This window comes from Lissotriton vulgaris, chromosome 8 (genome assembly GCF_964263255.1).
Source record: "Lissotriton vulgaris chromosome 8, aLisVul1.2, whole genome shotgun sequence".
Lineage (NCBI taxonomy): Eukaryota > Metazoa > Chordata > Amphibia > Caudata > Salamandridae > Lissotriton > Lissotriton vulgaris.
Genome location: NC_141696.1, coordinates 475,976,754 through 476,120,932, shown reverse-complemented (window position 1 = coordinate 476,120,932; position 144,179 = coordinate 475,976,754). Strand labels below are relative to the sequence as shown.

At 44.1% G+C, this 144,179-nt stretch overlaps 1 protein-coding gene across 1 annotated transcript; it reads right to left on the bottom strand.

Annotated features, from left to right (window-relative positions):
* Positions 1–45,302: 45,302 nt before the first annotated feature.
* LOC147697200 (uncharacterized) lies at positions 45,303–125,361 on the bottom strand. Its single transcript, XM_086933309.1, has 7 exons — positions 123,842–125,361; positions 117,818–117,943; positions 80,094–80,216; positions 62,258–62,380; positions 62,038–62,166; positions 56,566–56,697; positions 45,303–45,913 (listed from the first exon to the last, which is right to left on the bottom strand). The coding sequence occupies exons 1-7, from the start codon at positions 125,355–125,357 to the stop codon at positions 45,735–45,737; spliced, it is 2,328 nt and encodes a 775-aa protein (XP_086789435.1). The 5' UTR covers positions 125,358–125,361; the 3' UTR covers positions 45,303–45,734.
* Between the last annotated feature and the right edge of the window lie 18,818 nt (positions 125,362–144,179).

The window sequence follows — 144,179 nt, the reverse complement described above, 5'->3', positions numbered from 1 at the left end:
ATAAAATGTCATCTGAAAGAAAAAAAAAATATTGCATGCATTAGGATCAGGACAAGAAGTATTTAGATTGTTTCCCCAAATTGAAAATACAGAGGAAGATGAGGAATACCATTAGTTTCTAGAGGTATTAATGAGATTAGAGTTCAGATTCAAACCAACCGTTAGCACCACAATAGAATGCTAACATTTTTACACAAGAAAACAAGAAAAAGGTGAAACTATTGACGGTTTTCTAAGTGTCTGGAGGTCAGAGACAGCTGGTGTAAGTAATATCGGTAGGGCAGGGAAGAGGAGGAGTCAACAGACATTGAAGAGGGAAATTAAATGTGAAAAAAATAAAACCACTTACCTTGCACTCACCGCATTGCTGAGTCAGCAATGTGGCGAGCGCAAGGTGTTTTTCTTTTTTAAATTTCATTTTCCGTCTTCTACGTCTGTCGACTCCTTCATCCCCCGCACCACCACTCTTACCTGCATCAGCAGTCCCAGCTTGGGGTATATTTCAAACACCTGCAATTTTGGAGTGAATACTAATGCAATTATATGAGACCAGCTCATAGTAAACACAAACAATAAATGGATTAAATAAAGATAATGGGTAATCGGAGATCCCACTTTGGATTAAGTGGTAACAACAGCAGAAGCGATTGAACAATCTGTGAGCAGGGTAAAGGAAGTGAATGAGGATCGGTCAGCTAAAAAGTAGGACAAAGTATGTTACATGAAAAGCCACTTAAAAAAGAAGAAACTAGGAAGAGACTTTTTGGAAATAGTACCTTCTGCTATCGATGTGGCAGTTCAACTCAGTTAGCCTATGCAAGGTCATGTCCAGCTATCTGCAAGTATTGTAGTATCTGCAGAGGAAGGGACATTTTGCAAATATGTGCAGGGAAAGAAGTAAGGAAAGTCAGGCAAAGGTGTCTTGTATTATAGAAGGAGCAGTAGAGAAGTCAGAAGAATAGGAGATGAAGAGCATGATGGTTAAGAATATAGTCTTACTGGTAAGAGAGGAAGCTGATAAGAATAGCGACAAGTTGGCGAGGCCTCCAATGTGTACAATAAGTGTGCATAAAGTTAATTTGGTGGTTATGGCTGATTCTGGTTCTCCATTATCATTCATATCCAAGTCTTATTTTGACGCCAAGCTTAAAAGGGTGGCACAAGATCTGCTACCTTATAACATTCAAGCAGTCACTTTTGATGGTCATAGGATCAATTTCATAGGTCATTTTCCTTCTAAGACTTATTTTAAATGAAGATCTGTCAGAATCAAGATATATGTAGCATGCAAAGGGGCAGATGTGCTTGGCTGTAAAGACCAAAAACACTTGAAGATTCCACTCAATCCTGATTTGGAGGATCCTGTACTCATTGCAAATGAAGTTAGCATTGAGGAGAAATTTATAGCTTCCTTCCCACAAGTATTTAGTACAAAGATGGGAAAGTTAAAAAGATATAGGCATGAAATAAAAGTGAAGAGCCTGGCCAAACCAATGAAGCAAAAGTTCAGAGGAGTGTCATTTAGTGTGTGCAAAGAATTACAAGAATATTTGGATAGCATGTAAGCTGACAGCATCATTGAGGAGAGAGAGTCTTCTGAATGGTTGTCTCCTATTGTACTTACCGAGAAAAGTAGTGGAGAGCTTTTATTGTGCATTGACCTCAGATCTCTTAACAGTAACATAATAGTAGACGTCACCCGTTACCCAGGATAAATGATTTACTATCCATGCTTGATGGGGCAACAGTATTTTTCCACTCTAGACCTGAGAAGTGCCTACCATCAAGTGATGCTGTATCCAGCTTGAAGACCTTTAGAAGCCTTCATCACACCCTTTGGAGTGTATCAAGTTAAGAGGGCATGACTGGAGATTAAATTACTCCTTAGATAAAAAAAGACCTATATCAAACCCAACTTAAACAGTATAAAAATGCCATCTTGCAAACTAAGGCAACCTATTTCTCCAACAAAATATTGAGTTCCACTGATAAATCTATGGAAATCTTTGCAATTGTTGTTGAGCTATCCAATCCGGATAGAGTCACAGCAAAACTCGCCCCTACTGAAGCACTATGTGGCTCACTTAATACTTATTTCATTGAAATAAGTTTTACCATCAAGACTAGTATACCCGCTAACTCTCCCCTAAAGCTCAGCCAGCCACTCTCGAAAACCCTCACTCGCTGGAGCAGTTCCCTACCATCAGCAGAGAAGTCTTCTCAAACATACTATTGAAGGTTGGATCTGGCTCTCTGACGGGCTGCTGCCCCCGCACATCTCAAGGGAAGCTTTCCTCACGTGTCCCAATCCTCCTCTCTCACTATTGAACAACTCCCTTACTCAGGGGGTAGTTTCCAAAGCATTTAAAGAAGCAGAAATTGTTCATATCTTGAAGAAAGTAGGGGCAGATCCTCTAGCCGTTATGAACTATCGCCCCATTTCCTTACTCCCCTTCTTAGCCAAGGTCATTCGACATGTTAGACCATGAATCTATGGTGGACTTTGTCAGTAACGCAGGGATACCGGGCCTGGCCCTTAAGTGGGTTACATCTTTTCTAGAGGGTCTATGTCAAGCTGTATGCCTTGCCCAATTCTCTACCTCCAAAGTCAAATTGACATGTGGGGTGCCGCAGGGCTCCTCCCTGTCACTGCATCTTTTTAATGTGTACTTGTATCCTCTTATTTAATCCTTAGGCGACAGGAAGGTATGCACCTTCAACTATGCTGAAGATCTTCAATTGATCTTTGACATTGACAAGTCGGCCAACTCCGTCACTAACTTTCAATCTACGATGCGACACATAAGCAGCTGGATGAACAGTTACCCCCTGTAATTAAATCCAGACCAAACAGAATTGATCCTAATTGGTGGGCCCTCAAATTCCTGCAATTCTAACTTCTGGCTGACTGAGTTGGGAAATCCTTCCTTCCATCTAGATCAACTAAAAGCCTTTGCAGTGCAATTGACAGTGATCTGTCTATGAAATTCCAGATTGGGATGGTCGTCTGTACCTGCTAATTTCAGCTCTGAAAGATCAGGAAGATCAGCAGATTCCTCACTACTGAAGCCCTGACCCAAGTGGTTTTAGCCTTAGTCATTTCTCATATTGACTATGCTAATGCTACTTTGGTTTTCCGGCATATCAATCTGAAATATTGCAACTAGTGCAAAAATAAGGCTGCTAGATTAATCTATCGCCAGCCTAGATGGTACCATGTCACCCCTCTTATGAAAAAGTTACACTGGCTCCCGTTAGTCGAACGCAGTGCATTCAAGTTGGAATGCATCATTTTTAAAGTGCTTCATGGCCACTGCCCAGTGTTTGTATCTAATGGGTCTAGAGCTACACCCCCCCTCGGGATCTTATGTCTTATCATCTTAATTTCCTTGCTACACTTGTCCTTTAAACACAAGAAACTGGGGGGACTAGGATTTGCAGTCCTGGTCCCTCAATTTTGGAACTCTCTTCTTCTGGATATTAGATCGATGACATCATATCCTCAATTTAGGAAAGTTTTAAAGACCTGGGGTCATATTATCAAGAAAGGGCGATACATTATCGGCGCTTTTATCGGCAGGAAACTGCCGCTAAAGCGGCGATAATGGGCTTGATAATATGCCCTTGTGAATTCCCATAGAAGCCCAGGTTCTGGTGTTAACCTGAGCTTCTATGGGAATTCACAAGGGCAAATTATCAAACCCATTATCGCCGCTTTAGCGGCAGTTTTTTGCCGATAAAAGCGCTGATAATGTATCGCCCTTTCTTGAAAATATGGCCCCTTGCTCTTTCGCCAGGCATATGAATAAATTACTTGTGGCAGAACTCTCTGGACCCCGGCGCCATAAAACAGTATGGTGTACGTAGGCCTTATAAGTATTTTTAACATAACATAACATGCCATTCAGGCTAACATCGGCATCCTCAGTGTTTCAGAGAATAAGGGTTCACATATTCAAAGACATGGAAAGGCATGTCTGATGTTTCGTATCGTGTATATTTTTTATTTGGCAAGAACTGTCATAAAAGCACATAAAATAGAATAGCAATAAAATAAAACCATTTAAAATTGTCTCTAAGATTGATGTGACATTAAAATGTGTAGTAGTATAATTTATTAGGTGCAGCCACTGGCTATAATACAATCCTAAGAGCATAAAATCTATTAAAATACTTAGGATCATGGTGGGCAGTGCACATACAATTCATACAATAGCAGCATGGTTTAATAGATACAATCATGGTCTTTTAAACAGCCCAAGGAGCATAAAATCTAAAACGTTATAAGATCATATACTCCTCTACACAGCCCAAGATGCTAACTCAGCATCCAGTATTAATCAAAGAAGAGGGACAAGGCTGTTCCTGAAAATAGGTAGTGTGCTGGTCACAGGGAAGAGGAAGCGTCCAGCCCTCGCAACATTCAAGGGGCTAGCTTTTTTGTATACATCTCCAGATATTTAACAGTAAGCAAGAGACAGCAAATATACTACGTTGCGTTGTATTAGTTCTTAATATCCTATCAGCTGTCCTGAAATCCCTGGTCCCCATATTGCGGCAAAGCAGCAATATTCACTTCCTCTTATGAACATGATAATGGGGGCAAAAACACCTAAATGCTCAATACATTCTTTTGCCTCAGGACAAAAGCTTTGTACAGAGCTAAACATGCCTCGAGACATGTCTAGCTCGATACAAAATGTTGCCATTTGGCAGTAACTGTATAAAATCCGGAATTTTATATACAATGCTTTGTCAAATAGGGGCTCAATCTCGTCCATGTAATCTTCCAAAGAGTATTTATTAATTTATAAAGTTTTATATAGCGCGAACTTGACCCAAGAGGGTATTAAAGCTCTTTACATTTAGGATTGTTGCATTACAAGTTACATCAGATACATGAGCATAGTAGGGTACAGTACACATAAACAATATTTCAATAATTCGTAGGAGGGAGGGGAGGAAGGAGAAATAGCGGGGAGACGAGGAGGAACAATGCCCAATGTCCATCTGGGTAGGTGACGGTCAAGGGGGGAAACCAGGGCCAGTCTAGACATCTTTAAACTCAAGAAAGGCATTAGCGAGAGAGCCCACCCTTCCATTTCTTTAGATTTCACTATCACATGCCTCCAATATAAATCCTTCAGAAGGAACTTCGGAATCCTGCATGTGATCTTCAGCATCAGGGCTTTAGCATCAATGATGATGATGGCTCCTCTTTCATGTCAGCATGGATTGTCAGTTAACATAGCACAAGTCTCTCAGGCCACAGCAGAAATTCCAGTTGGCATGATGTTGTGCTTGCTATAGATGCCTTGCCGCAGTTCACTATTGGAACCATTCAGGGAAACCAGGAGGCCCCTCATGACAAAGCTTCACTGATTCTGAATGTTCCCTATGCAAGGAACATTCTGGGCATCTTCTTCTTAACAGTGCCTCCTCCTGAAGTGCCAGCCACTCCCCTGAGCAGACAGGTAGGCAGCTATTTCGGTTCTTCCTGCAAGATTTCAGGTGCTCGCCTCTCACCGCTGGGAGACTGGCTGTCACCCCCTTTCCTTATAAAGAAGAACGTGGAACCGGAACAAAATGGGGTAGTTTGAGTCCAATGTTTATATTTATTTTCCAGACAAAGCATGTGGATTCGCTGTCTATGTTTTCAGAACCAGTTTGGGTTAGTGCTCTTTCAAACAGTGACAGCTGATGACGTAAAGTAGTAGTAGGGCACAAATACAAACATGGAATTACACTGTGCAGGTGAATTTCTTTACCCACTTACTTCCATTCACCTACTCACCCACCTGCATTCAACAATTCACTCACCTACTGCCTTCAGTCACCTACCCATTCAATCATCCACATTAAGATATTCGCTGCTATTCACCCAACTAGTATACTCAGCCACCCACCCACATTTACTGAGCCACCCAGTCAACCCCTGCAATCACTGACTCATCCATTCACACAAACACACATAGGCTCACTCATCCAGTATCCAGCAGTTCAGTGATACAAATGCTACACCTAGAGGCTCTGTTGATGTTTGTTTTATTTGACCTGCAGATTACATACGTTTAATAAGACATTTCACATGTAGTCATTAATCTGGAGAAGAAATAAAACAAGCATCACCAGTCATGACAATGAAGTGCTGAACCCATTGCTGCCTTAGAGAGACACCAGCACTTAAGCAGGGAAGGGATGGGAGAGCTCAGTGAACAGGTTTTTACTTAATTTCTGTAAATGGGCAGAGCTTCAGCTTACTATATTCCTCTGCCTCTATTCTTTTCCTACTTCATGGGATGCAGAGAAGAGAGGATTTCGAGTAATGCCACATACTCTTGATAAAATGTGACCATGGGATAAGTGGTTCTTAACTATCCTTTTCCCATTTCGTCATAGAGTAGGGTGTTGTCAGTAAAGCATGCGGGTCACACCCCATCCAACCTTTGAGTAGATAGGAAAGGATGGAGTGATAGCAGCTGGGTGGCGTGCAATCTTTCAATGCCCAAGCTGTATAGTAAAACGCTTGAGGCTGTTTTCAATCGGCACTCCAGGTGGAGGAGGAGATAAGCAAGCACAAGGAGATGATGGATGGAGTGCTGAAACTTTTCAAACACTCACCCCCAGTCACAGATCTGGGTTGAATCCATCATCGTTCTTTAGCTCACATCACCAACCCATTTTAGACCAAGCTAATGCAAATCAGTCTTGACCCTGTGCCACATGGGACCTGTCCGGACCGACCTACCAAGCTAGGTCTTCACTGGACCGGAAACAAGCATCATGGGACCGGTTTTGGAGTAAAAGCCAAAAGGCTCTTATGGGTGAATGTGCACTTTACAAATACACATGTTATGTCATGTATTGTGGCTACCTAAAATTGGCTTGGGTCAGCAGACCACAATGTCTGTGGCTGCGTTTAAATAAAGCAATCTTTTTTTAATGCAGGCTGTTTCCCTTAAAGAAAAAAGGAATGCATTTTAAAAAAGAAAAACAAAAATGTCACTAATCTTTTTTATGAGTATTAGTGGTCTCATAGACCACTGGTGCTCGTAAAAAAATGATTTTATGAACATTCACAAGGGGGAAGGGGTTTTGTATTTCAGTCGCGAAACATTAGTACATACATAAAGGAATTGGTATTTGGAAGGGATGCCCTTAACATGCCCCTTCTGTGGTTCTGTGATTCCGAATTGGGTTCGATAGTGCTGAAACACGATTTATAAAGATCGTCGGAAATGGACGATTTTGGTCTCTACAGACCGCAAATGACGAGTGTAGCGTGTCTAAGTGTTTTCGTATGAATCGATATAGGAGAACACTCTGTATTTGAGGATTTAGTTTGAACCCTCGGGTTCCATTTTGTAATGTGGCAGCCATCTTGTATGGTTGCCCTAACATAGGCCCTATGATTGTGGCCGAACGAGTCCTTGACACGTACGCCTTAGCTGACTTCTGGTTGACCTGGCCGAACTGACTCCTCGCCTGGGGCGAATCCTGCTGAGCCAGTTCCTTGGTTAGCAGCTGCACTGATAAGGATCAAAGAACAGGACATGGCCCGACTTTATGGCCCACCGTTCCCACTCCTCTATCTCCTTTCCATCTGTTTCTGCCTTTCCTTTACGACATGTTCATCGATCTGAGTTGAAGGTTTTATGATGGGTTTGTCCGGCCTGATCGAACAGGAAACTAACATATGTGCGATCGTTTTTGGTGGGTTGGACAACGGAAAGTGGGATTAACTTTGACTGTCGTGATTCGTTACTTTTTGAAATGCTACTTGTTCATTGGTTCATTTTGTATGCACCGAATGTAAATTGTGATGTTGCCAGAAGCGTAATTTTCGGCATAAAAGACCGAGTTTTGTTCATTGAGATGGTGCAGTCTCTTTCGAACTACCCGTGTGTACTTCATAGACCTCTGTCCCTGGTTGCAACCATTAAACTTTGGTCTTTGACGTCATCGAGAAGTATCCCGTGTCTCTGTTTGCCAAGACAGGGGAATCCGGGGTCTTTGGGTGTTGCCCTGACACCGCTGGGATTTTGTATTAGTTTTGTTTCTGAGAAAACCCAGTACCTCATTTGGCGCCCAACGTGTGGCGACTTCAGCGGTACCGGTCCAAGCCAGAGGTTCGTGAGGAGCGTCGTGTGAAAATTCCGGAGGTTGGCCAGCCACTTCAGCGACCCCTGTATGTCGACGTGGTTCCGAAGGTCTTTGCTGAGAGGCTTCCCGCGTCCCGACGGCTACGAAGGACTGCTGCCCTGACTGTCACCCTGTTTTGGAGCCTTAGACGTTTGTAGAGCGAGACGATTGACGGGTCTTCTGGTGACGCCATCGACAATACAGTTAAGTATTAAGGGAGCGTCTCCTAGTTCTTAGTTCTTAGTTTGGTTTTGTATCCTTTAGTGGATAGCTTTGATATGGTACCTGCAGGCCCCAAAGCCAAGGGATTCGTGTATTCACGAGTTTATCGATTTTAGATTACCCTTGTTGTTTGAAGCTAGACTAGTGAGCAAGATGCCTGGTTTTAGCAGTCTTAGGAATTTGTTTAGTTGTGGAACTATGAGGGATTCCCGGTTAGAGGATTCGTGTCCGGTTCCTCCGATCGGAACTCCTACATACAAGTTATATGTGAAGCATGGAGTAGGTCCGATTAGCTATAATGAGATTTGGATAAAATACACGAAGAGCGACGGTGTCCTACAGTGGCCCCGTTATGGTAGTTTTGAGACAGAAGTCTTGGATAATCTCGAAGTGAAGTTGTTCAAGAAGAAAGCCCGGCCGGTGATGATTGACTCTTTCCGCATATGGCACAAGGAAGCCAAACAGAGAGAAATTAATTTGGCGAAGAAGAATAGAAAGGGTATGTCAATGGTGCAAACCGCCGTTGCATACAGGAACGATGAAGACGAAAGAGATAGTGAGCAGATGCTTAGAGTAAGGAAGTTAGCGGTAGACAGATGCTACCCAGTTTTGCCAGCTACAGAGTAGAAAGACGAAAAGGATCTTGTGAAAGACCCTTTAATGTCGCATTTGTTAAATTCGCCACCACCCTATATGCAGAATGCTACGGCACCACCACAGCCTATTGTGGCCGTGCAAGCTCCTAATGTTTTGCCTCCTGTTATTCCTCCACAGCCAGCTCCTCCGTTGGTTGTTGCTCCTAATGCGCAGCCTTCTCAAGGGTTGCCCACTTTGTCTTCTTCTACTACTGCTGTTCCTATGTCTGTTCCGACTATGAATCCTACTACTACTGTTTCGTCTTCTCTTGTCCTTCCGACTGTTCCTTCTCCTAGACAGCGGATGACTGCTGTCCTTTCAAATTTCCTAACTCCTATTTTGGGACAAATGGGTATGTCCCCTATGAATGAGCGTAGACAATTGCGTAGTCAATTGCCCGATACAGATGAGCGAGTGGTTCTAGACCATATGACACGTAGATGGGTGACGTATAAGTCCCAGTATGATCTGGAAGGTATTATGGATGTTTTCCGACAATGGGAAGCACCAAAGCAGCGTTATGTTTTCGAACTTATGTGTGCATTCCTCCATGAACAATGGATGGATGAAGTGGGTAGAGTTCCTGTAGAATTGTCCCGATTGCGTTCGGAGTTTGCCAAAGGAACGATTGTGAGTCTACCCGATGTTGAGAAAGCGGTTTCAACGTTACTGTTGCTGCGAAGCGACGTTCCTGTTGAACAGTTGTTTGAGCCAGATTCGTCAGTTAGGAGAAAAGCGCGTCAATATCCGATGCGAGAGGTTCCTCCAGTATGGAGACCTGCTGATCCTAATGCCGTTCCACCGACCGATGCGCACTTCCAGCGTGTGTGGGTACATGTACCATGGAAGCGTGCAGAAGTTCTAACGCTTAAGCAGACTTTACCAGATCCACGAAAGAACCCTGCAGGGTATTATAAAGAACTTGCGCAAACTGTGAGTTCGTGCGTCATGAATTTGGCGGACATAGATATGCTTTTTGGGAATGTTGTTCCACAGCCCATTTGGAATGTCATTCGACATACAGATCATGATAATGAATTGGGCGATTTGTGGGTGAATCTCGCTGCAGCAAATGATAGACAAGTTGGAGGTGCTAAGCCTGAAGATGTTATTACTGAACTTCCTGGTAGGATTATTACTCTCATGAAGACTTTAATGCCTGAAGTCCGTGTTAATTGGGACAAACTGTCAGCCTGTAAGCAGAAGAAAGAAGAGTCTGTTTCAGACTTTTTCTCGCGTTTCGAGGAAACGTTTGTAGATCACAGTGGTCAGGATATGGCTACAGAAGGTGGCCAGAGATTGTTTGTTGATAAATTTGTGCACAATCTTCTTCCCGAGTTGTGTACTAAGTTGAAAGATTCCGAGAGTTCTTGGCCCGTTTCTACTTCGGCGCAGATTCTTGCTACGGCTCAGTACTACGAGAATAGGCGTAAGGATGAGTTAGAGAAAGCGGATAAGAAGACTAAGGAATTGAAGACTAAAGTTCTTCTACAACAAGCTTATCCACCCCGTGTTAATAATCAGCGTGACTATCAGCAGCCTCAACAGTATTCGAGGAACTCGCAAAGAAATGAGATTCCTCAACAACAGCGTATTCCGTATGGGCCTAATCAGTGTGCATATTGCAGAGAAGAGGGTCATTACAAGAATAGTTGTCCCGTTCTGCTGCAACGTACAAATAGTGCTTTTAGTATTAGAGGTAGAGGTGCTCAAGCAGCGCCTAGAGGTAGAGGTCGCGGACAGAACGCGCTCCCTTTGCCTCCCCAAAATTCAATGAACAGTTTTGATCAGCAACAGAATTCTTCTGGTAGATCTACACAGTACTACGTAGACGATTACTATGTTGAAGGCGATGGAGAGCAAGGTAATGATTATTAGGACAGCCATGGACAAAGAGAGGGAGTTGTTTCAGTTCCGGTAGATCAGAGTGGACCTTACGTGGAAGTGATTGCATCAGGTGTGTCAGAGCCTTTTCTGCTAGATACTGGTGCTACGAAGAGTTCTATTATGCACTCGAAACTCCCTGGCGCACCTTTGTCTGGCTTAAACAATGTTTCTATTGGTTTTTCTGGCACCCCCGTTATGAATCCGATTTCCGTTCCATTGCCTATTTCTGTTGGTCCTCGAATACTTGAAGCACCCCTTCTTTTGACAACGGGTTGTAAAGAGAACTTACTAGGCCTTGACTTGTTGAAAAGATTGTATGCAACTTTGTACTGTTCTCCGTCAGGAGTACATCTTACGTTGGGTGAGAATGTGATTTCTCCGATATATGTCTCAAAAGATTGTCTTCCATCTGAATTGTCTTCTTTACCAGACTCGTTGTGGGCTACGGGTCCAAATGATGTGGGCCTGTTAGACATTCCTCTATATGTTGTGACGTTGAAGGCGAATGCTCAGTTGCCTCGCATTCCGCAATATCGTATTTCAAGCGATGGTGAACGAGCGCTTTTAGCGATCATTTATGATCTAATTGACAAAGATGTTATTGAAGAGACTCGAGGTAATGTGTGCAATAGTCCGGTTTTGCCTGTTCTAAAGAGAACTGATTCTTCACAGCCTCCTGTATATAGGTTTGTTATCGATCTTCGTGAAGTGAACAAAATAGTTGTTCCGCAATTCCCTGTTGTACCCGACATTACTGCGTTACTGACATTGATTCCAGCTTCTGCCACTTGGTTTTCAGTGATCGACTTGAAGAATGCTTTCTTCAGCATCCCGATTGCTATAGAGAGTAGAGATATCTTTGGATTCTCTTTGGGAGGACGAAGTTTCCGCTTTAAGCGCGCTCCTCAAGGCTATTGCGAGAGTCCATCAATTTAAAGTCAAGCTCTGAAGACACAACTTGACTTGTTGGCCTTACCGGAAGGTGCGGCCCTTATCCAGTATGTAGATGATTTGTTAGTCGCTGCCGATACTGAAGAGATATGTAAGGATGCCACTGTGTCCTTGTTGTGTCATTTGTCTGAATGCCATCATAAAGTTTCTCTTTCCAAATTACAATTTTGTCGCCAAGAAGTTACCTATCTAGGTCACCTCTTATCGAAGGAGGGAAGGAAACTGACCCCAGAAAGAATCAAGACCATTGCGAAAATGAGTGTCCCTACGACACAGAGAGAAGTATGTGCGTTTTTGGGTATTACGTCATACTGTAGACAGTGGATCCCAAATTTTTCTCTTTTAGCGAAACCTCTGATAGCTCTTACGGTTAAGGATACTCCAACTCCAATTCCTTGGACTGAGGAATGCCAAAAGAGTTTTTCTGAACTACGAAATGCGTTGTGTTCGGCTCCTGTGTTGGGTACTCCCGACTACAGCAAGCCTTTCACATTGTATGTCCATGAGAGGGAAGGATGTGCATTGTCGGTTTTGACTCAACAATTTGGCGGGAAGCAACGCCCATGTGCGTACTTTTCGTCAACCTTAGATCCTGTGGCTAGAGCGTTGCAGAGTTGCTTGAGAGCAACTGCAGCAGCGGCTGTTTCGATTCGACAATCTGTTGGTTTGGTTATGGATAATACGCTAGTGGTTATGGTTCCACATGCAGTGGATACCTTGTTGAATCGGACGAAGACACAGCACTTGACTAGTGCTCGGTTGTCAGGGTATGAGCTTACGTTGTTAGCAAGCCATGTGCACATCAAGAGGTGCAATACCCTAAATCTGGCTACATTGTTGCCGATTTCGCTTGAGACAGACGATGATAGCGAAGAGCAACATGATTGATTCTTGAGAACTGAAGAAGAGACGAAAGGGAGGATAGATCTGAAGGATACTCCTCTCCCTGATTGTAATGATTCCTTGTGGGTTGACGGCTCATGTTTTAAATTACCGAATGGCGATACTACTGCAGCATATGCCGTGACGACTTTACATACAGTTGTCGAAGCTGCACGCATACCATACAATTCTGCTCAAGCGGCAGAATTGATAGCACTTACAAGAGCATGTGTGTTGTCGAAAGGGAAAAGAGTGAATGTATATACCGATAGCCAGTATGCGTTTGGAGTGGCCCATAGCTTTGGACGATTGTGGCGTGAACGTGGATTTTTGACATCGCATGGGACGAAAATCCAGCATGGGCAACTGGTGAATGAACTTCTTGAATCTCTTACGTTGCCTTTGCAGATAGCGATTGTGAAATGTAGTGCCCATAAAAGGATCACAGATGATGTTGGTTGTGGTAATGCGTTTGCGGATGAGGTTGCGATAGAAACTGCTAGGAATGTAACAAGTCGAATGTATGTTGTGGGTCCAGCTAGATGGGCTCCGGAGAAAGGCATGTGTGAAGACACTATTGAGAGCGTGAAAATTATTCAGAGTGAGGCCACTGAGAAAGATTTGGATGAATGGAGAGAGAGTAAGGGTAGGTTGGATTCGAATGGTAGTTGGACTGATTTGTCCGAACATCAAAGATGGTTGCTGCCGAATGCGTATGTGCTTCCAGTTGTTACAATGACACATGGATTGGCACACATTAGTGTGAAAGGGATTTGTAAGCTGTTGGCTCCGGTTTGGCAGAATGTGGGAATACCCAGATGTGCAGAGAATTTGGTCAAAAATTGTATGGTGTGTTTGATGCATAATCCTGGCAAGGGAACTCCAACACCAGCTGGTCATTTTGCTCCTCCTACGTATCCGTTCGAGGCTTTGCAGCTAGATTTTATCCATATGGAAAGATGCAACCACTTGAAGTATGTGTTGGTAGTTGTTTGTTCTTTTTCTAGATGGGTAGAAGCATACCCCCTTAAGGACAACACTGCTTTGTCCACTGCCAAAGTTTTGATAAAAGAATTTTTCCCTAGATTTGGATTGCCAAGAATCATTTGGAGTGATAACGGAAGTGAGTTTGTGGGACGAGTGATGAAGAGAGTGTGTGATGGTCTCGGGATTAGGCTGAAATTCCACGCTGCAAATCATCCCCAATCAGCTGGTTTAGTCGAGTGCTATAATGGCACTTTGAAGTTAAAATTGGCCAAAATTCAAGAGAGCACTGGTTTACAATGGCCAGATGCTTTGCCATTAGCACTTTTGTCCACCCGAATGACTGTGCACTCGCGAATGGGTTTGAGTCCGTATGAGGTTGTGTTTGGTCGCCCGGCGAATATTTGGGGCGTACCAAGACCAACGAAGTTTAGTGACCTTGAGTATCCTGTTTTGCTTGATTACTTGCGTGAAATGACAACTAAAATGAGTGTTTTACGCCAACAGGTTCACGTCTCTCTTCCACAAGCTGTCGAAGATCCAGGTCACATTATTGAACCTGGGTCCTGGATTTTCGTGAGGAATTTTCAACGCATCAAGAACGAACAGCCCCGCTGGACCGGACCCTACCAGGTCCTCTTGTCGACGAGATCTGCGGTGCAAGTTCGTGGAAAGAAACACTGGATTCACGGGTGCCACACGAAGAAGGCACCCTTACCTTTACCGTATGATAAGTGGGTTCAAGACGGTCTTGCAGACTCTGAGACAGAATCCGTTCCGAAATTTGTTGCATTCAGTGATGCCCGTTTGATTGGTACTAATTCAGAACTGGAGAGCGATCGTCTTTTGCAAGCTTCAATACCTCCTGCAAAGCGGTTGGACACTTCTGAGCCACATCTTTTGTTCACTGATCAAGAAGTACCTGGAAGAGACAGATATAATTTGAGATCGAGAACTAAGGACAAATAAATTTTAATAAAGTTGATTTTTTTTACTGTTTGCAGGTTAACTTTCCACCAAGGATCTACGTATTTTTGTTTTTCTGAACTGCCATCCGGTTCCTGCTGCTAGGGTCGCGGTTGCTACCAGTCTTGGGAGTGCAAGCCTGAGACACTAGGTCTTGGGTTCTGTTGGACCGAGGCAGTCTTCCTGGGTTCAGCGGAGGCCCTCTCAAGCAGAATCAACCAACCACCGCGGGCAGCAACTTTAGTTTAGGATGGATTTCTTTGAGTCGGAGAGACCTGTGCAGACACTGACTTTTAGAGAACGCATTTGCAAGTTAATGTCGAAGAAATGTTTTTTGATTCCGTGCATACTTTTACTACTGAGTTTTGTAATCTTCATAATTGGTTATGTAGCATTTGTTTCTAAAGAAATGTCTAATTCCACTGTGCAATCTACACCTTCACCTACTATTTCCTCTCATTTTTTCCACCCTTTGCCTGAACATGAGGTAGTCCGACGTAAGGAATTCATTAACAATTCCTTCATACAGCTTTTACACCAGCATCAGTTAGTGATTAATACAACAAACTGCTGGATTTGTGGTTTAATGCCTCATACAGCCGATAAAGGAATTCCTTATTTGGTCCTGCCTTTCAGTTTAAATGGTTCGATTCGAGCTTACAGAACCATGTTCATATATGCCCATAGTGTTGACCCTTTACGTTCACCGAGAGATAACCCGAAGAATAGTCCTATAGCTAGAGGCATAGTCGATATGATCCAAGGGACTAATGCAGTAGAGACTAAAGACGAAAGGCAACCATATAGTGGTTGGAGCGTAAATGGATATGGAGTAAGTTTGAGTATTAACCAGCGTGCAAAAAGTCCTCTACCGATCTGGATAGTGCCCCATAAGGGTTACTATTGTCTACAGGGCAACGGTAAGAATCCGAGAGCTCAGTTAGGGAAGAGCATTTGTGCTGAGACTTATGTGTTTCCGTCTCAGTCTTCCCCAGCGTTCTTAGCAGCCAAGGGTACTTATTTTGTTTGCTATGACAAAGCATACACATGGTTGCCCCATGATTTTTTGGGCACATGTTTTGTTTCCTTTCTGTTACCCCCCACTTTTACAGCAGGCAGATTATCACAAGATGAGAATTGCTAGAGGTGTCTTTAGCCAAAAAGACACTGCAGGACAAGAATTGGGTGATTTCTTTAAGGGTTTTCTGCCGTTTTGGGGACCTATGGCTAACAGTAGGAATATTCGTCAGCTTACGAGAGTGGTTGAGTCGACCATAGTTGAGACTGCCGGTGCCCTTGGTAATCTGACTGCTGAGCTCCAGTCGGATAGACTTATGACACTTCAGAATAGAGTTGCCCTAGATGTTATTCTAGCAGATCGAGGGGGAGTTTGTAGATTGATTCAATCGAGCTGCTGCGTTTTTATTCTGGATAATGCTCCGTCAGTCTTCCAAGCCATTTCTAAATTGCATAAGATCTCCGATTCTGTCCATCTGGACAAAGGGGATTGGTCTTTGATGGGATGGTTATGGGGATTGATATCCACTTGGGGTTGGAAGATTTTGATGGTCATTGGGATGGTCTTAGTGATTCTGTTCATGTTCTGTCTCTGTGTACAGTGTGCCCCGGCTATTTGTGGCCTTTGTGCTACTTTGTGCGTACGGAAGCCTGTCCGGAGGGAGATTCAAAGTAATAAGATGATGCTACAGCAGCATATCGATGACCTGATGAATATAGATCCGGATTCAGATTAAATTGAGTCTGGGTTTATTGCCTATGATAGGGCAAAAAGAGGGTCTGTGGTTCCGTGATTCCGAATTGGGTTCGATAGTGCTGAAACCCGATTTATAAAGATCGTCGGAAATGGACGATTTTGGTCTCTACAGACCGCAAATGACGAGTGTAGCGTGTCTAAGTGTTTTCGTATGAATCGATATAGGAGAACACTCTCTATTTGAGAATTTAGTTTGAACCCTCGGGTTCCATTTTGTAATGTGGCAGCCATCTTGTATGGTTGCCCTAACATAGGCCCTATGATTGTGGCCGAACGAGTCCTTGACACGTACGCCTTAGCTGACTTCTGGTTGACCTGGCCGAACTGACTCCTCGCCTGGGGCGAATCCTGCTGAGCCAGTTCCTTGGTTAGCAGCTGCACTGATAAGGATCAAAGAACAGGACGTGGTCCAACTTTATGGCCCACCGTTCCCACTCCTCTATCTCCTTTCCATCTGTTTCTGCCTTTCCTTTACGACATGTTCATCGATCTGAGTTGAAGGTTTTATGATGGGTTTGTCCGGCCTGATCGAACAGGAAACTAACATATGTGCAATCGTTTTTGGTGGGCTGGACAACAGAAAGTGGGATTAACTTTGACTGTCGTGATTCATTACTTTTTGAAATGCTACTTGTTCATTCGTTCATTTTGTATGCACCGAATGTAAATTGTGATGTTGCCAGAAGCGTAATTTTCGGCATAAAAGACCGAGTTTTGTTCATTGAGATGGTGCAGTCTCTTTCGAACTACCCGTGTGTACTTCGTAGACCTCTGTCCCTGGTTGCAACCATTAAACTTTGGTCTTTGACGTCATCGAGAAGTATCCCGTGTCTCTGTTTGCCAAGACAGGGGAATCCGGGGTCTTTGGGTGTTGCCCTGACACCGCTGGGTTTTTGTATTAGTATTGGTTCTGAGAAAACCCAGTACCTCACTTCCAAACACCAATTCGGTATCTATTGCCAAAATTAATTAGTGATTCAGTAAGATTCAGAAACATATCACTGAACTGCTAATTGTGTTTGGTGAATTTTAATATGCCATTTTGTGGTAAAAAAAGTTAGGATTTTAGGAATCAGAGCCTTACCGACCGTTAAATGGCATGATACATGAGGACCACAGTCTCTTTCTGCTACACATACGCCGCACATTTTTTAGAAAGAGAAAGAATGTTTTCCAGATTTTTATGCGTAGTATTTTGAGGTTGAATCCTGTAATTATCGATTCAAATTTCCACTCAAACAATAGGGTCGATCCAGTTTTAGAAAAAATATAGAGTTTTATTGATGCAAAGATTGAACATTAACAGCCGACACGTGTTTCGCTCTCTGTGGCGAATTGCGCCAGGGCTTTCTCAAGCCTCATGAATGAGGAGACTGACGCCGGCGCAAGGAGCTCAGTCAATTGAAATATTCAAGGAATTTATTGTGTGATATATCCATTATGACGTACACTAAAGAATTTGGCAGAATGTCTCTAAGAAACTGAATTTAGCCTTGAGAAAGCCCTGGCGCAATTCCCCACAGAGGGCGAAACACGTGTCGGCTGTTAATGTTCAATCTTTGCATCAATAAAACTATATTTTTTCTAAAACTGGATCGACCCTATTGTTTGAGTGGAAATTTGAATCGATGATTACAGGATTCAACCTCAAAATACTACGCATAAAAATCTGGAAAACATACTCTCTCTTTCTAAAAACTGCTTATTTCTTGAAACTCTAAAAAGTCCAGAGTTTTTGAGTGTGTTTCCTTCATCCTCATAAAAACTTTTGTGAAAACAGATATAGTTCTGGAATCCTTGGACCTTACATGCCTAGCTATTATGAACATCCGCCGCACATGCACTCACCTTACAAGCACTCAGAATGAAGGCGCAAGGGTCCATGATTCACACTAAAGCAGAACTTTGCACAAGTGAGAATAGTAGACCACACTCTCCTTTGACAAGGAGAAAAAAGTCTAGTCAAGTCCAAGAATCACAAAACACGACCTCCTGCCACCAGAGCTTTATGTGATCAGTCCAGGACATGACTGTAGTCCCATGTTTGTTATGGAGGCATGCTTGGGGTGCCCCTCTAGACAACAAAGCAGGTTGAGGACCTTGCATTTCCATGAACAGGCCTAAGCCTCTGTGCTGAAGGTAGGTTGAAAGGCCAACAAAAATTCAGGATACCAGTTTCACATGTCAGATGTTCAGGGGAACATGACTGTATACCATGGAGGGGACATTCCTCTCCCAACATCGGACCTACCACATTGGGATCAACCTTGGACAAGGGTCACAGCCCCACTGCCGTCCCTCAAGCAGCACTGGCATAAGCCAAGGCTGCTTGCCTGGGACTGCCTGTCTCTAACCACATATTAAAACCACCACCATAGAGACACACACCTATTGGGAGTATCACACAGTAGCTTGGTAAAACTGACCTCCAAAATGTGGCATCTTCATAGCAGAAGGAGCAGTTGAGGAGAAAAGATTGTATGTGTTACTCTTATTACTAATGGGTCACAGAAAGAAACAACTCTGAGGAGAGGAACACAATCTGATGATTGAGGCCAAATATTCAGAAATGTCATCTTCAGCAGTATTGTAATGTCCCACAAATGCAGCTAGATAGTAACTACAATTCCCCTTCCCCATAACCTTGAGCTCCTTTGGAGATGATGTAGGTTTACAAAATCATTGTCAGACACTGAGCCTTAGGAGAAGGTACAACTGACATGATGTTGGTTGCCTGCTGCTCTTCCAGATATTCACAATGAATATGTGTGGGGAAAATTTCCATATGAACAATTTCAGTGCAGTTTTTTTGCATTTGTGTTTGTCATTCTGAATCCCCAGCTGAATTGCACTATTCTGTAGCTCTCCAAACCAAGTGCTAGTGTACAGAAAACCCAGCCTGATCAGCCTGGAATGGTATCATGCATAGTTGTTTTAAAGTTTTAACATGGCCCCCACATTTATGAGCAATGTGCCGACCATCTTGGAATAGTAAAACAATGGAAAACTATGAACAGTACCAATCCAAAATGGGCATACATTAAACATCGCACAGTGTGGTAACCTTGGGGTGGGACAGTATATCTTTGTAGTACTGACCCAGCATGGCCAACATGTTACTTCTTGCAAAATTAAAAGAATTTCACACTATGGGCAATATCATTCCAAGGCAGCTATCAATTTTACAAACAGTGCCCCTCAAGATGTGGCGCACTGCAGATTAAATAAATAGCAAGGGCATGACCCGATAACACTGGGGAGAGGCTGATGAAAAAGGAGTAAGAAATAAATGAAAGGGGGCAGATAAAAGGACAAAATAGAAAATGTAAAGGACTGGCTCATCATCCCTGGCATGAAGGTGCGCTTAATTTAGGTGGATCTGCACACGTGATCAGGTTAAATGGTGTCACTCATAGGATAATAGAACTAATGACAGCAGTTGTTGGATCAAATGCCCCTGCTTTGCACTATCATGGAAAGAAAGAGATTATGAATGACACTTGAACAGACCTATGGCTGAAGATGGCTGACCTTAGGCCCCACCATATATGTAAGTTTAAAAATTGGTTTGATTACATGAGCCTGGCAGACAGCTAATGTTGTCAATGTTGTCAAACCTGATCTCAAAAGTACTCCATTCCAATAGTGCCCAAATTGGATGAAACCAGTTTCAGTTTGCTTTGTTTCTTTTCTTTTTTTTTATGTATTTATTGAACAGCATCACATATAAATTCACAGTCATGAATATTATAACATAATCATCCATATAAGCATCTTCAAGTTTATACAGAACAGAAAGCGTAAGGAAATAATAAAGAAGAAAATAAACTAATCAGAAGGCTGTAAAACACATCTTCTATACTTGACAATTTTACCTATATACTCAACTTGGTTAGGTAAGTTTCTTTCTAAACAATATAACTGACGGTTAGGTAATTCACCCCTTAGTCCCGTGCATCCATCTTTCAACCGGTTCCCAAATTTTCTGACCCCGCGTTCGAGACCGCGTTCCTTTAGCTGCGTATATTGCTGTTTCTTGATTATAAATAGCCAAAAATCTTGCCAGCCACATTTGGTAGGTTGGGGGATTTGCATCCTTCCAACTAGCTGCTAATAAAATTTTATATACAGTTACACCAATACATAAACATGATTCTTGAATTTTATTCAATCCCAATGTATTATCAGAGCCCAACATGAATAGCATAGCTGACACCGGGAGCTGCTGTCCAAATAGTTCTTCCCAGAATTTAATCAAATCATTTTTAAGTGGAGTTAACACCCGGCATCCATAAAACATATGAATTAAATCAGCGGGGCCCTGCGCGCATCTTGGACAGAGATCATCAGATCTTTTACCCCATTTAAACAATTTTGCTGGAGTGAAATATAAATTGAAAATCGTTTTATAAGTCTGAGCTTTTAACTTAAGACATAATTATCTTAGATGTTAATAACAAACTATAGTCAATATCAACATTTGGATCATTTAGTCTAGATGCCCATGATGATTCCGTATGTTTTATATCATCTTTTATTTTTTCTAGGAGTAAATCATATATTTTCCCTATTTTTACTGTTTTAATAGTCAATATATTCAAAATAGGTATTGTTATCAAATGATATCTCAGGAATTTTTGCTTTCAGGATCGCTTTGATCTGATAAAATTTAAATTGGTGACTAATGGGAATATTATATTTCTCCTGAATATAAGAAAATTGAAGGTCTGCAGTATTCTCGCATAGATCCGATATTGTGCTTATACCAGCTCTGTTCCATTTCTTGGTCATATCATCATTTACCAACCGGGGAAGAAGAAAGGAGTCCCAAAGAGGAATATATATCTTGTGTCTCGGGATTGATAAGAATTTCGAGATATTTACCCGAACTTTCCAAGAACTCATAATTATTTTAATTTTAATTTTTTTGAAATAGCTTGGTTCTATTTGTTTCAATAGAAGACCTTGATGTTTATTCCCAAGTAGTAATTCATATATGGAGGGAACTACTGGTGTTTTCGTTCTGGAATCTAGCGTTATTGTATGAAGCATGGGAGCCATTTGTTGGAGAAAAACCGCCTATTGATACAGCAGAATATTAGGAAGGGCTAAGCCTCCTCTATGCTGTGGTAATGATAGATATTTAAGAGACCTCCTGATTTTCCCATATTGCTACATAAAAGATGAAATTAGTGAGTCTATTGCTAGGAGAGTACTGTCCTCCACTGCTAATGGTATTGCTCGAAATAAATACAAAAGTTATGGGAAAATATTCATTTTTACAAAATTACCCCTGCCAATAATCGATAAATGTAAACTGTCTACTCTCTTGAGATCTTTTCCTATAGTTTTAATTAATGGATTAAAATTCAAAATATTAATCATTTCAAGTTAAGCATATCCCTAAATATATGCCCTTTTCTGCTCTCCTAGGATCATTATAGCTTGTATTCTCAGTACAGATAATAATTGTTTTGGCTTTATTGAGTGAATAACCTGAGAATAAGCCGAATTGTTGAGTTGTTGCTTCAATTTGTTCAATTGTCTCCGCGGGATCAGGTGTTACAATTGCCACATCATCGGTATAGGCTAGAACCTTCCTATCAAAATTACCTATAGAGATGGGTTTAATATCGCTATTATGAAGTAATTTCATGATTAGAGGATTAATATATAAGGCGAAAAGGATCGGAGAACAGGGACAACCCTGCCTTGTCCCCCTAGACACCTCTATTATCTTTGATTCTTTTTCCATAATCTGAAGCCTGGCTCTAGGTTGAAAGTACATAGCTTGAATAGATTTAATAAAATTGTCTCCAAAATTCTTTAAACGAAGAATAGTCCACAGAAACTCCCATGATACCCGATCAAAGGCCTTTTCGGCATCGAGGAGGATCATTGACATCTGGCCCCCCTCTGCAGACACAAAATCAAATAGCGCAATGGCTCTGCGGATATGATCGATCGTACCCTTACCAGGAATGAAACCGTGTTGCCAGGGGGAGACCAGATGTTCAATCACCCCCCCCCCGAGCCGATTAGCCAAGATTTTTGCGTAGAGTTTGGAATCGGAGTTGATCAGGGAGATAGGTCGGTACGAAGATGGATTCTCGACAGGTTTGTTTTTTTGTGAAAAATTATTGGATCTGTCTCCTTCCAAGAGTCTGGAGTTGTACCCGTTATTTGTATGCCTGTAAAGAGATCTAATAAAAAAGGCATTATAACCGGACCTAAGATTTTATATAATTCCAAAGGAATTTTATCGGGACCGGCTGCCTTTCCTGAGGCAAGACCTGCCAACGCTAGCTGTAGCTCAGTTATAGTAATTTGATTCTCAAAGTCAAGTTTAGATAGATTATCTAGAGTAGTTATTGAGTCTATGTCACCAATAAATTGATTTATTGCATTACTAACTTCGAGTTCAGTTTGTGGATTATCATCGGAGTAGAGATCTTGATAATACTGCCGGAACCCTTCAATTATTTCCTGGGGGTCAGTATATTGGATATTATTTATATTTATACACGGTATCGCATTGTAAGAGGCCTTCTGACGGGTACGGAGTGCCAACTGTTTCACCACTCTCTCACCGTTTTTGTACAGATTGTTTCGTTGTGTTTGGAATGTCTCAGCAGAGCGCTTAGTTAACCAATTATTCATTTCAGTTTTGAGAATAATTATCCGGTGAAGGATATGTTTCCCTTCTATACCCTGGAATATCGCTAAAATATGTTCTTCTTCGGCATGAATCAGATCACGGGTTAGCTGTAAATTCTTAGCTACTCGTAATTTCTTAGTGCGTGAAACGTAGATTATAGTTTCACCTCTGAGTGCTGCCTTAAAACAATCCCATACGGTCAATCTAGAAGCACTATACTGATTCATATAAAAAAAACCTTCTGCCCATTTCTTAATAAAACTCACATATCCTTCATTGACCAAGAGTTTTCTATCAAAAGTCCATTTAGTAGCTGGTCTAACAAAATTGTATATATCCAACGTTAAAACTAGTGGGTTATGATCTGAAAGGATCTTTGGGAGTTTTTTGATCTCAGCTCTATTTGTCAAACCCCGTACTACTAAGAAGTAGTCTAATCTCACATATCTGTTATGCGGATATGAAAAGTATGTGTAGCCAGGATCGTTATGATTCTTTAAATCCCAGATATCCGCCAAATCATGGCTCTGCATTAACTGAATAATGGCTCTAAATACCTTGGGTTTTCGGCCAACATAAGTATCTTGTCCAAAGTTTCTACAACCTGTCCCTAATGAAATATTCAGATCTCCACATACTATAAGCGTTTTAGACCAAGAGGCAAGCTCCATTTCTAATTTTTCAATAATTGCAGGTTCATCATAGTTCAAACCATATATTGAACAGATGGTTAAGCCAGAAGATATGGTTGCAATAACCCATCTTCCTTGGGGATCACCTTTCTTGCGAATAGGCTCCCCCAGGTCAAATTTGGTAATAATCGCAACTCCATGAGCATTAGATGTTTGGGATGTGGAGACACATAGATTATAACCAAACAACCTTAGAAGATCTCTTTTGTCCCAAGGAAGATGGGTCTCTTGTAGGCAGATTATGTCAAAGGAGCCTTGCCTAATAATCTCGCTCAAGCGAATCCGCTTAGTTTTATCGTTCAAACCTGCCACGTTCCATGAGCATATTGTTAACTTCCCCATTGCTGTTTAGGAGAATATTCTATACAATCCTCTGACATTTTAAATAGTCTTTCTAACCTGATCTGATCATGGCTTTCTGTTGGGTTCCATAAATTTAGTAGTACTTTTAGTGCTAGCTTATAACATGTAACTGTGAATTTTACAGTGATGCTGATATTTTTTTGATTTTTCCTTCCACCCCCCTCCCTCACGACAGACACCCCTCCATCCCACCCCCTCTCTACCCTTCCCACCCAAATGAGACAACAGACTCTGTAAGAGCCCGTAAAGATGAACATGCAGCGTGCGACTCAGGCTCCTTTATCATATCATAATAATTATAACAGAAACCGAGCTACATCTTTACCACCCTTTCAATAATCCATATATATCAACCATACCCCCTGACATTGATTTATCAGGCATCTTGCTTATGTTACCTACAGCCTAATCTAAATGACTTTGGTTAAAGCCTGGAGGTTCATCACTATTAACGTTTGGATGAAATTTCATCCAGAAATTCTTTTGCTTTTATCTCTGATGTAAAAAACTTAGACTGTCCTTCCCAAATAACTTTTAGTCGGGCGGGATTGTTGAGGTATGCTTGGGCCTTTACATCCTGAAATGGCTTGATAAGCTGGCGTAGCCTCCAGCGTCTTTCCACAGTAGTGTGGCAGAAGTCCGGGCGGACAAAATATGACACCTCATTCCTGACTCGGGTCGGGCCTTCTCAAAAACTAATTGACGTAACAAAAAGTTTCCAAAATAAACCAAAATGGCCCGAGGGTACCCCCCGGGTTTCTGTGGTTGTTTCAAAGTGAGAGGTACCCGATGGGCTCTCTGGTCCTCAGCCGCTCAGTTTCATCCAGTTATTTCGGGAAGGGAGTCACGTAAAAGATCAATAACATACAGTCGGACATCCCCCCTTCTTCCCCTTCCGGGACACCTAAAACTTGTAAGTTATTTCTTCGTTGCCGGTTTTCAAACTCTTCCAACTTCCACTTAATATCCGTCAATTGCTCTTCATGGGAATCAACGAGGCCCTGATGGGTGGCCAACTCTGTTTCATTAGTCACAATACGAGACTCCACTTCTGTAAGCCTGTCCCCAAAAGAGCTACATGTTTTGGCCAACTTACGCACTACCCCCTGCATCTTGCGCATTGCGGCTTGGTTTTTACGCGCGTCATGCCGCGTTTCTTCTCTGTGTGTAGCAATAGCCTGAAGAATAGTACCTAGGGGTGGGCGGCCAGCTACGCTCCGTCTGCGGAGTGTGCGTAGTACCGCCTACTCCGCATTTTGCGGAGCTGGCGGAGCCAGGCGGCACTCCGCAGACGGAGCGTAGCTGGCCGCCACCCGCCTCCCTCCCGCCCTCCCTAAATACTTTGAAATAAAGAAATGAAATAATTTAAAAAGCACTTACCTTGCCGCCGCTGCCCGCCGCGTCCCCGGGGCTCACTTACTTCCGTCTTCCGTCTTCCGTACTAATGCGCATGCGCGGGCGGCCGCGCATGCGCATTTTCACGAGAAAATGCGCATGCGCGGCCGCCCGCGCATGCGCATTAGTACGGAAGACGGAAGATCGCGAGCCCCGGGGACGCGGCGGGCAGCGGCGGCAAGGTAAGTGCTTTTAAATTATTTGAATCTTTTATTTCAAAGTATTTAGGGAGGGCGGGAGGGAGGCGGGTGGCGGGGCTGGCGGCCAGTGGTGTTTGCGGAGTGGGGCTACGCGGAGTGCGGAGGTGGGCGTAGTTTCTCGCCCACTTCGCGTAGCTCCGCGAAGCCCCACTCCGCGAACTCCGCCCAGGGTTAATAGTACCTACTGCCGAGGTTGGTGATATAAGTGATTGAAATTCTGGCCCCGCTTGATCATTCGAAAGAGTTTCAAGTGGAGTATTAAGTGGATTAATCGAGTGATCCCATGCTAGATCTCTGGATCCCTGTCTTTTGGCTCTTTTTCTTAACACAGTTTTAGCCCTAGAGTTTGGGGCGTCTGATTGATCGCTGGGACTTTCGTCTGTAGTAGCGGAAATTTCATCCTCATCATCCGACCATTCACCCCTTTCAGAAAAAGAAAAAAAGTTGCTCGGATCTTTTTCAGCCTCGAGATCCGCTAAGGTTAACAAATCTTCCTCTGCCATTAGGCCTGTGGGTTGAGGCTCCCTGCTTGAAGCCCCCCCCCCCTCTTGCAGCATGTCACCGGCTACCCCCTGCCTCTCAATCAATCAATCAATCAATCAATCAAAGCATTTATATAGCGCACTACTCACCCGGAGGGTCTCAAGGCGCTAGGGAAGGGGGTCCGCTACTGCTCAAACAGCCAGGTCTTGAGCTGCTTCCTGAAGGCGAGGTGGTCCTGGGCCAGGCGGGCAGACAGACTGTTATAATATTGTCAGCAGATTGCTCACCTTTAGTATCAGGGTTTGTTGTCAACGTATTATCCTTACAGTTAGTCTTGAGTATTGGCAGAATATTCTCCGCTCTCACCTCAGGGATCATTAACGGATTACCATCGGCAACAGCGTCCTCCTGGTTGTGTGCTGGTAACTCTGGGTCAGGTTCTATGAGCGCGGCTCTATTCTGCATTCCCGCTGCTGGCTCATTCTGCTGCTGTTGACTCGGATCCGTTTCGTTCTGTATGCCCACCGCGGGAGCCAGCTCACTCTGCTGCTGGCGCCCCGGAACAAGAACCGACTTTCCTGCTCCGCGGAAAAGATCCGCAACGGTAGGGCTGGTATTGCGGTGAGCGGCGCCCTTTTTCTTCAGGCTTGAGGGATCGGGTGGAGGAGCTTTCAAAGACCCTGAGCTTGCACACAGGACATCTTCCTGTTTCGCCAACTTCGCCACCCTGGCTTTGGCGGACACAGACACAGGCGCTGGGATCGTCGCCGCCACCGGTTTCATTGCTGTTTTTGGAGCCGCAATTATCTTTGGAGCCCTGGTTGAGTGCTTCAGGCTGCTGCTGGGGGTATAAGGATCGCGTGTCTGGTAAGGCTGAGGCTGAGTGCCTGAATTCGTTTTTTTTTAGGTTTTCTAGCGCTGCTTAAATCTGCCGAGGGGTAGGCTCTGTTCACAAGAGCACGAAGTACCGTGAGTCCAATGTAGGTACTGATAGAGTATATATGCTCATGCATTCTTAGGGGGTCATTAGGATCGCGGACGGACTTGAGTCCGTCCGCGACCCCTGAGTAGGAGGGAACGTCCGCATGGGCCTCGGCGTTCCCTCTGTGCAGATTAGGATGTGACCGCCACCCTGGCGGTCACATCCTCTATTTTTAACATTGCGGCGGGTGGAGCTTCAAGCTGCACCCGCAGCAATGTTAAAAATGCACGCATTGCATTTGAATGTAGAAAGTGGCAGGCACCGCGCAGTGCCTGCCGCTTACTGCATACAAATGCAGGGGGGTACCATAGGTACCCCCCATGTGCAATTTTCACCCCCCCTTCACCTAGAGGGCCCGCAACGGGCCCCGCAGTGAAGTTACACATGCTTATCCACGGCGGAAAAGCCGCTGCGGAAAAGCATGTTTCCGAGCACATCCTAATCTGGCTGACGGTGTCTGAGAGACACCGTCACCATATTAGTGCTTTTCCGCCGTGGTTGTAAGCCAGCCGCGGCAGAAAAGCTGCGGACGGAATACAGGACCCACCAGCCATCCTAATGTGGCGGTGGGTCTTGGTGGGTCCGCAGAGGATTTTCCGCATCCTCCGGGCCGGCGGTGGCTTCCGCCGGCCCGGAGGATGCGGAAAATCCTCCATCCTAATAAGCCCCTTAGTGTCTTGCGAATTTCGTTTCCATCCCACAATCCATAGTAGTCAAAGAATGTGGAATTGCATGGTAAAGGGAGACTGGCTCGCGATGTTAGCACGGTATCCTAGATTCACATCGCTGGAGCCTCAGTCTGTGCTGCACTGCGGTCTAGAGCACGACCGCCATCTTGCCTCCCGTCCTTGCTTTGTTTCTTTTCTAGAGGGAAAATCACCTGGCAATTCGGGCTGGACTGTACCTACTGGAGCAGGGCCAAATCTGATTTACTTATGGCTAATCTTTGTCAGGAGTGGCAAAGTTGGCAAAAAGGGAAAGACTGTAATGCATTCCACGTAATTACCAGTGTATGAGATTAGTTTAAGCATTCCAACCATTAGCTGTTTTATTTTATCTAAGTTAGCCACTTGTATGATAGCAGGGCCTTAAGAATTTTGTGGACCCAGAGTGCTTCCTTTTCAGTCCCTTGACCATGAGGCAGTCAACATCTCCATAGGCTCCGGACCTGTAGTGGGAGCCACATTGTGTGCTAACACCACCCACCCACACCTGGAGTACAACACAGAAATTTGAGGAGAAGAGAATGGCTCTACCCCCAGATTGAGTGACTGGTTTTGACCTCTGTAGTGATCACACTGATGCAGGTAAGTGTGGAAACACTACGTTTAGTGACTGTTCATCTCCACAGCGTCCAGGGAACAACAATAACTGCTCCTGGTATTCAAACATGCACATTCTATCATCAGGACAGTGATATCATAGAGATCAATAACCAGAGCTATAGAGAAAATACTACAACATCTCCTTTCCTTCCGCAAAATAAACAAAAGCATTAAATATGCAATGAAAGGGCATAAATAATAGAAAAAACCCAAAATGAGACAATAAAGAATAAGCATCAACATAGAAAAGCAAAAATCCAAGCAGTAATCACAAGGAATTGATCCATTACAGAATGATTTTAGATACATCACAGAATGATTAAAGGTCCAACCGTTTGGGTGGCACAATTCTCCTGCCACTCTTGCGTGGAGAAACATATTCAAGAGACAATTTGCTAGACTGAGAAGACGGTGAAGTGCTCCTTTTCTGAGACTGCTGAGAACACCCACATGCGATTGTTGGAGCGCATCAGCATCATCCCCAGACTCAAGCCCCAATTGTAGCACCACTTTCTGGGAACTTTGTAGATCCTCGAAAGATTCCACCAACTCCTCCCATTGACCAGCACAGCAAAATGTGAAGTGGCACTCTTGCAGAACCACTCTAACAGGAGGACTAAACATAGAAAGACCCTTAGCTACATTGTGGGGTGACTTTATCCTGACCCAATCTCCCACTTTGACACCGGAATCAAACCCAACCACATCAGAGACAGACGGCTTGCTATGCGTCCCCACACCAGTTTGACAAAATTCAATCTTAGACCATAAACCCCATTTCTTCATCCAAGCAGGACACGTGAAAAGTAGCTACCCTCCCACGAAGCAGCTCAAAAGGAGTAGAACCCGTCACAGGATTGGGAGTGGTACAATGTGCCCACAACATGCTCTGATCAGCTTCCTTGATCTCAATCTTGGATGAAACCGCCAACTGAACATACTCAACACGAATTTGGTTTGTGCGTTCAATGAAACTATTGGCCTGTGGGTGATATAAGGCCACATGGCAGTGTAAAATACCAGATTGGGACAAGAAATCAGACATTTCTTTCAAAGTAAATTGTACTCCATTGTCTGATAAAATTTCCTTAGGGAAACCTTCTCTAGCAAAAATACTTTGAAAAAAATTGTTTACCTCTAGAGTATTGGGATCAATCATGAAACAAACCTCCCACCACTTGCTGAAATAATCAGCCACAACTAACACAAATTTGTACTTGCTTGGAAGAACATTCAAAGGACCCATGAAGTCAACAGCTAACCTCATCCATGGACCATTTGGAAGCTCAACTTCTTGAATAGGTGGGTTAATGACCTTAATAAGTTTATGGCTTGTACAACACGTCATACACCTCTCAACAACATCATTTACCTGGAAATCCATGGAAGGCCACCAGTACACACTCCGAATCCGCCTTTTGGTATTAGTTTGTTCAGGATGACCTTCATGGCCATAATCAATGATGCCAGATTGTAAGGCGAGAGGGGAACACATTTATCTCCATGTATGATCATTTCACCTGCCTCCAAAGTGAGCTTATCAGCCATCTTAAAAAAGGTTGTAGTTCTCCATCCAAATGTTTTTAGGCCACCCTGAAACAATGTGTTCCTTCACCTTCTTGAGAACAGTATCAGATTCCATCGCACCAAACCACTCCAAACCACTCATGTTCAGTAAAGCAACCTACATTGCAAGCATTCTTCATCCTCATCTTGATCAGTAAGATCTTTTTTCCCCAGCGGCAAATGAGGCAAAGGAGACCTCGAAAGAAAATGAGCTCTTGTGTTCCTTCCACCAGGAATATGTGCCACCTCAAAATTGTACTGTAGCAATTTTGACCTTAATCTAGCGATTCTCAGTGTGTGATCCTTGACAATATTCCCATAAAGTATGGGAATGAGAGGCTTGTGGTCGGTAAGTAATTTTAATGTTTTGCTCCACAAAAAGTACTTAAACTGCTCCACAGCCCAACAACACGCCAACAACTCCCTCTTATTAACAGAATAGTTCTTCTCACTCTGTTGTAAAGCACAGGAGGCAAAACCAACAGTATGTTCCTTTCCCGGCTTCAACTGAGTGATCATACCACCCACACCATCCAAACTGGCATCAACTGACACAACACACTGATAAAGAGGATCAAAAGGTGTAAGAATCTTACAAGACCCTAGTTCTTGTTTTATGCGAAGAAATTCATCTTGGCACAATTGATACAGAACAAAAGTGACTTTCCTCGTGAGTAAACTCCTTAGTCCTTAGATGTACAGTTTTGGCAGAAAAATTAGAAATACATTTAGTGTAAAACTCACATACACCCAAAAACAAGGAAACTTGTTCCTTGGTCGTGGGGCACGGAACATTCAAAATAGCCTCAATAAGACCCTCTCTTGACTTTATTCCAGAAATATGATGACCCAAAAACTCAATGGATTCAACTCCAAAAACACACTTAAGTTTCTCTTGCAGTACATTTTGTTTTGTCATGCAACATTTTGCATTTACCCGCAACTAAAATGGCATCTTGAAAAATGACAGTGTCCTTCACTACTTCCAACACTTTTCCATTACATGTTGAAAAACGGAGGCTGCCGAAGCCAGCCCAAAAGGCATCCTTCTAAATTGAAAGGTACCAACAAGAGAAACAAAAGTTGTTAGATGTTTACACATGGGATCCAACTCCACTTGGTGGTAGGCAGATGCAAAATCTATTTTTGAAACAAATCTGGCACCAGAAAAATTTGAGAGAATGTCATCAATCCCGGAAAGGGGGTGAGAGTCAACCCAGATTTCTTTTTTAAGACTGCACAAGTCAATGCACACTCTCAAACTCCCATTCTTCTTGCGGGCCACCACCAATGGAGACAACCAAAGAGACGACTAGATAGGTTTGAATACACCTGATTCACACATCCGTCCCAGCTCTTCAGACAAATCCTCTCTGACACTAAATTGCACATTACGAAGCTTGTGTTTAACAGGGACAGCATGTTCTTTCACCTTGATTAAATGTTTGAACCCTTTGATGCATCCCAAATTATCAGCAAACACATTCTCAAATTTGTTGGACCAAGCAGAGAAACTTTCACCTTGAACAGGGTCACCCACCACCGACACCTGCTCAGTCGTGCCAGACCTAAGAGTCATGGCAAACGGACCCTGGTGGTACCATCCCAAAATATTGAGTCCTTTTCTTGCGACATAGACCTTTCCGTGAATGGATCTATCCTTGAATATAAGAGTAGTCTAACCCTCAACTTAATATTCCTGCTTTCTTATGAAACAGGACTCCTATCTGGTGGTTGAAGAGGTTTGTTTGCCCAGTTACTCTAAAAAAACTCTTCACTGACCATTGTCATGCATGCTCCAGAGTCCACCAACAATTGTATGAACTTACCATCAACAATCAGATCCACCATGGGATCCACACAATTCTTAGAATCATCTTTAACTACCATGATAACATCAGTCAATGAGCTCACAACTTCACTCACTAAATCACTCTTTTCTTCCTCAGAATAAACAACATTGACATTGCCTCGGATACCAAACATTTTAGCAAAATGCCCTTGTTTACCGCACTTCCGAGATGAAGCATTTCTAGCTGGACAAATCAGTGAATTGGGAAAATGGGAGGGAAACCCATATTTAGCACACACATTCTTATTGAAAAGAACTTACTTCTCATTCCTGATAGGAGGGTGACTACTGCCCTTTGGTTCAACATGTAGCTTGTCTTTTTCCCAATGACGTTTAGCACCTTGATCTTTACGCTCATTAACAACACTCACAACATTTTTTCAGGTTTGAGTTCTCTTGAGGCCTTCTGCGAAAGCTCAATACTTTTTATTATAGTAATAGTTCTTGTAAAGACAGGTTTTTCAGAGGTAATAGTTTCTCTTTAACTTTTTTATCTCTACAGTGAACCACAATTTGATCTCTAATTAACTGAGAAGTAAAATGTTCAAATTCACATTCTGAGGCTAAAATACGCAAAGCCGCAACATATGATACAGTACGCTCGTCTGTGTCTTGTTCTCTTGTAAAAAACGTATGTCTAGCTACAACCCGGCTCCCTTTAATGACAAACTGTTTCTCTAGCATTTTTACCACTTGATCAAATTCATTTAACTCCTCTTCTCCCTCACCCAGATCAAGAGGAGGCAAATGCTCAAGAACAGCTTGTCCCTCAAAACCTAGATTGTGCTCTAAGATAAATCTTTTACGTTCAGCTCTGAACCTTGTCCCCCCCCCATGGCACCTAAATATTTAACAAATGCCCTATACCACACCTACCACCTGACTGGTAGATCACCTGGAAGCTGTAAGAAAGGGGGAGGAGGTTGTACATGTTGCATTTCATAAAGAAAATACCTTACAACGTGGAAAAGAAATATAAGAACAGCAAGCTTCTACCTGTGAAGAAAAGGGTTAAAATGCACAAATTACCAGAGGAAAAGAACACTAGTGATGTAACTATCAAGAATAGAACATAAAAACACATTTTCCACAGCAACTTTGTTTAGAAGATAAAATCCTTCTATTGTTCTTCTGAATCCTGAGTATTTATAGCAATGGTCAATAAAAATTATAATTCCGCAGCCATAACGCTTGAGGGTAAGGAACCGACAGAGCTAAAAGAAACGTTATCATGATAAAGTATCTGCTTCAAGTAGCACGTATGGCTGCACCAAAAACTATGAAAACTGCAACGTATGGCTAAACAGAAACAATTATGCAGAAACAGAACCTTGTGAAAAAGAAGAAGAAGTAATGGCCTCTTGCTGCTTAAATGTTGTTATCCTGCAGAAATCGGAAGACTTGAGCAAAAATGTCACTCGTGCCCGATCTAAACAAAACGATGAGTCCTGTGAGCCCCAATGCGTTGCTAGGGAGATTTTCCCTACAAGACATGATGACAATGCGTTGCTTCCGACGACCAAAAGTTACCACAAAGTTCTGGCGACCTCTTGTGACCTCCAACGAGTTGCCACAGAGATTTGTGCTTCAGGAGGTAATGATGATGTGTTGCTTGTGACCTCTAAAGCTTTGCCACGGAGATATGAATGCGTCACTTGAAAGCTCTAGAGCGTTGTCACTCAGTGCACAAGAATTTGCTCTATAGAACGTTTCTCTACTGCGTGTATCCTCACCTAATTATGTGCTCCATGCATATGCCAACACGCTGGAACATTCCATTGCATCACCATTAGGGCTTGAACTCTGAGAGGAGAAGACCTCTCAAAGATCGGCCACAGGTGAGCAAACAGCGCAGCACTAGGAGACTCGCACAGCCAAAGGGTGGTAAATATCTCACTGTGCTGTGCCACAACGATTCCGAAGAGCGGCTGCGAAGTAGAAATTCATTGGCAGGAATGGGTTAGTGTGGAGATCCACCACTGGAGATTCAGTTCAGAAACACTAAAATCGCAGACTTCTGTGCGTCTTCTCCCGCAGAACAACAATGCTAAAAATACAGGACGCACTCCAAAAGGCCAAAAGTGAAGAGCTAGGAGCCTTTCTGAGTCCAGAAACATCGATGGAGAGCTCATAGACACCAACCAGGAAACCACAGCAACTGATGATGCAGAAACACGGCATACACAGATGCAGCACGTGGGTGGAGAGAGGAACAGTCCAACTCGTCACCAATTTTGTAGTGATCACACTAAGGCAGGTAAGTGTGGAAACACTAACTTTAATGACTGTTCATCTCCACAGCGTCCAGGGAACAAAAATAACTGCTCTTGGTTTTCAAACATGCAAATTCTATCACCATGACAGTGACATCATAGAGAACAATACCCAGAGCTATAGAGAAACTACTATGGTAGTCCCTTGACCATGAGGCAGTCAACATCTCGAGAGGCTCTGGGACCTGTAGTGGGAGCCACATTGTGTGCTAACACCACCCACCCACACCTGGAGCACAACGCAGAAATTTGAGAATGGCTCTAACCCCAGATTGAGTGACTGGTTTTGACCCCTTAACAGGGTAATGACCTTGGTTGGCCCAGGGCTGGCTGGAAGAGGGACCGACCTGCTGGTGGTTCTGGACCTTTCAGTCCTACACTGGGTTTTCTGAAGTTGGTTATGGATGGGGGCTTTGCCTGTAAGCTGGGGATGTATGACATTACAACGCATGCTTTTACCAAGCATGCTTTTACATCGCAACTTTTACAACGCAAGCCATTACAACGCATAGTGTTGAGGGGTGCTGGATAGTGAATAGTTTAATTTACTATTCCAACTCCAGTCCCCGTGGATAGTAGGGAAGGTGTTGGATAGTAAATTAAATCTATTCCCTATCCTAGAGTGCCCCCAGCGCAATGTGTTGTAATGGTTTGCATTGTAAAAGTTGCGATGTAAAAGCACTGCATGGTAAAAGTTGCGTTGTAAAGGATGTTTCCTGTAAGCTGGTCAGACCACAGACACTCCACCAGGGATGGTGAGTTATGCAGTGCCCTAGAGTTGTAAGTTATGTATGAAACTGTAAAGCTTTTACACCATGCCTAGTCAGAGGTGAAAGCTTCTCTAGATGGATTTTGATGACATTATTTACCCAAGGATCCTTGGTGGAGAACGACCAGTGTTGGCACCAAGTGCCTGCCACTGTGGTGCATTAATATGAAACAGAATCTGCTGGCTACAATACATTTGTGAACGGTTTATCACTAGACTGAAGAATGATGGCTAAATGTATTTTGGTTCATTTATCTTGAGAGTCACTCGCTTTACAATCTGTGAGTTACTTTCCTTGTTTCCTTGCATTTATATCTAACCTCTATGTGACCATTTTCTTTGTTAATGGTGTTATGCTTTATCAAACATCTACGTCTTGATAATACCACACAATCTGATTATGTCTCAGTCATCTCGAGAAAAAGGTCAGGGGGTAGCCTCAGGGGGGTGTTTGGACTGTTACACCACCCAAACATTTATTCTGTAGTAATTAGTTGGGTACAGGTGCTTTCAGTAGGCTATGGTAAGGTCTTTGTCGGATTTGGCCCTGGATTTGTACCAGCATACATAGACAAAAACACATACATACACACTCTCCCTTTCTCGTCTCTACCTTAAAACGTCGTTAGTTTGAAAACAATTGTGTGTTAAGTACACCTAACAATGCACACTCCTCTCTCTTTCCACTGCCTCCTAAGCCCTCCCAGTGTCCTGCTTCTCATAATGTATTTTTTTTTTATGTTCAAAATAATTTTATTGAATTTTCAAAATAGAGACAAGAAAAGACAATACATAAAAACATTACATAGCAATAAAACCAATCAATTGACTAATACAATGAAGGATTAAAAATAAAATATGTCATGAAGTGATAATAAGTAAAATAGTCAAATAAAGGGAAAAGGAAAAAGGGTACATATTAAATCATCGCATAAGGACCATCAGAGTTACTATTAGCTTCAAAATATTGAATATACAGCAAATTACAAATATAAACAGAAAAAACTATAAAACGATTACGTTAATAACAAATATGAATCAATAGGTGACCAAAAGGATTGATAAGAAAGTTGGTTATGATTGATTCCATGTAATGACAATTGAGCACCTCTTCTTGTGAAAATGATTCAAGACCACCAGGCAGTAACAGAGAGAGAAGAAGCGTCTTCCCAGCAAAAAGTAATGGATTTCAACGCTGCTGAAATTAGGAAATTGAACAATTTTGTTTCAGAATCTGGAAGGGGATAAAGGAGCGCAATTGATTTACAAACCACCAATTTATAAGAAAGAACATCGTGAATAGGTAAGATTTTCAGTAAAACATCCCAGACTTCAGAACAAAATTTTGAAATGATATGGCAATCAAATAACATGTGACGCAAAGATCCAGGATGTAAATTACAGTGCCAGCAAATATCAGATGGGAGTAATTTAGCCCGGTGGAGGCGTATTGGAGTCCATAAGGAATTAAACAAAATATGCGCATTGGTCTGATAAAGCGATACCGGTAACCACCCAGAAATACTATTAAGCCAAACAGTTTTCCAAGAATCATCAGACAGATAAATGGAAAGTTCAGCGTTCCAAAATGAGGAAATTATATTAATGTTGGTACCTAATGAAGCAGCAAATCATTTATATAAAGTAGATACAGCATTTGATGAAGACGAAATAGCATGCAAATAAATTATCAAATCAGTCGTGCCAGTAGAAGGAACACCATTTGGGTAGGAGTCTAAAATGGAATTACATAGAGATTGATATTTAATTAAATCCGTCGGAGGTAACTGGAATTGTGACTGTAAATTATCAAAAGGAATAAAGGCATCATCACAGAATATATCTTTAAGGTAAAATATGCCTGCCTTAATCCATGAATTCCAAAAATTGATATTTCTATTCAGCTTAATAACAGGACTATGCCATAATGATACATCCATAGTAGAGCTTAAAGGAGAAGCAACGTTCTCATCCAAATCATTAAAAATTAATCTTGATGATTTGAGTATAGATGAACGATGTACAACAGTAGATTTATGAGACACTGTGAGTAAGGAGGGCAATGGAAAAGGAGCAACAATTGATTTTTCTATATCAAACCAGATAGGAGGTTTAACTAGAGGAGAAACAGTGAACCACAAGGAACTTTTTTTAATATGAATGCTTTATGATAGTGAAAGAAGTCAGGAAGGCCAAATCCTGCATTACATTTAGGGATTTTTAATTTTCTATAAGCAATCCGAGGAGGCTTGTGAAGCCATAAAAATGTAGACAGCAATTTATCAACATCTTTATAAAATTTTAATGGAAATTGGGTGGGAATCATAGCAAGGGAATAAAATATTTTAGGAGCAATATTCATTTTTATAGATTCCATTCTTCCCCACCATATAAGATGAAGAGAAGACCATTTCGAAGTTTTATTTTTAACGTAATCAAGTATAAAAGTACTGTTCAATTTTAACGTTGAAGGTAAGGAGGACGAAAATAAAATACCCAAATATTTCAGCTTGTGTTTTTGCCAAACAATATCAGATAAAGGCAACATATCAGACGTACAGAGAACATTTAAAGGGAAAAATTCTGTCTTATTAACGTTAAGTTTGTAACCTGAAATGGCAGAATATTTGGTTATAATATCTAATAATGAGGGAACAGATGAAATGGGATTACTAATAAATAACAATACGTCATCTGCATAAGCTAAAGTTTTAATAGTGACATCATTAATTGTAATACCTTGAATATCATTGCAATTACGTATATAATTAAGAAAAGGTTCTATTCCCAACAGAAATAAAAGTGGTGAAAGGGGACAACCCTGCCGAGTTCCTCTGAAAAGGGAAAATTGAGTAGAAATGTGTCCATTGATAAATAAACGAGCAGTGGGAGCATAATATAACGCAGAAATCATACGAATAAAAGATGGACCAAAATTAAATGACAATAGGGTTTGAAATAAGAATTGCCAATGAATTTTATCAAATGCTTTTTCTGCGTCTAAAGCCATGACCCTAGCGGGTTCCAGTAGGGTAGAACTTTGTTCTATAACATGTAACATGGTCCTAGTGTTATTAGCGGAATATCTATTTTTCATAAATCCAGATTGATCGGGGTGAATAATAGAATGGAGTATTGGAGCTAACCTAGAGGCAAGTATTTTAGCATATAATTTACAATCTTGATTTATTAAGGATATAGGGCGGTAATTGGAAACTAGGGTAGGATCTTTATCAGGTTTGGGAAGCACAACAATTAAAGCATCAGTAAAAGAGCCGGAAATGGTCCCAGAAGAGCTAAAGTGGGAAAAAAGCTTGAATAAATAGGGTAAAAGCTGAGGTTGAAATTCTTTATAAAATTCCGCAGGGATACCATCAGGGCCTGGAGATTTATTCTTTTTAAGTGAGGGAATGGCTTTCAAAATTTCATCAGTAGTAATAGGCAAATCCAATTTAGTTCTATCAAGGGGGGAAATCTGTGGCAAATCACATGCATTCAAAAAGGTATCAATTAACGAATTGTCACAGATATCAGGTTTGTTATACAAGTTTGAATAAAAATCTAGAAACTCTTTAACAATATCATTATGTGATAACGCAATCTTACCCTGGGGACCACGGATTGAGGTAATTTGAGTCTTATCTCTTTTAATGCGCAGATAATTTGCAAGGAGTTTTCCAGATTTATTAGAATTGAAGCGAAATCTAGCATTTGAATTAGCAAGCTGATTCCCCGCTCGTTTACTAAGAATAGAATTAAATTCATAACGAAGTTTCTGTAGTTCAGTTTTGTAGTGGAGATTATTAGAAGTAATAAATAACCTCTCAAACTTCGCTATTTGTTTCTCCAAGTGTTTAATATTAGTATTAAACAATTTATTCTCATGAGCCATAATAGAAATTGTAGCACCTCTAATATAAGCCTTAAATGCGTCCCATCTACTGATTACAGAAGTAGAGTTGTCTGGATTAAACAAAAAATAGTCTTGAATAGCCTGTAGTAGTTTAGGTTTGTTATGGTCAAGAAGGGCAATACCAGTATTCATACGCCATCTGGTTTGTTTAGTAAAATTGGAGGAGATATTTAAAACAAAAGAAATTAAAGCATGATCCGATATATCAATATTACCAATAACCGGGGAAGTTGCAGTTTGAATAAGAGAAGGAGAAAGCAAAAAATAATCAATTTGTGAATGAGAATTATGGGGGTTGGAGAAAAAGGTAAAACATTTTATCAGTAGGGAAGTGTAAGCGCCATATGTCAACCAATTTAGTAGTTTGGGTAAACAATTTAAAGGCATGAAATACTTTAGGGGGACGAAATCTAGTTGAAGATAACCTGTCTAACAATGGATCAGCAATAACATTAAAATCACCCCCAACAACCAAGGGAACATTACCCAACTTCAGAACCTCAGTAGTGATAGTAGACCAAAAAACGGGGTCATCCGCTGTGGGACCATAAATATTGAGTAAAAATAAGGTAGAGTCATGAATTTTAATTTTAACTATTATATATCTACCCTCAGAATCTGAAATTGTATTCAAAACCTGACAATGTAGCCGTTTTGCAAAGAAAATAGCAACTCCATTTTTCTTTCCAGTAGCCGGAGAGGAAACAATAGTGTCTACCCATTTTTTATTCATATAATGTAAAACCTTATCTTCAACATGAGTCTCTTGAACAAAACAAATATCAGCTTTACAACTACCTAAATAGTCCCAAATTTTAGTACGTTTAACTGGATGTCGCAAACCTTTCACATTAAGAGAAACAACTTTAATAGTATGAACAGTAGACAAGGAAAAAAGGCATTGGAAGAAGAAGAGATGGAGAAAAGCAGAAGTGAGAGACAGCTTAAAATAGTAACTCCATAAGAAGGAACAGAAAAGGAGAAAAAGAAAATAGGGAGAAAAGATCAAACAAAATACAGAAATAGAAACATAGAAACGCACACACGTTCCACAAGCATGGCCAAAACCGTTGAAGCCCAAAAGATAAGGAGAGTCATAAATGTGTCATTTAATTTCTGACTAGAAGGAGTCAAGTGTTGGGGTCATGAGTATCCATTGAAGTTGAAGATTGTTGCTCAAGGAATTGCCTCAGCTCTTCAGGACGTTGAAAGGATTTGGAAAAGTTATCTTTCCACATGCGCATTGTAGAAGGATCAAATAGTCCATACTTGAAACCAAGGCTCCTAAGCTGTGGACGACAAACAGAGAACTCCTTGCGGATAGCAACCGTCTCTTTAGGAATTTCTTGGTGAATAAAAATGTTGTTACCATTCACCATAAGTGAAGGAATGTCTCTTGCAGCTTTCCTTATCAGTACAAGATGATGATGGGGCAGCACCTTGAATATCATTTGCCTGGGTTTAGTAAGGCGAGGGCTACGATGAGAAGGTATTCTATGAGCTTTGTCCACTTCAAATTTTTCCGGAAACTAGATGTTCAAAAGACCAGGAAGCAAAGATTCCAAATATAATCGACAACTAGAACCTTCAACTTCTTCAGGCAAATTAAAAATGTGAAGGTTGTATTGCCTATTTCGATTTTCTAAATCCAGAAGTTGAGCATGCACAGGAAGAATTTTAGCTGCCAGAGGTGCAAGAGCATCCACTTTATTCTTGTTATCCTGTATTTTGATGGAACTATCAGAAATTTTCATTGACATAGAAGCCATATCTTTGCGCACACTTTTAATATCAGAGGCAATAGCTTCAGTATTAATTCTAAGTGCTTGAATTTCTTCCAAAATTAAGGAAAGAGAATGCTCAGATGACTCCACCACTTTAGATTTAACTGGAGGAGGGGAAACTTGCTGCCTTCGTTTATTGCTGGCTGGAGTTTTACTTTCCATTGTGAGAGGAAAAAATACACAGAAATTCGAAAATAAACCCAAAAGTGAGTTACAGGAGTAATAATATGAAGAAAGTAGTGAAAAACTCCTAAAAGTCTCTAGTGCAGCAGCTAAATCGGACTGTGGGCGTGGCTAGGCCCAAGCCAGGCCCTTTCCTGAGATGCACTCCTCCCCCTGAGCATATCAAGCAGGGTCTACCTTGAAGAGAGGCTGGGAGCAGGAACCAGGAGGCAGAGAAACAGGCTTCCAACGAAGGGAACTGCAGGAAAATCGCCACACAGGTAAGTAATCACATCAGCAGGCCAGCGATCCCATTTTCTTAAAATTTGTGACTAGAAATCATCGTATTTTGGCCAAAACGGGCCGAAAACGGGAAGAGCTTCACTCGACGGCGGCCATCTTGGTTGACGCGCTCATGCGTCTTGTCTCATAATGTATTTTAACAAGATATGCCAGCATGATTTTTGGAAAACCTGAAGCTTACACCCCCTTCAATCTTACTGACCTAGCTACGTCCCTGGATGGGGCAGTTGTGTGGGGTGAAGGTCTGAGACTTGTACGCTGTGAGCGCACTATGTGGGTTGTGGAGTAGGGACTGCTGTATCGTGCAAAAGTGAGGAGGCATGGTGTGCAAGAAGTTGAAGGGAATTTGAAATAATTTAAGTTCAAGAAAGTGAAAATTGGATAAGGATTGTCAGGAGGATATTGTGCATGAAGGTATGTTGGGCATTCCTTACTCCTGTCGGTACATTTTTAAAGCAATATTTTATGCATTTTGTACATCCTTAAATGATATGCCAACTATTCGCCATACTCATATTAAATGTTGTGACTATATCTATGTTTTCGTTTTTGAAAATTGTGAACATGTTTAGTGAAGCTAAACGTATAAATGGTTAAATAATAGAAGAAAAACATTCAATAAAATAACTTATGGTCACTTCATAGGTCCTCGCTTCACTTTATGTTGTAAGGCTGAAAGTTTTAGTAGATCTACTACCATTCACACTTGACACTTACAAGTTGCACACAGATCTCAGCAGTAGCCTCTTCACCCACTGGGCTTTTTGCAGCCATTTTTAACATGTTGTAAATATTTACACATTAAATGTAAATATATGCAGGCTGTCCCCTATCAAAAACTGTCTAATAAAGACAATGAATTTAGATTGCATAGTTTTCATTTCACAGAAGTATAAAAATCATAATCATTACTGAAAGATACTTTAATATCGATTTATGTGGCAAAAATATGAACATTTGATTAATTATTAAGTGGGCTAGGTCACCCAAAACGCCTCGCTTCCACTATAACAAGAATAAAACAATGCAAAAGACACACACAGTTTAGACACACAAATGATGTTTTCCTAAGATTTAACAAAAAACTATCTTATTGTACCAAAAAAATTGTACCCTAGCAAAATCTATCCTAGAAGGTCCAGGGACAAAGTAAATAAACTTTTTTAAACTCATTTACTTCATAGATGCTTCTTAATAGAGAATGGAACATCGTGACATTTCACAGCTATAAATTGCCTGATTAGCTTATAAATTACAATAAATTTTACGTGCGCCATAAAGTTTTACAAAAAATCCTAATCCATACACAACTTTTTTTTTTAAATGAAGCAAATTACATTTTGCACCACTTTCCTTCCTGTCTAATAAGAAAAGGAGTAAACTGTTGTTTGTCACGTGTAATTTCACGTTTCCCATTTTCAAAATGCAGAAAAATGTGTGTTCTATATGCTGGCTACATAATAACAGCAAACATTGTCAAAAGTAATTGATCTCCATTTTTCATCCTGATTCAAAATCTTTATGTAATACGTAACAGAGCAAATCCTCTTTGCTCTATTTCATATTATGCACATAAGAAAATTCTGAAAAATAACATTTGCTCCAGTTTTGCACCATTGTAAAATGCATGTTGTCTGGCCCAATGTGTCCCGGCAGCGTTTATGCTTAGTGAATATTATTTCTTACATGGCTACCCATGCCAGGAAGGCTAAAGGTATCTGTACTACAACAAAATAAATTGCACTCTCTTTCTGTGCTATGAGATCAGTACAGCCAGTTGTAGTTACAGATTCGTCAACAGATTACATATATATTGAAGCTTTAGGCAAAGTCTGCTATGCATTTATTACAGCATTGCCCAGTTGGCTTTTTAACATTATATCTGTGAATGGCGCTTTCAAATTGAGGTAGGTAACGTGTCTCTTATGCGTTAGGATTACATGCACTTTTTTAAATTACATTGAAGAAATGAGCAGTCTTCATTGCTTTAAATGTGTCTTATTGACAGTCTCTCTAAAATAATATTGTGTCAGTGAATGTCTCTCTGTGCCACAGTATGTGTGAGTGCTCAGCACTCCAGGCAAAATAGAGAGTTGCCTCTTGGAATGCTATTAATATACAAAAAAAGGCAGAGGTTCTGGCCTTCTGCAGTTATTTGGGGCCACCAATAGGTGGCGCTACACAGCTGCTGTCTTACGTCTTATGGAAGCGTCAATCTTTTCCTGTTCTGCAGGAAACCTACACAGAGAAAGGAATCACAGTGTAGACTGGGTGTTGGTGAAAGCAAGAATCACATTATACGGAAGACTATTGAAATAAAACATGAGGAAAAAGAGTGATTTTCAAATATATTGAGAATCTGATCAGATTCTGGTACCAGAGGGAAATACTTCCCACAAGTGTTTGGCTGCAGAATTAGGTACTAATATTTATTTTATTTGGATGTATGAGTCTTATCTGTAGTGGGAGACTGTCTTATCTGTCGTGGCAGACTATTATCATGGTAGCAGTGGTATAGTTGTTGTTGCACATCTATAACATGTAATGTGCTGTACTACAATAAGTCCTAGTACTTGCTACCTTTATACAATCTTTGAAGGAAGTTTTGACCATATAACACCTTGCTACCAGTGGGAACTGGGAACCACCCATTAAACACACATATCAAGAATATATCACAACAGATCATTAGTTCATTTTGTGTCATTTTAAGTGATCGTTTAAAGCTCTCAAAAGGTGTCTTGATGCTAGTTGAAGTAGCCGAAGCCGTGGAACCCAAAGGGTAATTTAGCAAGAAGAAGAAAAAAGTCATGTCTTCAGAGAAGGAAAGAAGATTAGGCATGGTTCTTATGTTAAACCATTAAACACATATATAAAGAATAAATCTAAAAAAGCATTAGCTCATGTGTCTGTTGTCCGTAAGGTAATCCTTTTCTTCTTTATTAGACAACTTAAACAACTTTCTAACAGGCTTACTAAGAATGTTTGTATCCTTAGAAAAGACACCTGAGAGACTACACCAAAGCAACCAACATCCTGATTTGAATGCAAACAATGTATCATCTTGATGACGTACAATCAAAATAAATTCCTAGATTCCAGATTTGTAGAGAGTGTCCACATCAGAGCATTCTATGACTTGGAGTGGAGTCATGATATGTATCAAAGCAGGCTATCATGGGATCTGTAAAGGCAGGCACTAACTTGAACCATGTGCATTCTGTCTTCTCGCTATACACTGGTACATTATCACGTGATTTACATATTTCAAGTTTCTCCATCCATTCTCATCTGATGCACAGCTAGCCTTACCATTCTTACAACAATATTACTCTTCTATACCTACCAAACCTCAATCATCCTTAAATCATATTGCCTTGAAAAAGTCCCTAGCAGGGTCGCTACATGTTTTGGCTGCTCTGAAGGAAGGCCATTGCGTTGATATGTAAAAGGTTGTTGCTTTTACAAATATGTAAGAAATGCTGTGCACGTAAGAGCAGTGAGGCGTTGAAGCCGGGTTAGGGGGGATTCGACAGACGACCACAAGGGGAATTTAAATAAATAATTAAATTCAACCTGTCATCATCTGTCGAAATTCCTCCCCCCACCCTGCCCGCTGCCCCACCGTTCTTACCTTCATGGTCCGCTGCTGCAAATATGGATACATTATTTGCATTCAAATTAAGTTGCTGGGTGCTTTGGTTCAGACTAGAACGTTTCTTTTTTAAGTATTCTGCACAATTGAATTCCTATTTGGAAGTTGCATAAGTTATCTAATGAAGAGCAAAAGGATTATCTTAGCGACAATAGACATATGAGTTAGTGGTGTGCTTCAGTGTATTGTTGCCATGTATAGAGGCACGAGGCTTTTATTTATTATAAACATATGCTTGCAATAGCAGGCATTGCATGAAATATTAATTTTACGTCATGCAAAGAAGTCCAATGAACTTTCTTCTTGTTTGTAGATGATGAGTCCGTCTGCCATCTTTTTCCACTCTAGCTTTCCAACGCATTGGTGGTGCTTATAGCCCTCTCCAATTAACACATTTCCATTCCTCTACCTTCCACCTTTCTTTAGATTTAGCCAACAAACCAGATTTTATTTTTAATAAAGTGCAGGCCCACCCACACATCATCCAATGTATTTCACTTGATTTATCAATTACATAAAAGATTGCCATGGCTCTCAATTTCATCAATGTGAGAAACATCATTGACAGGATTACATTTCCATCACTTTTTGGTTCTTTAGAATGCTTAGGTTTCTTAAATAAAACGTTGTCATGCATATTTTTGAGAAACAGTGCTCAAAATAACATAGGTAAAGCTGTCATCATGGCATTATACTTAGAGAATAAGGATGAGAATTGAAATAAAGTAACACACTTTATGCATTTTGGAAGGAAATCTATGCCTTCGTTCTTCATACTAGTGTAAAATCCACTACATATCGTCAAAGTTCATCTTGTGAGCTCATTTCTAAATTCGAATCTCCATTGTAATTCTTAAAAAGCTAGAACGTATACCACACTGGTAAAAAAAAGTTCTGTTCAAAACTAAATTCTCATCAGGATGTCTTGATGGCCTTCCCTTTAATTCTGATGGTCTTCGCTCTCATTGGCTGACAAGATTTCCTACTGTAGGGACTTAGCTGGTGCCCATTTGGACACTCACATCTGTAACCTCCTGGCGTGTTGACACAAAGATGGGAGCAACCAGCCTTTTGGAAGACACATTCATCAACATCTGAAACAAAAAATACAAAAGCATTCATTTAAACAACATGAGAGGGAATTCTCCTTGCCCAATGCTTGATCAGACTAAAGAGAATGAACATATGCTGTAGTCCAAAGTTCTCTAAAACATTCTAAAGCAAATAGGAACATGTCAATAAAACAATGTTATGGTATGATTTGCTATTTTATTTTATGCTATGCTATTTTATGCTGTATTAAACCTTATTCCAAACAGTGACTGGCCCCATATGGATTACAAATCCCATGGGTCTGCTGTTTTTCACCCTGATACTTTGCCTGCTGAAAGTAGATGAGTATCTGGGTAAAATACTGAGAAACAATATCGAGGGGCTGGTGTTGAAACATTGATTTTCACTTTCTATTTTGCATAACTTTGAAGTAGGGAATAATTCAGTCCTCCCATGCCTAAAGTATTGGTGATTCAGAGGCAGGGAGGTTACAGAATTGCGTTTTGATCTTGAAACTTAGAAAACTCACACAGCTACTTACATCACCTCTAACTGATTGAAAGGTGAATACAAACTAATTTAGCTATTCTAACGAATTCCTTGTGGCGCTAAGTGTAACATGTTTGTATTCTCAATTTGACTATTCTAATATGTAACCTTCTACAACAACACAAACATGTATAATAATTCTAACTGAACTGATTGGAATTTGTGAGTGGTAGACTAATGGAAATATATAGAAAATGATGGTGAATTTGAGCCATATGATAAAACACATTTAGATAGAGAAAGCAAACTCCTATCAATTCAACCAAAACCTACTCTCAATACAAATCAGATTTCAAATGTCTGGTGTGATTGCTGAATTGTTAGGATACTGCAACTGGTGTTGCACACATGAAAGCCTTTTAAAAAAGATTCATATGCATGTGTGTATATGTACTTACATGTATATTTACTACTGCACTTAGATATAAGGGTACACTTTTTTTGCTAATCACCATTTCCGAGGGTAGACTTACACCTTGGTGAAGATTTACATTTCTCCATTCCCTCATCTCTGGGAATGGAGCTTTCAACAACAATATTTATGAGTGTGAAGCTACCACTAGTTACTCTGCACATATAGGTAGAGATCCCTGCCACCGTAGAGATCTCCCTCTGGGAAGGTATGGGGGAAATTATTTAAGATTATTCTTCTTCAGAAAAAATATTAACAAAAGCTTAACCTAGAACTAATACAATAAAATGTTACAGTACATAAACTCATCAAAGTAACTGCTTATTAAATAATTAATTATTTGAATTATATCAATTAAATTTCGAAATAAAAATGTTTCAACAATATTTTGAAATATTTCCCAATTAAACTATTTATTTATTTAATATATAGGACATTTTGTTAAAGATTGCTTAATACATTGTAATTATATTTAGATTTTAAGTAAAAGTTTAAACACTTTTTTAATTATGTGCATTATCTTTTAAAATAATAACATCATTATGTAATAACTATATATATATATATATATATATATATATATATATATATATATATATATATATATATATATATATATATATATATATATATATATATATATATATAATCTTTGCAAATGTTCCCGTAGCAGAGGGAACTGCTTGCATTGGTGCCCGCGTTGGAGACCGGGAGCGTGTCTCCTAGTAATCCAAAAACAAAAGCAAGGACGCGGCACTCTTCTTATCACGGTAGATTTATTTAGGTCTCAAGCAAAACTCCTACGCGTTTCGAACAAACGTTCTTGGTCACGGCAGTGTTCTACAAATGTCCCTTTTCTCTTTCCACATTATATACATGCTCACTTCACGTTACTCAGTGAGGGATTGTGTGCCTTGTAGTTTTTACTTTAAATGTCTGTTAAATCATAATTTTTAACATTATTCATACATCACCGCGTCCTTGCTTTTGTTTGTGTATATATATATATATATATACATTTTTCACATTGAAATAGAAAAATACACACACACATGTACACACATATAACATGCCCAAAAAATTTAATGATTTTAACATTAGTTCCTCTTGAGTGTTATTTTATTCCTGTGCCTCTGTTCTTTATATGACAATTTGTTGCAACTATAGGCCGATAAGCCTAATTGATACTTTACAAAAAATAGTTGCGAGACTTGTGCTAGGTAGAGTTAATGAATGGATAGTAGATCAGAATGTAATATCTACCTATCAGTTGGGTTTTCGACCCCACGTCAGCACCATTAATCAAGTCTTTGATTTACGATGATTTATTGGACTACAGTGATTTTAGCAGGGGGAACCCTCTATGCAGCATTTGTTGATTTAAAATCAGCATTTGACCTAGTACCTCATCATAAGCTGTGAGTCTCATTAAAGGAGGCCGGATGCCCCTAGAAATCCTTAGTTTTATTATTAAATTGCATGAGGCGAATTATGCTCAAGTATACATTTTTCACATTAAAATAGAAAAATACACGCACACACATACACACATATAACATGCCCACATTTATTTCATGATTTTAACATTAGTTTCTATTGAGTGTTATTTTATTCCTGTGCCTCTGTTCTTTATATGACAATTTGTTGCGGTACCTGTGAGTGCTTGCCGTACTCCAAGGCTAGTGTGGAGTACATTTACACCAATTTTGACACCATTAGGTCTGTCTTAATTTTAGGAGTGTGGTTATAGCAATGTGAAAACCAATGATCTTATCCTTTGTGAGTGTATATTTGTACTAGCTTGACCTTCCCTAAACCTCTTCTTAACTTTTACTACATCGCCCCTATTTAGGAGCAATTTTCCCCCAGTTTCCAGCCACTCCCCGTTGCCCCTCCCACATTTACTACTGAAACAGATAGGTATGTGTGTGGAGATCTCCATGCAGAATAGACAGAAGAGGTAAAGAGCAACGTCACCCCCGTAGGTTTGTGAATAGCATTTTGTGGTACTACTGTAGTGCGACTTTAAGTATTACAAAATACAGTTTGTGAAAAGGCCATGTAGAGGAATTCACAAAGGCCTTCATGAGTATATGAAATAGTACTTGTTTACTACTACTTCAAATGGGGGGGGCGTGGCTAGCAACATGCAGTGCTAGACGCGTGGTCCGGGAGCTCCCTGCCGACGAGTTGAAAATCCGCCGTAAAACTGTGCCACGGACAATTCAAACTGCCAAATACGGTGTGGCGGACAGCCCAGCAGTGAACCCTCGTGTCAGCGGGAGGTTTTGAAGACCCAGAAACCTCCAATCTCGGAGTTTGTGGCGGCGGCCGGCGGACGACCCAGTGACCCAAGATGGCGACCCCGCATTAGGCTCGGTGACCGGGGGGCGGAGGATAGCGCTTCGGAACCAGTCCCATAGACCCGGCGGCGGCGCTGACCTGCAGTTCCTGGACACCGGAGTACCACGCGCTGAGGACACCAGGCTATTTGAGGTACCGGTGCCTGACCGCCCATCACGGGAGGACAGCTCGCCTGAGACACTGAGGCGGCCAGCGGTGCAAACACTGGGGGCGCCGCTTGGGGTCACGAACCGGAGGAGCGGATCAGAGATCCTGAGGCAGTGACCGCTGCGGGGACCCCGACTACGCGGAGCAGCTCTCGCGGCCGCCCACAGCCTGCCAGGGACACACGCGGTAAGCCGGTTCGCGTGCGCCCCTCACCAGCACTGCGGGGTGGATTGGCTGCCGCAAAGGAAAGTGTGCGGTGGGGCTGCCCAGCGGGAAAGCGCCTTTAAAATCGAGCGCAGCGAAGCGGCACCCGGGAGGCAGTACATGGAGGACAGTGCACGGAGGTGTGGAGCCCCTGGCAAACGGGCAGCAACTTTACCAAGATGGCTCCTCGGCTGCCATCCTCAATGCTAGAGCCAGCGCTGGGAGGGGTGTAGCCTGCACTTAAGTCAGCACGTGAGGTGGAGAGCGTCCTCGAAGTGCCGAGGGTGGAGGAGTTCAGTCGCGCGCCCCCCTCTAGCCCCTCAGTCAGACTCACGGCCCGGGGTCCACCGAATGGTGGCTGCACATGCTGACAGGAGCCACGCAGAAATACGGGGATACACGCGACGGACCAGGAGCTCGGTAAGCAATCAGAAAATAGGTGTGGACCTCCCAGGGGCCACACGACGACGGGGGAGCCACACACTGCTGCACTCCCCTCCTCCTCCCCCCCTCCCCCTCACATTGCACTATACACTTGCACGGTGTGGACACTCAGGGGGCGAGGAACGCTATGGACACCGCTATTGTATGGCAACTCACCATGACACTGCCTCTACATGTCTAAAAGCTTGGCAAATAACCCTGGTAGGCATGGCATTAGCCAGCATACACCTGGGAGATAACCGCAACCAACAGGCGATGGAAGTAGTGCCCAGAGGGTGGTGGGGAACGATAGCGCCAGACTCAGTCAGCACCAGGGAGGGAGAGGAGGAAGGACTACCACCGCACCGATACCAAGGTGGGCCGTGCGTGCGCGCCTGTCTACTCGCGGCTCCGACTCACCTCCACGATAATGGGGAAGAAAGACCCGCCGCCAAGGCCACTAAAACAAGGCCCTATGGACAATGTTGCGGCACCACGGCAGGCCAGGGGGAACCCAGACGCCTCATCTGAGGCCCCCGTTGACACTGGGATTCTGCTCGCAGCAATACAGGCGTCCAGGACGGACATTCAAGAATCGCGGGCGGCACTGGAGGTCAAGATCGGCGAGGTGGGGTCGGAAGTCACTCTCCTGCGCCAAGATTTCAGAAACCTCTCGGCCAGAGTGACGGAGACAGAATCTCGCATCGGAGAAGCGGAGGATGCGATCACCACGGTCCGGAAGGAAATGGCAGAACTCCAGGCATCACACCGACAACTTCTGTGGAAGGTGGACGATGCAGAAAATAGGGCACGCCGCAACAACCTGCGCTTTGTAGGTTTTCGTGAGGGAATTGAGGGGAACAATATGTCTGCATTCCTGCACACGTGGCTCAAGGAAACCTTCCCAAGGGCACTCTTCTCGACATGTTTCGTGATTGAAAGAGCCCACAGAGCACTGCTAGCGAAACCTCCGGAGGGGGCGAGACCTAGACCAGTAATCGCGCGTTTCCTCAACTTTGCCGATAGAGACCTGATCTTGAGAGAAGCTAGGAAACTAGGTGAAATCAGGTTGGAGAACACCAACATCATGATCTTCCCAGACTACAGCCAGGAGGTGCAGAAACAGAGGCGCTCCTTTGACTCGGTGAAGACTAAACTCAGATCAATGAGCATTACGTACATGCTGCTCTTCCCGGCGAAGCTCAAAGTCATCTACAAAGATAAAGAAATCTTCTTTAATCACCCGGAGGACGCATGGCAGTGGCTGGAGGAGAGGCCGATCTTCAATGGCAGGGAAACAGCTGGTCGCGAGGAACTGGACAAAGTCGTGAGAGAAAAGACGCAATGGGGCCTGCCCAAACAACAAAGAAGGAGATCTAAAAAGACATTCGCCCGTACTACGGGAACCCCATACCGGGCACCCACATCCGCAGGAGGCCGAAGGGGGAGGTCGGAATCTCCGGGGACCTCCAACATAGCTGATAGGAGACCGCAGGGAGATCGCAAACGGACCTACTCGGAAGGAGACGATGAGAACGATACTGAACTCAGAGACTCGGAAACCGAGGCAGTTGACCTGACCAGCCATCGGAGTTCTGTCCACCCCCTAGTGACTGAGATACACAACCTAGAACAGGAGAACTCAGACAAGATGAGTGGGGCCGACACCTCGACACAGGATTCCCACTCCTGAATGCAGCTGTAGTGGACTATTGGAATCGTCGGCCAGGGAAGACGGCGACACGCAAGTTGTCACCACCCCTTTATTTCTTTCCTTTGTTTTTCTATCTTTACTTGGGTTTCTGCTGTTAGTTTAAGGCGTTTCCTTAAGGTCTCACATTCTGTCCACGGTAGCGCCTGGGCGCGACGCCCAGCAAACGTACTGTACTACATCCTGCCGGGGTGGGACCGTGAGACCTAACTAAAATAGGGAGGGAGAGGGTGGGCGACAGACCGACTCCTACGGACAGCTCGGACCTCTGGGGGGATGAGACTGGATGGGGAGGGAGGTGGGGAGGGGGAGGGGAGGCAGGGGGGGACGGTTTCAACCAGTTGGGGCAGGGGGGGGGAGACAGGAGGGGGGCGGCCACATTCGTACGAGATAACGCACCACTATTGGCACACATCCTGGAAGTCCGTGAACCATAAGACTCACCCCACATCATGGCAGGTACACTAACTGACCCACCACAGGAGAGCAGGGGGGTTTCACTCCTCACATGGAATGTCAATGGCCTGGGGTCCAGAGTAAAGAGAGGGTTGGTGAACGCATATCTCAAGAGGGTGGCGCCGGACTTTGTCCTCCTACAAGAGACACATCTAAGAGGAGAGAAATGTGCATTTATAGCTAGAGGGAGATACACGGTCTTGGCACACGCAGGCTATACTACTGACTCGAGGGGAGTGGCAGTGTTGATCAATAAATCATTCCCGTTCGAGGTGACACGCACATGGTTAGACCCGCAGGGCACCTACGCTGGGGTACAGGGAAAATGGAAGAGGCAAACATACACAGTGATCTCGGTATATGCCCCGCCGAAACTTCAGGCGCGGACACTCAGAGCGATCGCTTCCATCATTATAGACACCACAGACACATTCCAAATAGTGGGTGGAGACTTCAACGACGTAATGTCGGAGGAGCTAGACCGTACAGGGCCAACTCGCAGGGGTGGGGCGCCTACAGCACTGTCGCACCATATGACCAACCTGGGCTTCACGGACGTCTGGCGATGGCGCCACCCTACCCGTGAGGCATACTCCTTCTACTCTGGAGCACATAAAGTATTCTCTAGATTGGATTACATATTTATGGCTAGGCAATACCTCACTGCTGGAGACGTGGCAGAGTTTAAAGCGAGGGGAATCTCAGATCACTCGCCACTGTATGCAAAAGTGGGATCGATAGGGGGAAAGGGAGGCTCAGAGTGGCGTTTGGCAGCTTGGGATCTCCAAAAGCCAGAGATAGCACGGGGTCTCAGGTCCGACATCAAAGTATACGTAGCGGAGAACGAGGGCTCAGTCGACTCAGGGTCAACCTTCTGAGAGGCGTTGAAACCAGTTCTCAGGGATAGGGCACAGAGAAGGTTAAGAGCGGAACGGAGGAGGCAGCTGGCAGAGACAACGGAACTAGAAGTCACAATACTGCATTTAGAAGAGGAATACCAGGCACATAAGGAGGAGAAAACCCTGAGGAGACTGCTAGACAAACAGCATGAATATAGGGAGATAGTCTCGAACGAGGCACGGACACAATCCTTGGCAACACTACATCGGTTGTACGACATAGGGGACAAGTCCGGCAAACTCCTAGCCTGGTTGGGCAGGAAGGAAAGGGCAGCAAGATGGGTGGAACAGATTAAAAAGTTAGACGGAGGCATGGCGAACACGGACAGGGAGATAGCTGATGCTTTTGCAACCCACTATGCACGCTTCTACACAGCGCGGGAACTTGGGACTGAGGACGAGGCACTTCAATACATGGCGGAGGTTGACCTACCTACACTGCCTCCCGACACCAGTTTAACACTGGAGGCAGACATCACACTTGATGAGATATCGGAGGCTATAAATAAACTTAAAACTGGGAAGACACCGGGACCGAACGGGTTCCCGGCGGAATTTTTTAAGGGCACCTCAGATCTGCTGTCACCCCACCTTAAAGCCCTATACGCGGCTTCCTACCAGGAAGGCCGCCTACCACCAGACCTCACACTGGCCACTATAGTCCCTATCCATAAACAAGGGAAGCCCAAAGACGAATGTGCCTCCTATCGCCCCATCTCCCTCCTCAACATGGAGGTGAAGATTCTAGCTACGGTCCTGGCGGGGCGTCTGAGATCGGTTCTACCAGATCTCATACACGCGGACCAATCCGGATTCCTACCAGACAGAGCTACTAAGCTGAACCTTAGACGCACGCATAATTGGCTCCAAGAAGTTAAGGGCAGAGAGGAACCCCACTGGTTCCTATCCCTGGACGCAGAAAAAGCATTCGATGCAGTACACTGGCCCTTTCTCATGGCGGCACTACAGAAGTTCGGCCTGGGCCCAAAATTCCAGGGGTGGGTAAGACTTTTATATACAACGCCGACAGCACGCGTCAGGGTGAATGGCCGACTGTCCAGGGAGTTCCGGATATCCAGGGGCACGAGACAGGGGTGTCCACTGTCCCCTCTTCTATTTGCGCTAACGATCGAGGTCCTGGCAGCTAGGGTCAGGCACAACCCAGACATCAGCGGCTTCACGTGGGACAGACTAGGGGGAGCACAAGAAAAAATATCATTGTACGCCGATGATGTCCTACTATACATCACCAAACCCGAGAGCTCGATCCCGACGCTGTTTGAGGAATTGGAGGGTTTTGGAGCGAGGGCGGGTCACACCATCAACTGGAATAAGTCTGTTCTCTATGACCCACGGGGGGCTAAAAATTGGGGGGCCCTACCCGAGCAGCTGCTCACTACCGTAGACGGCTTTCAGTACCTGGGCATTTATATTACGATAGATAGGGCACGCTCATTCTGTAAGAATGTAGAAAGAGTAATGACAGACGCAAATGATGACATGACCCGATGGAGGCAACTGCCGCTCACCCTACTAGGCAGGGCGGCCATGTATAAGATGATTACTCTCCCCAAGTTCCTCTATGCCCTCCAGAATGAGTACTATCCTCTCCCAGCCGACACAATCCCCAAAATACACGCGGACTTACGTTCATTCCTGTGGCTGGGGAAGCAAACCCGTATCGCCCTCCAAACACTCCAACGACATCAATATAGTGGGGGGATCTCACTACCCAACCTTGAGGCATACTACTGGGCGGAACATCTGACCCCCATCAATGACTGGATACACACCCCAGCAGACCACCCGACATATGCGCTGGAGAGACATAAGCTATCACCACATACTATACATTTCTACCTATACGGGGGTAAGGCGAGGAGGTCGCTCTTACCGGCTACAACGATCACTCTGAGGGCGTGGACACGTGCCACGAAATGCATGGGCTCGGATGGGAGACTGACACGTCAGACGCCGCTCTGGCACTGCCAATGGCTAACAGAAATAAAGAAATTGAAGGGGTTCCAAAGGTGGGATGACATAGGGATTTCACACATCGGGGACGTGGTATACAGGGGTGAATTGAAATCATTTCGCATGCTACAGACAGAATTTGGCTTACACCGTTCACAACTATTTAAACACACTCAGTTCGTTCATGCGTGGAGGGCCCAAAATGTCACACTGGAAGACATGCCGGAATACGCACCACTGGAAGGCAGGCTTCTCCAGGAACAGATGGTCCATCAGGCAGTCTACCTCACTTATAAGACACTAACTAATCACATGCTGGGCGACCTCTTGAAATTGAGAGGAATATGGGAGGCAGAGGTAGGGGAGATGGAAGACCTAGACTGGGAATTGATCCTGATGCACCCCCGGGAGGTTACGATCAAATCACGGCTGCGGCTCATTCAGCTGAATGTGCTACATAGGACCTACTTTGATAGACTGCGCCTCCTTAAGACCGGGAAAATTACTGACCCCACGTGCCTCAGGTGTAGACAATGTCAAGGAGACTTCTATCACACCATATGGTCATGCGACAAAATACAAATATATTGGGCACACATCTTCACGGAATTGGGTGAGGTCCTGGGGGTAGAACTGGTGCGAGACCCAAAGTTAGCTCTGCTGGGCATAACAAACGAAGTGGACCTGCCACGCCCGCAACTAATATTCCTAGTACTGGCACTAGTGGTGGCTAAGAGGGGCATAGCGAAGTACTGGGGGGCCGCAGAAACACCAGAGATAGAGGAATGGAGAAGGGGCTTGGATCTTTACATGGCAGCGGAGAGGGTGACATATAAGGCCAGGGGTTGCCCCAAGAAGTTCAGAAGAGTGTGGGCCAAATGGAGGCAATATCACGGGATTGAAGTGGGACAGTAAGAGGTAAATACACTAGACATTGTATGTACGAGACTGGATTGGGACCTAGCATGAACCCGTAAGGACATGCCCACGGGAGTAACAAAGAGCCGAGGGGCTACTGCAGAGAGGTACACTGTATGGTGCTACGGAATACTGATGGGGGAAAGGGGGTGGGAGGGCGGGACTCGGGATTTGACGACCAATAACTACACATCAAGGTGCTTGAAAGATACGATGTGGCAAGCTAAGAGTTGGGGAATGTTTTTTATTCTTTATTTTTGGGTCTACAGACCACAGTTGGGTGGGAGGGGGATAAAAATGTAAAATGCAGGCATCCGCCATGACACGACAAGCCCAAATGGGGAAAGGTGCAAAATGCTACTGGAAACGTGCACGGCTACGCCGCCCGGCCTCCGGGATGTGGGCTGAACGGCTGTGTGATAAGATATACCCTGTGAATAGCCACGGGGATTGGATGGTAATCCTGTTTATTTGGGACTGATATTATTCGTGTACCTTCTGCAACAAAAATAAAGTAAAAAAAAAAAATACTACTTCAAATGCACATAAAAGACTTTATGAAGTTCCTCCCAAGTTATTTCATTTGTATAATATTCGCTGTAATCTAAAAAATGTACACTGTGGGCTACAACTTGCCTTCACATTGATAGCGGTCTGTGCTAACTTTGTATCCCCGAGGGCATACACAATAGTACGATCCAGGCACATTGATGCACTTCCATTCGCACCTATGCTCAGAATTTTCCAATTCCAGACACTCATCGATATCTACAAATAATGAATGAGAACAAAATTAGTTAACATATATAGAGAAATTGGCACTTTGAATATTAGTCCAAATTTTCAATTATTTAGCGCTCTCACATAGCAAAACTGTCTTGTGATGCAAAACAGAGCAGATAGCAGCACCGATCAACTTTCCAGTGCCATACATATTCCAGCACAAAATCGACTAGTGTTATGGCGTGCCATTCCTCTAGATTATCAATGGAAAGCAGGTATGTTCGGGCAGGAACAGCACAAACACATGCAAAGCCAAATCGAGTAAAATACAGAGATCTGGCGAAGTGTGAAATCCTACATTCCAATGAAACTGGGGGAAATGGGCCAACCAAAATGTCTAGTGATAGTCTTATGCATAAAATGGGCAATTGCCTCAACATTACACGTTTTTCAGGACTTACTCTTGATGGTTGTTGTTGCTTTGAAATTAGTACTGGAGTGCAGTTGTTAAACTAGATAGAAGTGCGCTACTCTTACTAAATAGAGCGCTGCACTACCTTTCTTATTTTGCGCAGCCCTGCTGAATTTTATGTTGAACGTCAAGAATGGTAGTAAATCTGGACCTTCGCCTTTTAAACACACCTTCTCGTTACTAAAGGTTGCTCTGTGTGACGTCAAAAAGGCAATCAACAAAGATGAGGTATAGTACTTCATGGTTTGAAAGATGGTTTGGATGTATTGTTTACAACAGGGTGGGACTGCCAAGAAAGTACTGTGTAATTTGTCATCTAGTTCCTTTGCAAACCATTTTAGGGGACAGTTTGGCCAGATCTACCCAAGACCCACTGAGAATGAAGTTACTTAGGTCAACTACTTTTTTCTTGGCACAGGGTGGGTTCAACTATAAACTGAAGTGGTAATCAAAGTAAAAACAAACATTACTTAATAATGATCAGGCTTTTAGATTAACTACAGAGTTCAGAAAAATCCTTGCATATGAACAAAAGATGTCTTGTATATAATCTATGCAGCCCAATGATGGGCTGCAACCAGCTGTAAATGCCTAATTGCCTCAGGTTAAAATACCAGAGAAAGGCTGTGTCTCTATGCGGTCAATCTTTGGACCTGACCGTAAGTAGGGTTTACCTGGGTGAGGTATTTACAGCACCCATTAAATACCGATAACCCAGGGTGCAGTATTTACTAGATGCATACATCCCTTAAAGTCCAACGTTACCTCTTAAAAATGTGTAATACGTGCAGAATTGACAGAAAAATGTATTGTAAATGTTTTCCATGATACATTGTGGCAGGTTCAATTTAGTAATATCTACCTGGAGAGAACTCTGTGAAATTTAGGTGTGTGGTCATTGCCACTTAACTAATAATTCCAATCTCTGCGCCAAAAGGGATGCATAGGGATTTGAATTCACAACTCATTAATAATTAGGTTCTTAAAATGTAATCAGGTGTGAGCTGTGGCTCAGGAGCAAAGGATTGTTACATGAGAAGGTCTTATTTGGTAGGTAGACAACCATAAGGCAAAACAACTCACACTAAATGCTGTTAATTGTCAGAGGTGTTTGCATTATCCAATATAAATACAAATTTAAGGTGGATCTCAGAAAGCTCCCTCAAATGGATATACACAAGTGCCCTGATTATGAGTTTTGAAGAATAGTGCGGAGTGTTTATCAAACCTGGTAAATACAAATACAGGATTTAAACATCAAAAGTGTAATATTTTGAAAGAGTTAATGTTCCATTGTAATATGTGATAATCCATTTCAAATAACTACATAAGCACAATGAAAGGCCAACAGTTCTTTCATTGAGTGTTTGTCTTTGTCAGGCACATGGGTCACCATTCACAATCACATCTTGGAGCACATCGCACTTAACGTGAACGTTTATCCTACATTCGTGCCTTAAAATCTATCATAGGCTATGGAAGCTTTGGAACACAGTTAGGTGGCACCTGGGTGTGTTTCACGGAGCTACATTTCAGAATTACGCTTCAGAGTGGTGGCAGTCACTTAGTTGTTAAGCTATGAAGAGATAATATAAGTATCTAAACAATGCAGAGAATCAGTGACTAACAACATCTCAATACTGAAGCGACTTTCCCGCAATTCTCTCCAATTCTCACACAGCCTTTGGTTCCTGCTCCTTTGCTTAGTTTTCCCTTCTGGTTGCCCCCAGGTTCTCCCTTTTCCCTAGATTAGGGTAAATACCTTTTTGCACCTGCAACTCCCAGTCATCTAGGTTCTCAAGTCATTGCAGATGTTGGGTTGGGTTGCAAGACTTCCCAAACATTTGTTACCATATTCACAACTACTAAGCCTGGTAACATAAACTGGAGCAGCACTTACCTATATATTACCAATAATATGTATTTGTTGATTAAGTCATACTGTTGTTTGTCTTTAGTAGGAGCACAAGAGACAAGTGAGGCTGACCATCGGCTTGAGACTGGAAGCACCGTTGAGAAGCCACTGTGACTGGTCTCTGTTTCTTTTTTCCCTTCCCCATTTTCCCCTTGCTACTTTCCTTAGAGTTGTGGTATTGCGGACCTGAGGTATGGGTTGAGGGAAGGTGTGCTGCTGTTTACAGATTCCTCTACATCTTTGGCGTATGCTAACACTTCTCAAAACGAAAGGCATCTTGTGAAACTCGTCTTAGGCAAAAATCTATGCTAGAAGTAAAGGGGGCTTGTATGCCTGCCATAGCAGCACACCTATATAGTATGTTCCAAAAAGGCGTATTTCTTAGGATAGTTAAAAATTAACATGATTCCAGTCAAAATAGCTTATACCATAGAGGACAAATTAAAGACAGGTTTAATTTGATTTTTATATTTTGTCAGAACTGCAGCTTTAACCCTAGCCCTCAAGCCCTGATCTTTGGACTGGGTAAGAGTGGTCTGCTTAATTCAGACACTCTGTTCATCACCACCCCCTTTTCTGAATCGTTTTTGGCCACTATAGGTGTGGCAGGGTATACTCAGACATGAGTCCCTTTCTCACTGCTCCATCAGGATTCAAGCAAGCCGGGCCGAAGACGGCTGAAATGCCAGAAACCGGTCCCCGGTAGCTTGTCTCCTTTCTGGTGAAGAATTGGCTTGGTAGTTTAGTCTGCCCTGATCCCATGATGCACTGGGCCAGGGACAGACTGATTTGCATATAGCCAGGTTCTGAGCTGGGATGGGGCAGTGAGATAAATAACGGTGATGGATCAAGCCCTGATCTTTGGACTGGGTAAGAGTGGTCTGCTTAATTCAGACACTCTGTTCATCACCACCCCCTTTTCTGAATCGTTAACCCTAATCCAGCACAATGTATTTCTAACAATACTAGAGCTGACAAGTATGGCAGGCAAGCTTATTTACTCCCTTCTGCGAATGCCAAGTCAAAAATAGTGCCCCTATTCGCATCTTGGATATTTGGAAACAAGGGCCAAACCCTTAAACCCGAATAGGACTAGGGTAATACTAATAAATAGATGCACAATGTCCCATGGGGTTTTCCATGACTTGCTGGTCGACCCCAGCAAACATTAAAGAGAGGATGAGGGGAAGAGGTGATGGATCGTTGTTGTCAGTCATGTAGGGAGCTTTTGGCACAGGGATTACATTGAGCATTCGATTGATTCATTTGTGCAGATGAGAAGCAACTGCCTTCAAGGTGACGTGGCTAAGATTGGAAGGTGGGTCAATGGCCTGTCATTGCCAAAATAATTAGAGTCAAGACAGGCCTCTTCAAGAGAGGAAAGATCTGTCTGGTCCTGGTGGTGTTGACAAAATTACCCTGAGTAAGGAAACCTCAATACAATTCAGTAGTGGCTTGAGTGCTTCACAGGTGATAGAGTTAATTTTTGAGGATGGAATTATGTTGTCTACATAGTATGTAGCTTCAAGCAAACTGAGGATGTTTGACAACTTATCAATGTTCAGTGTAGTGAAGGTGTTGTGAATTGGCAATGAAGAAATGTAGGTTGTTGCTCAGGTTTCATCAGTATACTGTTTGAGTTGAACTGTGAAAAACCTGCATTGTTCAACTTATCTGTGGCATATTCTAATGAGGAGAGTGAGTATTGGGCTGATGTAGTGCTTGATGAATTTGAACAGAGCTCTACTTCTGTTAGTAGCTGTGCTGAGATTGCTGGCACAGTATTTTGGTTTAGATTCTGAGATAAGTTTTCTTTGTGATCTGCATAGCTTTCAGGGATTCAAATACTTCATTGAGCTGTAATCCTCACATGTCTTCTTTTGTCTTCAGGGACACATTTGTATTGAATGTGCCTTTGATAGTATCAGAAGGTTGAAGCCTTGGGGTTTGAGAAGCAAGCATTCAATGGAAGTGTGGCTCCATATGTTATCTTTGACTTTGCAACTGATGGCATCATGTAGGGTGTTGAGGTCCACACAGTAAAAGTGAGGGGCCAGATTTACAAAAGTAATCTGAGACAAAATCCTAACTTTACAAGTTTCAGTATTCACAAAAGGCATTAGGGAGTAGTAAAGTTAGGATTCCTAACTTTACTACTCATAAACTGAGACAAAATCCTAACTTTAAAACTTTCGGTATTCACAAAGGGCGTTCAGGAGTAGTAAAGTTAAGAATCCTAACTTTGCTACTCCTAAATGTTTTTTGTGAATACCGAAAGTCGTAAAGTTAGGATTCTGTCTCAGTTTAGGAGTAGTAAAGTTTGGAATCCTAACTTTACTACTCCTAAATACCTTTTGTGAATACCAAAAGTCATAAAGCTAGGATTTAGTCTCAGATTAATTTTGTGAATCGGGCCCGAGGTTTGTAAGATATTAGCAGCTGCAATGCAAAGGAAATTGATGGGGAGGGTGGCAAGGTTTCTTGTCTTATTTTAGGTTAAGAATATGGCCTGTTACTTCAAATGAAAATTGCTTAAGGTTCCAAAGCATTCTTTTTTTAATCTTAGTAGCAATTAGCTCAAGAAAAGTTCTGAGCTCATGAAAAGATTTGAAGAAAGTAGACCTCGATGTACCTTGTGCCCATTTTGAGCGGTGATAACTATGTACCTGTCAACAACTAGATTTCCCATTAAACGCTGTCACTGTGCACTTAGAAGCTGCAGTGCCTAGGTGTTCTTTGTTAGTTGCTTCACTGTAAACCATTGCAGGTCATCAATTGTTGTCAAGATGATGCTTTTTTCAATACAAGTGACAAGAGCATCTAAATGGAAATTATTTACACTCAATGTGCCAGTGTAGGAACCAGAGTGGCTGAATTTATGGAAGTTTGAGGACAAAGTCCTCCCATATAGGGTCAGAGTAAGACAAAGGTAAATTATGGACCATTTCTGTCAACTTTTATGTGACCTCCAATATTGTTAACAAAAAGGTAAACTCACCAATACAATACCAGCTATCAGTGCTCACCCTGTAACCATCGGGGCAATTGCAATGGAAGCTCCCTGGAGTATTGACGCAACCAAGAGGACATCCAACCAATCCAATGGGCAGAAGGCATTCATTAATATCTGCAAGTGGGAGTGACATTAGAAAATGACATTGTACAGCCTGTGTGAAATAAAAGACATGGAGTTCAGCAAACTATACGTGGTCTTATACCTCTGCATGATTTTTGATCCACGTCAATTTCATATCCATTTGGGCAATAACACATTGAGCTCCCGAAGGTGTTGGCGCAATGATGTGAGCAGCCTCCATTACCAACAGCACATTCATCCAAATCTGAAAAGAAGGACATGATAAAGATCAAAGATTCATAATATATATTTCCTTATTATAGCATGTTCAATGCTATATGATAACTGTGTTGTTTTCACATGGGTAGAATATACATATTTAAATTGCTGAGTGCCACATTATAGGTGCATGTTTATACGTTTGAATAAAGGAGTGCCTTGAAGGTTTAGATCATGTTTGATGTACAGATAATCTAATTTTATGTTAATATGATATTGTCTGTTAACATTATAAGGCTCAATTGTAGGCTCTGAAAGGCACCGGCAAAGAAAACATTATAAATACTGTTAAAAATAAATAATGTGGGCTGTATTAAAGGAATTTGGTTGAGCTGGTTGTCCCAGGCTTAACTGGAAGAGAGTTACGCAGAGAAAAGTTTAGATATCCTGTGTCGGAGGCATCTGAGGTAACTGCAGACAATTGTCTTAAGAGACCTTGGACCAATAGGGCTTCAAAGCTTTGAGACAATTCTACCCAGTGGAGGCAGATTTGCTTAATTTCCTGTAGTGAGTGACATCTGTGACCCATTTCTGGGTGCAGAACTGGCATATCAGTTTCAGAGGTTCTACAGTTCACAGGTTATCCTGCTTCCTTCCCAATTTCTTCATTAAGCCTTGTTGGGAAAGCCTTTCATGCCTCACCAGAATCAAATATAGCACAAAGTAAAACTTACTTGCAGAGTTATATGCAAAATATTTTGTGAGAGGGTTAGGAGGAGATGGTAAATGCCTTATAGTGCACTAATTGGATCTTTTGGTGGACCAGCAGAGCCATTGTTTACTAAGCCAGGGATGTGGTGAGTACATATTTATACACAAATCCCATTCTCCCAGCATGCACACTGTCCCAGTTTATATAAAAATGGATGCACCCATGTCCTTTCTAAGTTGTTATCCATTGATGCCTCAGTTCATGTCCTTGTGGGAACATCATTTTGGGACCTTGTTACTTCTCCTTCTTACGAAGTACCTATGCTTTAAACAGGTGATCAGAGGTCCTTAAAAAGAGGAATACTTGGGGGATGAAGTACATTACAAGTAACAGTAGGGGAACTGAGGCAGGGGAAATGTGTGGGAGTGGATCAAAATCCTAGCATAGGCACTAGACCGAGTTGGCTATACAGTGTCAAAACATGTTGGTCATAAATACCTGGAACAATGGGCCCTTTACCCAAGCACATGTTTATCATGTTAGCAGGGGGTCTGGATAACATTTGAATCCAATCTGTAGGTATTTTTAGTGTATTGAAATCCTGGTCTGATTTGTAAACACCTAGTCATAGTGAGGGTTTGTATAGTGTAAATCTAATCACAAGCATGGTGGGTGAGGCTCTTAGTAAGGTGTTTAGGAGCTATTAAAAGCCCTCACACTGATCTACTTAAACCATGGGATATGGTACTTCCCCACCCCTTTCTTACTTGTTTTTAAAAAGAATGGTAAAACAACCCTGTAATGAAAATAGTGCTGTTGGGTTGTGCTATTCTCAATAACAGAACAGCTTTGCCATGACTGAATATTTTTCACAAACTCCTGAGCCTATATTTGAAAATACTCAAAAGGGTTTAGATAAGAAAGATAGGATTTGTTTTGAACATTATTTTCTATCATACATTGAACCAAGACTAACTTTATTACTGGGAGAAGATGCCACAGACCAGTGCTTGTAGGTAACGCATAATGATATGCCTTTCATTAATACTGCAATGATATTAGTGCTTGGAGTTTGCAACACTTTAGTGACGCCATTATATGTACTTAACAATATATATATACTCTCTTTATTATTCAAGTAATGGCACTAGAAACAAATAGCTTTTTAGAGTCATTTCTTATCTTGAGGTATAAATCTTCCATTTGAGATGCCCATAGAATTTTCTTTGTACTCTCCTGTGTTGTTTAATTTTCATTGTCTCTGAATAAAGCTAACTCATAATCTCTGGCTGCTTTTAATTTTGCATGGAGTTTGTGAATATTATTCTACCATACCTTCATTTTGTTTTTGCATCAAAAGTATTATTTCCACAAATAAAAAAACAAAGCTGATTAGGGTTCCAGTGATTGGTGATTATTTGATACATTTACTGAAATTGTTCACAGTCACCATTACCACTTTTTTTTGTGTCCTCGTTTGTAATTAGCCCATATAAGTTGGAGATACAAAACAAAAAAGAGGAGAGAAAAAACACAAGAGGAAGGTTTTGAACTTCCCGTTTTTGATTTCGCCAAAAAAGAGGGAACCCGATCATTCCTTTTACAGAGGGGATGTACTAGACATCTCGGACCCTCAATTGGTCAAAACTTATACCTCTTTCCCGTCTCTCCTCTTCCAATTCTCCTTCTCCATTATAACAGGTCCAACAGAAAACTCTGCACCAGGGCTATCAGTCCAAACCATTTGAACTTTCCTGCCTGTATGGCTACCACATAATCATAGGACTAAATTAACCACCATAACAATTATCGGAGAAGGAGATGTCCTTAACTGAGAAAATACATAACAAAAGAAACATTCAAAGAAACAACAGCTACCTCGGAAAATTAAACAAAAAAACATTACTTTAGGCAGTTTAAAAAAAAATGTTTTTTTACGTTTGCCTACTTCTGCACCAATCATCCCAAATATTCCAGAAATTTGTTTTTTTGTTACACATATTGCCCTATCCAGTTTTGCAATGCTATGTATCGAGTTGAGCCATTCACACTCTACAGGGGGGACAGGCAAGATCCACTTAATGCACAGCTCCCTGCGCGCCAGTAAAATTAGCAAAAACATGAGAATTTTGTGATGTTTAGATACGTTAGATGTTACCTCCTCATCTGGGGTTACACCAAAAATTACCTGTGGGAGACTCACCTTGACTTCATACTCCATAATACTGGAGATCGTCTCACCTACTTTTCCCCAAAAGATTTGGATTGAAGGACACCATCAAAACATATGTGCTTCATCTGCATCAGCTTCCTCGCACTTTAGGCACCTCACTCGTTTGGAACAGATTTTGGATAACCTTCTCGGGGTCCAATACGCTTTATGAATAGTAAACAAATGTTTTTTTCTTAGAGGTGCAGATTTAACACTTTGCCATAAAACAGACAGAGATACTTGCCATAAAGTATCAAGATCGTAGCTCGGCAGCTCCTTCCTCCAGATTGATTTGGACCACGACTGAGAATCCTCATGGGGTTGAACTAGCGTCCAATACCATTCAGCAATTTCTTTCCGCCCCAAAGAAGTAGTAAGTACTTTACGTTCAAAATGTTCATTACTATTCCCACCTCTTCTCAGTGATTTGGCCCAGCTTGATAATTGATACAATTTGAATTTGGAGGCAGCCCCCTTTGTAATGTCCTGTAGTTTTTGGCATGAAATTAATTTCGACATCTCCAGCAGTTCACCCCATCTCTCGATTCCCTTTTCTTGAAGTGAGACAGCAAGAGAGTCTTGTAAACATATTGGAGTTCCCGGTGAATTCCATATTGGGGCAAATGTGCTATAATAGGGGATTTGTAGTAGTACTCTTATTTGATACCAGACTCTACAAGCTGCCACTAGTACTTTTAATTTCACTTTTTTGAAGAATTTCGGGTCTCCAAATTTAAATTAAAAAAACCTGGATTGGGACTGAAAACCTAATGTCAATGCCTGAAATAACGGTGTAAAAGAAGTAGTGTCACCCAATAGTTGCCTGAAAATTTTTAAGTGGAACTCCCTCTGGTATTGCAGAAGATCTGGACTGGTAATCCCTCCATTTTCCTTTCTTACTCTAAGCTTACACCAAGCTATTCAAGGTCTTTTTTAAGCCCATATAAAACTTGGGAAAAGACCTTACACCTTAGTTACCCAGTCCTTCTTAAACTCCAAAGGAATAAAATTAAATAAGAACGTGTATTTCTGTAAAATTACCATTTTTAGCAGGTAGCATTTTCCTAAAAAGGATAGAGGCAGTGAATCCCATTTCTGTAATTGTGCCCTAACTTTAGATGTTACGTTATCTAAGTTTACCTTCGATAATAATTTGAGTTTCTGAACTACCTCTATTACTATTAATACGTTGAATCTGATCACAGCTGTGGTGTGTATTCCATTTCATAACCTCTGTTTTGGCTGGATTAACTGCATATCCCGATACCTCCCCAAAACTTTTTAAGGTGTCCCAAATGGCTACTATTGAATCTAGGAGGTGCACCGTAAAAATCATTAAGTCGTCTGCGTAGAGACTTATTTTCTTCACCCATCCGTTACCCGAAAAAGGGATAATATCCTGGCATTCCCTTAGTTTAATAGCAATCGGCTCCATATACATATCGAAAAGTAATGGTGAGAGGGGGCACCCCTGCCTGATGCCCCTACCTACTTGATCTGGGATGAGAGGGTGCCATTAACCAAAACTCAGGCACCAGGATTTTTAAATAAAGATTTAATGGCTAATAAAACATTTTGGCCTAAGTTAAAGCGTTGAATTATTTCCTGGAGAAAAACCCAATAAACCTTGTCGAACGCTTTAGCTGCGTCGCAGGTCATTACTCTAAAGGACTTAGCATTTGCAGTGGCCAAGTCAATTTTATCAATTAATTAATGTGTTAAATCATGCTAATGCCTGCCCTTGATAAAGCCCTTCTGGTCATTATGACTCAGGAGACCGACCACACTCTCTAATCTCTTTGTAATTGCGTGCGTATACATTTTGTAATCTGAGTTGAGCAGGGAGATCAGTCTGTATGATTCACCAAGCTTTGGATCTTTATTGGGCTTTAATAGTATAATTATTGTGGCCAGCTGCCAGGATGCAGAAGATCTTGTTTTGAAATATAGATGTAGTTAAACAAGTCGAGCAAAATAGGGGCAAGTTCCTCTTTCAAAAAAGAGTATATTTCGTTGGGGAGGGCATCAGGGCCTGCAGCTTTACCTTTCTTCAAACTTTTAATGACTCTATAAATTTCATCAATTGTAAAAGGGGCCGATAGATCTTCTCTAAGTTCATCACTGAGGTAGGGAAGATTTATATCTTGTAGAAAAGCTGCTATTTTGCTCATACCTGGATTTAAATCCTCTTTGTGGGGTTCGTAAAATAATTTTGTAAATGCTTGTTTTATTCCCCCATCTTCAGTAATCCTTATTCCGCTTTCTTGACATTTTCCTTCGCTAATTATATTCCTAGCTTGGTCTGCCATTATCTTCCACGCTAACAACTTGCCGCAGCCTTCCCCATACTCGTGATTTGCGAGTTTACTCGCTTCCCACCTTTGTCTTACTTTAATCTCCAAATAATCGGCTAAATTGTTCTTTGCTTTTGTTAGCTCTGATTCAGTGATTGGGGTTTGAGAAGGTTCTAAATTTCCCTGTGCCTGCTTAATTGCCTCTTCTAGTAACTGAAATTCTGCCTTGACCTTTTTCTTATAAAATGCACTAATGCCAACTCTGAGATAAGCTTTATACGCATCCCATACTTTATCTAAGGGAACAGTATTAAGATTAAAGGGAAAGAATTATACTTGTTGTATATTTCAATTTTTTTATTATTTTATTTTTTTCTATTGTTGAACTATCTAAGAGTAAAGATTGATTCCAGGTCCATCGTCTTTCATCTAAATTATTCCTTAACTCAAAATATAATGAGACTGCCGAATGGTCAAACAGATGATCTGGGGTATGCAACACATTTCTGATTTGTTAGCTGATCAACGGTGACACTAGAAAAAAATCAATCCTCGACCTATGGCCATGTTTTTTGTTATGAAATGTATATTTCCCTGCTTCTGGTCCTGCACTAACACCCCTTTTAGTCCAGACATCCACAAGCCCTAAGTCTTGGATTAGTTGTTTTACTGTTGCCCTCATTTTTGGCACTGCCATCGCCGCCCTCTTAGATGTAGTGTCCTGTGCTGGATTCATGGGAAAAATCGCCTCCCAGAATAATGGGGGCATTCACTTCAATTAAGTGTGAAAATAGTGTTTTTAGAGGGGCTGGTTCATCAAAATTTGGGCCATAGTAACATACTAGTGCCAGCCAGATGCCCTGAACCTTAATCTTTGCGATTACCCACCTACCTGATGGGTCCACCTGGGTTTCTCCTAGTATACTCTGAAAGGTTTTTTTGATCAATATTGTGACTCTTTTTATTGTAACTGTTTGAGAGGTGCATATACAGTAATCTATCCATGACTGACGTTTTGATATTTCTAACCATTCCTCTTTAACAAGATGTGACTCTTGAATAAAAATAATATCTGAGTCAAACAGCTTCAGGTACTCTAAAAGTTTTTGTCTTCTTGATAAGACCCTTAAGCCATTGACATTCCATGTCATAATTCTCAGGCGACTAAGTTTAGTTGAAACTGCCATTCAGTAAAATAAAACAACTGCGTTTTTCCTGGTAGCTTAAAAAACCAAAAACAGAAGCTATAACAATTGAGGACTTTAAAAAAAAAAATTCCCACATGCTCCGCCACCCTTTGTGAAAATTATATTTTTGTTGTCTTTTTATACATTTTAAATGTTTACTTGTGATCCGCCCCTCCCTCCCTGGGGAACCCTCCCTACATTCTTGAGGCATAATAATACACCTCTGTTTGAACTCTCCTACTCTCGGATGGGCTTTTCAATACACTTTTTTTAATGTGGCTGTGCTTTGATCTGATCTATGAAACTTCTTACATCATTAGGGCTTCAAAACTTGTGCATCTTATTATTCAACATAACTCTTAATGATGCAGGGAATCTAATATTTGCTTTGGCACCGAGGTCTCTTAATTCTGAAATGAATTTTCCAAGCTCCCATTGGCAGTCCAGCGTGGTCCGAGATATGTCTGACCTAATACAATACGACCAATCATTTTTCTTGTATGAGCCTGCTTTTAGTGCTTCTGAAAGTATCCTTTACTTCAGAGTATATGTTCTGAAATTTACCAGAATCCTGCTGGCTGACTTCCTGCTGGTGTGGGCGACAAAGGGGTCTCGATGGACTCTCTGTATATCTTCCTCTAATGAGGCTTGGTCGAGATCCCTATTCTGCTCTAATATGAGCATGACTACAAAATCCTTTATGTCACCCCCTTATGAGCCCTCCGGGACATTAAGAATTCTAATATTGTTGCGTCTCACGTTATTTTCGAGGGCTTCTATCTTATCTTCTTGCTCATTCTTTTGTAGTTTCGTAATTCTCATCTGGCTTACCACCACCTTTGCTGCAAGCTGTCCATAGGCATGCTCCATGGTACCCAATTGTTCCACTAAACCATTTATCTTCTCTTCCAATGACTCACATTGCCCCTGAATTTTTTGTCGGTTATTTTCAGAGGTAAAAAACCTCTGTCTTATCTCGGATAGCATTGTCAGCATTAGCTCCCCCAAGTTGGTTCTCCTGTGTCTGCAGTGATCCTGATTCATCAATCCCATCCAAGAGGACTGAAGGAGATTGTAAAGAAGAGAGCTGACTTTGGGCACTTTGGGCACTCATAGAATTAATACCAATCAAAACTGAGTCAGAATAATTTTCCAGACCAGCTAGTGTCTTGAAACTATTTTTTGTTGGTATTAGTGAAATAGTGTCCTCCTGGGAGCCAATTGTTGAGACCAAATTCAAATGCATTTTCCTGCCTAATTCCTGCTTTGCGGCAAAGTGTTATCAAGATGTCGTGTTTCAGGATTCATATTAATATTGGTTGCTAACTCCTGGGATTGTGCTTTAAAGTATGTGCGCAAAGAGGGCATAATTATTACTTTTTTAGGCTTCCCTTTCACTTTTTCTTTTCCTTTAGTTTTTAATGTAGCATTTTTAGGGGAGTTACACATTTGAGTCGGACTAAATTTCCGTTCCAGCCCTATATGTGCTTCTGCTGTAGAGGCAGGGGTAAGAGGCTTATCCACACTGAACTCTGTTAACGCTGCTGGCGAGATTACTTGAGCCTTTGGTTTTACCCTTGAGCCCGCTACACTTACTGTGAGATCTTCCTCACCCCAAACTCCTCTGCTCCTTAATGTATATCTATATAGGCTGGGTAGCTCTTTAAAAGTCTAGTTTTTTATTCTCTCCTGTAATTTGTCCTCTCTTTTACTTTTCCTCCCCATCTTTCCTGGGGTTTTCCTAGAGATTTCAGCCTCCCTCCCTGCTGCACCCTCTTTTGATTCCTACCGCACTTGCCTCCTTATCGGGGTCATGGATCTCTGCTCCCCTCTCGCATCCTCAGTCTCACAAGGCCTCTGAGCTCCTATTTTCACAGGTGAAGCCGGTAGGAGAAAGTCCCCTGCAGAAAAATCCGTTCTTTCTGCCAAAGGCTTGCAGGGTGATCCCGTAACTGAAACCCCCCCCGAAGCGGGAGCCCGACTCTTGCCGCCACAGAGCGGCTCCTTCTGAGCCGTGCAGCCGCCTCCATCCAAACTCCACCCAGCGCCACTGTAGCTTGCTGTGCTTCAGGGACCGTCCACGCTGAGAGGACACCAGCAACAAGCAGCTCAAAAAAGACTCAATAAAACGCTGGTGCACCCTAAAGACCAGTGGCGTAACGAAACTTGAGGGGGGCCCCCCAGCAAACTACATGGAGGGGCCCCCCTCCAATCCTCCGTGCCAGTCTAGAGCTCTCAGGCCAGCGACCCACCATAATCCAGGGGATGGGGGGCTATTATTACGCCACTGTCACCAATCCAGCTGTTATAAGTAACACTGGATGGTGGAGTCAAAGGTTGGGCTTAGTCTGCCAGCAGGCTATCTTGGGTGGTGGTTCATTCATTACAGGGTCCCTGCCATCAGCACGCCGGGGAAGTTTGCCCAATTTTAGGTGGGTTTCCTGATGCAGACTCCTGTCATGATATACAACATGGGGCCCACTCATCGTTCAGTTTTGACAAAAGTGCATCCACTGCTCCTTCTCATTTCCGTTTTAAAACATTAGACAATGCGACAAAGCAGTATTTCAAAAGCAGATGTAACTACAAAGAGCAAATTTTGATAATACATTTTTATTAGTAGACAATAGCAATCTTAACCACATTGCTGCTTGAGAGATTCCTTTGCTGTGCTGGACAGCAATAAAAACGGGTGTGGTCATGACGAGCTCAGCTCGTCATGAGCACAGGAGCACTGTACTGCATGACGAACTCAGCTCGTCATGAGCATGGAAGGGGTTAAGAGGCATTGCATAGCTTCATATACACTGTGACCCCAATTCCATCACAGTCTCTCTCTCTCTCTCTCTCTCTCTCTCTCTCTCTCTCTCTCTCTCTCTTTCAGTGAGCCAGTCTCTCTCTCTCAGTAAGTCAGTCAGTCTGTCAGTCTCTCTCTCTCTCTGTCAGTCTGTCAGTCAGTCGGTCTCTCTCTCTCTGTCAGTCTCTCTATCTCTCTTTCTGTCAGTCTGTCAGTTAGTCAGCTTCTCTCTCAGTCAGTTAGTCTGTCTCTCTCTCAGTCAGTTTCTCAGCCAGTCAGTCTCTCGGTCAGTCAGTATTCAGTCTCTGAGTCAGTCAGTCAGTACTCTCTCTCCACTCTCTCTCGCTCTCTCTCCATTCTCTCTCTCAACTCTGCCCACTCTATCTCCACTGTCTCTCTCTCCACTGTCTCCCCACTGTCTATCCTCCACTCTCTCTCCGCTGTCTCTTCACTGTCTCTCTCTCACTCTCACTCTCTCTCTCTCTCTCTCCACTCTCTCTCCACTCTCTCTCCACTCTCTCTCCACTCTCTCTCTTCACTCTCTATCTCTCTCCATCTCTCTCTCTCTCCCCAATTCCATCACAGTCTCTCTCTCTCTCTCTCTCTCTCTCTCTCTCTCTCTCTCTCTCTCTCTCTCTCTCTCTCTCGCTCTCTCTCTCTCAGTGAGTCAGTCTCTCTCTCAGCCAGTAAGTCTCTCTCTGTCTGTCATTCAGTCTCTCTCAGTCAGTCAGTCTCTCTCAGTCAATTAGTCTGTCAGTCAGTCAGTCGGTTAGTCTCTCTCTCTGTCAGTCTGTCAGTCAGTCGGTCTCTCTGTCAGTCTCTCTATCTCTCTTTCTGTCAGTCTGTCAGTCAGCCTCTCTCTCAGTCAGTCAGTCTGTCTCTCTGTCAGTCAGTCTCTCTCAGTCAATTAATCTGTCAGTCAGTCAGTCTGTCAGTCTCTGAGTCAGTCAGTCTCTACTCTCTCTCCACTCTTCCTCACTCTATCTCCACTGTCTCTCTCCACTCTCTCTCCACTGTCTCTTCACTGTCTCTTCACTGTCTATCTCTCCACTGTCTCTTCACTGTCTCTCTCTCCACTGTCTCTCTCTCACTCTCACTCTCTCTCTCTTTCCACTCTCTCTCCACCCTCTCTCCACTCTCTCTCCACTGTCTCCCTCCACTCTCTCTCTACTCTCTCTCCACTCTCTCTCTATCTCTCTCCACTCTCCACTCTCTCTCTCTCCACTCTCTCCACTCTCTTTCTCTCCACTCTCTCTCTTTTCACTCTTTCTTGCTCAATCTCTCTACTGTCTCTCCACTCTCTCTCTCCACTGTCTATCTCCACTTTCTCTCCACTCTCTCTCTCTACTCTCTCTCCACTCTCTCTCCACTCTCTCTCTCCACTGTCTCTCTCCACTGTCTCTCTCCACTGTCTCTCGACTCTCTCACTCTCTCTCCACTCTCTCGCCACTCTCCCTCTCCACTGTCTCTCTCTACTCTCTCTCCACTCTCTCTCCACTCTCTCTCCACTCTCTCTCTACTCTCTCTCCACTCTCTCTCTCTACTGTCTCTCTCTCCACTCTCTCTCTCCTCTCTCTCTCCACTCTCTCTCCACTCTCTCTCAACTCTCTCTTCCCACTCTCTCTCTCTCCACTGTTTCCCTCCACTCTCTCTCTACTCTCTCTCCACTCTCTCTCTCTCCACTGTCTCTCTCCACTGTCTCTATCCACTCTCACTACTCTCTCTACTCTCTCTCACTCTCTCTCCACTCTCTCTCTCTCACTCTCTCTCAACTCTATCTCCACTCTCTCTCTCTACTGTGTGTCTCCACTCTCTCCCTCCACTCTATCTCTACTCTCTGTCCACTCTCTCTCCACTGTCTCTCTCTCCACTTTCTCTCTCCACTCTCTCTCTCTTTCCACTGTCTCTCTCCACTCTCTCACCACTCTCTCTCTCCACTCTCTCTGTCTCCACTCTCTCTCTCTCCACCCTCTCTCTCCACCCTATATCTACACCCTACTCTCTCTACTCTCTCTCTCTCTCTACTCTCTCTCTACTCTCTCTCTCCACTCTCCACTCTCTCTCTCTCCACTCTCTCCACTCTCTTTCTCTCCACTCTCTCTCTTTTCACTATTTCGTGCTCAATCTCTCTACTGTCTCTCCACTCTCTCTCTCCACTGTCTATCTCCACTCTCTCTCCACTCTCTCTCTCTCTACTCTCTCTCCACTCTCTCTCCACTGTCTCTCTCCACTGTCTCTCTCCACTGTCTCTCTCCACTCTCTCGACTCTCTCACTCTCTCTCCACTGTCTCTATCCACTCTCACTACTCTCTCTACTCTCTCTCACTCTCTCTCCACTCTCTCTCTCTCTTACTCTCTCTCAACTCTCTCTCCACTCTCTCTCTCTCACTCTCTCTCAACTCTCTCTCCACTCTCTCTCTCTACTGTGTGTCTCCACTCTCTCCCGTCACTCTATCTCTACTCTCTCTCCACTCTCTCTCCACTGTCTCTCTCTCCACTTTCTCTCTCCACTCTCTCTCTTTCCACTGTCTCTCTCCACTCTCTCACCACTCTCTCTCTCCACTCTCTCTCTCTCCACTCTCTCTCTCTCCACCCTCTCTCTCCACCCTATATCTACACCCTACTCTCTCTACTCTCTCTCTCTCTACTCTCTCTCTACTCTCTCTCTCCACTCTCCACTCTCCACTCTCTCTCTCTCCACTCTCTCCACTCTCTTTCTCTCCACTCTCTCTCTTTTCACTCTTTCGTGCTCAATCTCTCTACTCTCTCTCCACTGTCTCTCTCCACTGTCTCTCTCCACTGTCTCTCTCCACTCTCTCGACTCTCTCACTCTCTCTCCACTGTCTCTATCCACTCTCACTACTCTCTCTACTCTCTCTCACTCTCTCTCCACTCTCTCTCTCTTACTCTCTCTCAACTCTCTCTCCACTCTCTCTCTCTCACTCTCTCTCAACTCTCTCTCCACTCTCTCTCTCTACTGTGTGTCTCCACTCTCTCCCTCCACTCTATCTCTACTCTCTCTCCACTCTCTCTCCACTGTCTCTCTCTCCACTTTCTCTCTCCACTCTCTCTCTTTCCACTGTCTCTCTCCACTCTCTCACCACTCTCTCTCTCCACTCTCTCTCTCTCCACTCTCTCTCTCTCCACCCTCTCTCTCCACCCTATATCTACACCCTACTCTCTCTACTCTCTCTCTCTCTCTACTCTCTCTCTACTCTCTCTCTCCACTCTCCACTCTCTCTCCACTCTCTCCACTCTCTTTCTCTCCACTCTCTCTCTTTTCACTCTTTCGTGCTCAATCTCTCTAGTGTCTCTCCACTCTCTCTCTCCACTGTCTATCTCCACTCTCTCTCCACTCTCTCTCTCTCTACTCTCTCTCCACTCTCTCTCCACTGTCTCTCTCCACTGTCTCTCTCCACTGTCTCTCTCCACTCTCTCGACTCTCTCACTCTCTCTCCACTGTCTCTATCCACTCTCACTACTCTCTCTACTCTCTCTCACTCTCTCTCCACTCTCTCTCTCTTACTCTCTCTCAACTCTCTCTCCACTCTCTCTCTCTACTGTGTGTCTCCACTCTCTCCCTCCACTCTATCTCTACTCTCTCTCCACTCTCTCTCCACTGTCTCTCTCTCCACTTTCTCTCTCCACTCTCTCTCTCTCCACTGTCTCTCTCCACTCTCTCACCACTCTCTCTCCACTCTCTCTCTCCACTCTCTCTCTCCACTCTCTCTCTCTCCACTCTCTCCACCCTCTCTCTCCACCCTATCTCTACACCCTACTCTCTCTACTCTCTCTCTCTCTACTCTCTCTCTCCACTCTCCACTCTCCACTCTCTCTCTCTCCACTCTCTCCTCTCTCTTTCTCTCCACTCTCTCTCTTTTCACTCTTTCTTGCTCAATCTCTCTACTGTCTCTCCACTCTCTCTCTCCACTGTCTATCTCCACTCTCTCTCTCTACTCTCTCTCCACTCTCTCTCCACTGTCTCTCTCGACTCTCTCGACTCTCTCACTCTCTCTCCACTCTCTCGCCACTCTCCCTCTCCACTGTCTCTCTCTCTACTCTCTCTCCACTCTCTCTCCACTCTATCCCTCCACTCTCTCTCTCCACTCTCTCTTTCTACTGTCTCTCTCTCCACTCTCTCTCTCTCTCTCCACTCTCTCTCCACTCTCTCTCTACTCTCTCTCTCCACTCTCTCTCTCTCCACTGTTTCCCTCCACTCTCTCTCTACTCTCCCTCCACTCTCTCTCTCTCTCTCCACTGTATCTCTCCACTGTCTCTATCCACTCTCACTACTCTCTCTACTCTCTCTCACTCTCTCTCCACTCTCTCTCTCACTCTCTCTCAACTCTCTCTCCACTCTCTCTACTATGTGTCTCCACTCTCTCCCTCCACTCTATCTCTACTCTCTCTCCACTCTCTCTCCACTGTCTCTCTCTCCACTTTCTCTCTCCACTCTCTCTCTCTCCACTGTCTCTCTCCACTCTCTCACCACTCTCTCTCTCCACTCTCTCTCTCTCCACTCTCTCTCTCTCTCCACTGTCTCTCTCCACTGTCTCTATCCAGTCTCACTACTCTCTCTACTCTCTCTCACTCTCTCTCCACTCTCTCTCTCTACTGTGTGTCTCCACTCTCTCCCTCCACTCTATCTCTACTCTCTCCTCACTCTCTCTCCACTGTCTCTCTCTCCACTTTCTCTCTCCACTCTCTCTCTCTCCACTGTCTCTCTCCACACTCTCACCACTCTCTCTCTCCACTCTCTCTCTCTCCACTCTCTCTCTCTCCACTCTCTCTCTCTCTACTCTCTCTCTCCACTCTCTATCTCCACTCTCTCGCTCTCACCACTCTCTCTCTCCACTCCCTCTCTCTCCACTCTCTCTCTCCACTCTCTCTCTCTCTCTCCACACTCTCTCTCTCCACTCTCTCTCTCACGCCACTCTCTCTCCATTATCTCCCACTTTCTCTCACAAAGTAGTGTGCATTGCCATAGGCGTCTGCAGAAATGTTTCCAGAGGGGCACATTTTTAACTTCATCACCATCCCCCTTGCAACCTTCTCCCCTCTGCCTTGCACGCTTCTCGCCCTCCCCCTTGCACCCTTCTCGTCCTCCCCATCCGTCTTGCACCCTTTTCTACCTTGCACCATTCTCCTCTCTGCCTTGCACCCTTCTCCCCTCTGCCTTGCACCCTTCTCCTTTCTGCTTTGCACTCTTCTCTCCTCTGCCTTGCACTCTTCTCCCCCTCCGCCTTGCACCCTCCTCTACCTTGCACCCTTCTCCCCTCTGCCTTGCATCCTTCTCTCCCTCCACCTTGCACCCTTCTCTACCTTGCACCCTTCTCCCCTCTGCCTGGCACTCTTCTCCCCTCCCCCTTGCAAACTTCTCCCCTCTGTCTTGCACCCTTCTCCTCTCTACCTTGCACCCTTCTCCCCTCTGCCTTGTACCCTTCTCCACTCCGCCTTGCACCCTTCTCCCCTCCGCCTTGCACCCATCTCCTCTCTGCCTTGCACCCTTTCCTCTCTGCCTTGCACACTTCTCCCCTCGGCATTCCACCCTTCTCCCCCTCCCCATTGCACCCTTCTCCCCTCTGCCTTTCACCCTTCTCCCCTTCGCCTTGCACCCATGTCTACCTTGCACCCTTCTCCTCTCTGCCCTTCTCCTCTCTTCTTTGCACCCTTCTCCCCTCTGCCTTGCACACTTCTCCCCTCCGCCTTGCACCCTTCTCCCTCTCCGCCTTGCACCCTTCGTTACCTTGCACCCTTCTCCCATCTGCCTTGCACCCTTCTCCCTTCCACCTTGCACCCTTCTCCTCTCTGCCTTGCACCCTTCTCGTCTCTGCCTTGCACCCTTCTCCACTCTGCCTTGTACTCTTCTCCCCTCCGCCTTGCACCCTTCTCCTCTCTGCCTTGCACCCTTCTCCCCTCTGCCTTGTACCCTTCTCCCCTCCCCCTTGCACCCTTCTCCCCTTCCCTTGCACTCTTCTCCCCTCTGCCTTGCACCCTTCTCCTCTCTACCTTGCACCCTTATCCCCTCTGCCTTGAACCCTTCTCCTCTCTACCTTGCACCTTCTCCCCTCTGCCTTGTACTCTTCTCCCCCTCCCTGTTGCACCTTCTCCCCTCTGGCTTGCACCCTTCTCCCCTCCCCCTTGCACCCTTCTCTACCTTGCACCATTCTCATCTCTGCCTTGCACCCTTCTCCCCTCTGCCTTGCACCCTTCTCCCCTCTGCCTTGCACCCTTCTCTCCTCTGCCTTGCACCCTTCTCCCTCTCTGCCTTGAACCCTTCTCTACCTTGCACTCTTCTCCCCTCTGCCTTGCACCCTTCTCCCCCTCCGCCTTGCACCCTTCTCTACCTTGCACCCTTCTCCCTTCTGCATTGCACCCTTCTCCCCTCCTCCTTGCAACCTTCTACTCTCTGCCTTGCACCCTTCTTCCCTCTGCCTTGCACCCTTCTCCCCTCCCCCCTGCAATCTTCTCCCCTCTGCCTTGCAACCTTCTCCTCTCTACCTTGCACCCCTCTCCCCTCTGCCTATCACCCTTCTCCCTCCCCGTTGCACCCTTCTCCTCTCTGCCTTGCACCCTTCTCCCCCCTGCCTTTCACCCTTCTCCCCCTCCCGTTGCACCCTTCTCCCCTTTGCCTTGCACCCTTCTCCCCTCCGCCTTGCACCCTTCTCTACCTTGCACCCTTCTCCTCTCTGCCCTTCTCCTCTCTGTCTTGCATCCTTCTCCGCTCTGCCTTGCACCCTTCTCCCCTCTGCCTTGCACCCTTCTCCCCTCTGTCCTGCACCCTTCTCCCTTCACCTTGCACCCTTCTCCTCTCTGCCTTGCACCCTTCTCCTCTCTGCCTTGCACCCTTCTCCTCTCTGCCTTGCACCCTTCTCCCCTCTGCCTTGCACCCTTCTCCCCTCCGCCTTGCACCCTTCTCCTCTCTGCCTTACACCCTTCTCCCCTCCACCTTGCACCCTTCTCCTCTCTGCCTTGCACCCTTCTCCCCTCTGCCTTGCACCCTTCTCCTCTCTGCCTTGCACCCTTCTCCCCTCTGCCTTGCACCCTTCTCCCCTCCGCCTTGCACCCTTCTCCTCTCTGCCTTGCACCCTTCTCCCCTCCACCTTGCACCCTTCTCCCCTCCCCCTTGCACTCTTCTCCCATCTGCCTTGCACCCTTATTCTCTCTACCTTGCACCCTGCTCCCCTCTGCCTTGAACCCTTCTCCTCTCTACCTTGCACCCTGATCCTCTCTGCCTTGCACCCTTCTCCCCTCTGCCTTGTACCCTTCTCCCCCTCCCTGTTGCACCTTCTCCCCTCTGGCTTGCACCCTTCTCCCCTCCACCTTGCACCCGTCTCTACGTTGCACCATTGTCATCTCTACCGTGCACCCTTCTCTCCTCTGCCTTGCACCCTTCTCTCTGCCTCGCACCCTTCTCTCCTCTGCCTTGCACTCTTCTCCCCCTCCGTCTTGCACCCTCCTCTACCTTGCACCCTTCTCCCCTCTGCCTTGCATCCTTCTCTCCCTCCACCTTGCACCCTTCTCTACCTTGCACCCTTCTCCCCTCTGCCTGTCACTCTTCTCCCCTCCCCCTTGCAAACTTCTCCCCTCTGTCTTGCACCCTTCTCCTCTCTACCTTGCACCCTTCTCCCCTCTGCCTTGCACCCTTCTCCACTCCGCCTTGCACCCTTCTCCCCTCCGCCTTGCACCCATCTCCTCTCTGCCTTGCACCCTTTCCTCTCTGCCTTGCACACTTCTCCCCTCGGCCTTCCACCCTTCTCCCCCTCCCCATTGCACCCTTCTCTCCTCTGCCTTGCACCCTTCTCCCCTTCGCCTTGCACCCTTGTCTACCTTGCACCCTTCTCCTCTCTGCCCTTCTCCTCTCTTCTTTGCACCCTTCTCCCCTCTGCCTTGCACACTTCTCCCCTCCGCCTTGCACCCTTCTCCCTCTCCGCCTTGCACCCTTCGTTACCTTGCACCCTTCTCCCATCTGCCTTGCACCCTTCTCCCCTCCACCTTGCACCCTTCTCCTCTCTGCCTTGCACCCTTCTCCACTCTGCCTTGCACCCTTCTCCCCTTTGCCTTGCACCCTTCTCGTCTCGGCCTTGCACCCTTCTCGTCTCGGCCTTGCACTCTTCTCCCCTCCCCCTTGCACTATTCTCCCCTCTGCCCTGCACCCTTCTCCCCTCTGCCTTGAACCCTTCTACTCTCTACCTTGCACCCTTCTCCTCTTTGCCTTGCAACCTTCTCCCCTCTGCCTTGCACCCTTCTCCCCCTCCCCGTTGCACCCTTCTCCCCTCCCCTTGCACTCTTCTCCCCTCCGCCTTGCACCCTCCTCTACCTTGCACCCTTCTCCTATCTGCCTTTTGCCCTACTCCTCTCTGCCTTGCACCCTTCGCCCCTCTGCCTTGAATCTCTCACACTATGAAGGTCTCCAACACAGCGGATAAGAAGTGTGATGAGATGTTACTTAGACCACCTTAAAATTACTGAGACCATTTTCAAACGTTTAGCAAAATCCAAGCCTCTTTGTGTTTAGGTTATAGGAGTTGTGATGTCTGGTAGTGTATACACTCACCGTTACATGTCTTTTCGTCATCTTCGAGGAGAAACCCTGGACGGCAGCTGCATCTGTAAGAGCCAAAGGTGTTGGTGCAGCTGTGATGGCACTGGTGTGATGCATCAGCACACTCGTCAATATCTTAGAAGATATTGAAGGGAAACAAAATAGAAAGACAATGTAATGGCAGACACACATAAACAAGGAGTATTCACAACATTATTGCTAATTCTACAAAAGATGAGTTATAAATCACGTGGTGCCTACCACGCTCCATAATGTGCATAAGATGCAATTTAGAACAAAGTCAATTTTTTCAAAGATCCTACAACAGCTGTTAATTTGTGATGTGAAACCTAATATTACCCTATACCCTCGAAGGAAACTGTAACCTTTGTGAGTGAAGAAAACGTACAGATGTTCCTTAGAGTTCTTCTTCTCACAGGTGAAAGATAAGGGGGTCCACGCTAAAACTACAAAAATAGGCAGACACACAAACATTGGTATTTTATGGTAATGAGCACTTATGTGTTTTGCTTCGGCAAATCATGTAAGAATTACCATCAGGACAGCTTTGAGCAGCGACGGCTCCTCCGCTATGGCGGAGGAGCGTCTCCACCCTCCCAAAAACAGCAGGAAAGGAGAAAAAAAATGATGCTCGTTTTATTTCTCCTTTCCTGCCAAGTCTTGGGGGCGGGGCCTGGGGAGTGACAGCACTAAGGGGAGTGGTAGTAAACTCCCATCCCTGCGCATGATGGTTTGGCTGCCCGCCTCAGGCCGGTCAAGTAATCATGCACTGTGAACCTCTCTGCATCCCCAGCTGCATTGCTGGGTTGGAGAGAGCAAGCACAGACTCCCAGTCTTTCCTGGAGCGCCAATCCAGGGCACTCAGGCCAAACCTGAAGCTACTCTCATGTGAGAGCAGCTTCAGAATCGGCCGCAGGGTATTCTAGAAGAATGTACCTGAAGCAGAGGAGCGTGACGTGGGAAACGGTCGGCTGAAGAGAACTTTTTTTTAAATAATTTTTTATTTTGCCTCCCCTCCATTCTTTACCCCTATGGCCCCCTCACCCCCGCCCTGCCACTCGTCCAAAACACGGTCTGTTACTGGCTTTGAGCTGGTACACAGGCAAGATGGAGAAAGTTCACATCAAGCTGCTATATTTGCAGAATTCTGTTCTGCAATATGCATGCTCCACACATTTCATGACTACGGCCTCAGATTAAACTGAACTGTTGTTTGCTGGTGCGGCAGCAGCTCCAGTGTCTGCAGGTGTCTACTTTTTTGTCTAGCCATTTCATAGTGCCCCAAATAAAAGTATAGTGTGGGGATTAGACTGGAAATCAGGGGAAAATGATTAAAGTGTATTATTCTTTAAATATTTTAACGTAACAGGAATGCAAAATAATTAAAAATTATTATTTTTAACCTTGAACTACTAAAATAAATTGTTACATGTTAATATTTAAAAATAAAAGTTTAATAAATAAATAAAAAGGTACACACACATATATTTAAATACACATATACAAGTGTGTGTATATATGTGTGTGTGTGTGTGTGTGTGTATTATATATATATATATATATATATATATATATATATATATCACGCTCCCTGTCCCACTGGAAATCAGGGCACTCGTGGGCGGGTGCAGGTTGCGGTAATGGGTACCCGCAATTAACACTCTTGCTCTACTTTAGAAATTGTTTCTTCTAAAGAACTGCACTCGTGGGACCAAAGGTTTGGCGGTGCTCACACCAAGGATTTATTCACAGTTATTGACAAACGCGTTTCAGCTTACGCCTTCCTCAGTGTCAATTGCATTGTGGAAACCGGCCCGGGATATAGCGATAAACAATCATAGACATGGTTGACGGACTTTACTGTTTTTGGGTCGCGCCATATTGGAACATGTAAATACACTTCACATTAGGTGCATATTACCCCCCTTTGGAAACCAAAGTCAATACAGCCGTGTATCGGCATGTTTCCCCGTATTTGTACATCCGGGGAAAATGTCGGGTGCCTTCAAATAAAGCCCGGTTGAGTTTCCAGAGTCCATCAAGCCATGTATTGGCAAGAGCTATTTTTGGCCAGCTTCAGTGCAAGATATATACAGTGCCCCAGCTTCCCATCACCATTCTAAGGATCCATGATCCCAATAATTACAAACAATTACATAAAGTTAAATTCAAACTTAACATGGCTCAGTCATATTCTTGGATCAGTTGGACAGGGTTTGATTATGTCCCTTTTATTCAGTTATTTTCCCAGATGTACCGCCAGTTCTTCCCCATGGTTCAATCCTCTTGGTGCCTTGGTCATAAGGTCAATTATATACCTCGATTCTAGGCGTCTTAATGTTCTTAATCTATCGCCTCCTCTTGGGTTTTCAGGTACGAAGTCTAAGCCAAAGTACTGCAATTTGGTTCTGTCTCGTTGGTGCACCATATCAAAATGTCTTGCAACAGGGTATGCTGGGTCGGCTTTCTCTATTGCCCTTTGGTGTTCAAGTACCCTGATCTTTAGTTGGTGGATTGTGCTTCCGATATATCTTAGCCCACACGGGCAGATGAGGCAATACACTGCGTAGTTGGTACTGCAGGTTAAGAATTTCTTGATGGATTTAGATATTCCTGCCTCTGGGATGTCATATTTTCGCACCCTCTTACATCCCGTGCAGGCTTTGCATTTCCCGCAGGGGAAGAAACCCCCCAGCTCAGCAATTTTGCCAGTTCTAGATGTTGCCTTTTTGAAGTGGCTTCTCACCAGAGAGTCTTTCAGTGACCTCGCTTTTCGATACGTGATCAAGGGCTTGGTTGGAATATCTTCTTTCAGTATGGGATCAGTTCCCAGAATGTGCCAGTTTTTTTGCAAGATTTTTCTGAATCCCATGGAGTTGCTGGTATATGGCGTGATTAGGCGAAATTTGCCTTCATTTTTGGATTGTCTTTTAGGGGCTTTTGGCTTTAGGAGTTCTTCCCTTTTGATTTTTCTCACTTTTTTCAAAGTTTTCTCAAGAGACATTGGATCATACCCTCTTCTGCTGAACCTTTCTATACAACCTGCTGCGGCTGTTTCAAAGTCCTGCTCTCTACTGCTGTTTCTTTTCATCCTGAGCAGTTCTCCATACGGGATGCTTTGTATCAGCCTTTTTGGGTGGTTGCTGTCGGCTCGCAGAATTGAATTGCCTGCCGTCGGCTTGCGGTATAGTGATGTTTGTAACCTGTTGTTATCTACCACTACCCTCAAGTCCAGGTACTCAGTGGTTGTTGCACTTATTGTTCCTGAGAAGTGTAGGTTACAGTTGTTGTCATTCAGCATTATGATGTACTGCTGTGCCCCCTCCATCGTCCCTTGCCACACGATGAAGAGGTCATCAATATACCTTAGCCATTTTATCACTCTCTGTGTTCCCTGTTCCTCAGTCTGAAGGACCATGGGCACCCGCTCCTCCCACCAGCCGACGAACAGGTTCGCGTAGCTGGGGGCAAAGCAGGTGCCCATCGCGGTCCCGGAGACCTGTGTGTAGAGTTGGTCATTAAACAGAAAAATGTTGCTTGTAAGACAGAACTCTATAAATTCCAGCAACATACGATTATGAAGAGCGAATCTGGCAGGTCTTTTGTTTAGAAAATGCTCCACTGCTATCACGCCTAGATCATGTCTGATGTTAGTGTAAAGACTGGTTATGTCTAACACAACCATCAGATAAGTGGAGTCCCATGTTACATCAGATATTTTCGTTAAAAAATCTTTGGTGTCCTTTACATGTGACTTGAGCTGCGTCACCAGAGGGAATAGGAAACTGTCTATGAATTTAGACATATTTTCTGTTAGTCCATTCATTGATGACACTATGGGCCTTCCTGGGGGCTCCCTTGCATTTTTGTGGAGCTTAGGTAAGTGGTAGAAAGTCGGGATGGTGGGGTTGTTACTTCTCAAATACATATTTTCTTCACTCCCCAGCATGGATTTCTTATACCATTTGTTAACCAGTTCATCATACCTTCTTATGCCCTCTTTGTATTGTTTGTCATCTGTTTTTTGGTAGTATTTTGTGTCCGATAATTGTCTCAATGCCTCTTTTTGGTAGTATTCCCTTGTTAGTAACACAACATTCCCCCCTTTGTCCGAGGGCTTTATTATTGTGTTTTCATCCTTTTCTAGGTTGCGTAAAGCTTCTCTTTCCTGTGGGGTGACGTTGTCTTTGGTGTGTGACGTTTCTCGTTTTCCTCTTAGAGACACCAGATCATTCAGGACCGTTTCGGAAAATGCATCTATTGCGTCCCACGGCATTACTGGACAAAATGTGGACTTTAGCTTGAAATCACTTTCCTCTCTCTCCTGTTCGATTTCATTATCTGCAGCTCTATTAATCATAGAATTCTCCTGTGATGGTTGTGTCTCTCTTTCCATTCTTAGGTTTTCCAAGTTCTCTATCCCTCTTAAGTCTTCGCAGGATAGGATGTCGGTAGCAGTTAGTCTTTTCCGCACACTTTTAGATCCTTTCGTATTTATTCTGAGTTGGTGATACTTATGTAGCTTGAGTTTCCTTATAAACGCATGTAGGTCAATCCTCATCTGTGTATATTCACTTTTGTTGTTGGGGCAGAAGCTTAAGCCCCTACTCAGCAAATTCTGTTCAGCTTCAGTTAACTGTCTCTCCGACAGGTTAACCACAGTGAGGTCGTCTACTTGAGTGGTGTTCATCTCTTGTTGGGCTTTCTTCTGCTCCTCCATCTCTGGGCCCTTCCTCTTCCTGCCTCCTCCTGCTCTTCTCGTTCTTCTCCTGCCTCGTTTTCCGGAGGCTTGTTCTTGCCGCCTCGTAGCCATGACTGGCGGATTACTGTACATTCGTCGTGAAAAGGAGGAGGGGTAGGTGTCCGTCCTCCTCTTTGTTTCCCGGCTGTGGGTCTCCTTCTCTGTTCGTCCACCGTCTCACTGTCGGTAACTTCCGATTCCGACGTGTTCAGTGGGGAGGTTTTGCCTTGTGCTCTTTTTCGATCAACTTCTTTCCTTGGCGCGTCGTATTTCTTGGCATACGTTAAAATTCTGCCGGACAGGTAGTCGTTTTCGTCTCTTATATATTTCTCCTGTTTTCGACTTTTGATCTTTTCCTCGTATTTGTTCAGGCGGACCTTAAGTTGATCCTTTAGAGTCGCTAATCTCTCAGGCTTTTCCTCCTTTAGCAGTTCCTGTTCCAGTGACTCTATCTCTGCCAGAGTTTTTCCGCGGTCACTCCACGCGTATTTCACTAATATTGCCAGAGTTCCTTCGCAATAATGTGCGGTATGTTCAGCCCAATCTGTTAGGAGTTGGGGATCCGGGTTCTCATAGGAAGGGATGGTGTACACTCTTAAGCCCCTTGGTACTCTTTTGTCGTCAATATAGCTCTGGAGGCTAGTAGCCTCCCACCACTTCCGTATTTCTCTCTCGTGTAATCTTTCAAGTTTCACCAAGAGCTCGTTAAGTTTGGTTTTTGGTGGCTGGGGTGCTGCGCTTGTGCTGGAGCTTGCTGTTGCAGCCTCTTGTTTTTTAAAAATTCCCTTCGCTGCATCCCTGCGCGTGTCCTCACAATACATATCCTGTCATGGATTTACGCTGATATCTTTGTGAAGTGGTGTGAGCACCCGTTTGGTAAACCACTGTCGCCCTGCTGCCACTACGCCCTTGCTCGTATAGATCCGGGCTCGCGCTCTCACCGTGAGGTTTGCAGATTCCGTCTCGTCCTTCCAGTCCTCCCCAGCTCGACTGCTGCCTCCGGTTCGCTGGTTAGCGGTCACGCGATTGGGTTTTTGCAGCGGTGCCCGTCTTTGAATCACGCTCCCTGTCCCACTGGAAATCAGGGCACTCGTGGGTGGGTGCAGGTTGCGGTAATGGGTACCCGCAATTAACACTCTTGCTCTACTTTAGAAATTGTTTCTTCTAAAGAACTGCACTCGTGGGACCAAAGGTTTGGCGGTGCTCACACCAAGGATTTATTCACAGTTATTGACAAACGCGTTTCAGCTTACGCCTTCCTCAGTGTCAATTGCACGAGTGCAGTTCTTTAGAAGAAACAATTTCTAAAGTAGAGCAAGAGAATATATATATATATATATATATATATATATATATATATATATATATATATATATATATATATATATATTACCTATTGGCGGTCGCCAGTAGGTATATATAGTTAGGATTTTTTCTCTATGGGACTTTTGAAAATTCTATGTCTAATAACTTTGGCGTTTGTGGACGGAATCGGCTGAAATTTTCAGGAAAATGGCACATTTTGTCTCTGAGCAGCCCCTGGAAATTTGGGGGGGTTTCGTCAAGGGGGGGCGTTTTTCCCATTCATTTTTCCATAGGGCGTTTGGCCTCACTTTTAGCTCGAACGGCTGAATGGATTTGCACGAAACTTGGCAAAATTGTAGGGACTGTTAGCCCGATGTGCCTTTGTTAGGTCTCAATATATGTGCTCCAGTGGATTTTGAGAAATTAACGTTTTAAAAAACAGATATATCTGTGACAGCGTCCCGGTTAGCGCTCCGGTTCGCGTACTTTTCGCGTAACGGAACTTTGCGAAGCGAAGCTGATTGGCTCTCCGGTGTCTGCCAACATTCTAAACAGTCCGGAACGGCCGCCATCTTGTCTCTCGGTAGGATCGAGAGACAAGAGGAGGAGAAAAACGAAGGGGGAATTTAATGACAGGGGGCAAGGTAGACCCTTCTTGACCCCCTAGGAATGATGTGGGGTTATTAAAGGGTCCCGTGGGGCAAATAAAAAAAATTTCATTTTTCGCGGTAGAAGCGCTTTCCGGTTCACGAACCGGGTAGTGAACCGGGTCGCGAAACGGGAATTCGCCATTTTGTGTTTCGTTTCAATTAAATTACAAGATGGAGGAAAAACAGTGTGAGAAATGGGTATAAGGGGGTACGGGAGACGTAGCCTGACCCCCTATGTTTTCTGAGGGTGGCTGAGGATGCTCATATATGTTGATACATGTCTTTCAGAGGCTGCGCGTGAGCGTTTTTTATTTTTTTTTGCTGCGTGACGTCTGTTAACGTTCGATTCGAAGGAAATCAGGAAGTGTTGACCGTCATTTTGTCACTGCGAGTAAATATATTGTTAAAAATAATTGTTATAAATTAATCCGTATTGATAAACATTGTCTGCGCCATCTTGCCTTTTTTCCAATGCCACACTTTTGTCGTGCACGGCAGCCATTTTAGATGCCTTGACCAGACCCACTATCTGCACGCTGCCGATCCTCAGCATGGCTCCCCACCCTCGCAAGCATCTCCCCCACGCACTGGTCACCCCCGCTCTCTCTCTCATGCATGGGCCATAAACCTCCCCCATCTGCGCTGCTCTTCCCTGAGAATCATACCCTGTGCCCGCCCGACACCTCCCTTTCACCCTATTCACTACCGCACCCTCTGACACTCCTCTTCCTCTGTGTCTGATTGTCCAGGCCGGTCCCAGGCTATCACCTAGCCCTGCGGATGTAGTTTATGGCCCCAACTGTAAAGAATCACCCCTCTTCAAAGGAGTTACAGTAGATCAAGGCCCCCACCCCATGAGATCTGTCACACCACACGCGTTCCTACTATCTGATAACGATCCTGTATTGTGATTGGGGAGGGGATTCTCACTGTGAGGGTGTGTGGGACCGAGCCTGAAGCGGAAGATTCCAGGGATGCCTTTTTGTACATCAAAGTCTTCACAATTATGTGTCACATTAAAAATATATAGCACTCCAACAAAGTAGTAGGATTATAACACTTTAATAACTTATAAATATATACAACGCTCCAACAAAGTAAACACATTAAAAAAAAAAAATTCAACAAAGCAACAATGGGCTACTTTGGTCTGTCTTTTAGTCGGCAAAATCCGTCTGCCTGTGAGGTGGCGTCAGTAGCGGTCCGTTGTGCGAATAGGCCGAAGGCAGCACAACGCGCCGAGATCCGGACGGCACCCAGGTGATGTCCAGTAAGTTGCCGCACTGGTCTTGGCATCCTACAATGCTGCGCCGAAAAATGGTGTGGGGCGCCCGGGGGGGGGGGGGGGGAGGCGGCGCGAACGGGCCTCCCCCGCCTCCCCAGGTGGAGGCTCCTCTGCTGCAGTGGGGCGCCCCTTTAGCGTTTCAGTCACCATTCAGCTGTTTACCGCCCGCTTTTGCTGCACTGTGCCTCATCCGCCATTCAGCTGAGTTGCGCCCGCTCTTGCGACTACAGCGTCTCACCCATCATCCAGTTGAATTGCGCGCGCTCTTGCGGCTACAGCGTCTCGCCCACCATCCAGTTGAATTGCGCCCACTCTTGCGGTGCAGCGATAGGCGGCTGCCACAGGACTCTTAAAATGGCGGCCGGCTCTTCGGATTTGGGCCTGGTCCACTAAAAAGGCCCTGGGGCACATTTGAACTCTGACATTTGCCTGCTAGGGCTTGGGCCCCATTCTCGAAAGCGTCCCCTCAGCCTTGAAGATTCTGCAAAAGTCATTGGGGCCCCCGACTCCCGCAGGCTTCCGGTGGGGAGCGGCTGCCATGATTGCTTGCGGAATGGCCACGACGGAGCTACGAGATGGTGGTGCTCTCATGCTGACGCCAGCTTCAGTCTGAAACATCCAGAAACACTGTAGACTATCAATTCGATGACTTCCAGTGGAGCCCCAGCGTGACCCGGTAGGGAAGAACTTGCCCTCTCCTCTTTTGACTGATGGTTCTTGTTGCCTGTCCCCTCTGTTGTCATCTAACGGAACCTTTTTGGATTGCCGAGTGAGAAAGAAAAAGGTGGGGCTTTCATCATTTGGGCTTGGGCTATAAAAAGCCTACAAAATCCGTTGGCCTGTGAGGCGGCGTCAGTAGCGGACCGATGTGCGAATAGGCCGAAGGCAGCACAACGCGCCGAGATCCAGATGGCACCGAGGTGGTGTCCAGCAAGTTGCCGCACTGGTGTGGCCATCCTACAATGCTGCGCCGAAAGACGGCGTGGGGTGCCCGGGGGGGGGGGGAGGCGGCGCAAATGGGCCTCTCCCGCCTCCCCAGGTGGAGGCACCTCATCTGCAGTGGGGCGCCCCTTAGCGTTTCCCTCGCCGTCCAGCAGAGTTCCGCCCGCTCTTGCGGCACAGTGCCTCACCCCCCATCCAGCTGAGTTCCGCCCGCTCTTGCGGTACAGTGCCTCACCCGCCATCCAGCTGAGTTGCGCCCGCTCTTGCGGCTACAGCGTCTCGCCCACCATCCAGCTGAATTGCGCCCACTCTTGCGGTGCAGCGATAGCCGGCTGCAACAGGACTCTCAAAATGGCAGCCTGCTCTTTGGATTTGGGCCTGGTCCACTAAAATGGCCCTGGGACACCTTGGAACTCGGACGCTTGCCTGCTAGGGCATGGGCCCCATTCAGGAAAGCGTCCCCTCTTTTGACTGATTGTTCTTGTTGCCTATCTCTTCTGTTGTCATTTAACGGAACCTTTTGGACTGCCGAAAGGGGTTCTGGTCCGACCGCTGGTTGGTGGAGACATTTTGACTATATCTTGGACCTGCCCGGCCTCGCCCAAAATGGCGCCGGTATAAATGGGACTCGTAACTCCTTGTTGTGAACTGGTTGCCCAACCTTGATATCACGAGATACATATGCAGTTTTGAAGCACATGGCGGGCGGGGACGAGTACTGATTAAACATTTGGACATCCCTATTGATATTAAGTTCTGATGTGTTATTGATTACTGTACTATTGAAAGTTCGAATTAACGTCACCCATGGTACTTGCCCGCAAATGTATATCTAGATAATTTTATTGTAACTGGCCCTGTCGTACTTTAATTATAAAATGTACGTCCACCGATTCCGCAACTGTTAGACACCTTAGTTCTTGCAACCTAATGGCCCGCCCGTTACGTTCTTCTACAGTGTAAATGTCCCCTCATCATATACGATTCCAGTTTGCTCCGTGGCTGGCCCACGTGGTTATAGGCCCGTATTTGTATACTGACATTTTCACAATAAAGGTTTTTAAAACAAAACATGGTAGTAGTACCTAGATTGGTAAAGTTTTGAATAATAGCCACTGTTTTCGAATCAGTAAAAGGCAAGTGAAATAAAGCAGCCCGATTACATGGCGGTTAAAAGGTATAATACGCAGGAACGCAGTAAAGATAAATGGTCAAGGGCTGTTGTGTTTTCTACTCCTGCAACATAAAGTGATCGATAAGAATCCGATATTCATGCCTATCAGCGACTAAGACAGCAGGCCGAGCCTCTTTTGTTCAACGGCTCCCTCATGGGACGAAGAAATGCCCTTTTTCTCGAAATAGGAATATTTTACTTGCAGGACAGTTGTAAATTTCCCGGGAAAATACATTAGCCTGGAACATTGTTAGTGATAAACTGTAAATGCATCTGGGTCCTTTGCTTTACAAGTCAGAGTGAGAAAAAAAAAGGTGGGGCTTTCATCATTTGGGAAAAAAAAATATTCGAAAGCAATGAAAAGTGTTATTTTTAGGTCATATGACCAAGCCTTTCATCATTAGAATAACAAAAGTAAAATGAACCAATGAAAAGTTTTATTAACAAGTCACATGACCTGTTATGCTTACGTTACGCGCCGCGCGCCGCGCGCCGCGCTCTGGATCGCTTCCGGGAAGCTGCGCCTCGCGCACCGGAGCACTTCCGGGTGCGCTAACGCGGCGCGTCATATGACGCATTACGCGACAACGCAGGTCCAGAATATAGTCAAAATGTCTCCACCAACCACCGGTCGGAACACAACCCCTTTCAGTAGTCAAAAAAGTTCTGTTAAATGACAACAGAAGGGACAGGCAACAAGAACCATCAGTCAAAGAGGGGAGGGCAAGTTCTTCTCGACCGGGTCACGTTGGGGCTCCACCGAAATTGATCAAATTGGTAGTCTACAGTGTTTCTGGATGTTTCAGACTGACCTGGCGTCAGCATGAGAGCACCACCATCTCGTGGCTACGTCGTGGCCATTCCGCGAGCAATCATGGCAGTCGCTCCCAACCGCAAGTCTACGGGAGTCGGGGGTCCCGGTGACTGTTGTAGAATCTTCATGGCTGAGGGGACTCTTTTGGGAATGGGGCCCATGCCTTAGCAGTCAAGCGTCCGAGTTCCACGGTTGCCCAGAGCCATCTTTGCAGGCCAGGCCCAAGTCTGTGGAGCCGACCGCCATTTCGTGAGCTCCGTAGCAGCCGCCTGTCGCTGTACCGCAAGATTGGGTGCAATTCCGTTGGATGGCGGGTGAGACGTTGTAATAGCAAGAGCAGGCGCAATTCAGCTGGCCGAGCGAGGCACTGTGTCGCAAGAGCGGGCGCAAGTCAGCTGGTCGAGTGAAGCGCTGGGGTGTAGCTGAGAAACCTCCACCTGGGGAGGTGGGGGAGGCTCGTTCGCGCCACCTCTCCCTTCTAGTGCACCCCACGCCGTCTCCTGGCGCAGGTATATGTGATGGTCGGACCAGGGCACCGCAGGACATGTCTTCAGGTCAAACGGATGTCATCAGTGATGTCATCAGTGATGTCACTGATCATATCATGAATGATGTAATATGTGACATGATCAGCAGTGGATTGCGGGTGCGCGATATATAGTTAGTGCAACTAACTTTATATGAAATTTCAATGGTTTTGTGTGAGTAAAATAAGGTTTTGTAAATGCTAATTCCTAACTATATATGGTCTATAACCCATGTTTTTGTCAGTGAATATATATATATATATATATATACACTCTGGAGAATATATATCGGCTTGGTTCAACCGAAGGCTTAACACCACCACAAGAGCGCCGGCAATCTCCCGCATTGAACCAGCACGTGTGAAGTCGGCAAAACCGAAGAAGGGAGATTGGTGCCGCCGAGGACCTCACCTCGGTATTGGTTCTGGCGTCAGTTTCCAAGGCAAACTGACCCGGGGAAGCTCCGTGTCTAATTGATGCAACTCAAGTACTGCACAACAACTGCGCAGCGCTCTACCCACTGGAGGGTTACAAATAATTGAAACGGACTCCTTGACTCACGAGCACGACGGGGGTATGGAAAATATACCTAATTGGAATAACAACACCGAGGGAGACCCCCAAAGACAATAGAAATAACTGAAAACTCGGACTGTGAATCAAGGGGTCACGGAGTAAGACACGACCACAAGTCCCAAAATGCATCTCAAACAGGAAGTGATTCCACAAATAAATGCCATTGGAGGCAAATGAATTGCATAAAAAACATTGGACTGGGGAGTGACATAGAGCGAGGCTTACCTTTTGAAAAAGTTCCAGGCGGAACGAAACATGTCAAGGACTGAGCCGCAAGCCGCTTGTCTCATCTTAATAAAGGCAATTTTAACGAAGCTTCCTGGTGTGGCCAAAGGTTTTTTTCCCCGTGGAAACTAACACTCTGGAGAATATATATCGGCTTGGTTCAACCGAAGGCTTAACACCACCACAAGAGCGCCGGCAATCTCCCGCATTGAACCAGCACGTGTGAAGTCGGCAAAACCGAAGAAGGGAGATTGGTGCCGCCGAGGACCTCACCTCGGTATTGGTTCTGGCGTCAGTTTCCAAGGCAAACTGACCCGGGGAAGCTCCGTGTCTAATTGATGCAACTCAAGTACTGCACAACAACTGCGCAGCGCTCTACCCACTGGAGGGTTACAAATAATTGAAACGGACTCCTTGACTCACGAGCACGACGGGGGTATGGAAAATATACCTAATTGGAATAACAACACCGAGGGAGACCCCCAAAGACAATAGAAATAACTGAAAACTCGGACTGTGAATCAAGGGGTCACGGAGTAAGACACGACCACAAGTCCCAAAATGCATCTCAAACAGGAAGTGATTCCACAAATAAATGCCATTGGAGGCAAATGAATTGCATAAAAAACATCGGACTGGGGAGTGACATAGAGCGAGGCTTACCTTTTGAAAAAGTTCCAGGCGGAACGAAACATGTCAAGGACTGAGCCGCAAGCCGCTTGTCTCATCTTAATAAAGGCAATTTTAACGAAGCTTCCTGGTGTGGCCAAAGGTTTTTTTCCCCGTGGAAACTAACACTCTGGAGAATATATATATCTATATATATATATATATATATATATATATATATATATATATATATATATATATATATATATATATATATATATATATATATATATATATATATATATATATATATATATATATATAACATTATACACTGGTGGTAGTCATGGTGTAGTTATAGTTAGGTCAGACTTTTGGGGCAGGAAAGTTCCCTTCATGGTAACAGACATGCACTTTATCCAAGAGTCCCCCAACTGCACTTGGATCTGAAACACTGGTTAGGAATTTGGTCATGCATATGCATAAATCATTTGTGCGTACTGTGACCTAAGCCTACCTTAAGGAACTGCTGTTTACCATAGACCAGAAGGGGTGGCATAAGTGCTTCCATCATAGTGGGTTGGGCTACCGCTTTCACCCAGAGTTACAGAATGCGAGCATGGTGGTGGCAGCATACCCGATGGGTGAACAGTAAATTAGCTGGGCTGTTTCCACTGTCATAGAAGTGGAGCTTACGGAATCATTCTTTTAAATTGCTTGACCTACCTGGGAGAAATGTAGCTTTGTGAAGAGGTCACATGCTCTTGTGTGCTAAGGACTTCATGTATGTGTGCCTGTAATAGTACGTAGCATGGGGGCCGTGGGTTCCATTTTAGGAAGCGAAGGCCGAGAAAATCCGTAAATGGAGGTGCATACTGCAGACCCAAACAGGGTGGAGAGCTAAACTGGAAGGGGAGCAGAATATCCCTGTTCACATCAAAAACATTTTATTGCAGTGTTTTGCAATGTTTAATAACTGAACCCTTTTGGCTCCTAACAGACTCCTTGAGCTGTGACGTACATGCCAGAGCACAATGAAGTTAAAACTTGTTTTAAAATGTGGAGTTCACAGTTACACACAGAAGAATAAAGAAGTGTAATACTAAGCTCTGTGTGTGGCGTAGTCATTAGTGGGTACCCAGGCTGGGGATAACGCTTCAAATGGCAATGAGGATGGGGTAAGTAATCCGGAGAATGACTGTGCTCACCTAGAGAGTTTGCTGTGGTCCAAGCAAGCTGCTTTTGTGTGCCACTTGTGTCGCTGTCGAAGGATGTACGCGATGCTTCATGCATGTGGAGTCAAAGTGCAACTCCATCAGCTGTATATCGGTGAAGACAACAGAAGTATTGCAAAGAATCTATATGTCGATGCTCGAGAGCCCATTGGTCAGTCCATACATAAAGGTACAGCGCTGCCATTCAAAATAAAGTTGTACATTATACGGAGTGTTAATGCTGAAGGCGGATTCAACCCGGTTTATGAAGCGCAGTCTTTGATAATCATAACTTGCAAAATAACGCTGCAAACATGAGCGCTACAAGGCTGAGATCAATCAGGTGTCAGAAATTGCAAATTGCCATTAAGATGAAAAAAAATAGATGACTTCCTGAATACATGAAAGTCATCGTACTACAGCACTCTGTGAAGTTGGCTGAAGGAGAAGTGTTCGGGGTTGTGCTTGCAGAGCTGTCCACACCCGAAGCAGTTCATTCACAAAGTTGCTGAGTGGCTCTCAGAACAACTTCCCAGGTCTTTGGAGAGTAAAGAGCTGAGAGCGACTGTTGAAATAGTGACAGTTTTCAGATGGCAGCAAAGAAAGTCACATTTCCAGCTATCATTAAAGATGAGTCAGAGGCCAGCACGTTACAAGTTCTCACAGAGGAGTTGCCTACACCAAGTCAAAGTGGTCCACCAGCGATGTCAGTAAGTGCCACACTGGTATACAATGCTGATGTTTTCCTTAACCCACCATCACCGTACGATACCACCAAAAAGCTAAATATTGGCAATAGCTGGACTGTTTGGATAGAAACATTTGATGATTTAATTGATGCACTTGAAGAGAATGCTTAACAAAAAGATTATCAAGCATCTCAAAAATCTTGCTGGGCATCGTGTGAAAGAAGTCATAAAGAAAATGCCGCAAACTGATGAAGAAATGACATACTGTCAGAATAAATAAATGCTGAAACTCAAGTTCACTTTAGTACCAAATAATGTTGATTAAAAAAGTAGCATTTTCAGTCATGAACACCAAAAAGTTGGTGAAAGCATTATTGAATTTGCTGAGAGACTCGATACACTCATCAAACAGTGTAAGTTGAATGAGTTTTATGATGAAGGAGCTATGCGTCTTAGGGTTATTGATGAATGCTTGTCAGATTCATTCAGATGATAAATGCAGAGAGAAACCCTTAGTCTGGAGTGAGTGTTGATGGCTGCCAGAGCTGAGTAGCGTGCTAAAAGATAAACGGCTGACATGGAGGCCGGAGGTGTCCAGAGTGAATCAGTCCTGAGTATAAAAAGTGAGCCGAAGCAAAAGACTGAAGGACACCAAGTGAGTTCTACACTTAAAAAGAAGTTATTTTTCAGATGTGGATATTCATTTTACACAAAGGTAAATGTCCCGTCATTGTACAGATATGTAAAGGCTGTGAAAAAGAGAGCCATTTTGTGACTGTTTGCAAAGTAAATGAAAAAGCAAGTGCATCATGGTGCAAAAACAAAATTACCTCCAGAACATTCCAAAATCAACATTCTACGCACTCCCACAAGGCCTAGCAGTGACATTGATTGAGGAAAATTGACACTAATCGAAGTCGATCATTATCTAAATCATCGTCAAACAGTTCTTCCGCCTCAATAGCAAGTGAAAGTGAGGAGATTTTTGTGCCATGTTGATGTTTACCTCAGAGAAATGTTTGTGTGTTGGGCTGGCTGCTTGTTAGGAAAAATGTCGGTCAAAGAAAGTCGACATGCCAAAGCACCAAAGTCATACAAACATTTTACGAAGATTACTTTGAAAATAAATGTTTGCTCAATAGCTTTTATCATAGACAGTGGTGCATCGATAAACATAATGCCTGAGGAGAAATATAAGGAATTATCTCCATTGCCCCAAATTACACCATTTTGGGAGGGGGTAGGGTTATTTGCACTTCAGGGCGGGAGGGGGCGGGCAGAGTTTGTACCATAGGGTGGTGGGGAGGGGGCTGGCAACCTTATCCACACATACCCCTTTACTAGGCATGCCTTTACCACAAAATTAAGTCATAAAGGCATGTGTAGTAAAGCATTGCGTGGTTAAGATGCAGTCGTTATTTAGGCCACGTTGTTTAGGTATGCGGGGTTGAAGAACACGTTCTTCCGTCATACAACCATCAAGAGCCAACACATTTAAAAAAGTGCACTGTTCCCTTTGTATCAGACACGTTAAAGATACGATGGACCAGCTCCTCAAAATGCAGTCAGAAGTTAGTATGAAGTAGCGTCAATTTCTCGTATGAGGACCCCGCTACCTGGAGATCAAACGTCTCTCTGGCGGATGTTAAAGCCACATCCATTGGAAAAAGCATGGCTTTCTGTTTGCTCAGTGAATCAAAGCGTATGTCAGAAACATGTATCGAAGGCCACAGCGTTGCCTCCCTAACTGTGCGGGCAGGTGTAAACAGTACTTGTGTGCAACAAGTGACTATGTAATTAACCGTTAACAGGTAAGTGATGCCCGGTTCCATTCCACAGCAGCCTTGATCATTCAGCATCAAATAACTCACGTTAGAAGAGAGTAGCTTGAAAACTGGGTAAATCACAGCAGCCAGAGAGCCGTCAGATAACAGGACAAGTTCACAACTGACGCATTACAAGGCCCATGAAGTGAAATGTCCTTGCATACTGAGGACCCGCTCAAAGCATTCTCTTAGTCGGAAGCGCTGAGAAAAACGTCTGTATCCCCATTCCCGCATCTGAACTTGAAAGGTAGTTCCCAGTATTCATGCACAAATCCTTCCTCTAACGCTTCATATCTGCCTACCCGGTTATGTTGTAGACAATATTGGAATTGGAAAGTTGTGACTGGTAGGGTATTATATCCATGGATTATCCAATCTGTGGACGGTGTCTCAGCCACAGTGAAAGGTAACAAAGCTAATTATTCAATTAATATCTTTCATTTCCGTTAGGTCATATGAAGAAAACAGATTAGTGCTATTAATATAACACCACCGCACATGGCCAGAACGTAAGGTTTGAAGTGTCCAGCTTAGTAGTACAATAGACCGGAGTTGTGTTTGCTCATGTTGTAAAAAAGTCAAAGCCTTTCCAAGATTAATCTTATCAATCTCACGCAGTCTTTCATAAGCTTTGTGTTGAGAGACCTTCCATAGCTCATTGTATATGGCATATAAGAAGCACTTTTGAACCCCCTCCTTACAATTCCCTAAATCCCTTCCATTTTTGACTAATCATTCACCATTTTCCTACCACTCCTCTTGGTCCCTACTGCATACATACCTAAATCGTATACTTATGTGTACAGAGATCTCCGCCATGTTTGTGATGATCTCCAAATGGAAATGATACGAGATGCAGAGGTCTCCTCGTGTAGGCTTATGAATAGGATTTTGTAGTATATGAACAGTACTACTGCAGTACTACTTTATGTGCGACAAAATATATTTTGTAAATAGACCCCTTACAATTTGCTTTGTTTGTCCACTAGCAGATGTCGTTCAGAAAGAAAAGTTTTAATGCACAGTTTAAGAACTCATTTTTGGGTAGGTTTCTCACATCATAGGAAAGGAGGCCAGTGCCATAACTTTCAGAATGAAGGAGATGGATTCATGGCAACTACTGAAATTTTTGTAGACATAATCCCTATTGACAAACTGCATTGTGTAGTAAACTTAGTACTACTAGAATAGGACTACTAATGTACTACAAAATGATGTTCACAAACCTACATGTGGATTTTCTGCCTCGACATTTCTTATTTTATTTCTTTGCAGAGATCTCCTCCCGTAAGTATACATTTTAGTAGTAAATGTGGCATGAGCAGATGGGATTGGCTGGAAAATGGGGAATATGTACTATAAAATGTAAGAGGTTAATGGAAGGACATGCATGCACCCACAAAAGAGTAAGCTCATTCCTTTTCACGGGCTTACTGCAGCCAAAAAGGGCCCAAAACAGTAGCACCTGTACTCCAGCTAGAGCTGGAGTAAGTCCAGCACCATAAATGGCCAACCATGTTACTGCATCACCCTCCCATAAAAATGAATGGAGAAAGGGACTTAAAATAGGAAATAACGTTTTATGAAATTAAGTTATTTAAAAATATAAAAAATTAGAATTTAATGTCTAGAAATTATCGAAAAATAAAACATATTTTTTAATCTAACATATTTTAATTATCCTTTTTAAACTGAAAAAGTAATTTAACACTATTTTTATTTAACTAAAGTTACAATTCTATACATGACATAATAATTTTTAGTTAATAATAAAAAGGTTCTTACTTTAAGTGGGAATGTTTTATAATTTAAACTTCGGAAAAATAATTGTGATTTAATTTAATATATTCAAACACCTACATTTTAAATTTAAATTTTGTTAGTAATGCTTAACTTTTCTACAACAAAAGTAAATAAGGAAAAACTAGTTTACATGAATATTTGACATTAAAATATATACATTTTTAAGTAAACTTTTATTCTTTTTGATATACTTTTCAGTACAGAGAACTACCCCTCCAATTGGAGTAGACCTCCACCTACAAGTGAAAAGTTATGGTAGTAACTTTAAAATATTAACTTATTTTTTGAGTAATTAGTACAATCATTTAAACATATTAAATTAAATGTAAATTTTTTTTTAAATCCCATCTAAAGTAAAATGTTTATGTTTACTTATTGTGTATTAACAATTACAGAATGTTGTGTAAAGAATTTAATAGTTTTAAAAAAAAATAGTTCCATTTGTTTTTTACCCCTTCGCTGCGGCGGCTATTCCGCCGCAGAGCTAAGAGGGTGGGGCGGCCGCGCGGCGGTTCCGTGCTTGTGATGGAACCGCTCCGTCACGGCTCGCGGGTGAGCTGTGCTTGTGACGGAACGGTTCATCACGAACCCGCCCGCCCATTAAATCGTCAGCGCAGGCGTGGAATTCGCGCCGCGCAGGCGCGGAATTCGCGCCGCGCAGGCGCAGCGAGCGGGCCGTGACGGAATTGTTCCGTCACAAGCACAGCTCACCCGAGGCTTGTGACGGAACAGTTCCGTCACAAGCATGCAAGGGGTTAAACAAAAATTGTATTAAAATAGTTTATCATTAAATTCTATTTATTTTTAAATTCTATTTATTTTTTAGTATTCAATTAAAAAGTATATATTTTTAAATGTTAAAATACCAATTTTTAATATACCATTATTCCAGATGAAGTTCTATTTAAATTCCAACCCCCATTATTTAGTATGGGAAGGTATTGCAGCGTCAGTGGGTGGTGCTAGACTTACTGCGTCTGCATTTTGGCTGAAGTAACTTACACTTGTTAATATGGTTCCCCGTCTAGTTCAAGGGATGTAGACATGTAGGGCTACACTTTTGACCAGATTTACACTCTTAAGTGGTGAATAGCCAAAAGTAGTACGGTTATTGAAAAGTGTAAGAGAAAAAATACTAGTGAAAATTACTCTCAGGGTAAGTCACTTTCGTGAATAGTCTCGACTGTGTGACAGTGGTGCATCCTCAAAGGCATACTTGAACCACCCTCAACGTGGCAAATGTTTTCTAAACATCTTTCAATCAGTTTAATGTAGTATAAAGCTGTATTTTTTTTCTAACAAATTTAATGTATTGTGGCATGGCCAAGATGGCGTAGGGGACAGACATGCGGTAAGGAGCTCCGCATGACTCGCCCACCCAACATCATCCTGGAGACCGACGACCCCCACTTGATCGTTGTGAGGGTGACCCTGAAGGTCTCTGCGGCAACAGGGAATGGGCTGCTGTGGCGACTGCGAGAAGTCCCTGTGGGCGTGGTGGCTTCCTCAGCTAGGCCGCAGCTGGGGCTATGTGTGATCTGGCCACACTGGGGACAGGGTGAGCCCCATATCAACAGGCCAGTGGCAGGCACAGGTGGTGTCTTCTTCCCAAGGGGTCCTTCCTTGGGAGGTGCTGAGGCTAAAGATTGGAGATTCTTTCTCCAGATTCAAATATATACAACTTTGTTCTTGGTTTTCTGTAGAGAAGCCTAACATCTGTGGCAATTGGGACATTGAATCCGCCCTTTTAACACCTGGGTATAAGAAAAAAGAAGTGGGTTATTGGTATAGAAGCATGCTTGAGGTTGAGGAAGGGCATATACCACCATTGCATACTGTTTGGAATTCATCTCCCTTAGAGGCTGCTTCAAGCACACTATACGAAACATCTCTCCACTATCTTTACAGATTTGTTAGGACTGCTTCTCTTAAGAAAAACCATTTCTTTGTCTTAAACAGGTTATATTACACCCCCAAAAAGATATCTAAGTTTGCCTCTTCACCATGCTGTTGCCCTAGATGTGGTTTACTGGAGGTCGACGACATCCATATGTTTTATGAATGTCCCAGTTTAGATCTTTTCTGTGCCAATGTAGAGAGAGCTTTGGAGGGCATTTATAAGGTTAAAATTAAGTTGAACACAGTTAGAATTTTTTTTGGGTTAGACACGAATTTTGTTTGTAGGTTTGGGGAAACACAGGTGGCTTTATTTTTTAACCTTGTTCTTGTTGCCCGCAGAGAGATTTGTAAGATCTGGAAAGACCCGAGCCCCCCCGTATGAGAATTGGCTTAGAGCTGTATTGAGAATGGCACGCCTTGAAGCTGGCATTACACAAAATGTAAATAGTATGGTGTGTGGTCCCTTGTTGGAGTGGGGAAAAGAAATGAGGTTGGTCTAAAGCCTCGGGTCCTATGATTACACCATGCCCTGGATAAAATGGGCAGGCCGGCCTAAGGCAAAAGCAATAACTTCAGCCCGAGGCGCCCAGGACACAACTAGGGCTGTTAGTGTTCATTTGTGTTTGCCAATGGTGAAATGAGGATTAAAAAAAAACAAAAAAACAGGTGGTGTCTTCTTTTCTGCAAGGGTGCTCGGACTAGCTACTTTGGTCTCTCGCCCCGTGCCGCCTACCCAAGGGGTGCACAGAGAGTTTAGGAGGGCCCTCCTTTATCTGGACTTGGTCCAAGGGGTTGGGCCTGGGCTGTAGGGCCCCTGTCATATTGGGCCCCACAGCATCAGCCCACATTGTCCTCCCTGCAGAGAGGATAGATGGTAACCTGCCCATCTGAGTGGGGCGTGCCCTTTGCTGTTTTGGGCCCCTGCGCTGTCTCACTTGTCCACGGGTGGGCATAGACTTTGGGGTCCCTCCCCTACCTGAACTTGGCCTACATGGTCATCCCTGGGCCTTTGAGCCCTTGTCGCATTTTGCCTCACAGCATCAACCCGTATTACCCCCCCTTGCTCGAGATGATGGATGGTGCCCTGCTTGCCTGAGGAGTGGGGCGCACATGTTATGGTAGGCACCTTGTTGATTGCCCTGGTGTCATGGAGGGCAGACTGGGCTGAGGGCCCTGCAGTCTTTATCAAGTGGTATTGAGCGTTCTTGAATGATGGAGACTTCCAGGGCCTGTGACTGCTGTTACGAACCCTGTAAACAAAACAGGTGATGGACCGAATGTGGATCAATGTCACACATTCAACCCAGTCCAAAGATCTGGGCCCAAATCCATCGTTTTTTTGCACTCCACACCACCCTGGGTTAGACAATGGCGATATGCAAATCAGCTCTGACCCTGTGCCCCATGGGAACAGTCCAGTCCGAACTACAAAAGCCATGTCCTTCCCAGAACGGAATCAAGCATCCGAGGACCGGACCGGTTTCGAGGTAACACCTCTCATCAGCCCAGCTAGCTTGACTCCAGTGGTGTGGAGTGCCTGGGACCCACGTCTGAGCATCCCCAGCGCACTTATGGCGGCAATTGCAAACAAAACAGGTGATGGACCGAATGTGGATCAATGTCACACATTCAACCCAGTCCAAAGATCTGGACCCAAATCCATCGTTTTTTTGCACTCCACACCACCCTGGGTTAGACAATGGCGATAGGCAAATCAGCTCTGACCCTGTGCCCCATGGGAACAGTCCAGTCCGAACTACAAAAGCCATGTCCTTCCCAGAACGGAATCAAGCATCCGAGGACCGGACCGGTTTCGAGGTAACACCTCTCATCAGCCCGGCTAGCTTGACTCCAGTGGTGTGGAGTGCCTGGGACCCACGTCTGAGCATCCCCAGCGCACTTATGGCGGCAATTGCAAACAAAACAGGTGATGGACCGAATGTGGATCAATGTCACACATTCAACCCAGTCCAGAGATCTGGGCCCAAATCCATTGTTTTTTTGAACTCCACACCACCCTGGGTTAGACAATGGCGATATGCAAATCAGCTCTGACCCTGTGCCCCATGGGAACAGTCCAGTCCGAACTACAAAAGCCATGTCCTTCCCAGAACGGAATCAAGCATCCGAGGACCGGACCGGTTTCGAGGTAACACCTCTCATCAGCCCGGCTAGCTTGACTCCAGTGGTGTGGAGTGCCTGGGACCCACGTCTGAGCATCCCCAGCGCACTTATGGCGGCAATTGCAAACAAAACAGGTGATGGACCGAATGTGGATCAATGTCACACATTCAACCCAGTCCAAAGATCTGGGCCCAAATCCATCGTTTTTTGCACTCCACACCACCCTGGGTTAGACAATGGCGATATGCAAATCAGCTCTGACCCTGTGCCCCATGGGAACAGTCCAGTCCGAACTACAAAAGCCATGTCCTTCCCAGAACGGAATCAAGCATCCGAGGACCGGACCGGTTTCGAGGTAACACCTCTCATCAGCCCGGCTAGCTTGACTCCAGTGGTGTGGAGTGCCTGGGACCCACGTCTGAGCATCCCCAGCGCACTTATGGCGGCAATTGCAAACAAAACAGGTGATGGACCGAATGTGGATCAATGTCACACATTCAACCCAGTCCAAAGATCTGGGCCCAAATCCATCGTTTTTTTGCACTCCACACCACCCTGGGTTAGACAATGGCGATATGCAAATCAGCTCTGACCCTGTGCCCCATGGGAACAGTCCAGTCCGAACTACAAAAGCCATGTCCTTCCCAGAACGGAATCAAGCATCCGAGGACCGGACCGGTTTCGAGGTAACACCTCTCATCAGCCCGGCTAGCTTGACTCCAGTGGTGTGGAGTGCCTGGGACCCACGTCTGAGCATCCCCAGCGCACTTATGGCGGCAATTGCAAACAAAACAGGTGATGGACCGAATGTGGATCAATGTCACACATTCAACCCAGTCCAAAGATCTGGACCCAAATCCATCGTTTTTTTGCACTCCACACCACCCTGGGTTAGACAATGGCGATATGCAAATCAGCTCTGACCCTGTGCCCCATAGGAACAGTCCAGTCCGAACTACAAAAGCCATGTCCTTCCCAGAACGGAATCAAGCATCCGAGGACCGGACCGGTTTCGAGGTAACACCTCTCATCAGCCCGGCTAGCTTGACTCCAGTGGTGTGGAGTGCCTGGGACCCACGTCTGAGCATCCCCAGCGCACTTATGGCGGCAATCGCAAACAAAACAGGTGATGGACCGAATGTGGATCAATGTCACACATTCAACCCAGTCCAAAGATCTGGGCCCAAATCCATCGTTTTTTTGCACTCCACACCACCCTGGGTTAGACAATGGCGATATGCAAATCAGCTCTGACCCTGTGCCCCATGGGAACAGTCCAGTCCGAACTACAAAAGCCATGTCCTTCCCAGAACGGAATCAAGCATCCGAGGACCGGACCGGTTTCGAGGTAACACCTCTCATCAGCCCGGCTAGCTTGACTCCAGTGGTGTGGAGTGCCTGGGACCCACGTCTGAGCATCCCCAGCGCACTTATGGCGGCAATTGCAAACAAAACAGGTGATGGACCGAATGTGGATCAATGTCACACATTCAACCCAGTCCAAAGATCTGGGCCCAAATCCATCGTTTTTTTGCACTCCACACCACCCTGGGTTAGACAATGGCGATATGCAAATCAGCTCTGACCCTGTGCCCCATGGGAACAGTCCAGTCCGAACTACAAAAGCCATGTCCTTCCCAGAACGGAATCAAGCATCCGAGGACCGGACCGGTTTCGAGGTAACACCTCTCATCAGCCCGGCTAGCTTGACTCCAGTGGTGTGGAGTGCCTGGGACCCACGTCTGAGCATCCCCTGCGCACTTATGGCGGCAATTGCAAACAAAACAGGTGATGGACCGAATGTGGATCAATGTCACACATTCAACCCAGTCCAAAGATCTGGGCCCAAATCCATCGTTTTTTTGCACTCCACACCACCCTGGGTTAGACAATGGCGATATGCAAATCAGCTCTGACCCTGTGCCCCATGGGAACAGTCCAGTCCGAACTACAAAAGCCATGTCCTTCCCAGAACGGAATCAAGCATCCGAGGACCGGACCGGTTTCGAGGTAACACCTCTCATCAGCCCGGCTAGCTTGACTCCAGTTGTGTGGAGTACCTGGGACCCACGTCTGAGCATCCCCAGCGCACTTATGGCGGCAATTGCAAACAAAACAGGTGATGGACCGAATGTGGATCAATGTCACACATTCAACCCAGTCCAAAGATCTGGGCCCAAATCCATCGTTTTTTTGCACTCCACACCACCCTGGGTTAGACAATGGCGACATGCAAATCATCTCTGACCCTGTGCCCCATGGGAACAGTCCAGTCCGAACTACAAAAGCCATGTCCTTCCCAGAACGGAATCAAGCATCCGAGGACCGGACCGGTTTCGAGGTAACACCTCTCATCAGCCCGGCTAGCTTGACTCCAGTGGTGTGGAGTGCCTGGGACCCACGTCTGAGCATCCCCAGCGCACTTATGGCGGCAATTGCAAACAAAACAGGTGATGGACCGAATGTTGATCAATGTCACACATTCAACCCAGTCCAAAGATCTGGGCCCAAATCCATAGTTTTTTTGCACTCCACACCACCCTGGGTTAGACAATGGCGATATGCAAATCAGCTCTGACCCTGTGCCCCATGGGAACAGTCCAGTCCGAACTACAAAAGCCATGTTAGACAATGGCGATATGCAAATCAGCTCTGACCCTGTGCCCCATGGGAACAGTCCAGTCCATTGTCTAACCCAGGGTGGTGTGGAGTGCAAAATAACGATGGATTTGTGCCCAGATCTTTGGACTGGGGTGAGTGTGTGACATTGATCCACATTCGGTCCATCACCTGTTGTGTTTGCATTTTCCGCCCTAAGTGCGCTGGGGATGCCCAGACGTGGGTCCCAGGCACTCCACACCACTGGAGTCAAGCTAGCCGGGCTGATGAGAGGTGTTACCTCGAAACCGGTCCGGTCCTCGGATGCTTGATTCCGTTCAGGGAAGGACATGGCTTTTGTAGTTCGGACAGGACTGTTCCCATGGGGCACAGGGTCAGAGCTGATTTGCATATCGCCATTGTTTAACCCAGGGTGGTGTGGAGTGCAAAATAACGATGGATTTGGGCCCAGATCTTTGGACTGGGGTGAGTGTGTGACATTGATCCACATTCGGTCCATCACCTGTTGTGTTTGCATTTTCCGCCCTAAGTGCGCTGGGGATGCCCAGACGTGGGTCCCAGGCACTCCACACCACTGGAGTCAAGCTAGCCGGGCTGATGAGAGGTGTTACCTCGAAACCGGTCTGGTCCTCGGATGCTTGATTCCGTTCTGGGAAGGACATGGCTTTTGTAGTTCGGACTGGACTGTTCCCATGGGGCACAGGGTCAGAGCTGATTTGCATATCGCCATTGTCTAACCCAGGGTGGTGTGGAGTGCAAAATAACGATGGATTTGGGCCCAGATCTTTGGACTGGGGTGAGTGTGTGACATTGATCCACATTCGGTCCATCACCTGTTGTGTTTGCATTTTCCGCCCTAAGTGCGCTGGGGATGCCCAGACGTGGGTCCCAGGCACACCACACCACTGGAGTCAAGCTAGCCGGGCTGATGAGAGGTGTTACCTCAAAACCGGTCCGGTCCTCGGATGCTTGATTCCGTTCTGGGAAGGACATGGCTTTTGTAGTTCGGACTGGACTGTTTTCATGGGGCACAGGGTCAGAGCTGATTTGCATATCGCCATTGTCTAACCCAGGGTGGTGTGCAGTGCAAAATAACGATGGATTTGGGCCCAGATCTTTGGACTGGGGTGAGTGTGTGACATTGATCCACATTCGGTCCATCACCTGTTGTGTTTGCATTTTCCGCCCTAAGTGCGCTGGGGATGCCCAGACGTGGGTCCCAGGCACTCCACACCACTGGAGTCAAGCTAGCCGGACTGATGAGAGGTGTTACCTCGAAACCGGTCCGGTCCTCGGATGCTTGATTCCGTTCTGGGAAGGACATGGCTTTTGTAGTTCGGACTGGACTGATCCCATGGGGCACAGGGTCAGAGCCGATTTGCATATCGCCATTGTCTAACCCAGGGTGGTGTGGAGTGCAAAATAATGATGGATTTGGGCCCAGGTCTTTGGACTGGGGTGAGTGTGTGACATTGATCCACATTCGGTCCATCACCTGTTGTGTTTGCATTTTCCGCCCTAAGTGCGCTGGGGATGCCCAGACGTGGGTCCCAGGCACTCCACACCACTGGAGTCAAGCTAGCCGGGCTGATGAGAGGTGTTACCTCGAAACCGGTCCGGTCCTTGGATGCTTGATTCCGTTCTGGGAAGGACATGGCTTTTGTAGTTCGGACTGGACTGTTCCCATGGGGCACAGGGTCAGAGCTGATTTGCATATCGCCATTGTCTAACCCAGGGTGGTGTGGAGTGCAAAATAACCATGGATTTGGGCCCAGATCTTTGGACTGGGGTGAGTGTGTGACATTGATCCACATTCGGTCCATCACCTGTTGTGTTTGCATTTTCCGCCCTAAGTGCGCTGGGGATGCCCAGACGTGGGTCCCAGGCACTCCACACCACTGGAGTCAAGCTAGCCGGGCTGATTAGAGGTGTTACCTCGAAACCGGTCCGGTCCTCGGATGCTTGATTCCGTTCTGGGAAGGACATGGCTTTTGTAGTTCTGACTGGACTGTTCCCATGGGGCACAGGGTCAGAGCTGATTTGCATATCGCCATTGTCTAATCCAGGGTGGTGTGGAGTGCAAAATAACGATGGATTTGGGCCCAGATCTTTGGACTGGGGTGAGTGTGTGACATTGATCCACATTCGGTCCATCACCTGTTGTGTTTGCATTTTCCGCCCTAAGTGCGCTGGGGATGCCCAGACGTGGGTCCCAGGCACTCCACACCACTGGAGTCAAGCTAGCCGGGCTGATGAGAGGTGTTACCTCGAAACCAGTCTGGTCCTCGGATGCTTGATTCCGTTCTGGGAAGGACATGGCTTTTGTAGTTCGGACTGGACTGTTCCCATGGGGCACAGGGTCAGAGCTGATTTGCATATCGCCATTGTCTAACCCAGGGTGCTGTGGAGTGCAAAATAACGATGGATTTGGGCCCAGATCTTTGGACTGGGGTGAGTGTGTGACATTGATCCACATTCGGTCCATCACCTGTTGTGTTTGCATTTTCCGCCCTAAGTGCGCTGGGGATGCCCAGACGTGGGTCCCAGGCACACCACACCACTGGAGTCAAGCTAGCCGGGCTGATGAGAGGTGTTACCTCAAAACCGGTCCGGTCCTCGGATGCTTGATTCCGTTCTGGGAAGGACATGGCTTTTGTAGTTCGGACTGGACTGTTCCCATGGGGCACAGGGTCAGAGCTGATTTGCATATCGCCATTGTCTAACCCAGGGTGGTGTGGAGTGCAAAATAACGATGGATTTGGGCCCAGATCTTTGGACTGGGGTGAGTGTGTGACATTGATCCACATTCGGTCCATCACCTGTTGTGTTTGCATTTTCCGCCCTAAGTGCGCTGGGGATGCCCAGACGTGGGTCCCAGGCACTCCACACCACTGGAGTCAAGCTAGCCGGGCTGATGAGAGGTGTTACCTCGAAACCGGTCCGGTCCTCGGATGCTTGATTCCGTTCTGGGAAGGACATGGCTTTTGTAGTTCGGACTGGACTGTTCCCATGGGGCACAGGGTCAGAGCTGATTTGCATATCGCCATTGTCTAACCCAGGGTAGTGTGGAGTGCAAAATAACGATGGATTTGGGCCCAGATCTTTGGACTGGGGTGAGTGTGTGACATTGATCCACATTCGGTCCATCACCTGTTGTGTTTGCGTTACGAACCCTGTAAACATCTCCTTGGACTGCAACTTCTGCTGTGTGAACCCTCTTATCGGGAGGGTATGTGAGTACTGTGTGTGACATCCCTAGGGGTTTTTTGGGGGCTCCACTCTTAGGGTGTTTGGACACCTCACTGGCCTGTGTTGCTCTGCATGTCGATACCTACCTTCTCCAGCTTGGTCAAGCAGCTTTGTTTGACGGGTGGACCCTGAGAGCGCAAGGGCTTCCGATCCTCCGTCAGATGCCACAGTGGGTGCATTTGCCCCTGGGTCCGCTGGTAGGCCCCAGTGCTTAATTTGTAAAAAAAGAAGTGCTAGGGCTCTAGTCAGGAGGCCTCAGCAGCTTGCACCGCCCATTGCCAGTGTTGCCAATGACAGTACGTACATATCTACTAACCAGCACACTGCTACAGCCTATTCAAGGCACCAAAAGTATAAAATTAGCTTGGGTGGCATGTATTAGTTTTTTTTACTATTATGTTATGTTCTGTTACAGCAATTTATTAAGCTCACATATCCCCTGAGGTATCTTGGCGGTGTCTACACCTGCGCACGAAGGAGAATTTTAATTAAAGAGCCAGGTTTTCAGCTCTTTTCTGAAAGAGGTATGGGTGGGCAGAGCTCTGATATGGGATGGCAGATTGTTCCGTAATTTAGTAGTACTGACCACAAAACATCTGCCTCCCCAACTGGCTTTGTAAAATCTAGAAGTGGTCATAAGGTTTGCCCCTAGTGATCGCAGCTGTCTCCCAGGAGTGTATATCTGAAAAGAGTGTTACATGGATTGGATGCAACACTTGGAATAAATTTGGTTTACTTTGGTCTGGAAATATTGTGGTAACAAGTCACAGAAAGCTTGTGAAGAGAAGCCAGAATGAGTGTATGGTGGGGGCACAAGTTTAGACACCACGTGAAACAATTGTTTGGTTGAATCCTTGGCAGTGTCTGTTTGCTGCATATAGTAAACACTCTTTTCCTTAATTAGGAGATGTTTATATTTTGCCAGAACCTGCTAGTAACTGATTTTCTCTTGGAGATCATAAGGTGACCGCCATCGTCTTTCCTGTCTCCTACATTGTTGCTTTACAAGCCTAGGAGCCTTTGAAAACCATGAAGCAGAGGGTGTTTCCTAGTTTTGGAGATCTTTGTGTATGGAACTAATTTAGAGAAAGTGGCCTGAAGCCAATCTGTGTAGCTTTATGGGGCCTGCTGTGCGTCAGGAGAAAACTCGGGCTGAGTATTAGTTAACTGTTGGGTAAGGAGGGAGCTGTTTATGTTTTTCCAGGACGAAGACTGCTTGGGAAGGCACAGCCTTATTTTTATGTACCATTCTAACAATTTTATCTCAACTATAATAGCGCAATGGTCAGATTAGGCTCTTTGATAGTAATCAGCTCATTATCAGTAAACCAGACATCTAATGCGTGTCCAGCTAAGTGTATAGGTATATAATGTTTGTGTGAGCCCTAAGGACACTAATGTATCTAGGAGAGTTGCTTTGTCCTTGTACGAAATATGATCTAGGTGGAAATTAAAATCACCTAGTAAGGTGAAGTTCCTTTCACAAGCACTGGCCTCTAGGAGGGACCCTATGTTGTAAAAAAAAACTGCCTCTAAGTCCAGTAGGATGATAGAGGAGCATGCATTCCAATGCTTGTTACTTAAAATAGTGTTGTACTAAACATAAAGGCTCACATACTAATGCAGGGACTACCCCCTCAGGTTCAAGGTGCCACAATATATCAACACAAGCCCGTGTATCTTCTCTTAGGTCTGTCATGTCTGTGGACCGAGAAGCCGGCATACTAAATTAATAAACAGCTGCTGTTCTGCTGATCTCGAAATTATACAAACAGCGCCTCCTTGTAGCAGCTGTCATAAGTGATGGTGTCGACAATTAAGTGCTGGTGCTGACCATTAAGTGCCAGTGCTGAAAACCGGAAACCCAGGCTCAAATTAGGCACTGGTAGGCCCTCATCTGTGGAAAGGGTTCATGAGCTTTTAGGGGCCATTAGGGAAGTCAAGGCTATGTTGGACCCTAAGCTGGATGCTTTAAAAATTGAAATGAGACTGTTTAGGGCCGACCAGGCCACGTTGAGAGCTAGGGTGGAATCCAATGAATCTGTGTTGACTGCCCTTTGCCCCTAGATGGTGGACATGCAATCCCAACTGAAGGCCCGACAGCAGAGGTGGCAGTGTTTTGCAGACTAGTGAATGATTTAGAGGGTCTCTCAAGGTGCAACAATATCCGCATAGTGGGGCTCTCAGAGGGAGCAGAGAGTCCCAACATGGACCTTTTTCTTGAAGACTGGCTGATTTATACTGTGCTTGATGCAAAGATATTTACTTTCTTCTCAGTGGAGTGCACCCACAGGTACCCCGGTAGACCACCTACCCCAGGGGCCTCGCCTTGTCCGGTGGTGGCACGCTCATCAACAGGGCTGAACTGGCTGTAGAGGGCACTGGGTGTTTCCTCGGTGGGAAGCCATGGTGGGGGCCGGTTTTGGACCCCTCAGGGGCCATTTTTGTTACCGGGAGCCAGCAATATCGGCAAACAGCTCGGCCGTACCCCCGTACCTCCCAGGGGGGCGGGCCGAGCAGTTTACCAGGGCAGATTTCGGTTCCCAGTCCGGCCCTGCTCTTCAATTATCGGGACCGCAACCACATCCTGTAGGTTGTGCGCACAAAGAGCCCCTGGCAGGAAGAGAACAGCCCAGTGAATATCTATCCAAACTATATACCCAATCTGCAGTCCCAGGAGGGATTTTTTTATGTCAGTCTTGCGACAGCAAATAGGACTCCACTACACCCTTATGTTCCCAGCCAAGCTGCGAGTCCTGGATTCAGGAACTACATGTTTCTTTGCATCGCAGACTGGGGCCTTGGAATGGCTAGAGTCTAAGGGGGTCCCACCACCACCGCAACACATAGAGAATATTGGTGGGCAGCACCAGTGGTGGCGCTGTCGACAGTGACCCAGGGGCAGGCAGACCTTAGAAGGAGCAGGCTGTGAGGGGGAGGGCTCTGGAGATTGCTGAACTGTAGTCTCACTATAGCCACATGACGGTCCCACTCATTCAGTCTGTGTCCTCGCTGGAGGGGGAGAAGGCGCACACCTTGGTTGACATTCCTCCTGTACTGCGGGCGAGCCCTGCCCTCATCTCGATGACTGCGGACCAAGTGATTTGAATTGGAATCCTATATACTTTGTTGTGGTTTTGTTCATTGGTTTGCTGTCCCTCCCTGTGGGTGAGGGTGTCACATGACTTTTGTATGGTGGGCAAACCAGGCCCTCACAATCTTGCCACTGCTGGATATTCCATCCCCGATCTTGGTGTTCTGCCTAGTTTTTTAAGTCTTGTTATTGGTTTGGGGCTTGTGTTTGCTTTGACTTGAGGTGGGAAGTTGGCGTTTTTGTTACCATGTTTGCCCTTTTTTGTTTGTTTGTCTGTGTACAATCGCTAATGTGTCACCGGGGAGGGGAAGGAGAGTGTGCAACTAAAAGGGGGTTGAAGGGCGGGCAAATGTCTCACGCATGAGTTCCCACGTTGCTGATTTCCCCAACACCTATAACTTTTCATCCCAGAATGTGCGGGGGATGGGGACACCCAAACATCTCCATCAGGTATACTCTTATCTGAAGCACACACACATTTACATAGCATACCTCTGGGATACACTTATGACACATGTGGAGGTGGCTTGCTTGCAAAGCCAATGGAGGTGACAAGTTGTGGGTATTGTCCATTTGGCATATGCTCTGGGAATATTGATTTGGGTGGCACCTGTGGTGCCACTTCAGATCATGTGCCAAAGGGCCTACCCTGAGGTGTGTCATGTGGTGGTTGAAGGGAAGTTGGATGGCGCGCCTATTGCTCTCGTAGCTCTCTATGCAACCAACCCTGGTCAGTTCAATTTCCTGGATAACCTCACTCCAGTGATGATCCATGATTTCCATTCACCGAGCATATGGGGTGGGGATTTCAATTGTGTGCATGACACTCATATGGATAGGTCCAATCCTCTGCTCCACAGCACACAAGCGGCCCAGACCACGCACTCCTTTGAAGATTGGTTGACACATAGTAGGCTCAGAGACATTTGGCTCTCCCTGAATTCTCTCATGCCGGAATATTCCCACTTCTTCCAGGGCCATATGCTTCATGTCTGCTCAATAGTTGGGTCGCACGTTGTGAATGAATGAATGAATGAATGCGGGATTTCTATAGCGCATGGCTGCCCGGGAGCGTCCCAGCGCTGAGATTGCATTAACAAATGAGGGTGGAAGCAGAGGAGGAAAGGGGAAGGGTTATTGCGGGAAAAGGTGGGTCTTGAGTAGCTTCCGGAATTTCATGTGGTTAGGTTCGGCACGTAGCTGGGTTGGCAGGGCGTTCCATAAAGTTGCGGCTGTAACCGAAAAGCGACGCCCTCCAGTGCGGGCTTTTTTGACTCTGTGGACGGTAGCCAGGTTACCTTGGGCGGAATGCAGGGACCTGTTGGGTTTATATGGAAAGAGCATGGTCTTCAGCATCGGGGGTCCTTGATTTTGCATGGCTCTATGTGTAGTACATAAAGCCTTGAATTTGACCCTTTCACGGATTGGCAGCCAATGAAGTGCCTTTAGGGCAGGTTTGGCTGATGCTCTGCGGGAGGTACCTGTCAGAATCCTTGCAGCAGCATTTTGTGTTCTCTGAAGAACATTGATAGTGGATTCTGGGGCAGCCAAGAAGAGGGCGTTGCTATAGTCTAATCTTGATAAGATTAGACCTTGGGTGAGCATTTTTTGTGATTGTGCGGGGAGTAGTGGGAGAATCTTCCTAGTTGAACGGAGTAAGCCCACACTGGTACCAGCTGTTTTTTTTGCCTGCGTTTTCAAAGAAAGGTCTTGTTCCAGCCAGAAGCCTAGACTTTTAAGTTCAGTCTTGGGTTGCGGGAGGGGTCCTAGGCATGATGGCCACATAGCGGTGGGGAGGGATGACATTTGATGTCCCGGCAGCATGAGCTCGGTTTTAGAGCCTTTAAGTTTAAGCCTTGAGTTAGGCATCCAGGCATGGATTCCTTCTAGGCAGTCATGGAGGTTTTTGAGTTTGTCACCTTCTAGTGAAAATGACACAACCATTTGGGTGTCATCAGCGTATGTGACGGCTTTTATCCCAAAGGGAGTGACCACATCCTCCAGGGGGGCCATGTATGTGTTAAAGAGTGTAGGGCTCAATGAAGAGCCCTGGGGAACCCCACACTGGAGGGGGAAAAGATCCGATCGCACATTCCCTTCACAGACCTGAAATGTTCTGTCCCTAAGGAAGGAGGAGAGCCAACAAAGTGTCCCTCACTCCCAAGATAAATAGTCGCTGGATCAGGATCTTATGGTCCACCGTGTCAAATGCAGCGCTTAGATTGTTACGTTGTCAGACCATAATCCCCTCTTGGTACTTTACAGTGGGGTAGGCGACAGACTCCAATCCCCATGTGGAGACTTCCAACCAAGGCACTCCGGAGAACCAGTTTTATGAGACCATGGGCACACATGTTCTCCAGTACTTTGCGTTTAATGAGGGTATTGTGACCGCCGGGGGGCGGAGTGGGCCGCTTTTAAGGTGGTAACATGAGGCCTCTTTATTAAGGCTGAATATATTGTGAAATTCACCTTACATGCGTAGTTGACGGCCACAGAGGCAGCAATCTGTGCAGCAGAGATTTGGGCAGGGGACAGTGTGGTATAGTTGGAAGAACTTACTTCTCTCAGTCCGTATTATAGGGCTCTGGCAGACAGACTTGAGAAGCTGGACTATACAGACTATGTTGCCAAATAGCATGCAGAGGGCAACAAAGCGGGGTGTGTCCTGGCATGGTTGTAGCACTCTGAGGGTGATAAGACGTTACTGACCACCATTAGGGCATCTGACATACTCACTGCACAGTTGGACATCAACTGCAGGTTGACCTTACCCTCCTCCATTGATGGCTGAGACATACAAAACCATGGTGTTTTCTTGCGAGGTACACACAGGCGATCCTCATTCCACAGACATTATGGGTTTTCCGCATGTTTGAGACTTGTTGCCATGTTTTTGCTCCTCTTTCTGTACACTCAACTTCTTATAGGAATCCTACACAGTCATTACCATGTACACATCACCCTCTGAACTGTTTGGGGACTGGGTTGGTTCTGGTCCGTGGCCTTTCTCGATGGGTACCTTTTATGTATGCGGGACGTGAGTCATGGATTTTCTTTATGTTCTTTTCGGGGGTTGGTACCCTGTGGTCCCAGGACATGTTATTTGTACTGATTGTTTACTTCTGGTGCCCTTGAATGTCCATACTATGCTCAACATGTTGAAAGATACAATAAAGAGCTGCTTTGAAACAAATAAATGTATGTATTCTTATCACTATACTCACCATCTAAATTGTGCACAACGAACAAGGGGGCATATTTACGAGGAAGTGGCGGGCGTGACGTTAGCCTCCTTGGCTTAATGCCATGCTCCGTCACTTCGGAAATGCAGGGCTGCACCATATATATAAGGATACGATGCAGCCGTGCGTTTCCCCCTGCTCTAGATCTAATTTAGCCACCTAGCTCCAACACAGGCAGCCTTGCACCATAGGGCAAGGGTGCCTGCACTGCAGGGGAAGATTGTTTATGTGCAGGAAGGTGTCACTTCCTGCACATAAACAATCTGAAATGGGTTTTGTAACTTCTATGTGTGCTGTATAATGCAGCACACATAGAAGTTGCAAAATGTAATTTCATTTTTTTAATGATTGTTTATGTGCAGGAAGGGACACCTTCCTGCACATAAACAATCAATGGCTTTTTGCTATTTCTATGTGTGCTGCACAACGCAGCACACATGGAAAGAGTAAAAACTAGGAGAAATTAAACATTTCTCCTCGTTGCGCCAGGGTAAGACCAGGTTTTCACTGGTCTTAATTATGGCGCTGCCCCATATTTACGCCACGCTTGTAAATATGGGGCAGCGTCAAAATCAATGGGTTTTGCAGCAGAGCACCCACCACAACACCCATGGCCTGCCCCTTTCATGCTGATTATAGTGTGAAAGGGGGCCTTATTTACAAGGCAGTGTTAAGCTTGAGCTAAAAATGGCAGCAATTAACTCAGCTACCCTAAAGAACACTCAAGATGAAAGTCCTAATCCATTTGATCTATCTTTGCCCCAAAAAAACTCTCACTGGTCTACCTTCAAACGTTATGATCCCAGAGACATCACGAAAACCTTACCTGTACCTTCTAACTGCCTACCCCACATCCACCATATTATCTCCCCTCTCCGGACCAAAATCATCAATGCCTCACTAGCTCAAGGCCACATCCCAGATTGCCTTGAAATTGGTTAAGTCACCCCTATCTTAAAAAAACAACAGCAAACCCCTCCGACCCTAATACCTTCTAACCTATAACCAAGATTTCCATGCTAGCCAAAGTCCTGGAAAAATGTGTTCAGCAACAACTGAACCAACATATCGCGGATTTCAAACTACTGAACGACTGCCAATCGGGTTTCAGACCCGGCCATAGCACAGAAACAGCGATTCTGCATATAGTAGACGACTCCCACCTCGCTCTTGACCGCAATGAAATCTGTCTACAAGTACTGCTCGACCTCTCTTCAGCCTTCAATATGGACAATCATGAATTCTAAGAAGACTGGAAAATAGAATGAGTTTTTCTGGCACAGACTTCAATGGTTCAAATCTTTTCTGGAAAACAGAACGCAATCATTCATAGTGAATATAAACCTCTCTGACGCTTCACCCAACCTACTAGGAGTACCAAAAGGTTCAACCCTTTCCCCAGCACTATTCAACCTTAATGTCGAACCACTAACTGAACTACTACAGCAGGCGAATATCTCCTTCCACATGTACGCGGTGTCACTCAGTTTTACATCAAGATCACTTCCATTGAAGAGAAAAAGACGATGAATCAAGCTCTCGAAAAGGCAGTCCACTGGTTAACGACCAACTTCCCCAAGCTAAACTCGCAAAAAAATGATTTTCTCTTAATCTTTCCCCTAAAAACTCTCTGGAGATAAAGGAATGGACCAAGATGATCTCTGCTCTAAATTGCGCTCTGATTCTGGTGGACTCAACCAAATTGCTTGGAATTACACTGGATAAAAACCTTAACATGCAAACACACACCAACCTATTGGCTAAAAATGCACGCTTTAACCTCAGCAATCTCAAAAAAATTAACCCATTCATCAAGAACCCTGATCTCAAAACTGCAGTTCAGGCTTTAGTCATATCAAGGTTGGAGTACCGCTGTACTACCCTTGCGGGACTGCCCAAAAACTCTACAGCCCCTCTAAGGGCCTGTCTCAATGCAACAGCAAGACTCCTAACAGGATCTAGGAAATTTGACCACATATCACCACACTTGAAAGCGCTCAACTGGCTGCCCTACGAAGCTGGAAGCCACCTAAAAATGGCCTGCAACACCCACAAAGCTCTTCACCACAACACCCCCCAGTACCTATCCCAGAAACTCACTTTATCTGGAGGAAACAGACACTCCAGGAGCTCCGACAACCCACTCCTGAAACCCCCTCATTTTAGTAACAAAAAAACCTCCGACAGATCTTTCTCCGGAGCGGCATCAAGAATATGGAACTCACTACCCCCATGCATCAGAAACATCTCCTCTCCACCACTATTCAAAAGGGAAGCTAAATCATTCTAATGAGCAAATTCCTCCCTTAGCTCCGCACCTGCCTCATCGCATGAGGCCCTACTAGCACATCATCTATTTCACTGACTTGCAAGCCACTGGTCCAGTCTACTACTTTAAACTTCTCTCTACACTCCCCTTAATGACACCTTCCCCTCTATGACTTACTCGTACTCAAACTTGTTCCCACTGCTCCGAACAAATCATCTCTAGTACCGTCTCTGTTACTTGCTGAAAGTTGTTAAAAATGCTTATGATATTATCCCTGCTTTGTTTTGCAATTGTTTTTACACTTACTCGGCTTTTTTTGTAAAGCGCTCTGATACCCCAATCTGGGTCATGTTCTCGCTATAGAAAACTCTAAAAATAAAATAAATAAATAAATAAGCCATGTTAAGTGGCTTAACGCTGCCTTGTAAATAAGGCAAAGCCCCTATCGCCACCACAACGTCAGAAAAAGTGACGTTGTGGCGGCGACAGGGGCTTGTAAATATGCCCCAAGTTTTCATCTTCTATGCTACTAAAATGCAAGCAGTTTACAATAGTTGTCCACATCAAACCAGAACACCGTATCCAAAATATCATGTGATCGAAATATCGAGTCAAAAATACTGTTTACAAAAATATTGCCACATTGGACCTAGCAATAGAAAATCTACACTCAATGGGATAATTTAAAAAAAAAGATATTTAGGACACAATATTACAATATTGAAAGAAGATATTTTTGCTACCGATATTCTTTGGTACAACAACATCACAATATTTAAAAGCAAACTACGGTAGTTCATAAAATACTATTGCAGAATTAATGTACCCTGCTTTACCTCTGCAAGTTCTTTCATCGCCCAGAAGCTGGAATCCTTCTCGACAGCTGCACTCTATTCCTTTCTGTTCAGTCGGGCTGCAGAGCTGAGAACAGCCACCATTGTTGATGGAACATGGGGCAAATTCTGCACTAAACACAAAAGACCCATCAGCTTTGTTTCACTTGCAGGCTGTTTATGTTTACATTTGTGAAGAGCGTTGCATAATATCTGAAAGGATGAAAGAAGAGCAATCACTCAGGACCTTCGGGTGCTTGTCAGTTGCATCGTTTATAGGTGTTTTCATTTACCATTCAAGTACTGTGGGTGGTTTCTTTCACGGAGTGTGGCTCTGGTATGTCAGAGATGTCATGAATTACTGGCTTGTTGCTGGTTTCAGAAGTTGGTGGCACCGACTCAAGTCAGTAACTTGGCTGGAGTTAGAGTTCACTTGTCCAGGGATGGGAGGCGGTGTGATTGCTGCTTGTGTAGTCCCTTTTTGTGCAGCGTGCCTTTCTGATTATCTTATATTTTGTAGCTGTGGCTGTGTTGTGGGACAACCATTCCAGGAATCTGGCAGTGATGGAGTCAATTGTTGTGGTTTGGATGTGCCCTCCCTGGTATCTTTGGTTTCCTGTACGGGAAACATTGTTTACAACGCAGGGATTACATTGCGATACTATCACATTGCGGTTTTCACAACGCAAGTCGGTACAATGACTTGCGCTAGATGGCGCTATAGTCCAAGGAATAGTATAATTTACTATCCAACACCTTCCCTACTGTAAGTAGACTGGAGTTGGAATAGTAAGTTATACTACTCCTAAGGCCAGCGCCCTCTAACGCAAGTCGTTGTATCGACTTGCGTTGTAAAAACAGCGATGTAATGTACCGCGATGTAAATGTATGCGTTGTAACTTCATACATCCTCCTGTACTGATATGGAGAGTTTGAATTGCATTGACTTTGTTGTCGTCTTAACACAAGTGCTTTCCCTTGATTTAGCATAGGGCCACAGCTAAAGTGCTAGGATCTGAAGTGTATATGGTTGTTTTTATGTGGAGGACTGGCGCAATGTAGTGCAAGGGCTGGTATGGTGATTAGCAGCGGCCATTAGTTCTAGGTCATTATTTGTTGTCTAGGTGGGGATCACATTGAGGTACCAAACCGACATATGTGGTGGTGGGTTTGAGCATGCTGTTCGGAAAATATTTTGAGGAACTGGTTTGCAAATGTCTCATGGATCCATGACCTTTTCTCATCTGATTTTTACATTTGTCGAGGACCATATTTTGAACTTGAGCTTCTATTTGGCCTGTATTTGGCAAACGTCATCTTTGGTATTGCCGGATGGTCTTTGATGCGGGGATTACATTGCGGTGTTATTACATTGGGGTCTTCACAACACAAGTTGTTACAACGACTTGCGCTAGATGGCGCCATAGGACAAGGAATAGTATAATTTACTATCCAACACCTTCCCTACTGTACGTAGACTGGAGTTGGAATAGTAAGTTATACTACTCCTAAGTCCAGCGCCATTCAATACAAGTCGTTGTAACGACTTGCGTTGTAAAGACCGCAATGTAATGTACCGCGATGTAAGGATGCTTTGTAACGTCATACATCCTCTTGTACTGATATGGAGAGTTCGAATGGCATTGACTTTGTTGTCGTCTTATCACAAGTGCTTTCCCTTGATTTAGCATAGGGCCACAGCTAAAGTGCTAGGATCTGAAGTGTATATGGTTGTTTTTATGTGGAGGACTGGCGCAATGTAGTGCAGGGGCTGGTATGGTGATTAGCAGCGGCCATTAGTTCTAGGTCATTATTTGTTGTCTAGGTGGGGATCACATTGAGGTACCAAACCGACATATGTGGTGGTGGGTTTGAGCATGCTGTTCGGAATATATTTTGAGGAACTGGTTTGCAAATGTCTCATGGAGCCATGATCTTTTCCCATCTGATTTTTACATTTGTCGAGGACTAGATTTTGAACTTGAGCTTCTATTTGGCCTGTATTTGGCAAACATTATCTTTGGTATTGCCGGATGGTCTTTGATGCTAACATTAAACTTGCTTCATCAGACCAAGGGAAAAATTAGGATCCTACAAGGAGTTGAAATCCCTTAATTAGTTTGCTATCCTCACTCAATGTTTGAGTGGCAGCCTAGACAAAGGAATGGCTTCAATAGCTAAATTGAACATTGGGACAACATTTATGGTGCCAGGGTAGCTGACAAATGAAAATCACCCAACAGTTCCAGTGTTGGTGTTATGCTGTAATGCAAGCAGGCTCAGCAGCTATCTGGCTTGGATCTGCACAAATACATCTGTGATGCTAAGCTCAAACATAGCCCAGTCCACTGGATGTTGACAAATGGCGTTAATGGGTCAGACTGACCACATACTTTGAAAACCTAAGCATTTATCTGACCATCTCCATATAGTCGTGTGTTCTTTCACTGATTTTTACCAACTTTTTTTTTTCAGGAGGCAGGCAGGATTCTGCCCGCTTACTTTATACTTGCAGAAAATTGCAATGGTAATGGTACAACTTGGTTTGTAAATATATAAAATTATAGATGGGTAATAGTGAATAATAGAGATGTTTTTCATCTAGAGGTTATGAGAGACATCAACCAACAATGAGAATGAAGATCAAGTTGTCTATGATAACACTCCAAACCGGTATACAGTCAAAATATCGAGTTAAAAATATAGAATTGCAGTAATATCGAATAAAAAATATAGAATGGACAAAATATCGAATTGACAGAATATAGTCAACAAAAATATCGAATGGAATTGCAGTAATGTCGAATTCAAAATATAGAATGGACAAAATATCGAATGGACAGAATATAGTCAACAAAGATATCGAATTTGAGATAAGTAAGTTAATATTGATTTTTTAATAATATCGAATTTTTAAAGTGTTTTTTATGTTAGTATATGTGTGAAAAGTGTATATTTATTTTATAACTTATTTTAAGTAATTAATTGTATGGTATTTAGTTTTTGCGTAATATAATTCTGTAGCGGGTTGTGGGTTTATAGGGGACTAGGGTGGAAAGTAATTTAATTCTAATTAATTAAATATTTTAATTTATTTTTTGGTATTTATTTTGGATTAATTGGTAATTAATTTTGTAATTGGTAATTAATTAAAAAATAATTGGTAACTCATTTTTATTAATTGATTAATTGATAATTATGTTAATTTTGTTAATTTATTTTCTGTAGTGGGTTGTGGGTTTATAGCGGAATAGGGTGGGAAGTAATTTAATGCTAATTAATTAAATGTTTTTATTTATTTATTGGTATTTATCTTGAATTATGTGTTAATGAATTTTTAATTGGTAATTAATTTAATTATAATTGGTAATTCATTTTTATTAATTGATTAATTGATAATTATGTTAATTTTATTATTTTATTTTCTGTTGCGGATTGTGGGTTTATAGGGGAATAGGGTGGGAAGTAATTTAATTGTAATTAAAATGTATTTATTGGGATTTATTTTGAATACATTTTTAATTATTTTTTAATTGTTAATTAATTAATTGTTAATTGTTAATTAATTTGTATTAATAGGTAATCATTTTTAATAATTCATTTTAATTTGTATTTTTAATTGATTAATTATTATATTATATTAAATTGGTAATTATGTTTAATTAATTTGTAATTGGTATTAATATTTAATATATTTTTATTCATAAATGAAGTATTTACTTTCCCTACTGTTGCACTCACTGGAGCGGGAATAGTAATTTTTACTCCTACGCTATCCAACGCTTTCCCTACTGTTGCACTCTCTGGAGTGGGAATAGTAATTTTTACCCCTACACTACCCAACGCTTTCTCTACTGTTACACTCACTGGAGTGGGAATAGTAATTTTTACTCCTACGCTATCCAATGCTTTCCCTTCTGTTGCATTCACTGGAGTGGGAATAGTAATTTTTACTCCTACACTATCCAACGCTTTCCCTACTGTTGCACTCTCTGGAGTGGGAATAGTAATTTTTACCCTCCCGCTATCCAACTCTTTCCCTACTGTTGCACGCACTGGAGTGGGAATAGTAATTGTTACCCCTACGCTATCCAACGCTTTCCCTACTGTTGCACTCACTGGAGTGGGAATAGTAATTTTTACCCCTACGCTATACAATGCTTTCCCTACTGTTGCACTCACTGGAGTGGGAATAGTAATTTTTACCCCTACGCTGTCCAACGCTTTCCCTATTGTTGCACTCACTGGAGTGGGAATAGTAATTTCTACCCTTACGCTATCCAACGCTTTCCCTATAGTTGCACTCACTGGAGTGGGAATAGTAAGTTTTACCCCTACGCTATCCAACGCTTTCTCTACTATTGCACTCACTGGAGTGGTAATAGTAAATTTTACCCTCCCGCTATCCTACGGTAAAAATATTGTATATTTGTTATTAATATTATGTTCATATATATATATATGTATTAAAAAATTCAATTGTATGTTTTTTTAACTTACATTAATTATTTATTAATTTTAAGGTTAAGTATTTTAAGTATGTTTAAGTTAATTATATTTATTATTTCATTAATTTTCAATTACTTTAAAGACATTAAAAAAAAATCGATATTTTGACTAACTATATTTTTTACGATATTTTTGATTCGATATTTTTGTACTTACCTGTTTGGAGATAGGGATTCGATATTTTTGCATTCTATATTTTTTCTCGATATTTTGGTAAATCTATATTTGTGTCATCGATATTATGTCAGTGATCCCTCAAAACCCACATGAAGAAAAAACTCTCCGATTTACTTTTTACCGATCTATTGTTTTATGTTATGCACAGCCCCTCTAAATCTTCTGCCACTGCTTTTAACTGCTACACAGAAGCAGATGAGTAATAAGGGCGCCATCCATAACATGGCCTCTCCATCCTGTCCAAAATGTTACAAAAAGAAAATACCTAGTCACCTACCATTTTGTGCCCTCCTATCTCCTTTGCTTCCAAAGCTGTGCTAGAGTTAATGCTGCTAGAAAGCCCTGTCAGAGCAGCCTGGAATGCCTTTATGATGTAGCATCAGTGGGAAACAACTTTTGTTACCCACTGATGTGATGTTATAGCAGTGAACAGCCAGAATTAGGATCTGGTGTTTAAGATAGTGGCTCTCAGTTAGTGCCATACATAACATATAGAATTGTAGACGAGTAACAGTGAATTGCGAGGATGTTTGTCACAGTGGGGTTCTGAGTGACATCAAATACACAACAAGAGCGAAGTATGAGTTGTCTATGATGTCACTCATACCCCGAGGTGAAAAACATCCTCGTAATGCATTAATTATGGCCCCCAAAAAACGTGTCTTGCTTTCATCTGCTATGCAGTGGCAGAGGAGAAATGGGGAAGCTATACATAACATTTCCTCTGCTATGTATCACTGTCTCAAAGGTTTAAATAAAAGCTCTGTAGCTTGTTTCCGGTCCAGGGAAGGCATGACTTGGTAGTTCGGGCTGGACTGTTCCCATGAGGCACAGAGTCAGACTGATTTGCATATGGCCATGTCTGAGCTGGGGTGGCAGAGTGGGCTAAAGAACAGTGATGGATTAAACCCAGATCAGTTGACTGGGGGTGAGTGCTTGTATTGTCAACGCTCCATCCGTCATTTCCTTTGGCTTTTCTGAAATAAAAGCCTACCTGTCATCCCTGACCAACCCCACCACCGTAACTGCCTTCCTCCCCCCTCCTGCAGCTGTGCTTTCTGTCAAAGCAGACAACAGAGCTGTGCTGACAGGGCTCTCAAGTAGGCCTGTCAGCCAAACCAGGAAGGACTTTATGACACCACAACAGTGGGTAACCTGTTTTGTTATACATTGCTGCTACGTCATAGCAGTGAGTTATGAGCTTCAGAAAGTGAAATAGACAATAGAGACTCTCTATGAGAGCCATACATAACACATCGATTCAATTATAAAAGTCAATGAAGCACTTCATGTACAGGTGTAAGTAATGCAAATCAAAAATAGATGAGCACATATACTAACCTAAACAAACGGGTGTGACTCCACTCCACGTACCATTGCTCAAGCAGAAACTGTAGATATCACCATGGGTCATAGTGTATCCTGGATAACAGGTATACTGAATGTAGTATCGGAACTGATGAGGTTTAGGATTAAATATAGTTCGGAAATGAAATGTCCCGTGGACTGGAACTGGAGGGTACATGCAAAAAGATCTCCTGTTTGGGGACATTTGTGATTCTCCTCCGCTGAGTGCCAAAATTCTACTACTGGGTAGAACTGTTGAATTTCCTATTTTTCCAATCTTTTCATTTTGCTTTGTTGATGATGAAATTGATTCATGAGCCACTGGAGATTGTGGTAAACTGCTAAAGTGATTATAAAATCTAGTGGTATGATTTGTTTCTTTCTCTGACTGCCCATTAATGGTCAATTTAGAGTCAAGTTGTGATTGTGGCATCGGTGATTCATAAGTTTTAGTTGCAACCAATTTACTGGCATAACTTGGGTGATAATAGCCACTGTTCAACTGATTCCCAATGATGCCATTTTGGTTATACATCACTGTTGAACTTGTGGTTGTGATGGATACTTTCTCCTTTATTCTAGAATCAATGTTTCGTTTGGTACTCCCCGTTTCCGGTGTTGATCGAACAGTCTGTGAATCATTCATGACTTTTGCCTGGAAAGTGGTAGTTCTAGAGTTATCCTTCAGAACTGATTGAAGGCCAGTACTATCAGTAAACCCTGAAGAATGTACCTGTAAAATCGAAGAAGTTGTTGGAGGTAAAAAGGGCATGCCTGAGATTGTTAACAATGATGATGTTGACAATTTCAAAGTTTTAGACTTCCCTGGTCTGGTAAAAGATTCAGGTATGGTGCTGAAAAACAGTGCGAGGGAGGTCAAACTAGAATGTCTACTGATTGACTGATGTTTTAGATAGTCAGAATCAGAGTCAAATGATGTTGCTAAAGTCACTTTCTTTTCTGGTGTGATGGATGTTGATAATGGTAAGATATTTAAAAAATTCAGTATTGTATCTTGCTTCACACTTGAAGGCAGAGCTGTTGCTGGTATAGTAGCTGATCCTGTGGAAGGGAATGATGTACTTGGTGAGAGGTCAGTCATTGCTTTTGTTTGCCCCTGTGGTGTTTGTACAGTGACTTTCAAGGGTGTTAAAACTGTTGTTTTTGCACTTGGGGAATCAGTCACCAGTGACTGATCCTCAGCATTCTTCTCAAACTCTTGTGCACGTTCTTTGCTTAACTCTTGACCTCTAGCCACACCTGACAATTCATGTGTGATGGGGTAGCCACTGTCCTTGTGTAAAGGAACAATATAGTTGTCTTTTTCAGCAAAAGTGCCATGGTTTTGAGAAGACAATAGATCCAGTTTAAATGCATTCTTGGCCACTGTCTTTCCTTGAAGAAAGACGAGGATATCTTCTCGTAGCATGTTTAAGGGTGAAGGTCTGTTCATCTGTCGACTTGATTTGACTGGCTCTGGACCATTTTTCTCCATTACTGTACTCATCATGTCAAACTCTGGAAAAGTAGGACAATGTCACACAATTACTAAAGTCACTATTTTTGCTTGTGATCAACTTTGGTGTTGGACCTAATACAAATTTGCAGTACACAATTGGCAGATGGTGATAGATTATAAGATCTCTGAGTCAATAGCATAAGGCATCATAGGTGATACAGGCCCTCAGGGATAGCAGGGTGGAAGAGGAAGAGGAGACACTCAGCACGAACAGGGACAGCACTCTAAACTAATTGAGAGGGAATAGAGCCATTAGTCGCAGGAGAATTGAGATTATGCCTTAAGCGGATACACCAAGAGACCCTTTGAGCGGATGGTGGGGGGGGAGGGGGTGTTCCATTAGTAAGGGGGGGTTAAGGGGGGGGCTATATAGGCCAGGTAGGAGAGGGACGAAAAGTAGCCACACACACACTACTGCGGAACATTATTCCTGAAGCACCGGCATCAGGCATGAGGGAGCTGAGGAATTGCTGCCGCCCGGCCCCCGGGATGTGGGCTCGCAGGCTGTGTATAATGGGATAAGTAATGACGTGAAACAGCACCCTGATTAATACTGTACAAGTATGAGCAATAGCTTGAGCAATGTGTGACTACAATAAAAATTACTTTAAAAAAAAATAAGACATCATAGGTGGGAATTAATAATTCATATTTATAGTGTATTGCCTAAAAAACTTTTTGATTATATATTCATTTTTGACCGCCATAAAATAAAAGGCCGTTGACAAACATGTGGCACTACAGAGAAGACAAACACGATTAATTAACGAAATGAAGAGTTTCACATATGAAGGAGTTTATTGTGATTACTGTTTAAAACTTGAAAACGGATTAGTGGATAATGGGTAGTAGGGAAATAGTTCGAGATAATCTACATTACTACAAAAGATAGACATTGAATCAAAAATAAATTGATATCACAGAAAGTAATATTTATTCTACTTTTTGCTTGTAACTTTTCAAAGTTCCTCACTCACAGAGCTTCAGTAGCAAAGCAAAAGGGACAAAAGAAAAATCAGGCAGAGTAGCTGTGGATTGAAACCCCTCGATCCATGGAGCATCTTCCAACCCTGCATTTATAGGATTCTAGGATTGTTTATAGGTTAATTCACACTCCTAAAAATGATATTTTTTATACATTTTGATTATTTGAAAACAACTAGAAATATACACTTGCTGAAAGTATTTACTTTTTCAACTTTGCCCCGGGTTAGCAGTTCTGTTTCCGAGGCAAAACATATCCTTTACAAAATGTCTGTTAGGGCATTTGAGGGGGCGATAACAGACTTTAAATGATAAGAAAGTATCAATAAACTACAAATTGAAGACAGATATTTAGTTATACAGTTATTCCCTCAGGTAGGGGTGCAAGTAGGGGTGCAGGGGTCCCACTCAGTGATGATCTATATTGGCACTAGCATTCCTATATTACGAGTCTAATTATAGTTACTCGTGTAAGTAGTTTCACATTAATTTCATTATTTGTTTCAAGAAAATCACTTTTTCAAGTCTCCACAATTTCAATGGCACTGTTATCCAATAATATGTTTGCTAGTCTGAAGGTGCTTCTTTATTCCTATTAAGCATCAAATGTGGTAGTAAGTGAAAATATCCCTGCAGAGTAGTCAGTTGAGGAAAGTCCCATGGAGACAAGCAAGGCACTGGGGGACAAAAAGGTTGACAGAGGAATGTTCCCTGCATTGTGTACTGTTGTGTTACCTGAGCGTGTGCCTGCATGTGTATGGTATACTGTTTTTGGATCTTTGGCACTAGCCTCACACTAATCTAGTATGTGTGCGGAGGTCTAGGCCTGTTCCTTGATGTGAGTTATGTCCTGGACGGTATGTAACTGTTACCACGCAACTTTTAGCACAAAATACTTTTACAACGAAACTATTACCACGCAGGACCCTTTACCACGAATACCTTTACAACGCATTACACTACAACGCAGATACTATTACAACGCATACCATTACAACGTAAGTATAGGTAAGTTTATCTTTTTTTAAAAACATTTATTAGGGGTATTAGGTTTGGGTTTTGGGGTACAGGGGTATTTTTAGGTTTCAGGGCTGGGTTTGGGTTTTGGGGTACAGGGGTATTTTTTAGGTTTCAGGGCTGGGTTTGGGTTTTGGGGTACAGGGGTATTTTTAGGTTTCAGGGCTGGGTTTGGGTTTTGGGGTACAGGACTATTTTTAGGTTTCAGGGCTGGGTTTGGGTTTTGGGGTACAGGGGTATTTTTAGGTTTCAGGGCTGGGTTTGGGTTTTGGGGTACAGAGGTATTTTTAGGTGTCAGGGTTGGGTTTGGGTTTTGGGGTACAGGGGTATTTGTAGGTTTCAGGGCTGGGTTTGGGTTTTGGGGTACAGGGGTATTTTTAGGTTTCAGGGCTGGGTATGGGTTTTGGGGTACAGAGGTATTTTTAGGTTTCAGGGTTGGGTTTGGGTTTTGGGGTACAGGGGTATTTTTAGGTTTCAGGGCTGGGTTTGGGTTTTGGGGTACAGGGGTATTTTTAACAAATATATTTACAAATTAATAAATACAAATTAATATAATTAATTAAAATATTTAATAATAAAATAATTATTAATTAATTAAAATATTAAAATTATTATTAATTACATAATTTTAAAATATTATATAGTTACCTATACTTACGTTGTAATGGTATGCGTTGTGATAGTACCTGCGTTGTAGTGCAATGCGTTGTAAAGGTATTCGTGGTAAAAGGTCCTGAGTTGTAAAAAATGCGTGGTAATGGTATGCGTGCTAAAAGTATGCGTGCTAACATCATATATCCGTCCTGGACCTGTCCTGTGACCTTGAAGAGTGCACCAAGCAGGCTCTCATTGCACAGTAGGCTACTGTCCCTGTCACTGCTTCAGTACATAGAGCAGGGGTGACAGTGTTCCATGTTTTGTAAATCTATAGTTTTGACCAGTTTTTTATCTGTGTCACATGAGTGGAAGCCTACTGGCTCACCTGTGTAAAATTGAGCTATTATGCGGTAACCCAGAGTCTAGAGATAACTTTCCAAGTGTATTTTTTACATGTGTGTGTGTGTGTGTGTGGCCTGCGTGGTACATGCATTGTGTATGTATGTATGCACTGGCCTGGCCACCTGCACAAGATAGAGGGCAGGTTGTTTTCCAGACAGAGAAAGTGTATTTCTGACATTCCTGAAGCTGGAGGGAGGAGACCTAGCTACTGAAGTAGGAGAAATGGTAGAAGGCTCCTCTAGAATTTAATTAGGCTGTTTGCTGAGAGGAGCTGCTGATGTTTATGTAGCACTAACATTTGGTAAATGGTGGGAGTGAAGGGTGAAACTGCAGTGTCTGTTATTCATCTAAAAGCGACTGCTTAGATGAGACCAGCTTTTTGTCTTTTCCCCACTCACTATTCAGTGTGGCTGATGAGAGCCAGGTGCACACCTCTTTGTGCTTCTTTTGTGGGTGCCCCAGGCTGAAGACCATTCGCTGTAAGATGCATCATTCTACATAAAGGCTATGTCTGCTGTGTAGCCTGGAAAGGATACGTAGAAACAATACCCCTGAAACCGGTTCTAAAAGCAAAGACAATGGATCTACATCTCCTATCTGCTTTGTCTGCCTAAGAGTGAGGCCCACTCACCCCCTGGCTGGTACAGTTCCAAGTTCTCTATGACCAAGGAAGGGGGTGCTCTGCAGAGTACTCAGAGGACTGCTGTGCAGTCAGAGCTGTTGGCTGCCTGACAGCCAGCTTCCCAGAGGTTTGGAGACATTACTTGAAGCTATCACTTGCTGATAAAAGCTGTTCATCTGACCTTAAATGCCAGAAGCCAGCCTACGTGCCAGCCTTCTGGCAGACAAGAGGTGCCCATAGGAGGAGTGACTGTCCAGGAAAAGTCAGGTACGGTGAGAACCCGGGGCTGGTGGGGTCTGCCAGACGAGGATAGAGAAGATTGATATGCCTGCCACAGGTGTCAGTGGGCAGCAAACTATCTGATTTGCAATTCATGGACCAGCTTCGCTGGTTGAGATCAGGTATTATTTGAAGTGTAAGAGAATGAGAGCTCTTTTATATTAAAAGGGGTAATGTGCACCTCAGCCTACATCACACTATTAAGTTGAATGCTGTGGGGGAAATGCCTAGACCAGAAAGGAGGAACTTGGGAGGAGAGCACATTGAGGTGCAGCTAGCCCCAGCAACCAGGACATCACATTGCATCTTGCCAGTATTGTCTGTGCAGTATTCAGTTCTAGTGTGCAATAAACTACCCATTGCCTTGAAAGTAAGCAGTTGGTTGAGAAAACAGTTATTGCACTGCTGTGTGATAGTTGAGTCTCGACCAACTCTGCACTACCCCCTCGGGAAGCCTACAAATGCTCGCCACCACCATGACTGAGTCATGTACTATAGGAGTTGTACTTGGCCCAGTTTACAGAGCCATAGTGGGCATTAGAGGCAAACAACCACACCCCTCATAGTTGAGGCCTAGAATCCCCTTCCTCTGCTTGCCACGTTGCCCCCTGAAAGGGTCTGAAAAGAGGTATCCAGTTCCTTGAGTAAGCCTCCACTAGCAGCAACAAATATTCAGGAGGACTGTTGGTGAAGTTGAGCCAGCATAGAGTAAATTGGAGCACAGAGTAAATTGGAGGAGCGAGACATCAAGTTAATTCATCAGAAAATGTGTCAAAATACAGACATAGGTGTAAGACCATCAGAAATTCATCAGAAAATGTGTCAAAATACAGTGGCTATGTACATTGTAATGCAAATAACAATCTATTCTCCATAATGATAATGTTCCAACCTTCACACACAGGCGTAGTGCTGTTCCATCTTTTCCCATCACAATAAACAGTTGCAGATCCAAAAAGTTTGTAGCCTTCATCACATACAAATTTAATTACGGAGCCTGAGTGGCTTGACCGCATCCGGCCATGTATGCTCCTCTGAGGTACCGGACATCCTGCAGCTGAAGAAATAAACACAAGAAAAAGGCATTCCCATGTACAAAATAGAAACCTTTTCATTCATCAGTCACGTAATTTGATTTCAAATTTCACAATTGTTCCTGATACCTACACCAACGCTTATACTCATAGAACACTGCTACAAAAAATGTACATTAAACATGGTTCCAACATGTTTGCATTCTCTTACTAATTACTTTAAGGGCCCGATTATGACTTTTGGTGGTGCAGGGGTGGACGGCACGCCACCACCAGACCCCGGCACCGCCAAGAGTCGGCACCGCCCACCCGCCAGATTACTGCAAAAAGAAAAACGGGGGAGCCCTAAACACCCTACTTCTCAAGGGCTACTCATATACTGGAAAAAAGGATCTGAGAAGCAGGAAAGGATACAACTATTAATAAATCTGATGATTACATCAATTAATCATAGATACAGCTCAAAAAGTACGAGATCTTTCTTTTATTGGATCCCTCCAAGTATTCACATTTTGTCCATGTTGGAATAGAGTTAATGTACATTGTGGTACATATAACATTCAAGTCCTTTTATATACAAAAATTTAGACAAAATATTGAAAAACATTACAAAAATTATACAAAAACCAAATTTGATACCTATAAAAAATACTCCTATCTTCCACACATCTACTTGTGGAAGGCTGTGCATAATATTCCTGCACTATCACTCTAAATGATAGTCTCTGGGGTCTGTGTGTATATGCAAAGCAAAAAATCATAGATCTTAAAGCAACAATTGCCCGCAGACCTCCTGAGGCGTTCAAGCCGAAAGCACCGATTTCTGATAATTTTAAAAGTTTTCTTTCTTTTCTGTGTAATTTGTGCTTGCTCTATTTTGGCGTGCCTGTCGCGCTGCACGCATGATTAACAATTGACCGCACATCTCCTGAGGCCTTCAAGCCGGGAGCACCGATTTCTGAAATTTTTAAAGTTTTCTTTCTTTTTGTGTAATTTGTGTTTGCTCTTTTAATCACTTTACTTGCCTGCACTTTTGACCGCCACTGCCCTCCCTCGCTGATCGTTCCCCCCTCACAGCCGATTAGGTTGCTGTGGCGGGGACGGGCGAGGCTCTGCGCCATGTTGAGGGTACTCTGGGGTTGCCGGTGCAGTTTCTCGGCCACTCCCCCCTCTGGCAAGTACTTCTGGCGTGCCTGTCGCGCTGCGCGCATGATTAACAATTGCCCGCAGACCTCCTGAGGCTTTCAAGCCGGGAGCACCGATTTCTGATCATTTTAAAAGTTTTCTTTCTTTCCTGTGTAATTTGAGCTTGCTCTATTTTGGCGTGCCTGTCGCGCTGCGTGCATGATTAACAATTGGCCGCAGATCTCCTGAGGCATTCAAGCCGGGAGCACCGATTTCTGAAATTTTAAAAGTTTTCTTTCTTTTTTTGTGTAATTTGTGTTTGCTCTTTTAATCACTTTACTTGCCTGCACTTTTGACCGCCACTGCCCTCCCTCACTGATCGTTCCCCCCTCGCAGCCAATTAGGTTGCTGTGGCGGGAACGGGCGAGGCTCGGCGCCATCTTGAGGGTACTCTGGGGTTGCCGGTGCAGTTTCTTGGCCACTCCCCCCTCTGGCAAGTACTTCTGGCGTGCCTGTCGCGCTGCGCGCATGATTAACAATTGCCCGCAGACCTCCTGAGGTGTTCAAGCCGGGAGCACCGATTTCTGATAATTTTAAAAGTTTTCTTTCTTTTCTGTGTAATTTGTGCTTGCTCTATTTTGGCATGCCTGTCGCGCTGCGCGCATGATTAACAATTGCCGGCAGATCTCCTGAGGCGTTCAAGCCGGGAGCACCGATTTCTGAACTTTTAAAAGTTTTCTTTCTTTTTTGTGTAATTTGTGTTTGCTCTTTTAATCACTTTACTTACCTGCACTTTTGACCGCCACTGCCCTCCCTCGCTGATCGTTCCCCCCTCACAGCTGATTAGGTTGCTGTGGCGGGGACGGGCGAGGCTCGGCGCCATCTTGAGGGTACTCTGGGGTTGCCGGTGCATTTTCTCGGCCACTCCCCCCTCTGGCAAGTACTTCTGGCGTGCCTGTCGCGCTGCGCGCATGATTAACAATTGCCCGCAGACCTCCTGAGGCGTTCAAGCCGGGAGCACCAATTTCTGATAATTTTAAAAGCTTTCTTTCTTTTCTGTGTAATTTGTGCTTGCTCTATTGTGGCATGCCTGTCGCGCTGCGCGCATGATTAACAATTGCCCGCAGATCTCCTGAGGCGTTCAGCCAATTAGGTTGCTGTGGCGGGAACGGGCGAGGCTCAGCGCCATCTTGAGGGTACTCTGGGGTTGCCGGTGCAGTTTCTCGGCCACTCCCACCTCTGGCCAGCATATAATGACACCACCATCCCGGCCGCGAAGCGGGCGTGCCGCAAGCCCGTCTGCGCCCGTCCGCCACCGGTCGGGACCCGGGGCCACAGACCCGGCCCCTTTTTTAATGTACACTTCTGTGCAGCTCCTTGCTTTTCAAGGTAATTGGCCACTCAGCCCTCCTACGCTCGAACGCATTCTTGCTCTTGGCATTTCTGCCCCTCTTCTCCCCTCCCCTCTGGCTCCCTTGCCTAGGTCCCAGTTTGCCGCCCTTCCTGTTTCCCTTCCCCTTCCCCTTCCCCCTTCTTGCCCGCCTACTGTGGCCTCAGCCTTCCTCCTTAACACCCGCTCGGCGGGCAGGCACCAGTTGGAACTTTTCAAACTTTTGGACACAGAGACTCCTGATCTCCTGTTTCTGACGGAAACCTGGTTTTCTGCAGATTCTCTGCCCGATGTCTTATCTGCGCTTCCCGACTCCTACTATGCCCTTTGGGCCGATCGTCCCGATGGGAAAGTTGGTGGGGGCGTGGCCATGATCATCCGATCCAATCTTCAGTTCCAACCCCTTTCCTATTCCTCCATATCTAATGTGGACCTCATAGTTGCCCGCTCGGTAAACCTCCTGGTTCCCCTCACTGTAGTCCTTTTATACCGCCCTCCCCAAACCATGCCTCACTTTGTGCCTGCTCTACAGGAACTGCTGGCCACTCTTGTGGTCAACAATTCGACAGTTCTTTTGCTGGGTGACTTCAACTATTGGCCTGGAGACCCCAGGGAAGATCAGACCTCTAAAGATTTTTCTGACACTCTTCGCTGTCTTAATTTCACTTCTCACATTCAAGCCCCCACCCACGTTCATGGTCACACTCTCGACCAGATATGGTTGGCTAGTCGGGCTATTTCTCCTACCACTATCCTTCCTTGCACTTGGTCGGACCACTCACTCATTTCCTTTTCCATTGATCTTGCAGTCACTGACAAGCCCCCCTTGCCCAAGAACGTTTTAGCACGGAATTGAATCGGGTGGACCTTAATACTCTTTGCTCTTCCCTGGCGACCTCTCTCCCCGACCTATCTGACCTTTCCCTTGACCTTCAAGTTGACACCGCTAACACCTGGCTGTCTACCTCCTGCGACCTGGTCGCCCCCCTCAGGAGGGTCAAGGTTTGTCGCCTCCACAAAGCCAATACATTGTTCTCTAGTGATCTTAAAGCCCTTAAATTGGCTCTCAGACAGTCAGAACGCCAGTGGAGGCGTAATTACTGCATCCTCTGAGGGATCGATATAGGTCTCTCCAAAACAACTACAAGAGAGCTATTCTTTCAGCCAAATTAGAACATTTCCCTGGTAAAATCTTATTAGCGGCTAACAAATCCAAGGAGATCTTCTCCATTGTTCACAATCTGGCCGCATCCGACAGAGTCAATCCCAATCCTGTCCCTTTTCTTGAGAAGATTGCCAATATCAAACGGAACATCCCCTTGCCATCTTCTCTTCTTCCCTCCCCTTCCCTCCCCCCTCTGTCCTCCTCTCTTAATCACTTTTCACCCATCTCGAAGGAATCTTTTCTTGCCCTCCTCAAGAAAGTCAAGTCAGGCTCCCCTGCCGACTGTGGACCGGCTCGCATCTTAGGGGAGCTGTTCTCTGGTTGCCCCGACCCTCCCCTTTCCCTTCTTAATACATCCATTTCTCAGGGCATAGTTCCTTCCTCTTTGAAATCGGCCATAGTTATTCCTATTTTTAAAAAAACCTGGCTCTGACCCTACTCTCCCTGCTAATTTTAGGCCCATTTCCCTGCTCCCTTACTTAGGCAAGATTCTGGAGAGTCATATTACTTCCTGTCTGTCGGTCTACATCGAGGACAACCATCTTCTGGCCTCTCATCAAGCGGGCTTTCGCCAGGTCCACTCGACTGAATCTGTAGTCCTCTCCGTCCTGGACGAGCTGAAGAGCAAGGCTGATTCCAACTCCCCCCAAGCCTTGGTGCTTCTTGATTTGTCCGCTGCTTTTGACACGGTCGACAACTCCATCCTCCTCGACCGTGTCAGCGCAGGTGGCATCCAGGGTACCGCTCTCTCCTGGCTCGCTTTATTTCTCCAAGGCCGGACGCAGGCTGTTCATCTCTCCGTTTTTTCTGCCCCCTCCCGTTCGGTGTCCAGCAGGGTTCCCCAAAGTTCTTCTCTTTCCCCTCTTCTTTTCAACCTTTATATCTATCCCCTTATTGTTTCCCTGCTTAATATGGAGGTCTCCGTGTATAATTACGCTGGCGACCTTCAGCTTGTTTTTGATCTTTCCCCCTCCCCTGATTCCCTTCTTAAATTTCAAACTACACTCATTTTCATTTCTGACTGGATGAATCTAAACCATCTTAAACTTAATCCGGACAAAACGGAGTTGGTCCTGACTGGTGGTTCCACCAGTCCCGGGACTCCTGCCTTCTGGCCTTCCATCTTTGGTCCTCCACCGGTTCCCTCTGCTTCAGTTAGAACCCTGGGAATCAAAATCAGCCAGGACCTCTCCATGCGTCCTCAGGTTAGCTCTGTTGTTTCATCCTGCTTTTTGTCCCTCAGGATTATCCGCAAGATCTCCAGTTTCTTCTCCCTTGGTGCCCTTAAAATCATTGTTCTGGCCATGATTCTCTCACGGTTGGACTATGGGAACTGCCTGTACGTGGGCATTCCTGCCTACGAGATGCGGCGCCTCCAGACCATCCAGAATCAGGCCGCTTGCCTTATCCACCGGCTTCCTAAATTCCACCATATCACCCCTCTACTTAAGTCCCTCCACTGGCTCCCCATCCTGCAGAGAACCCTCTTCAAGATGGGTTGCATGGTTTTCATGGCCTGTGCTCGTACAGCTCCTGTCTTCATTATTTCTATGATCACCCATTATCTCCCCTGCCGCAATCTTTCATTCCTCTAGCCAGGCACTTTTTAGTGTCCCCCGTTTCCGTAAGTCCAGAGTAGGTGGCACTAGGTTCTCCACTCTTGCACTTCGCTTCTGGAACAGCCTCCCTTTGACCATCAGGTCCATTACTGTCTACCTGCACTTCCGTGAGGCGCTCAAAACCCACCTGTTTGCTCAAGCCTTTTCTTCTCAGTAATCCCCTTGCGCTCTCGCCATCTGCCATTGTTCAATCACTCAGCGCCAGGTAGCCGCTTGGCCACAGTGCGCTCTACAAATAATTTCAACTTCAACTTCAACACACAGTGTATTTAATACATTATGTAATCCAAGCCTTCAGAAGACTTCATAAAGAGGTGTCGATACGTTTTTGCCTTTGGCTTTTAGGCCTCTTCAGGACATAAAGAAAGATGGAGCACAAAAGTGTCTCTGACTCGAGTGAGGTCAATCAAAAAAAGGGGGGGGAATCTTCAACCTCTAAGAATCCTCAACCTCTATGGGAGCCGTGAAGTATCACGAGACCACACTGGGTACCGGTAGACCGGAATCCTTGATGAAGCGCGGACATACGGGCTCCAGCAGGAGTCTCCGCTGCCTCCAGAACAATCTACTCGTACTCTGTTTAGCAGCGCTGGCGGCACACAAGTCCAAACCAACAGGCAAAGGACAGCAGGTTTCCCTTCTCTTCTTCTCAAAACTCACGCTACGGCGAAACTGGTGGATTACAACTTTAAAGTATTCAGGTAGGCCGGCGGTGATGCCTTTGAAAAAGGCACTGAAATGGGAACACCATACAAGGGTCCTGCACAGCATGAACTGTAACGTCCATGCCATGCAGAAACTGGTGTGCATTCACACAGGGCAAAAGGCATCAGGGGGCTCTGTAGGGCCCCCTTTGTTTCCTCTCAGCCACGGTTTTTATGGCGGTTCCGTGGCAGAGAGGAAACACAGTGGCGGTCCCATGGCGGTCCAACCGCCCAAGTCATAATGGGACGGTTGGACCGCCGGTGTGGTGGTGGCTGGACAGCCGAGCATCCACCACCAGACTCATAGTTGGGCCCTAAGTGTCAAATATTCTCCTGTGAAATTAGATGTACCGTGCTGAATAACAATTCCCAGTGGATTCAATGTATTTTTAAATATTTGAAAATACATTTTCACCAACTTATTCAGATAAAATCACAGAAATACTAATATGTTAGAATGTCAGTGCAGCCATGTATGCAAAGTATTATTATTATTATTATTATTACATATTCATTTAATACATAGAGTTGCAACCTGTTTTTTATGGATGCAATAAGAGGGAGTCTACTGTTTTGTATTGGAAGAATAAAAAAGTAGGGGATTGGGTGGCCAATGGCATTTTCCCTATGAATTGCCTCACACAATTTGTTTATGTTTGGAAAATTAAAACAATGTTTCTCTAGAATTTCAAAAAATCACAATACCGTTCAAAAAAAAAAAGTGAAATAGAAACCATTTTCTCCAAGTTCTTCGATTTGACTGTTTTCCTCATTTTAAATGTACATTGAGGGGGAGGTTTTATATGTAATGATACAAAAAGGGTACAAAAATTAATTCACAAATATTCACTGTATTTCCTTGATCTACTAGGAAATATTTAATGATTCTTTAATTGTGCGTGGTGCTGAATGAAAGGGTGTTATGGTTTTTTATCAAGGGTGGGTTCAAAAGGGAGGAATGGAAGGATTTTTACAGATAAATACAGACAGAAAATATTCATTTTCTTGTCTGTATTTTTTTTAATGTGGATAAAAACGGAAATTGGGTTGTTTTTTGAGTACTTCTAAATACTTTCTCCCATGACTGCCAGGCCAATAGTTGTGTGGATTGATAGATAAACGGGTTAAAAAAGAAAGTAATTTTAGTAAAGAGGATTTTACACCAGTAGATATGCACAAGGTTGACACTGAAATGTGCATATTTGCTGTGCTGTCAACTTGTCTCTGGATCTATTCCATGCAACTCAGGTTAGATGTACTCATAGGAATGAAAACATCAATTTGCATCTCTACAGGACACGTAGTACGGGAATGTTATCAGAAGATGACTTACTGAAGGTAGCATACAGCTTTTCTTTGAGAGGAGCTGCAAACATTTCAAACTCAATATCTTTTGCCATTCCATCAGCATTGAATGTGTTGAAGTTAATGATGGATCTGCTTCTTTGAGATTTTCATTGGGTGAGAATGCTGAGCAACAAAGTCTACTGGTCCCTATGCCAGCTCTGAGGTTTGTGAGCTTTGTGGCAGTGGTGAAAATGATTTAGGATTAATGACATACATGCGCTGAGAAAAACTTCCAGTACATCAGAGGTATTTATGTTTTTGATTTTCAGTTGCAAATTGACACTTTGGACCTGATTTAGACCTTGAAATAGAAGATGGGGTGTTCTTTTGTATGAGGTAGTGGCACCTCCTGAGTGTGCGTAATTAGATGTTAGTTATTAGAGCAGTGCAAAGGTGAAGGAAAAATACCCTGAGCCCTCAAACTGGACCTATGGCACGGACCACTATCAAAAAGTAATACTATCCAATGCACACACTATCTTTATCAGTACTTTTTGGTTCAGTCTGTCATTCGCAATGCAATTACAAGTATGGAAATATGCAGTATGACAATTCTTATTGAATGGTTTATAGTCGTTTGGTGTTCTGACTGTTCTTTAATTTGAAGATTTGCCCAGCCAACAAGTGTTTCGTTGTGAGTGATATCCCATTCGACTTCTTCAGGGCAGTCTAGCAATAATTAGAGACCATTCTCGATCCTCCTCGCCAATTCTACTTCTGTCCCGTCTGCCCGAAACTCCCTCCTTTGTTTTATGAAGTTGGTCGTTAACCCACGGTTTAGTTAAATCTATGCTCTGAGTTTCTCCGCCCCAGTCGCCTGTCTTTAAAGTCCTTCTTTCTATTAACACCCGTGGGTAGATCTTGGGGGATGGGTTACTTTGTTACAACGGTGACATATCTCCAGTCCTCCGAAATATAAATCTAAATATAAAAATATAAATCTTTGGAGGATGTTTTCTAATTGTATGCTGTACTAGATACCACTAACTTTAACCCACTATTCTGGGTCCAAAAAGGCTGCATTAACTAGCTCTAACTCTTGCAAGTCATTGTCGCCAGGCCACCACTTTACCTTCAGCAACATCTTACAATGGTACATCCTTCAGATTCCTATCCTTTTCTAAACCTGGGGTGCAGGTGCTACGCGAGTAAATCATACATGTCATGACGAAGTGTATCGACATTACAAAACTGTCTCAAGACCTTACTAAATTTAGCTGTATGTGTGAACTGCACCTGTTTTCGCTATTGTTATAAGCAAAGGTTTGTCGAGGTGATTGCTACAAATTTACATAGCTGAGCGTTTTACTCACTTGCATCATTGGTCCTTGGTGCACATAGACTTGTCTGCTGCGCACATATATCTTACACTGACGCACACAGTGGAAATAAATTAGAGGGTGTTGTGTGGTGTTTTAAGCTCCAAGTGAATTTTCCCAATTCATACCCTTATATAGGGACAATTCACTTTGCCCTTATATAGGCATAGAAATCAAGCCCTTATTTAGCCATAGCCCATGCTACCCACATACAGGTATGGCTACTTCCACCCATACCAAACGTCACAACGATTTCTTAGAAAACCAGATTAAGCAGTTAGGGAACTTCCCCTTGCTTGAATATTGATTTGTCCAAGCACTCAGTTACTTTACAAAGAACAACTATTCCCTAGGGGTTCTTTCCTGACGTTCATATGCCCGACTTTACGCTAAACTATGGCATTCCTAAATACCTTCAAGGTATAAATATACCTTCACTTGCTCTAGCAAGATACCGTGTTTCAGAACAGTTCGAAGACCTACTTGCCCGACGCGACTCGCTACAGCAAGTGCAGAAGGAAGCCGACTCTCCAGCTGATGCACTGACCAGGAAGCTGAACTTCTCCTGCCGAGAATCCAGCTCCAGTGTTTCTTATGGGCTGAGACAGAGATACCAGAACTCCTTCATTCTAACCAAGGTATGGAGCTGATTAGAACCTAGAGAAACCTTTGGTAGATTCTTGGCAAAAACTAAACCTATGCTACACAATACTTAATTCTTCCCTCGTACTAGACTTAGGTTAGGTACATTGGGGTAGGCGTATTTTAGAAGCACCAGTTGGGTATTTTAGTCAAAGTTATTTATGTATGTATTTTTATATGGCTTAGAAACCACACAATGCTCTTACAGTATTATTTCATATTACTGTTTACACTGTACGAATTATACTTGGCAGTCTGCATAACAATTGTAGCAGTTCACTTCTCTTGCATGAGAAAGAAGACTGTTCAATAAACCCTATTTATTGAAAATGCTCATCTCACTATTTCTCTGCAACTCTGTAGAAACGAAGCATGCACGATTAACTGAGTGAAATACTTATCGATTGTTTCCGCGACTCTGAGAGATATATTCTTATTCTTGGGAAACAAAGTTGTCATGTTTATGCGGTTGTCAGATATGAATCCCTTCTTGTGTATTCGAGAAAGTTTCGAGTGACCTCTGAGTTAGTTGGCACACACACAATTAAGTTTAGTATATTCGATAGAGAACTAGTTGACCTCAGTCCTACGTATAATCTATAGGATGTATTATTCCAATGCGCAGAGCCTTTAGGGAATATAGGAACTACACTACAAGGGAACATTGGTGCCAGTTGGCAGAAAAATACTGTGCTCACCCAGCCAACATAATACCATGTCAAAATGAATCCTGATAAGTTCTAACCAGTGAAACATACGGGATACCAAATACTATAGGCCATTATATTTGGTATTCCCAAAGGAAACAAATGTAAAAATTGTGGAATGAAAACAAAATGCGAAAAGATGCTGTAATCAGCTATCAAACACAAGGCAATCTCAGTTAGTCAATAGCTAAAGGGTAACCCATAAAACGCAGGGTATTCAAGGTATTACAGCCTTGCAGAAGCCGTAATATTTGGTATCCCCATAGTAATAGATGTTAGATACTCAAAGAAGGGTGCCAGGTAGCCGAAAAATACTCCGCTCACCCAGCTAACATAAGACCAAGTCAAATTGAATCCTGATAAGTTCTAACCAGAGAAACATAGATGATACCAAATACTATAGTCCGTACAGGCCAGTGTATTTGGTATCCCCAAAGGAACCAAATGTGAAAGATTGTGGAATGAAATAAAAATTGTGAAAAGTGAGTGCAATCTGGCATCAAATAAAAGGCAACTTCAGTTGGTCCATGGTTAAAAAGGTAATCCTTGATAAGTAGGGGATCAAGATAATAAAGCAACGCATATGCCGTAATATGTGGTATCCCAAAAGCAAAATTTGTTGGAAAAACCAAGGAAGTGTGCCAGTTGTCAGAACAATACTGTTGTCACGCAACCAACATGAGGCCATATAAAATTGAATCGTGGTAAGTATGAACCTGAGAAACAGGGAATGACAAATATGATGGCCACTATGGACCATTATATTTTGGTATCCCCCAAAGAAAACAGATGTGAAAGATTTGGAATGAAATCAAAATTGCAAAAAGAGACTGCAATCTGGTATCAAATAAAAAGGCAACTTCAGTTGCTTAATGGCTAAAAGTTAAGGAAAGTAGGGGATACAAGATATTACAGCAACGCAGGAGCTGTAATATCAGTATTCCCATAGGAAAATGTATTGGAAAACTCAAGGAACAACAGTGTGCTCACCCATCCAACATCAGATTATGTCAAATTGATTCTTGGTAACTTCTAACTCAAGAAACACAGGAGATTCCAAATATTATAGGTGGTAGAGGACATTATACATGGTATCCCCTAAGGGAACCAGATATAAAATCTTGTGCAATGATTTAAAAATGTGAAAACATACTGTAGTCTGCTATCAAACAAAAGGTAGCTTCAACTGGGCACTGGCTAAAGGCTAACCCTTGAAACGTAGGGGAAACAAGATAGTACAGCAATGCGTGAACCATAATATTTGGTATCTCCATAGTAAAAGATGTTGGAAAGCAAAAGGAAGGGTGCTATTTGGAATAGAAATACTGTGCTCTCCCATCCAAAATAAGGCAATGTCAAACAGAATTCTGGCAACTTCTAACCTGAGAAACACTGGGGATACCAAATATTGTAGCCGGTAACGTCCATTATATTTGGCATCCCCTAAGGGAACCGGAAGTAAAATCTTATGGAATGATGTAAAAATGTGAGAAGGTATTGAAGTCTGTTATCAAATAAAAGGCAACTTCAACTGGTGGTCAATGGCTAATGGGTAAACTGTGAAACATAGGGGATACAAGATATTACACTAATGCGAGAGATATATTTGGTATAACCACAGTAAACGAGGTTGGAAAGCAAAAGGAAGGGTGCTATTTGGCATAGAAACACTGTGCTCACCCATCCAACATAAGACCTCTCCAAAATGAATCCTGGTAACTTCTAACCTGAGAAACACTGGTGATACTAAATAATATAGGCCGTTTAGGCTATTATATTTGATATCCCCTAAGCGTACTGGATGTAAAATCTTGTGGGATGATGTACAAAATGTGAAAAGATACTGTAGTCTGCTATCAAATAAAAGGCAATTTCAACTGGTCAATGGCCAAAGGGTAACCCATAAAACATAGGGGATACAAGATATTACAGCAATGCACGAGCCATACTATTTGGTATCCCCATATGAAATGATGTTGGAAAGCAAAAGTAAGGGTGCTATTTGGTATAGAAACCACCCTGCACCGGAACACCCACATGAAACCTGACGCAGGTTTCATGTGGGGCAGGGCATTACAATGTGATGCATCTCCCTAGATGCATCACGTTGTAAATAGGGGGCAATGTGGCACATGGTTTACGCCACCGCTGCGTCACAAAAGTGACGCAACAGCGGCGAAAATGTGGCGCACGGGGCTCTTAAATCTGTCCCTTTGTCCGCCCAACCAACAGAATGTCATGTCCAATTGAATACTGGTAAGCTCTATCCCGAGAAACATAGGGGATACCAAATATTATGGCCCTTATGAGTCATTATGTTTGGTATTCCCCAAAGGAACCTGATGCGAAAGCGTACATAATGAAATAAAAAATGTGGAAAGATATAGTAGTCTGCTAGCAAATAAAAGCCAACTTAAGTTGATCAGTGGCTAAAGGTAACCCTTAAAACATAGATGATTCTAGATATTGCAGCATTACAGAAGCCGTAATCTGTGGTATTCCCAAAGTAAAATAGTATGGAAAACCCAGGGAAGGGTGCTATTTGGCCGGAAAACACTTTGTCCACCCAACCAACAGAATGCCATGCCAAATTAAATCCTGGTAAGCTCTAACCCAATAAATAAAGGGGATACCAAATATTATAGCCCATACAAGGCGTTATATTTGGTATCCCCGAAAGGAAACGGATGTGAAAGCTTGTGGAATGAAATGAATAATGAAAAGAATGAGTGTAATCTGTTATCATATAAAAGGTAACTTGAATTGGTCAGTGGCTAAAAGGTAACCCTTGAAAGGTAGGGGATACTAGGTATTACAGCAATGCAGACCCTGTAATATGTGGTATCCACATAGTAAAATATTTTGGAAAACAGATGGAAGGATGCCATTTGGTAGGAAAATACTTTGTACATCCAGACAACTGAATGTCCTGTCCAATTGAATCCTGGTAAGCTCTATCCCGGAAAACATAGGGGATAACAAATATTAGAGCCCTTATGAGACATTATATTTGGTATCTTCCAAAGGAACTAGATGCGAAAGCTTGCACAATTAAATAACACATGTGAAAAGATATAGTAGTCTGCTAGCAAATAAAAGGCAACTTAAGTTGATCAGTGCTACAAGGTAACTAAGCATGGGCGAATTTTGCGAATCTGGCGTTCGCGAATTTAGCGAATTTGCGAACTCGCAATCCGCAAAATCCGCAAATTCCCGCGAATTTGCGGATTTTTTTTTTTTGTTGTGTTCGCAAGTGTTTCTGCCAGTTCGCGAGGATTTGGTAGTAGTTCGCAATTGCGAACTTACTTGTCGGCTCGCAACGGTCGCGACTATGTTGTTTCTACGTCTGGTTCATCATCACAGCCTCCCAGCACCCTCTGTTTCACCACTGCCACCCTCTCTTTGACCCATGCCACCCTCTGTTACATCAATGCCACCCTCTGGTTCATCATCACTGTAGAAGATGGGGGGGAAAAGCAAGCACACCTGCCCTGCTTCAACTGACATGAATTAATTTGGGGTTAGTTTATTAACAACACCTGCCCTGCTCCAACTGACAATAATGAATTAGGGGCTAATTAATGTGTCACTGAATTTGAAGTTCCAGCCTGGCACCTGCTTGTCTGCTCCCTTAGCTGTAAATCAGGACCTTTGTGGCATACAGTTAAGGTCAGAGCAGGGTCACACAATAGTTGCAAGCAGGCAACCGAATTCTGGAGGGCCCCCTCAGGAAGCACAACAGGGAATCGTTACAAATCATGAGATTGACCTTTTGCACCTGCTCATTTGTTTTGCTTTTGCAAAAATCGTTTTCCGGTAATTTCGCGCTATTTGCGAGGCTCGGCGTCATGAGAAACCCA

Excerpts from the sequence above, each read along its gene's own strand:
- LOC147697200 (XM_086933309.1), bottom strand. The coding sequence starts at position 125,357 with ATGATGAGTACAGTAATGGAGAAAAATGGTCCAGAGCCAGTCAAATCA. Across the intron at positions 80,217-117,817 it reads CGATGAAAGAACTTGCAGAG|ATATTGACGAGTGTGCTGAT; the intron begins GTAAAGCAGGGT and ends ATATCTTCTAAG. Across the intron at positions 45,914-56,565 it reads AGACCGCTATCAATGTGAAG|ATGTTGATGAATGTGTCTTC; the intron begins GCAAGTTGTAGC and ends TTTTTGTTTCAG.